The sequence below is a fragment of the Diadema antillarum genome, unplaced genomic scaffold (assembly GCF_040938485.1).
Source record: "Diadema antillarum isolate AM-2024a unplaced genomic scaffold, OU_Dant_1.0 seq00000712_RagTag, whole genome shotgun sequence".
Taxonomy (NCBI): Eukaryota; Metazoa; Echinodermata; class Echinoidea; order Diadematoida; family Diadematidae; genus Diadema; species Diadema antillarum.
The window spans coordinates 273,407-395,302 of NW_027271616.1; the positions used below are offsets into that span (position 1 = coordinate 273,407).

The 121,896-nt window shown below is 39.1% G+C and overlaps 3 protein-coding genes across 3 annotated transcripts; 1 reads left to right on the plus strand and 2 right to left on the minus strand.

Annotated features, from left to right (window-relative positions):
• Positions 1-8,280: 8,280 nt before the first annotated feature.
• On the minus strand, positions 8,281-35,040 carry LOC139737888 (ubiquitin-protein ligase E3A-like). Its single transcript, XM_071648557.1, has 11 exons — positions 34,629-35,040; positions 18,782-18,817; positions 17,249-17,607; positions 15,522-16,747; positions 15,132-15,276; positions 14,560-14,765; positions 13,646-13,810; positions 12,233-12,388; positions 11,132-11,205; positions 10,466-10,609; positions 8,281-9,722 (listed from the first exon to the last, which is right to left on the minus strand). The coding sequence occupies exons 1-11, from the start codon at positions 34,703-34,705 to the stop codon at positions 9,602-9,604; spliced, it is 2,709 nt and encodes a 902-aa protein (XP_071504658.1). The 5' UTR covers positions 34,706-35,040; the 3' UTR covers positions 8,281-9,601.
• A 9,718-nt stretch (positions 35,041-44,758) lies between these two features.
• LOC139737881 (transcription initiation factor TFIID subunit 1-like) lies at positions 44,759-80,760 on the plus strand. Its single transcript, XM_071648549.1, has 34 exons — positions 44,759-44,807; positions 47,248-47,422; positions 48,513-48,648; positions 49,672-49,782; positions 50,144-50,574; positions 51,077-51,289; positions 52,021-52,200; positions 52,822-53,083; positions 54,761-54,901; positions 55,369-55,661; positions 56,451-56,567; positions 57,281-57,454; positions 57,987-58,160; positions 58,304-58,494; positions 59,335-59,449; positions 59,836-59,977; positions 60,578-60,786; positions 61,343-61,492; positions 66,179-66,304; positions 66,941-67,116; positions 67,915-68,041; positions 68,769-68,963; positions 69,516-69,652; positions 70,286-70,466; positions 71,279-71,484; positions 72,352-72,460; positions 72,861-72,959; positions 73,665-73,757; positions 74,651-74,803; positions 75,562-75,681; positions 76,455-76,632; positions 77,734-77,931; positions 79,522-79,616; positions 80,209-80,760. Exons 2-34 carry the CDS (start codon positions 47,315-47,317, stop codon positions 80,758-80,760), a joined length of 5,892 nt encoding a protein of 1,963 aa, XP_071504650.1. The 5' UTR covers positions 44,759-44,807; positions 47,248-47,314.
• Positions 80,761-103,167: 22,407 nt separating this feature from the next.
• LOC139737890 (POU domain, class 4, transcription factor 3-like) lies at positions 103,168-120,225 on the minus strand. Its single transcript, XM_071648558.1, has 2 exons — positions 120,091-120,225; positions 103,168-104,094 (listed from the first exon to the last, which is right to left on the minus strand). Exons 1-2 carry the CDS (start codon positions 120,223-120,225, stop codon positions 103,168-103,170), a joined length of 1,062 nt encoding a protein of 353 aa, XP_071504659.1.
• Between the last annotated feature and the right edge of the window lie 1,671 nt (positions 120,226-121,896).

Here is a 121,896-nt window from a genome sequence, read left to right on the forward strand (position 1 = left end):
GAGGAGGGGAGGTGTGGCTTCTTTCCCAGCTCCCCTCAGTCGCTCTTGTAGCCTGTGTAGTGTGTAGTAGCGCGGGTTTTCTCCGGAAGTGGTTGAAGGGTCACGTAAGCTCCGCCCTCCAATACTTGATTGGAGGTCAGTCATGTTCACACGCTAGTTTCGCTGCTTAATTCTGGTGAAACGTGATTTAAAAATACCTCCGGAGGGTGATTTGAAACTTAATTGTAATTAAGTTTCAAATCACCCTCTGCGATTCCAGTTTCCATTCACACGGCAAATTTGCTTAATTACAAACTTGATTTTAGTTTTATCACATTCCACTTGTTTTGTGGGTATGATGTTCCAGACGGGCATTGTGTAAATGTATTGACTGTATTATATGTCACTGTTAAAAGAGATATGTGTCATTCATTTACCTGATCAATTGTGCTTGTGATATGACAACCTAATTTGCTTTATAATAAAGCATCACTTGGCGTTTTTTCAGATTCAATCTTGAATTATATGATTGCATAGATATATATATATATATATATATATATATATATATATATATATATATATATATATATATGCATTACAACTCTACTTCTTCATCTTTTCTATACTGGTACCAACACGCGGACTACAAGTATCATTATATATATACAGATATATTTTTTTCTCATATATTTCTTTCAATAAAACAGAGCATTAAAACTCAGCATTAAAACAGAGTTTGGGTAAATATGAGGGATTTTGTAGGTAAGGAGGAACAACGAAAGTGAGCCACTGGAATTAAAAACGTCGTGCCAAAGAGTTATGTTATCGCTGGAATGTGAGCTTCCTGTATCAGAGTATGTTTGTTAAACTGGAGCGCACACAGTGTTTAGATTTGATTTTAAAAGAAATACACTGCTGCAGCCTTTACCAAAATTATTTTGTAGATCCAAGTACATGGAAATATTGCAGGGTTTGATGCATAAAAAAAAAACACACAATGGTTGTGCATGTACTAACTGCAAATAAACATAGTAGTATGACATCATTTTGATATGTATATGGGATGCATTCCCAAAACATGCACAAAATATGTGCAAAGATATTCTTGGATTCAAGAAGTATGGATGCATGCAGCATTTGTTCTTTTCTGTGGCACCCTTTTGCTTGAATCTTTACATTGTGAAGTAAACTTTCAAAATCTTTGCACCATGTTGAATTGATGTAGAAACAGGTCGTATTTGTTGTGTGCTGATGACTCCCTGGATCGTGTTAAGGTTATTATGTATACATGTGTATTTCAGAGGCCTTGAAAGACATTTCCTAGTCTTGTTCAGACTGTTTGACAAAGAATTTGAAGAATTTGAATGGTCCTTCTCCTTGTGATATAGAGCAAGAATTTTTTTCAAATTAATGAATTCTGCCATCAAGCTGTATATTTATCTTATTTTTTTGCAGCTGATTGATAAATTGCCCTTCATCAACTTGATTAAGCACCGATTCATTCAGTGTTTTAGTTGTAGCAATGATATAAAATCATGGGCATACATATTTGGGTTTTTTTATCATGGCTGCAAGTGAAACACCGAATAATCAGTGCATATTTATGTCAATTAATGCCATTTTGTCAATCAGAGCAAGGAATCATTGTATATTCTGGTTGAGCATTCACTTTGTTGCTTTTTTCTGAATTATTAATGGACTTCTTATGTAATGGTGATGGGTTCCAAGCATTTTGCAGATTATTTCTTTTATTGCCGTCTTTTCTGAAGGCATGGCATGATAATATTTAACCCTTCAGCATGCAGCACTCGTGCAATCATGGAAGTTATGAATTGTCTTGTTGAGGATACTTTAAAGTGAACCTGGCCTTGGAGGGTAAGTATCTTGGTGCTAGCTTTGCATCCAGCTCTCTTGGAGTACAGTTAGAGTTATACTTCATATCATACAGAATATCATTCGTCCTGGTGTTCTCTTGATGTTGTTTTGTTTTCCTGACTTTCAAGACCTACCAGTCTGTGTTTAACCGCTGGATGCAATCTTCAGACCTGAGAAAATCTAGTGAATAGTAGAGTTGAAGTGTGTGCAAAGTCAAGAGTACAAGTGATTGTACATGCCCACTCATTTCTAACTACAGCAGGGATAAAAGGGAAGGTTGATACAATATTCAGTAACTGAGGATATCAGAGCAAAGTTCCTCCAAGGGGACTTGAACCCCCCCCCCCCCCAAAAAAAAATAGTCATAGGAGATCAGGGCCCTGCTGCATTGAAATTGAGATCAAACAGAAGTCAAAAAGTCAAACAGAAGTCTGTAAATACTCAATTCTGATTTGCCAATACAGTGCACTCCTGTTATAACGAACACAGTTTAAAAGGAATTCCGGTTCCAACGAAATAAAAATTTGTGTCGCAACATTATCGTATATATGTATTTTCATTGTTTATTTGTTCACTCATAACGAAATATCGATATAACAAAAGAAAACTGCCAGTCCCAAAGACTTTGTTATAACGGGAGTCCACTGTACCCAACTTGTGTTTGATTTTCTACCTTGCGTTTGATGCATCATTTTATGCAACATTGCCCAGGATACATTCGTGAAAGTTGTAGACATCATTGACACGTACAGTCAATACCTCTGTCCTTCCATTTCTATCTCCTTCATACTGCTGCACCCATCAACCATACAGCATTAATGTGGCTTGACTCGGAAGTTGTCTAACTCTGCCTACTGAGCTGGACAGTGATGCTCTAAATGAATGGAAAATGGGCAGGTTTTGAAAATTGCACAAACTAAAACATACTACACAGCAGAAGCTTCTGGGGCCTAGTCTGCACCTGCAGACCCCACCGTGGAAAACTAAATAATTGTTGGTATTCTTTAAAAACAGTATGTCGTGAAGCATGGCTGTGCAATTCTGTGTTCGTGGATTGGGAGTAGTTGTATCGTTGTCAGGGTCAGTTTCCCGTTCAGACTGGTGTGATGAAAATGTTTTCGTGCCTGCACAGGACATTGTCTGCAGCTACTTCCCTTTGTGCAATGCAAACTTTACATGTTGTGATCTCATCAGAATTTTCAATGTTCTCTTTGTATTGTTGATATTTTGCATGTGCTGTTGTAAATCCGTGCCAAATGCAAAAAGGGACTGGATTCCCTTTTATTGCAAGGTCATTGATTCACTTCTTTTGTTGCATTAAAAGCTTGGCTTAAAGGATATCATGATGAGAGTAATGATATTGAATTTGGCCATACCATTAATCAGTATCACATTGTACCAGCACATTTCATCTTGTGTGGTGTTGTTAGAAGTGTTGGGACATCTGCAAGTGATGGTGAAAAATACATGTATATCGAAAATTGACTCTGATTTTGCTGATTACATTACATTGCACTGGAGGTCATTCTTGTATAGTTGTAGTGGAGTCATGTGTGATGCATGATGATGTAGAGAATTTGTCTGGGGACGAACTTTAAATCACATGGAGCTGATTACATAACATAGATACGGTCAGAATTGTTCTCGTGCTTTCCCCAACTCAGATAGCCTGAATTAAGGAATATTGTTTGCATTATGGTATGAGAAATGTGCCATTGTTTTTATTTCCATGCAACATATGTGTTCAAATACATTTATCATTATTTGCAGGAAAACAAGTGCTAATCAGCTGTTATATGGAAGTTCTTGACCTTAAAATGTCAGTGCATGGAAATAATCATAAAATCGTATTGTTATTTTTTCACAAGATTTCTTGTCATATTGTGATTGTTATTTGATATCATAATCTCATTAGTGGGAACCCACCCACATTTGAAGAAATATTCATGTCAAAAAATATATATCGTCACTGGGGCGATAAGACCTCGTATGTACAAAATGTCAAATGTTCAGGAGAGCCAAAAAACATGGCGGCCAAAGCACTGTGGCGAATGGGATAGCCTTTCCTTCGGCATGCCGTGGTGGCTTCATTTTTGGAGTAAGACAGTTGGGATTTGGACAGGACATCACTTAACCCATTATTTGACCATTAATCCAAAAAACTCATTTTCACCAAAATTGCAGATACAGGGTCTTATCACCCCAGCGACGTTATATTTGTTTCCCATAAATGCATCCACCTACATATGATTACGGATCTGACCCCCCCCCCCCCAAAAAAAAAAAAAAAAAAAAAAAAAAATCAAACATACCATGAGTAGTGGTCTATTTGGTAACAATTCCATTTCCACACTTGTCAATTGTGATACAAGCCTCCCTCCAGCATTTGAATGCAGCGATGAATGGACAAAAGCAATACAATAAATTACACAGCATTGATATACACACAATTGCTGTGCATTCTCTGCGATATCGGAAGAATGTATCAAAAACCAGACACAACCTCCCAAGACACCCTGTGAACGCACAGACCACACCAACACAGTCATACAAGGGCACGTTTGGAAGGCTCAAAAATTTTTGGTTGCTTTTAAGCTGAATCAAACAATTATGATTTATTTATCTTAAGACAACAGTAAATGAGAAATGAACATGGTTTACTTACACTTTACCTCTAAGCTACAATTTGACTTGTAACAATAACAGTCAAATAATTACAGTTCTTACAAGTATGTTGGGAGCATGCGACACCTTCACCATATGCTCCCGCTTAAGATACATCTGACACCTCCGTCACATTCATTTCACAACCTTACCTCAACAAATCGGGAGCTCTCAGAAAAATTGCTTTGCAACCCAATTCACTGGCCTTCATATTTTCAGCAACGGGAATTACACACACTTTTCTACTGAAAGCCTTTGCACGATTCATATTTCCCCCAGGGGTGATTTCATCAAAGAGGCATGACATTATTAGGGAAGCAGTAGTCCCACAGTATTATCAGATTACCAAACATACAAAGCTTTATGTTCACTGATGTACAAGAAACTGGTGAGCTTACACAGGGTCCTCAGACTCTTGAGTAAGGCAAGACGGCTGTCAGAACCCCAAAGCTATCTCTAAATTTTCCATCAATCCATGCTTAGGGTTGTCTGAAATTGGCAACTTTCCAAGCAGCCCAGCTTGGTTTTGGTTTGCAATGGTGATATTTGCCGTTTATATTCCACATACCGGTACTAAGAATGTTGCTATAGGATTGGTCAAGAGCTGATCACGTGATAAAGCGTAGTTTTGCCCATCACATCAACTGAGAAGAAAAGTTTGTTACACTCTATGTTGATAGTCCCTTTTGTTTCGCTGATATCCACACAGTCCACACAGTCCTAACGCAAGATGGGTACGCGCGAAATAAAAGTGCGTTGCACTGTGGACTATCATGTGACCTAGGTCACTTGATAGTACACAGTGCAACGCACTTTCACTTCGGTGCCTCGCGGTGCGCGCAGCAAATTCATTGTTTTGTCATTTACGTGCACACGTAGCCTAAGCCCTAAGGATACCTAAAGACAGCTAAAACGGTTGAAGATGTGGAATAAAATGGGAATTTCTAGGACCCTAGATGTGGAATATAAAGCAAATAATCAACTTTTAGTTTCAGGCAATGAGACACACTATCACTTCCTCGGCGATCTGAATGTGTACGCTATCTTTCCTCAGCTGCGCTTCTGAAAGATAGCTACATCCAGATCGCCTTGGAAGTGATAGTTTGTCCCATCACCTTCACCAACGTTGATTATTTGCTTAATACAGAGTCAGTTACTCCCTTGACTTGTACCTCTGATGTACACCCTGCACACTTCTGTGCCTATTTCATAACTGTCAACTTTGCAATAATTTTCTTTAGTCAAAGAAGCTTGTCAAAGAATTATGTTCCCTTCTACACAGTGGAAGCAGTATTTTTGTTTTGAAGTTCTACAAACAATCCGTCGGGATGGAAATTACATGTATTACGAATGAGACTGCCATTGAAACGTACATGAAGGCATTCCTTTGAAAACAAACCATCTTAAAACGATTCCCTAAAAACATCACAAACAATTCTATGAAATGAGAAAATTACTTCAGCTGATATATAGATATTTCTGTGAGTGGTAGTTGCCAGTAGAACATGCGAATGCACAATATGAGAAGATTTGATGAGACACAGAGTCTGCCTACACAGATCACCTAACGGTTAGTTTTGAAGAAACAAGATTGCAGCTTGAAGTCTACTGTAAAATCAGGTCATACTTAATTCCTTCATACCAGCTGCAACCATTTACACACTCCTGTAAACACTGCTGGAAGAACCACACACAGCGACAAACAAGAAACCAATCATCCACAAATTCACGTCTATATGAGAACAGCATTCTGGGTCTCTCTCTCTCACCAGCCAGCCACAAACTTCGCCAATTCTTTTAAAACTATTCTCCCAACACTTTGATCAAGCAATCAGCCAGCTCAGCAGGATTGAGCGTTGGTACCAATGTTGTCCATGTTGACAGATGTTGCAGGGTGCATCTTGCCAGTCTCAATACCATGTGGGTCAATGTTGAATATTTTTACCTCTCGCATTACATGTGTTCACACATCTCAAGCTGCTTTTCTTCTTTCTTTCTAAATTCCACATGATTGATAGATATAACTTTCTTAATGTACAGACATGTATGTGAACTTCACAGAGTAGACACGATGACCTTCACTCGCAATAGTAATCAATTAACATCCCTACAGAGGCAAAGACGGGGTACACGAGTCACATGACTCTTCCTGATGTTCTGTACATCCCATTTTCGGAGCCATCTCTGGTCAGAGAAAAATTCTTCCTGTCAGAGAAAACAGATTTGTTTTCTGTCCCTCTATTTCCAGCTGTTCGCGCTTACCACATGTAATAATAACATTTGGCTGCTGTGTGTGCTGTGTCACCGCGTTAAGTTTCATTTATATTCTGTCACGCATAGACAGTTCGGCTGAATCTTAGCTACATACAAGGAATGCACAGCATTTTGACTTCTTCTTTCTTTGTTTGACTGATTATCTAACCGAGAGCAGAGCACTAAACAATGAACGGTCACTCAAACGCACCTTTCGGAGAGCACACTTCTCTCTAAATAGTGGCCATTCAATGTCACAATATTTTCATAAACACATCTGCTCCAACCTTTTTCCTCTTCACACCTGTATATATGTATGCCACTAATGTCGTAAAATCCTTGGCGAGACATCACACGAGGAAGCGTTCCAGACATATGTCTACTCTTTGGTAACCCGACCATTTTCCGACTGCTCATATACTTCTCTATGCATAAATGCCAAAAATCCATCATTCAAACTATTCCCGATGTCTTTCCTTTCCTTGCCGTTGTTGACAGCACTCAGGCATTGTTGCATTTCATTCAACAAACATGATATTCATTTGAAAGTTCTATCCTATGACAGACTTTTGTAGAAATATGCTACTTGCCACAATCAAGGGATATATCTGGTGATCAAATAGGAAGGAAATACTCTTTCTTTGAAGAAGCATGCTAGTCATCCAAATATGCAAAGAAAGAACGAAAAATAAGCGGGAAATCTACACTTTACTTTATCACTGGGGTGACAAGACCCTGTATCTCACCTTTTGGTAAAAATGTCTTTTTGGTCAGATAACCTGTTAATGTTCAGATAATCATTGAAGTGATGTCCAGTCCAAATCCTAGCTGTCTTTCTCCAAAAATGAATCCACCACAGCATGCCAGAGGAAAAGTTATCCCATTTGATATAGTGCTTTGGCTGCCATGTTTGTTGTTGTTATTAATGGGGGGTTTTTTTTGCTCTCCTGAACATTTGACATTTTGTAGATATGAGATCTTGTCGCCCCAGTGACGTTTTATACATAGATGTGGATTCTGTGAAGTAACATCATCACATGGTTACTGAAAAATCTAGCTTTTTTTCATCCCGTGATCAATGAATATGGGGTCAAAACGACCATCTACATGTATGTGGCATGTATACCATGTATAGCTCACTGAAGAAGCCAGAAACATGCATGGTTGTTAAGTCCCATTCACATACCTTTGGAACATACAGGTCGTCTTGAGGCATTGTGATCTATAGAGTCTTACTGTCAGTGTTATATGTATAAACTGGTGTGACGAGTTCCTGCCCAACATATAATATACAACATATCATGCAGCAGTCTGGGAACAGCTCATGCCATCAGCAGGCCTGAGGGTTTGCAGAAATTTGTCATATGATTTTTCCCATCACATGAAGTGTGAATTTGATGCCATTTTGTCCACCTTGACCATTAACTAGATATTAGCAAAATTATTCTCTCCCCTCCCCCCCCCCCCCCCCCAATAAAAAGAACACACAAACCCAACAAAAAGAAGGAGAACAAAGTGTAACATAAGAAAGACAATGACAGGACCGGACACTTTGCACAATGGAAGGAACATGATGCATATCCAATCACAGTTCACTCTCCTAACATGGGCAAAGAGATTTGTCAGTGGCAGAGCAAGTTGATTACAACAGGTCCATACCCGCTTTGAATAGAGAAAGCAAATCAATTGATACAGACTCATGCACTTGCCTTTTTAATGCACCGAGTTATCATGAGGTGCCTTCTCTATGCTCAGTGTTGATCTTTTACTTTGCTCAAAGAAGAAGTGGACACGTCAAGTACCCCAGTATCGTAGTTACATACAATATAAATGGAAGAAACATGCATCATAACATGAAGAGAAAGGTAAAGACAGAATTATAACTGTTGAAAGGAAAATTTTTTCGCACACTACAGATTGTATACGCTATGCTCATTTCCCATATTACTTATCAAACGCACCCAATCACTTTCTCTCTACAAAACCAACAACGCATCTTGGACTGGTCACACATTCTTAAACATACCCACGTATGTCACTGTGAGTATATGCTCTGAAAAATAGCTGACTTTATATCCCGACAACCATCTTCTGCTTGCCAGCAGTGGTTTGAATATTCGGTCTTCTATTTATTTTTTTTCACCTTTCCTTCCTCCTCTGCAGTAATATTCATCTATATCTGACTTCACCTTTTTGCAAGGGGTCAATAAGCCTCATCAAATGAAATTGTGCTCGCCTGTTGATACATATCATTCTAACACTCAGACAAACATGCTTTATCCTTTCATCTTCTTCATGGAACCTTACTGGTGATATTTCTCAAATAATATGAACAAGAGAATTCCCCTCGCAAAGCATCTTCAAAAGTACCCATGAATCCAGTTTGGTGCTGCAACAGATTTCAGTAAATAATGTGGAGTAAAACACTTTCTAGTATAAATGTATGCAATACAGTGGTCAATGACTTCAATGGAATCCCAAATCTGGACACGTTTAAGTTCAGAGAGATCAACAAGTGAGGATCTATACAGTCTTACAGTACTTTAAAAATTAATCAAAATATTGCATAAGGTAAATCTTGAGAAGATGCATGCTGTTTGGCTATATCACAATCAGAACCATATCAAAACCATATCTTCCTACATGTATTTGTCTTCAAACAGGCTGATACGACAATGATGAATTTTTCAAATCCTTTCTCAGCTAAAAAAAAAGCAGAGAGAAATTTATGGACAAATGTGTGCACATGCATACTTCTTGTTGCGATGTTGCAATGCTGTGCGTTTCGTAGATGACGAAAGCATGGAGTATATAGTGTGTACAGAAGCTATAGCATGCCGAATCCCTTGGCGTGTGTGATGGCCTTGAGTAGCCTTTCCTCCAGTTTGGCCTTGGAGGAGTACTCGGGAAGGAGGAGGACGTTGAAACAGGTGTGTGACGTGGGTAACCTGTGGGTGAGATGGAAGTCAGGTCGGATGAGAGAGAGGGGATGCACGCACACATCTTGCATCTTGAATACAGATGCATTTCTCAGACATACAGTGATGAAATAGACCAACCCAAAAGACGAGTCTAGCTCTTAGTTCATAAATAAGTCCAAAGAATGCATATTATTCATGCAGAGACATTGAACACTGCCATGAATAAAGTAGAATAATGTAGACAGCCGTAAACATCCATCATAAAAATCATTACAATGCAAAAAAGTCTTATGTATAATGATATGGAATCAGAGTAAAACCAGAAACATTTGCGGCATAAAATTTTTGTAGATTGGAGCCAACAGTCCTTTTTGAGGCATGAAACTTTCACAAATTGCCACTGGCATTCAATGCATTGTGTAGACAAAAACTTTCATGTGCATTTTACTTTTGCAAATCTTGGCTCCATGCGCAATTTGCCAAAGAAAGTTTTAGGCACATGAAAATTTATAGTTTTAAAGTATACATCAAACCAAGACTAGAAGGTCACTAGAAGAAGACACCGTAGACACGCATTTCACACTGATTTGTTTCCCTTTCCCAAATCCCCCTCATAACATGAGAGACCCACCTCCTACACTCAAGAGTAGAATGAGGTATATGCTAAATTTTCTATCACTTGCAGCACTCACATCAACATACCTGAGTCTACAGCACATGCTTTAGTTTGGCATCAGAAGTGCTCACACCACACCGGGCAACATGCTTACCTGTCTGAGTCTGGTCCGTTCTTGGCAATGATAAGGCGGAGTTTGGAAAGGCCTCCGACCGGCACTCGATCACTTCCCGTGGTGAACATCAGCAGCTTCTTCTTCTGATCATCGTCCATGTTGTGCACAATCTCCCAGAAATATCTGGTTGTACGAAGAGAAAATCATAATTCGAGTAATATGCTAATAATCACGCACATGAAAATAACACCCTTTTTGTTGATGATCTTATTCAGTGAACTGGATTTCTTACTGTGTCAAATACACCCTGCCATACTCTGTTGTTGATGATTTCAATAAATGCTTCCACATATTGGAGTCATCAAATAACCAGAGTGAAAGGACACATGTCTTATTCAATGTCAAGTCTCAAAATCTGATCAAGCAATTTTGTCCTTTATTGGCTACTGCTTGACAACACTTATCTTTGTGAAATAAAGCAAGACAGCATATATACAACACAATATACAACCAATGAAATGATTATGAACGGCCACACGATGTAAGACTCTTCAGCATATCTTTTCATACATTACATTTTTTTCTCTAAATCTAAGGATTGTTTCTCAGAAAGATGCTGTTAGTAGCAGCTACGTATTAATCCTATCAAAGGAACACAACCCTCGCAAACGCAAGAGTGATAAGGATGATCTGACGTCTACGTACTTGATGATTGGAGACGAGCTTGTGTAGCCCCCGTCATACTCCGTTGCCTTCTCCAGCTCATCAAAATCAAAGTTCTGCAAAGTTAGGAACAAACACACATGAGTTGGAAAACATTTTTCTTAAAGCAACAGTCACTTGTGTCATATCAACATTTTGAAAATACAGGCAAACGCTGTTGCGACAAGCTCGCTTACAAGGTACCACTTTTAACAAGGTGAATTCCCCGGTCCCGATTTTCCATTCCTGTGTTCAGCCGGTGTCTCTTTGGCACGTTTATGAGAAGGTAACGATTAAAAAGAGAGGAAAAGAAACAGCTGTCCCAGCGACCATGTTGTAACTGGGAATTCCCCAGTCCCGATTTTCCATTCCTGTATTCAGCTGGTGTCTCTTTTGGCACGTTTAAGGTAACGATTAAAAAGAGAGGAAAAGAAACAGCTGTCCCAGCGACCATGTTGTAACTGGGTTTCCTTTTACATGCTGTAACAACAAATATCTACATCATGGTTTTGCGAGGAGCCGAGTACCACCTGCTTACAGAAATGATAAAAACTTACAAATCAAAATACAGGAGTATTAAAAATACTTCCCAATCTCACATTTGTCACATCTTTGAAAAAGATATTTCTTCCACTTGCCAGGATGGCATTTGGGTGAGGCAAGGGCCCCATGCTCTCAACAGGCAAATGTCCACCCATACTGTTTGACCTACAGCAGGTCCATAGCATTCTGCTCATCATATATTTCAAGTAATATGGTCTATGGTCTACTTCTATATCCAGCGTTGTCTCTTCAGTATTAGCAGCATTCTACTGGAGTGCCATGTCATCATTAATACCCTATCATTGCACCATATATACACCAGGGTTGAGACAGACATGGCGGGTAAATAAAAATCTTGTACAAACACGTAAGCGTTGGACTGGATTCGAACTTGGGTCCTCTGATTGAAAGTCTGATCTACTGTGCCACAGTGCTCCCAAAATAGTCCTCACTAGAAATGATAGATAGATAGACGCCTAGTACTCAAAAACACACATCATAGCTGGTCAGACAAGTATCTACCAGATGTGACTGATAACAAGCCACGGAGCCACACCCTACCTTGCTTCCGCACACGAGCAGCTCCACTTCATCAGGCCGGAACCAAGTCTTGAGGGGTGACTCGTCTGTCACCATGTCGAAGCCCCTCCGGAAGGCCCTGAACTGCCTCTCGATGGACTTGTTGAGGATGAAGTTGGCATACAGATCAACAAATTCCTGTATGCAAGGGTGACAGTTTGAAAACATAGAGTACACATCCTTTACTTTCAGTTCAATCAGTATAACTGTAGATAAAAGTTCACATGTGACGGACACTTCATGTACACATAAGGGCAGTATAAAACATGACAGATGCTAAGGTTTACTTTCTGAAGGTCATATCTACAATGTACATACAACAGCATAACAAATGAAACTGTACCTTTTGACATTCACACACACTTGTCTCCTCATCTTAAGGCTATTTACATCATGACATATGTTTGGTTTAATACAATGTATTACATCATATTACTTCATTTTTTTTATAATTCATTGATCTACATACAAAGACTGACCAGCAACACAGGGTGAAAGGGTTAGTTCACAATAGAATAAAGCATTTTTCATTCACATATAGATGGTTACACAAATATGAGATGTACGCATGTTGGTACATACAGGTAGAGAATCAACTATAAAGAAGCCAGAAATAGGGAGAACATTTATAGCAAAGTAGCAAGAAGACAACACAGAAATGAGGGAGAAAGATAGAAAGATAGAAAAAAAAAAAAGAGAGAGAAGAGAAGCAAGAGATACTCTCACACACACAACATCATTTCATACATACATTACGTAACATCAAATTGCATCACAGTGTATCTCACTGCATCTCACATGATAACAAAATATATGCAAGGAGATAACCAGAATGTACTGTATGCTGTACATGTTAGAGGGACTGTACAGTTCTGGTTGAGGTGAGGATTTAGCTTTTAACGTTTTGCGAGATATTCAGAAACCACTCTATGAGATGTCAAAGAGAATGTAATTCTAAGGGGTATCAAAAGTTTATTTGATGAAAATCCGTTTTGAAATGGCTGATATCCAAAAACAAGGTGAAAAAAAAGAGATCCTCATAAAAAGGCGTGGCCTGACACCTTTTATTATTATCACTTTTTTGGATATCTCAGCCATTTGAAAACCAGTTTTCATCAAATAAACGTTGAATCCTTCTTAAAATTACATACTCTTTCATGTTTCATAAGAGGTTTCTCCTCATCTCACTTAGGAATGTTATAAACCTGAATCCCCACCTCAACCAGTACTGTACAGTCCCTTTAATGATTACTTTTTTTTCCCTCCTGTTTTTGCTCCTTCCTTAAACCCTTTGGACAGTGTGTACAATGCTATAGGTTTTCTGTGCTAATTGGTACTAATGGCGCACAAAGGATATAAGTTGTATAGAGAGAGTGCATCTCCTTCCGCACTGACCTGTCTGTTCTCTGTCGTGACGGGGATGTCGGCTCCATTCTCCTTCAGGTCGTGAGTGATCGTGTTGCCGAAGACGTCTGTGTAGCTGATCAGGAAGTTCATCATGAAAGCTTCCTCAATGTTCCCTTCATGGTCAAGGAGAGCCTTAAGGCTGCTGTAAAGCACCTAGTAGTACCGGAGGAAAACAAAAAGTACCGGTAATTACAAATCAAACTCAGAAAGCAACCAACACAAAGTGTAATTCTCCCTTGCTTCAGTACCACAATTTTACCAATTTGCATAAATGTGCACGACTTTCATACCAAGCTAAAAGGTTTTCTGTGTGTGATGCACTTTTCACTACATGTTACACAAGGAATATTATCCAGTACTCTTTCCAGCCATCAACCAATCAATACAAGCTTGAGGGTAAACTTGTACCTCACTGGGCGCAAAATCACAATAACAATTCCAGATTGTTCTTGTTGTTTTTTCAACTTGCTTGGGTCTACAACAGAAGTTAAGCAAGGCCAGTTTACATTAGATGTGTCAGTGCTTTTGCAAGTCAAGTGATATTTGTAAAATTAACGACTCTTGAAAATATTGCCTGCCCTCCTGTAAAAGATATGCAGTGAATCGCTGTCTCTACAGTGGGAAATCACTAACATTTCTCTTGAAGAGGGACAACACTTATTCCTATTTCTCATTCCATCCCTGCCACTCTGGATCATGAATTTAACCACTTGCAAAGTTGCCTAAAAAGTCCCAATTCATGCAAATATCATGCCCTGGAAATATATGGGGTATATATTATGCTAGCCTGCTAGGGAAAGATACAATTTGTAGACAATTTGGTGCTAATGATAAACAGAATGTGGTCGCATTGAAATATTGCACAGGGTTAACAGTGATGAGACCTCTGACGCAAGACTCACGGGCTGAGCATCGTGTAGATCAGCAAGGACACCGCGTCGTCCCATCAACTTCCGGTATACAACCATGGGGAAATGGACATCGAGGATGATGTTGTTGTAGATGGCAAGACCCAGCACGATGCCAATTAGGGTGTACTGACGGTCCGTCTCAAACGACATCGGGTTGAACCAGTACGTCTGCAGTTCTGTGTTCATTGTGAACATACCTGGCAGAGGTTGAAGAAACGAGGGGAATATATTATTAGAACAGCTTCTTGTTCTCTCCTTACTACAGAATCTAGTGAGGACACTTTAATATCATTGAAACACTCCTAAATTTCTCAAAAGCTTGATTGGTTTTACTCAGAACTTCATAAAAAGATACTTGGACAACAACACAACGCCATGAAAAAAATACCTGAAACCTACATTTGAGCCATTGTTAAAGGCAATTATATCATACACACGTGTCACAGATGTGCTCTGTACTTTCAATAAAATAGTCCCTGTTGTTGCCACTACAAGGATCACAGAACAACCAATTGAACTGATGATACATTTCTGGCGCTGTCTACCAGCATGTGAAGGTGTACCTATATCAGGATTGAAGATTTCCTCAATGACCAGCTGGAAGAACTCTTTGGAGACACCGCCCTCATCCACTCCTTGCTCCCCTTCAAACTCCACGTACAGCTGCTTCTTCAGGTCCAGTGGGTTGTCCATTGCAATCATCTCTAGCTGCTCAGGGTTAAAGGTTCAATAAGGTAGATCAAAGAGTCAGTAAACAAAGGAACACATCATACGAAAAGTAGAACAGCAGAAGACATGCATCTGCACCTCCTAAACAATGACATGAATACGAAAGAGACTATGCTACTTTTTTTCACTTAGACATATTCCTAACAGTCATATAAGTATCCAGTATATGGAAAATACAGCATTCCAACATGTGATGTGGCGTGCAAGAGGCTACCATGACTCACCCTGACTAATGCATCATCCACCACATGGTCTCTGCGCACCTTCAGCTTCAGGTAGGGATTTAGCTCCTCCCCTTGCACGAGACTGTTCAGCAGTGTTAGTCTTCGCTCGTGGAACATGCGAACCCGGTTGTCATAGTAGAGGCCCATGTTCTTTGTTGCCGGGGTGAGGATGAACGGGTAGTTGAGGAAGGAGAAGCGTCCGTCGCTCTCCTTCTTGTAGCAGGTGAAGTCGTGGTCCACCTCCAGTTGGTCATTGAGGGGCTCGTTGTAAAACTCGTTGAAAGGGATGAGGGGTTTACGACAGTCCATCACACTGACCCCCAGCTCCTTGCTGAAGGGGTCTTCCTTGGGCGGCTTCCTCTCCTTGTTCTCGTGGCCAATGGCTCCAAGGAATTCCTGGAGACTCAGTTCCTCCTCCTCTCGGGAGAGTCTACTCCCGACCTCTACCTCTCCTCCCATGATGGAGGCATAGTACAGCATCTTCATGCAGTCTGTGGCCGAGGTTATTGCATCGTCTTCGTTGACTGTTATCCTCCGCGGACCGGCATTGAAGTGCCCGCTAAGCACCTTGAAAGTAATCAACTGCTGCAGGGCCTGCAATTTCCGCATCAAGTTGTCCGCGGGAAATTTCGCCCACGTCTTCGTTAAATTGGAGCAGGCAGGCAAGGGGAGATGACTCAGCGCTCGGCAAAACGTGGGAAAGGCAACTTCTAGGTACTCTGGGCTCGACATCATAGGGTTTTCCATCGTTATTAGGACAAAGTTCAGATGGTGGATGCTGTCCCGAAAGTGAGCGTTGTAGCGGACCTCCACATCGGCGTTTTGGGCTAGACTGGTCACTGCATTGAGCATAGCATTATTAACATTCTCTTGGTCTAATTTAAAAATTGCATCATAAACACGCTGTACCGCCCCAATGTCTACTTCCTTCTTACGAATTGTCTCTGAAGAGCACTCTCCCAGGTCGTGATCCGCGAGATGAGTACTGATACCTTGGAGCCCTTCCTCCGTCTCATCTGCCTCCTTTTCACCTTCAAATTCTTGCCTCCTTTCCTTCTCCGAAAGTCCCTCGGTCTCAATCCTCAGGAAGCTATTGTTCAGTGATTGCCAGCAGGAAAACACCTGCCCGATTACGCGAACTAGTGGCGAATAGTTCTCCGACTCCTTGCAAATCTGTATGAGTTCCGAGACCTTGACTTCTGATAAGGAAGACAGGTCTTTTATACCTACATGAGTAAAAAGATAACCAAAAATCAGTTGGTTAACAAGTGATCTACTTAACAGAAACATGATGCAAAATAATATTTCACCTTTAGACTGGTTCTTTATCATCATAAATATTTTGTAACAACTGCTATGTAATTACTAATCATTTGTATAGAGCCATGCACAATGACAAATCATGGTCGAAGGAAAGTCTTTCATACCACTGAGAATGTGCAGTCTCATTAAATCTACTCTTATCACACAGGATCTTTACTTTGTTCCCCTCTCTTATTAATGAAGAATCAACCATTGGAAACGATTTGCATTATTCTCATTACAACTGAACTATTTTGACCAAAGTGTTGCCACACCTCCATAAAATGATCAAAGAGTTTGGTTTCAAAAAAGTGTATGTTATTATTATTATTATTTTCAAAAAGAAAAAGGTATACACAAATGTTTGGTGTTCTGAGAACTGGGTGATGCAGTACAGCACAAAGTGAGCCAAGAGCGCTCCTTACTTTCTGAAATGCTATTATTCCTATGTGATTTAGAAGAGGTGCTGGTGGTCATGCTGCTAGGGGAACTCGTAGATGGTGTGGGAACGCTACTTGATTTGCTCGTTGAAGGCTCAACCCCTTGCATCTCCATTCCATCATCTTCATCTTTCCCCGTTTTCTGCTGCTTGGGCGGGGCAGAGTCGCACAGGGTCGCCTTCCGTTTGAAGAGGTCCAGTGCCATGGCTGCTGCTTCGTTGCTGCTCAGGTTCTGGCGACGACCACTGGAAGCACAGAACTCATTGCAGCAGCTGGCATTACCGCAGCCGTTCACGAGCTGATAGAAGTAGCGTTCGATAAGCCCTCGTGCAACAGAGCGCTTCCTGCACAGGTATAACAAATATGGCAAGCAAGCAACTGTCATGGCATGTTCATCTTAGGCGTAGTCTATCGACATCTATTATCTGCAAGAATTATTCACCTTTTTAAAACTGGTCTCAAGTACTCTCAGGATGGTAAACATATGGGGAGATCTACACCATCTTTTTTTTTCTGCGTGATTTATTACCAATATGATTAGAATCGATGTGTAGGCATCCATTTTTTGTACAATGTTAGTCAGAATCCTTTGTATCAAATTCAACTCTTTGCAAAAGAATTTGCTGGGCACTGCATCTGATGGCCTTTCTGATGTCCAAAGTTGCCTAGACATACGAACACCTGACTGGATCTTGTGAGAAACTGGTGGACCACAGATTACTGAATCAGATTGGATGGTCTTTAGTAACCTGCAAGTGAGACGTGGTCACAAGTTTGTTCTACTCCCACACCTGTACAATCCGTTTGCTGGAATATTATAGACTGATTTTAACAGCTCCTGTTCCCAACAAAACAGGCCACAAATGGAAACAACTCACTGACATCCCACTGACATTCAGTGCAAAAGCTGTGCAATTTCCAAGGACAGGTGGAAAAAGAGTTCATCATCTTCATAATTTTTGTATTTAATCAGGGGTCACACTTAACTTTTTTTTAACTAGCCAGGCGGACTACTTAGAATCAATTTTGACACTGAAGCAATATTTTGGCTAGCCAGACGGACTAGATACTTCAGAATTTTATGATTTTTAGCTAGTCCGACATGATTTTGGGTGGCCAATGGCCAGCGGACCATCGCCAATTTCGAACCCTGATTTTCCTAACACACATGTCTCAGAAGTAATGGGAAGACATTCTTCAGTGCCACAAATTTTCGGCATCATTAATTCTTGGCACCAGGGCAGATAATTTTTTATGGATCTGCTCACTTCAATAACTACACTGTCAAAAAGAAAAAAAAAAAAGACAGAACATCCTGACTTGAGGATAAAAAAGGCTTGTGTAGTATTTGCAAGTTTAACACACACTACTGTTCAATCTGCTCAAGAAACTGACTTACAATGATAAACTTTGGGCATTGCCATTGGGAGAGTGCATCAGATAAGCACATGTAAAGTGACTGCATATAATCCATCTTGATACTTAAGTTGCATCCCATATTCTGATAGGCATACTTACATTTCATCTGAACTGTCACCGTCTTCCCCTGAATTGCTGCAAATAAATACAAGAATTATTTTCACGATTACAAAAAAAAAAAATTATCCAAATTCCAAGTTATCTAGACTTTTTTTTTCAAACAAATTGAGTACATTTCATTCTATATACTGAACAGATATGTAACTGTTAATGCCTTTAATACTGGAGTGTTATGTGGCCCCAGCAACTAAAACATCTAACATGTTACCAGTACATATTACAAGTGTGTTTACGAAGATCTATTTTGGTACAGTTATTAGTTGATCAGCTCCATCTGAAACATCACTCAATAGAAAGCCACACACAGCTCCATCTGAAACATCACTCAATGCGACCAGAGAAAGCCAAAGTTTTTATTCACCTCCGAATTTAATGTCAGAAGAAATATGGGAAGTGTGTGCACTTTGAATCATTTGAGGTTCTTAATGTTTTGTGGTGGCAATCCTGGGTTTTAGGGGCTAAATTATTTTAGGCTTCTAACTTCAACCATACCTATGGACCTGGGAAAGCCAGATAAAAATTATTAATAATAATAATAATAATTGATAGTAAAAAAAGATGATATGTTCCTATCAAAGTCTAATATGATTAAATATAGACTAGTCTAACAGTTAGGTGGCTTCAAGCTTCAGAGTTTAATAGGGTTGGACTTGCGAGTTTAGGGTTAGGATTGGGTTAGGGCATGGCTGTGCTGAAGCCAGAGAACGAGAAGCCAAAGTTAGACTCTATTAAAGGGAAGGTCCTGTTTTGGTTGATGGTGGCACGTCGGGATGAAATTTTTTGGCAAGATAATGAGAAACTACTTATGAAATATGAAAGAGCATTGAAATTTATGGGGAATTCAAAGTTTGTTTGACAAAAATTGGTCTAGAAATGGCTGAGAAATGCAAAAATACGTCGTCCGATAAAAGTGTGGGACCCACACTTTCCCCCGTGATACGACCTTACCTCCCTCTACCGTTTGAATTTGACTACATTGGGCTTGGGGCTTTTTCAACCGTTATCTTCCGCACACGCGAGCGATTTGTACCGCACGGCTTGGTCTGGGAGGTTGACCTTTTCACCTCCGTGAATTTGGGAGAGAGACGGCGCGGCGAGGGAATATTGCGTAATCATGGGGGTTCATGGCACATTATTTTGCAGACCTGTATGCACGTCGTGTGTGCGTGGAGTTCTGTGATCGCACTGCGCTATCAGCCGTCGCGTCGTTCCGTTTGTTTACTTGAGGGCACATAGTCTCTTTTCCTCGGTGTGATGCTGCGTATAGAGCTCTACGGATTCCGACTCGAGAGCAACTAAAACAGTTAGGTTTTGCGAGACGAGGTGTACATACGTCTCCGACCCAGAAATCTCGCAAAAGAATATAGATTCTTTCGAAATGAGGCGTAGGGGACAACGAAGGGATCGCGATTATTGAAACTGGACAAGATGCCTTCATCCCGTAGAAATGAACCGACGCGACACCTGGATCTACCGACCCCAGCTCGCGATGTCCTGAGTGAAAAAGTGAGTGTACAGGCATTTAGTGTAGAAGTTATAGTCAGTCCGACCCATCTTTATCCGTAAGTGCATGATGTGAGAGCTTGAAGTTTATCTCGTGAAGAATATCCTGTGCCTGCTAGAAAAGATGTATGTAGGATGACCCACAAAAGACTTAATTACTTTATTTTTTCACCTTGATTTTCAAGGTTTTATGCGTGTAAAAAGTTCAGAAAAATAGATTTCTGAATAATGAAATTCGCAAGGGGTAATCGGCCAAACGAGAATGAAGTAGGGTCCCTTAGTGCCGAGTGTTCGTTGATCTGAAAATGAAATAAATTTCCTTATTCTGAAGCGTCCATAGTATTCTCAAGATTATGTGTATCGATCCGAAAACGAAATAAGGCTCGTTATTCCAAAAAGGAGATTCGTTAGTCAAAAATGAAGGAATATTCGTTATTAATTCTAAAAGTGAATAATATGTGCCCGAAGAGAATGGGGGAAGGGGTGATCATAATTTCTGTCGAGTATAGTTTACATGAGATTTGGAAGGGGATGATCTACACTGTATACTACTAGGTAGTATCAGAAACAGGGGAACACAATGGCGCGGCAGCATTGCACCCTCGTCGTGTCATTTTCTTTTCCCTACCTTTGAGTAGCCCCTATTTATAATAACCGTTTCTTCATCATATTACATAGCTCATCCTTATGATGTAATTAATCTGTCATATCATAATCATAAAAATGAAGTATACAATACCTGCAACATAACGACTAACGCTGGCCGTTTGGCGGAGGTTCAGTGGTCCGATGCATCATGATAATGTGCGTGTGTTTACGTATCATTTTCATTCAATTTTCTCTGCGTAGTATCCTATATACTTTTTTAATTAAAGTCTTATATGTATTTTGATTTGTATTTTGATTTGTTTGCTTTTGTTTTCAAAGCTCTTCATTTACTGTTTGTTATTATTAAATTGACTGAGACTCTACATGTATATGCCGTAGAAGACTGTAGGTTGTTCATTCACTGTGTCAGTTTTGTCCATCTATGTAGATCGTACATGTTGTACATAGATCCATCATGATGAATTGCTGTTTGCTTTGATGTGCCCTTTTCTTTGAAGTACTGAATGAATATGAAAGTTATGATAAATGGAAATATGAAATAGATTTTGTAATTTGACAAGCTATAAGATGATTTGCAGGTTGCATAATTCCATTTCCATTTCATAATTTGTTATCACAGTCAGTGAGAACAGCTTGATGTCAGGTTCTAAAACTTTTTAGGATGCTATGATTATGTTCCCCGGATGAATCCCTTCTGAGAAAAACAAAAATCTTCAGATGTATTTTTTTTTTCTCAAAAGGGATTCATCCTGGGAACAATGCGTGTATAATTTTTCATAGATTGTCGGTTATGAATGCAACCAATGTCTTTTCCTTTTACACTTTCAGTAGGCTATGGATACTCTACATCTCAAGTGGCACTTTAGTGGTTTCTCGGGACCTCTGAAAATGAAATCAGACCACCTAACTTCTAAACAGTTTATATTTTGACGGTTCCATCGGAGAACTGTGTCGAAAAAAATGTTTCTTTTCATTGGTAGGCCACGATACATTTCTTTTTTCGGGTCATCAAAATTCGAATTGAACGTTTTTGTAAGCGATCCGAACAGGACACCAAAAATAAATGAATAAATAAAACTCAAGTTTGTCTCGGAATTAACTTGTGAAAACTCAATTGATTCCATTAACAGGGAACGCGGGATATTACGATGAATCATGGTAGTCAATGAGATACGTTGTATGACCCGACGTTACTCTTTCAATATACGTTTACGCGTGAAAAAAGAATGAATCTCTAATTCCACTGTATCAATTTTTTTTATAGATCTCAGGAGCAAATCGAGAAAAGACAGGAATGCGCATTGGAAGCCAGTCAACAAAGGTAATGTTATTCTAATAAATATATCAACAAACGTGACCTGTTCTTTTTCGCATTGGGTGTGTGTGTGTGTGTGCATGTGTATTTGTGTTTTTGTTTTATTTTGTTTTGTGTTTTTTTTGTAGAATGTGAAAACACGTAAGGCCTATATCGGCCTATATGACGCTTATTTTTATTCCGCGAATTTCTTATTAGTCAGAATGGAAGGCATTGTGTGAATATCATTTTACTCTGGTACATAAACTACAGGATGTGCAATTGAATCGTATATTAGTTGAAGAAAATGTCTACTCATGGAACCATGGTAATGATAAAATTATATATGAAAATGTTTCTGTTTTGTTCTTTATTACACAGGCAGATGTGTTCAACAGAATAACAAAACCAAAACCAAAAGCACTAAAAAAATTGGAGAGGTTCGGACATGCCGATTTTCTATTCCCGGCCACGAAGTATCGCCAGAGACAAGTCGCTTTATCCATCTGTCTTTCTCCTGAAAAGTTTCTTCCTCCACCTCTCCGAAGTTCGGCTGAGCCCCTTCACAGCCTGAACGTTCCTGGCGAAAACCATGCCCAGCCCGAGGCCTGTCATTCCATCTGGCCCGCTGCTACCACTGCCCACCTGTCTAAAGAGTTGAACATTGGGGAACGACGTTGATGGCATCACAGCGAGTATCCACGGTGGTTGTTCAAACTGTATGAACAGTTCCTTTGGTAATCTACTCTGCTGTGGAATCGGCAGTAGACTATATCATGGTGTACTATTAGGCCGTAATTTGTTTGTTTGGTTTTTTTTAAAAATACAGTGTACTGTACATTGTTCTAAGTTTTGCACACAACTATATCCCCACAAACACAAGAGCCACTATTAGGGTTCGCGCGTATGCCAAAAAGCGGGATACAAATCTCGAGATTTACATGACCATCGTAATCTCGAGATTTTTGCAAATGTGCACACAAAATCCCACTAATTTGCGCGATCAGCATCGCGACGGTACCCCCAACAAATCTTGCACTTGATTTCTGAAATAGTGCGCTGATTTGCTCCCGGTGACCGCGTAAACGGCTGACCGAAAATACTTTACTCATCTCCAGATTTTATATTCCATCATTCAAGCGAGCATCACAATAATGGGTAAATGACAACATCACACTACTGTGTGGCAGCTGCGTAAATATTGTCGGTACATGCAAACGCGTGAAGAGGGGGAAAAATCTCGAGATTTGGAGTTCAATCGTCATCCTGGGTCGTCATCCCGCTATGTTGTTATACGTGTGGCTCCGGCTAATTGCGCGTAGATATTCTACATACTGGAAAGATAGTAAACACAATATCAAGACATGCATGATCATGAATGCGAACGATCCGGGTTGTTTCATGGTACTGATAGGGTATTATGAAGGAAATTGTACGTATAAGGTCCACGAGTGTAGTAGCCGCGTTTGTACGTACCATATAGCGGGTTACCAAGCTCCCCGAAACTCGAGTTTTTATTTTGTTTTGTTTTATTTGTTTTCTTTGTTTTTGTTGAAACCGTTAATCGACACTCTCCAAATTAATTGGTTAGTAGAGTATACTATGCGCTCGGAAACTAGAGTTTGTTGGGCTTTTTGTCTGTTTCTTTATTTGTCTGTTTTTATTTTTGCAGCCTTTCTCCCTCACAGAAATACTAGTAACTCGCTAATTGCCTATCGATAAATCGATAAAACTACAAGCATTGTTCTTGAACCTCACATACATTGTCGAGTGCACGCCGTTGTGGCGTGCGCTATGAATGATGGGATATGAAAAATTCGAGTTTTTGTGGTCGACCGTTCACACGTGTGTAGTGTATTTGCGGGACAAAGATTAGCGCGCTAATAACAGCAAGATTTCTTGGGTTTAGCATTGCGCTGCTGACCGCGCTTTGTTGGGTTTTTGTCAACTCGTGCAAAGAACTCAGTTTACTAGCGGGTTACAAATTTCTCGTTTTGTTACCCAGTAATTTTTATACGTGTGAATCCCCCTATAGGCGTGTATAGATGAGTAATGAATGCCAGCGCGTTTTCACTTATTTTTCATGTTTATATAGGCTGTATGTTTGTTTATTATTGCCCTTGTCATATTCAACAAAACAACAAATTACGATACAAAATAATAATATTATACTCAGTATACATTACGCAACAGTCACTCCAAAGATATTACCCTGAATGCCCATCCCCCGTCACATGGACGTAGGGCCTAATTTACACTGTACAGTGACGTTCAAACAGTAAAAACATTGACTCAACGATCAATCATTAGTTCACACATTGTATACACACATGTTTACATGTATGCTGGTTAATTTCTTTGGTAGTGCAATACGCTGTACAGGCCTGCTGGTAAATTCCCACAAGATGTTCGTAATCTGTCCTTTTTAGTACCTCGGATAAGCTTGATTTTCAGACATTTCCTTTTTTATGTCGAAGGTATATTTTTTCTCTTCCTTTTCTCATATTATCCCTGTGAATTATCCCTGTATGAATTTTCTTTGCAAATATGTGGCTTGACCGTAAGTTTCTTATAGATAATCTATTACATCGGTAAGTATGTAAATTTTGCTATTAACAAACAGGCAATGTTCGCACCTCTTTAAAATAATGGCAGAGAGAAGTTTAAATTTGCGCTTTCAAGCACAGCGATATGCTTGACGTGGAATTATTATAGGTGATATATATTGAATATGACTGGGAAGAACACTGTCAAACCGAAGATAATGATAATTCACATGTTACTGCTCAGTATTATCAGTGTAATTCATTTTTGTATAATATTCACATTATTAGTATTATGTCTCGCCATCGTTGTTGTTCCTGTTACTGGTCATTGGTCATTGGTGTTTTTTGTTTTTGTATGTGTGCTATATGCCTATATCTCGCGAATCGTGAAGAGGCTAATGGCTGGGAGCCAAATGATATCAGATAATTATTGTCGATAGCATTAGCACTAACTGGAACGGATTCCACGTACTCTGGCGTTATGAGCATCGTCAAAATAATCTTGACAAAACATATTTTCTCCTCAATCAAAACAGAGGTTCTCGGGAGGTTTGTAATGACAACTTATATAGAGAATGAAATCATTTGTGATGATGATAATAGTACAGTATTCATGATAATCATTACAATGGTATAAAAAACGGTAACAACAAAGGCAACAATTTCAAGCGGCAATACCAATTCCAGGAGTTAGCTGTTTTGTTTAGCAATAACCTCGAATTTTTTTTTAATACCACGAACTGCGTGTTTGTGATTGATGAAAAAAAAAAGTTAAGTGCATTAATTACTTCACGCAACCACATTGGCCTCATTAGCTGTTATACGAGTTGATAAGAATAATCACAGAAATATTCATTTTCAAAAGTGATCGACACTTCGTCTTGTAATTGTACTTACATTTCCCTTGAAATGTTGGTATGTACGGTCCGATATCACCATCTCCGGTTCTGTCCGAGGTCATAATGTGCAGTAATCGTGGATACTGGTTAGCTCGGTTAGCTTCAAGAGGGATAATTTTAAAGCGAAATGCCGATCCAGAGCACTTGCAAGATAAACTTTATACACTGACGAGAAACTAACTGTAAACAATCGAGGGAACTTGATTAACCACAACTGAAATGCTCTTCCAGGGAATATAAAGCATATGAAAATATGTATGTATAGGGTTCACCTTCAAGATCAACTCTTCTTGTTTTGTTCTAATTTATTTATATTGTAATTCAATTATTTTTAGTGTCTTTTTATTGCACTTCATTGTACTTGAATGATGGTGAATAAAACTAGACTGAACTAAACTAGAACCGAGTTTGTAATCCTTGACAAGATCAACCTTGTTTCGTTCGTCAAGTTCACAGCTTTGTCGACCTCATGTTTCAGCAAGGAACTGTGAACGGAAAGATATCTCCTCCCTCTCTCTCCCTCCCTCTCTCTCTCTCCTTCTCTCTCTCTCTCTCTCTCTCTCTCTTTCTGACCTTAGTTTCAGGCTTACCGTGTTGTTTTGTTTCAGTTTTTACATCAGAATTGTCGGAAAAGATTTGAATGTAATCCATGGTCGGGGAGGTGTGCTGCCGCACAGTTTCATCCCTCGTCTTGGTGCATCCGATTGAAAAATTGCCTTTTATACATCGACGTTTATAAGCATTAGAAATCTGATCAGTGTTTTTGAAGTATCTTTGACAAAATAAATCATGGATGTACATAATCGAAAAGAATTCAAACCTACGACCTCCTGATCTCCGGATTTTCAGGAATATATTGACATCTTATTTTCCTACACAAAATTTTGGTACACTGTCTTTTACATCTATGTATCTGTATATGCCCGAAATGAGTTGGATGTGATGTATACAATTTCTATAAAATGATGCATGTATCTATAGTTCACACCAATGTCTCATCTGTATTATGGTTTGCGAATTGTCTCCATGTTGATACTTTATAGTTTTCCCCTCCAAAATAGCCCAAAAGAGTCTTGCTATTTAATTTAAAGAGAATTGCTGCAGTCTGTAGGCCTATCGTTGTATTTTTATACTATGTGAAAATTATTTACCATAATACACGCATTTTTTTAAATATTCCAATGTTAAGATCAACAGATTTATCATTATTTATTATAAGGCTTGTTTCTTATGCTACTTACCTTTTCACATCAAACAAGATACTGTACATTGTTTAGCACTGTCAGAATTGTGATTGAAAAAAAAAATATGTGGTGTGGTTTACATAGGTACATGTATACAAGTATTTGTTATATATACAGATATATATATATGTGACCCTGCACCTCAAAACAAACAAAAAGTCGCCAGACATGAATTTTTAGTTAAGACCATATTCCGAAAGAGCAGACTTTAAGCTTTAAAAGGATGTATAACTCAAATCAAATGGACTCTCCTAACCTATCTAAATATTGGAAAGAAAGCACAAACTCAGGAAAAGTGTGAACTGAGAAAAGAGGCTCTGAAGTACAGTGTCTATTCAAGCGCTTAATGTTTACCAAACCGTGCTGGCTGTGCGATGAATGGGACAAAAACAGGAAGTAAACCACCAGAGTAACACAATGAAGGGATTATCAGATTAAACTGAAATTATACATGCCTCATTAACAGATTCTGTTCAAAGTTAATGCCAACTTTGAAAGCAGTAGCTCCATCCTTTCAAAAGTTATTAGAGTTGAAAGTGAAGAGTGTGGACAAGCTTTTTCAGAAATGAAAAAGGGATTCTAAAGACACACCTAATCACGCTATTCTACCGAAAATGTTCGAGATAAACTGCTAAAAAAACACACTTTCCTGCCCGTTTTATGATACCAAATTTTAGCATAATGTAAAAGAAGACCCGCTCTTTCAGAAAATATGAAAAAGTCAAGTTCGGCTAGGTTGACCCATTTCACTTATTTTCAGTCCTCACGCAAAATCAGTGTGTGCGACTTTATGTTCGTTTTGAGGTGCACGGTCACATATATATATATATATATATATAAAGTAAAAGAATTAGAAGAAGAACGCCGTAAAAAAATAAATCATAGATCTTGAAGATCTTAAAAACGGAGCATAGCTCTCAAATACTGAAAGGCAAGGTCACACTCTTCATCAGTTCAAGAGTGTGACCTTGCCTTTCAGTATTTGAGAGCTATGCTCCGTTTTTAAGATCTTCAGGATCTATGATTTTTTTTTTAACGGCGTTCTTGTTCTACTAATTCTTGTACTTATTATCATCAAGATGCCGAGCAAACCAATTTTCTTATTACAATTCTGTATATATATATATATATATATATATATATATATATATATATATATTGGCCTCTTATTACTATTTCTATTTCTGTTCAAATGCATGCAAATTGGTTGCTATTTTGCTTTTATGTTTATGTCTCATCAAGCCCTTGAAAAAGGCTGGTGAAACAGCCGAAAGCTTGGGGAATAAAGGCAAGACTGAACATCACTGCAACGTCTATACTGCAAGTTTTCCTTCCGTCACACACACACACACACACATATATATATATATATATATATATATATATACGTAAAACTGTCTCGAAATTACTCAAATTTCCAATTCTATTCTGAAGAATGGGAAAAGACACGCGAATACAAGCGGTGTTCAAAATTTACACTAAATACACATGTACACACATCTCTGTATGAACACTGTCAAACACTGTTTGTGATATGATGGTCACTGCATGTTATAGATTTTGCTTGTGGAGATAGATTGACAAGAGTTTTTGCTTGACGGCATCGTCTTCCATACGGTTACAGCTCGTTATTCCGAAGGGTCGTTATTCCGAAGGCTCGTTATTCCGAAGGCTCTTCAGTCCGAAGTTTCGTTATTCCGAAGGTTCGTTATTCCGAATTTCATTTTCGGATTAACAAAATCTTCGATAGCGAACCTTCTGAATAACGCTACAAAAATGTTCGGATTAACGAACCCTTTTTCATTTTCAGATTAACCAACATCTAGATATAGGGAACTTGTGTGTTTGGCATTAAGGAACCTTCGGAATAACGAACCTTCGGAATTGAAGAACCTTCGGAATAACGAACAGCACCCTTCCATGTACAGCCAAGATTTCAACCTGCAGATGAGCCAAGACACCTTGTTTCATACGTGAGTATATAGGTATAAAAAGCTGTCATTGATTTGAAATTGTAACACGACATTTCCATATAGAATAATGTAAACCTAAATATAGAATCATATAAAATGTCTTTCAGGGTGTCTTACTAAAAATTTTTGATTAAAACATTGTTGATTTCTCCGTACCGAAACTTTTATGGATCATCACATCGCCTACAATGTATACGTTGTTTATAACAAACGCTCAGTAAGATTTGTGTAATATGAACCATGACTCCATTCTGTCAATATATTTCGAGTTTCGCAGTCGAATTTCACTGTGGGGTGTTTGAGAGATGTACATCATGATAACTGCTAGGGAGTTGAATGTTCCAGCATGATCCTGTCGAATTCACTTGCATTATAGGTATACATCGGAACTCTATTGTAGCTCGATCCACTAAACATGGGCAAGTCAGTTTGCATGCTATGCACAGTGAAATCAGTGAAATTTCGGCCACTATAATTATACTGAACAAAACATACGATCCCATCGCTGACAAAAACCTGACAATTGATATTATATATAGCATTCTAACTAGAAGTTTCCATGAAGTATAATACAACATAGATATGTAATCAAGTCACTGCCAGGGGGTCTTACCAAAAACAATTCTGAGTAAAATATTTTTGATTCAATGATTCATCACATCGCGTTCGGTACGTGTTTACTTATTTTGTTTACACGCGCTAAGCAGAATAAAGCAGAATGAACCATTTGTCAAGCAGGTAAGTCATATTATTCATGACGTGATTGACAATACAGACTTTGCCACAATAGTTCCGTAACGGTAAATTAACACAAAATCTATGATCATCGTTTGATGATAAGAAACCAAGTGTTGTCTTTATTATATTCCATGAATACTTCACGTATAAAACGTTGTGATACTATATACGTACGATACCTGCCCGTAATATGGATCATTCACGTAAACAAATCCCCGCTCTTATTTTTTTTTTCGGCAGTTGTAACGGGGAAGTGACTGTAGGTGTATCAAACACAGCTATTAACAAGGAAAAGTAGAAATTACGCGGTGCGTAACATATGTCCCCGCCGGAAGTAGCATTTTGTAACAAAATGTGCAATATAGGTAAAAAATCAAGGTCAAAGGTCAAAATTCTGTGTAGAAGTTTTGAAGCCCTCACCTAGTGCCATCACATAAAGCAAATGGAATCGAAATTGGGTAAGAAATGGCGAAGGAGTAGCATTTTGTAGCCAATGTACAATATAGGTCAAAAATCAAGGTCAAAGGTCAAAGAAGACAAAGGTCAAAATTCTGTGCGGAAGTTTTGAAGCCCTCACCTAGTGCTATCACATAAAGCAAACGGAATCGAAATCGGGTTAGAAATGGCGAAGGAGTAGCATTCTGTAGCAAAATGCACAATATAGGTCGAAAATCAAGGTCAAAGGTCAAAGAGGTCAAAGGTCAAAATTCTGTGTAGAAGTTTTGAAGCCCTCAACTAGTGCCATCATATAAAGCAAACGGAATCGAAATCGGGTTAGAAATGGCGAAGGAGTAGCATTTCGTAGCAAAATGTACAATATGGGTCAAAAATCAAGGTCAAAGGTCAAAGAAGTCAAAGGTCAAAATTCTGTGTAGAAGTTTTGAAGCCCTCACATAGTGCCATCACATAAAGCAAACGGAATCGAAATCGGGTTAGAAATGGCGAAGGAGTAGCATTTCGTAGCAAAATGTACAATATAGGTCAAAAAATCAAGGTCAAAGGTCAAAGAAGTCAAAGGTCAAAATTCTGTGTAGAAGTTTTGAAGCCCTCACCTAGTGCCATCACATAAAGCAAACGGAATCGAAATCGGGTTAGAAATGGCGAAGGAGTAGCATTTTGTAGCAAAATGTACAATATAGGTCAAAGGTCAAGGTCAAAGGTCACGACTGAAATTCTGTGTAGAAGTTTCAAAGCTCCCATGTAGTGCTATCATATAAAGCAAACAGAATCAAAATTGGCTCATAAATGACAGAGAAGTAGCAAATTGAAGATTTTGATCACACACGGACGCACACACGGACACACGGACGGACGGACGGACGGACGGACGGACGGACACACGGACGGACACACGGACACACACACGTACGGAGCCCGTTTCATAGTCCCCTGCTCGAACTCGTTCGGCGGGGACAAAAAAAAAGTGATTTCATTCATGCAAACGTGTATTATTACTATTTTGTCGCATGATTTCGGACATGAATTTCATACATTTCAGAAGCAGCAGTGAGATTGAAATATTAACATACCTATAGAGATGACCCTTGGTTGCTAAACATACCGATTTGGCAGTCAAAATCAAGGAACCAGCCAATAAATGGTATATATTTTCCTTCTCTAATTCAATTCAATGTATTAATTTCTTTATTTCCATCTTTGAAAAGACATGATTAAGAAAAAACTTTGAATTTCAGAAACTCAAGTCCTACAGGCCTACCGGTAATTGCAGTGTCGTTGATTTTCAATTGACAATTACAAATGTATGTCGCATAACTCACATTATTATCAAACAAAACTCTCTAAAAAAAAAAGATTGAGTGAAAATATTCACTCTCGAAGGAGTGAATACAAAAAAGAGTGAATTTAGAGTGAAATTGGAGTGAATTTCGAGTTAACATGTTCATTTTCACTCATTTTGGAGTGACCGCAGGGATCTCGAAGATTTTGGACTTTGCCACAATAGTTCCGTAACAGTAAATTAACACAAAATCTATAATCATCGTTTGATGATAAGAAACCAAGTGTTGTCTTTATTATATTCTATAAATACTTCACGTATACGTTGTGATACCAAGGAGGTACTACGTACGATACCTGCCAGTAATATGGGTCATTCACGTAAACAAAAATCTCGGCCTCGAATTATACGATTGGTAACAAAAGCTATCATTGATATGAAATTGTAACACGACATTTCCATAAAGAATAATTAATAAACCTAAATAAAATGTCTTTCAGGGGGTCTTACTAAAAATTATTTGATTAAAACATTGTTGATTCCTCCGTACTGAAACTTGTGTATGGTTCTATCACATCGCCTCCAACGTATACATTGTTTATAACAATATAACGCTCAGTAAGACTCAATAAGCGCTTTCACATCAGCCCGATGTTTCGAAATAGCGCGCTATTTTCTGACTTGGGAAATTAAAAAATATCTCGAGCTTGGATTTTTATCGGGCTGATGTGAAAACGCCTATTGTGAACCATATAACTCCATTCTGTCAATATCGCCGGTGGAGCTCTTATAGCTCGATCCACTAAACATGGACAAGTCAGTTTGTATGCTATGCACAGTGAAATCAGTGAAATCTCGACCACTATAATTATACTGAACAAAACATACGATCCCATCAGTGACAAAACCCGACAATTGATAGTATATATAGCATTCTAAGGGTGCTGTTCGTTATTCCGAAGGTTCGCTATTCCGAAGGTTCGTTATTCCGAAGGGTCGTTAATCCGAAACACGCAAATTCCCTATACCTACAGGTTCGTTAATCCGAAAATGAAAAAGGGTTCGTTAATCCGAAAATTTGTGGCGTTATTCCGAAGGGTCGTTATTCCGAAGATTGGTTAATCCGAAAATGAAATTCGGAACAATGAACCTTCGAAATAACGAATCTTCGGAATAAAGAGCCTTCGGAATAACGAATCTTAGGAATAAAGAGCCTTCGGAATAACGACCCTTCGGAATAACGAGCTGTAACCGCATTCTAACTAGAAGTTTCCATGAAGTATATACAGCATAAATATGTAATCAAGTCACTGCCAGGGGGTCTTACTTAAAATAATTCTGATTAAAATATTTTTGATTCAAATTATTCATCACATCGCGTTCGGTACGTGTTTACTTATTTTGTTTACACGCGCTAAGCAGAATAAAGCAGAATGAACCATTTTGTCAAGCAGGTAAGTCATATTATTCATGACGCGATTGATAATACAGACTTTGCCACAATAGTTCCGTAACAGTAAATTAACACTAAATCTATAATCATCGTTTGATGATAAGAAACCAAGTATTGTCTCTTATTATATTCTATAAATACTTCACGTACAAAACGTTGTGATACCAAGGAAGTACTCCGTGATACCTGCCCGTAATATGGGTCATTCACGTAAACAAATCTCTGCTCGTTAGCTTTTTTTCGGCAGTTGTAACGGGAAGTGACTGTATGCGGTAAATTTTGATTAAAAAATGATAATAAATGACCGGACGATAGATTGCCTGAATTTCACCCCAGCAATTTTTTTTTTTTTTTTTTTTTTTTTTTTTGGGGGGGGGGGGGGCTGTAACTTCACAATTAATTTCCATAAAAATGTAGTGTCTATACTAATGTATTTTGGCTCATTTGGAGGTTGAAATCTTGACGCAAACTTCTTTCGTTTCATGTGTGTGAAGCTGCAGACTGCAATATAGGTGTAGCGTTTCAAATATTGGCGTCGTCTATCTGTTTGGATACTTTCTGAAATGTCTTTGACACAAAAAAAAAAAAATTCGGAAGTTACCGATCGAGTTTTTTTCCTACTTTTGGGAATTGTGAGGGTGGCTAGTCGCGATTATTCAATAGTGCCTCACATGCGCTGATCAAGCCTGTGTCAAGACAGTCATAAACATGTCTCTGAGCTGGCGGTTTGAACATCAAAAATTCAATCGAAATCCATCTAGGATCTTTTTTCTGTGTGTGTGTAGTAGCTAGTACACGTGTGTCTAGTCTTCAAACTTTCATGTTCGAATAGATGATAAAATCGTTGATGCCGGTGGTTCTCAAGTACAGACATACGTGAAATATCTACAGTCGGTGCCATAACCATTCAATTACTTTCTTCGGACTCACAAAGTTTAGTACCCAATGGCACAACCTTGGATACATAGTATTCAATGGATGGAGCTGTACATTACTAGACAGTCGGATCATTTCCATAACCAGGTAGGTAGGGATACTGGTATCGGCGACCCAACACGTTCAATGGGGTTACGATACCGGTGTGTGTTCCACCGTACACCAAATGAAGCAAGTGGCTGGGCATTGGGTATTGTGTGTGTTTCTCTGGTGTGTGTAGGTCTGTACGGCGAGAGTTGGGAGAAGGGGAGAGAGATTCTGCCGAGAGTCCTTGGGGAGCTCGCAGAGTGATAGGAAAGCCTAAAAATAGATGTGTTTCGGTCAAGGGGTCAGGAGGGCCTGTCGCTTGGAGGAATGGAAGGCGTGGAAGGTGGCTGGAGTTTGGCTCGCAAAACGCAGAGACAGTATCGTATTGCAATGGAAACGGCAGGTGGCGCTCTGTATGTAACGGTCATCCTGATAGATGTTGGAAAGATTTTGCCTTCTTGCAGCAAATTACTATGTACTAAATTCGTAATTTTCTCATCTATTTTACCCTGTAATGTGAAACGAACCATCGTGGATGTTGATACTATCCTTCCTCAACACAATTTCATCAAGTATTCTGCAAATACTAGCAAATAACATTCTGATACGCCACATAAACAGGAACAGGACCATCCCTTTAACGTTAGTAAGCCTAGAGATTCCTAGGCCTACTAAATCTTAAAATAATTCAGCCCCCTTGTAAACCCAGGATAGCCATGGCCATGGCTTAATCTCGTAACGTCACAGCTGTACGGTGCTGGTGTCATTAAATAGGCCTATCTATGTGAGTATGTCTATGCCTTCCATAAGTTTAGAGTTCTACATTATCATGATGATGCATACAAAATGCAATCCCGTAAATTTACCTTTCTTGTACTGCTTCCTCTTCCAGAGCTTCTTCCTGAGGAGGCGAAGCTTTCGAATCCTGCTTCGTTGAATTCATACGCAAGATTAACCCAGACCACACGCAAGCAATCTGAAATATTCTGTCCAACGGTAGTCAGTGCAATAACATGACAACACACCTCTCTGTTAACTAACTGCTTGTCTTTTCACTCAGTGAGCTCAGCATCCAGCAGGCAGTATTATTTTCTGGAATGGCAGACTGCCTTGTTTCCACTTTCACAAAACGTCCATAGGCTCGGGTTTCATCGCATATTTCACTGCTCGATAATCTACTGCTATGTCTTGTCTCTACTTCAAGGAACGGGCATCCGTTAGGCAGCTCATTCCTCCTGCGTGATCATGCAGTGCACAACGTTATACTGTGGTGGCGGCCGTATACAAATACATGCATGTCCATGTATACCATGTATGATAATGCTTTATTCGTGTGATGTGACGAAGAAGGTCATCCTGGCGACCGCTCGAACAGGGAAGAAGCAATTCGGCCAGCGTATGATCACCTCTCATTCAGTATAGGTCGCCCACGCATGTCATAACTTCCGAGACGCTTAGCTTCGTTGAATCATGAAACATAATGATGACACATATACTGTAGTATAATATGATGAGATGATACAATGTAGTCAAAAGTAGAATTTCCCTATATCGAAATATGTCTAGGTGTACACTGTACTTGCGTGCTTAAATTGTGTGTACATGTGTGTCAGTACAAGTTGAGATGTGTGTACGGGAATGGTTCTCTCGGGACCCGTAGCCCAACTTCTCGGCTTTTTTTTTATAGGTTTCCTCATACATTTATAATATTTTGATTTCGAATATCTGTTGTAACATGACATATCACATAGACTGATTAAGTGTGTCCTGTAGTTTCAGTGCTAATAAGGGCCATTCTGCATGCACGCCAATTGCTATTGTTTAGTGTAATTTGCAGTGAAACTTAAGACATGAATGAATGTGCCATTTTAAAATAACTGACATTCAAAAAAGAGAATTCTTCAAACAACTTCATGAAAAGAACCGGTAGGAGATTTCTTCCACTTGTTACTGACGTAAGAGGGCATGATAGGCCTATACTCCCCATTATTACTACAAGCGGTATTTTCATTACGCTGCTAAAATGAAAATATGTTTGATTTTCTATGCATTTTCTTGTTATTATAGTTGTCCTATCCCTGTGACATCATGAATTATACAGTCTTCTTGTCCATCTCTTGCTCTCTATTTGTCCCACATGTTCTGGAGTCCTTTCATGTTTTCCACTATATTTGTCACTCGTATCACATAAAATCGACTGTTGATCTCCAACGTTCAACTGAGGACCAACAAACATTGAAATACGAAGTGCAATTGCATGAGCAGATTTTTTTTTTTTTTCGCCTGCTGGTTTAACTACTTAAATCATATCGATCCAACATGTCTGACGATTCAAAGAGGAAATGGTTTTCCATGAGGGGCGAATTTATTATGGCCGAGTTAAAAGAGCGGTAAGAGCGATGTCGAAATACGCGCTGACCTCAGAATCTTGAATGCGACTCATTATGCGTATTAGTGTATCACTGTGAACCCTTGAACATAATCAGTTCAGAGACCTACACAAATGAGGTAAATCTTGCAATTCATATCTTATATGGTGATTATAATTCCTTAAATTGATTTCCAGTAATCTTCTTACAGGTGATTTAGACCACGACGGAGAGACGAACGAGACTATGATACACACACCATGGAGGGAATAACCACCCCACCCACCCCCTCACCCCACCCCGTGGTGCTTGGGGAAACTCCAGTTCAACTGTTCATGGAATGCATGTGAACTGTCTTAATTACCATCCGGAATTACCATTAGGGTAAATAAATAGATTAGCTATATAGGATAAACGTTTCATAAAGAATAGGCAAGGTGTAAGGACTCTATTTGATCGTATCTTAGAATTTACCATTGAATACAATAGCACATGGAAATTACACGAAGTGATGATGCATTTGCCTCATATATCATAATTATTATTGGACGCGTCTTTCCGCCTGAAATATGTCAATCTTGTTAGGCCTACTACTGTGTAGGTCTATTCATATCAACGTAAGATAAAGATAGGGAAGATTGTTCTTTTTTCTTTTTTCATAGCTACTGTGGTAATGACATCCTTTTGAATTGTTTTATACTTATTTGAATATGTATGTCTGCATTCCTTTTTGTTGCTTTGTTTTCTTTTCTTTTTGTTTATTTTTTCTGAAGGCGCACAGGGGTTATTGATTATTGTATCACATGTATTGTTTTCTTCTTTTCCTTTTTGTTACTGTTATTTTGGTTTTGCATTGTCCTAGTGTTATTGTATTTTCTAGTTTTCATGTATAAATACCACCAGCGCGCTGAGAAACGCCCGTATAAAGTGCCGCATAAATGCAATTATCATTATTGTTGTTATTATTATTATCATTATTATTATTATTACTATTATTAATATTATCATTATTATTATTATTATTATTATTATTATTATTATTATTATTATTATTATTATTATTATTATTACAAATACAGATTCCCCCATAACCTAAAGAAGTATGAAATCGGCTTTTACCATTTTACCAAACTTCTTATTAACCAAACACGTAGGTCCATGGCGTGTTTACAAACCAATACTACGGGCCTTAAACAATAATAATTATTGTTTTATTTTGGATTAAACATCTATCTTCTAGTGATTGGCCGAAAGAGCTTCACGTGATTCCGGGGTATTTTCAGCTATATCAGAGTGTTGGCATGTTTGACACTCCATAAAGTACTATTTGCAAAATGACGTCACTCCTATGACGACATTTTGCAAATAGTATACTATTTGCAAACTGATGTCACAAAGCATTTCTTTGCACCGTCACTCTATGAAAAGTAATAAGTTTTAACAAACAATTGTTACGTCACAAAGCAATTCTGACATCGCGCACTGCATGCGTTGTATCGTCACTTTAAAATTAATTTCTAAAAACAACAATAGTGACGTCACAAAGCAATTTTGACATTGCGCGCTGCTATATGTTCGTACCGTCACTTCAGTCTGTATGAGTTCTTTAGCAGTATGTGTTCTTTATTTCTTCTCCAATAATGTCGTTGAAAGTCCTTCTCTTTATCAGGTGGTTTTACGTTTGTCTTCGCCCTTTCTAGATCTAGTGATCAAAAGGTGTAGTTTATAGTTTGTAGTTTGTTAACTCAATCACCCCTCCATTGAGGTATGCCAGTTCAAAAAACAAAAACAAAATACAAAATATGAAAACAACACAGTATGTACAGAATGGCAGTGGCCAAATCAGCTTGGCAAAATCTAGCAAAAGATAATGTTCACAAAGTTAGGTGACAGTACAGCTTATATTATACTCTGGTAGGTAAAAACACAAATTCATGTATAGAAAAGTTACAGGCACCGCCTGCAGTCTGTATGAGCACACATCAACCCATGAATACTATCCAAGAACTAATATAGTGGAAAAATCAATACTGAGGTCTGACATAATACACATGAGCAAAGCATCAGGCACATCTAAATCAATTTCTTTGTTTTGTACAAGGCATCATCTACCAAAATCACTATACCAATACCAAAGAACAATATAACTAGGAAAACTTTCTGATACCATATATGCCAAAGACCTTCTTTTATATAGTTTCACTAGATTACCTCTAATGGACATATAATACAGTTATTTGACTGTGTAATGTCGTGTGTGATGTCATTTCATTCTGTGTTTGATCATCTATCAAATAGGCCTATCTTACAATTTCCTTACAAAATCTCGCCATCTTCACCTACTGTCTCTTTATATGACAGTAATGACAGTAATTTATTCTCATGCCACCCCACTAGGGTATTGGAGAACTCAATTTCAACATATTAACATGAAAACATATTTACACTTTGATGCAGATTTTTTTTTTGAACACTGTATGAATTTCTTGTAAAGCAATTGTGACGTCATAAAGCAATTCTGACATTGCGCATTGCTTCGTACCGTCACTCTGTGAAATGTAACATTTTTTAACAAAACAATATTGTACCATCACAAAGCAGCCTGACATCGTGCGCTGCTTATACATAGAGTCCCTTCACAACATCGCATCCACCACTACCTGACTACGACGTACACGACTTCTCACTTCGCATTTTCCCAATTTTCCCCTTCTTTTGTTTAAATTTTTGATCCAAAATATAAAACGAATATACTTTGCCTAATTTCGAGTTTCTGGTTAAAACTATAGGCATCGGTGTCTCCAAAAGAACTATTCACTTCGGAGCTGCGCCCTTCAGTAAATAGTTCCTTTGGATTCACCTCTGCCCATAGTTTTAACCAGAAACTCTCAAGGCAAAGTATATTTGTATACTACAACAGGTAAACTACCACAATCCCCAGTGGTCCCAAAATCTGATCTTGGGGGTATTTTTCCCACAGACCTGGGTCCGTTTTGCCCATAGAGATGTAACTTTGTATCCCTACGGTTTTACCCTTCTCACGTGGTGTAAAGCGGACCTTCGCTAAAGAAAAAAAAAAGAAAAGTATGAAAATTTGAAAAAAGTTACTGATCGTAAGGGCAGCCTCTAGCGCGAGTAAGCAGCATCAATTCATAAAGAACAGAACTGGCATAAACATCCCATCAGTAAATGATTGGGTAGATCCAGTGGCGTATCTAGGGGGGGGCAAGGGGGGCACGTGCCCCGGGCGCCACTCCTTGGGGGCGCAAAAAACGAAAAAAAAAAAAAACGAAGAAGAAGAAGAAGAAAAAAAGAAAAAAAGAAAAAAGAAAAAAAAGAAGAAGAAAAAAAAAACAACTCGCCGGGGGGGGGGGGGGGGGCAGAAAACCAAATCAAACAAGATAAAAACAAAACATGATGATCACACGGACATAATGACAATGTTTATTGTGTTCACACAAGAATTCCATGTTCTGTCAGCTGAAATACAAAAATTTTCGGCTCGCTCGCTGCGCTCGCTCGCCAAAATTTATATAAAAAAAGAAGGTAAGAACAAAACGTGATTATGACGCTGTAAAATGACAATGTCTATTGTGTTCACACATGTCATTTTATATCTTGCAGGCAATATGTTTCACGGAGCAGCGGCTGCAATTTCTTTCGTTTTGAAGCTATCGCCAATTGGATCAAAAGAAGGCGCCAACGGTTTCGAACATGGGGGGGGGGGGCAGAAAAAAAATCAAGCAAGATAAGAACAAAACGTAATGATGACGCGGAAATATACAAATTTCGGCTCACTCGCTCGTACAATTTAGAGTATTTTTTTTAAGTCTACAGTTTGTTGGTATAAATCGTTATCTATAAGGCCGTCACTATATCTTGATTAGAATTGTGAGATTTAATAAGCAAAAAATGACAAGAATTCCATGTTTTGTAAGCTGAAGTACAAAAATTTTCGGCTCGCTCGCTGCGCTCGCTCGCCAAACACTCGCCAAAATTTATCCAAAAAAAGAAAGAGAAGAAGATAAGAACAAAACGTGACGATGACGCGGACAAAATGACAATGTCTATTGTGTTCACACATGTCATTTTATATTCAGCAGGAAAATTGTTACACGGAGCAGCGGCTGCGATTTCAATCGTTCTGAAGCGATCGCCGATTGGATCAAAAGAGGACGCCAACGGATTCGAACATACGTGGGGGGGGGGGCGCAAAAAAAATCAAAAAAGATAAGAACAAAACGTAATGATGATGCGGAAATATACAAGTTTCGGCTCACTCGCTCGTACTAATTCAGAGTATTATAAGTGCTCAGTTTGTTGGTATAAATCGTTATCTATAAGGTCGTCACTATATCTTGATTGGAATTGTAAGATTTAATAAGCAAAAAAATGACAAGAATTCCATGTTTTATAAGCTGAAATACAAAAAATTTCGGCTCGCTCGCTGTGCTCGCTCGCCAAAATTTATCAAAAAGAGAAGATAAGAACAAAACGTGATGATGACGCGGAAATATACAAATTTCGGCTCACTCGCGCATACTAATTTAGAGTATTTTTTAAGTCCTCAGTTTGTTGGTATAAATTTATCTATAAGGCCGTCACTATTGATTAGAATTGTAAGATTTGATGAGCAAAAAAATGACGAGAATTCTATGTTTTGTAAGCTGAAACATAAAATTTTAGGCTCGCTCGCTGCGCTCGCTCGCCATAATTTATCAAAATTCATTACATTTATATCACCCTCAAAAGACCCCCTTTTAAGTGCTTGAAAAAGCATATCATGTGTACTTTGTTTAAAGTCCCTACCGGGATGTGGTTGGGGTTGAACACTTTTTCAGAAATTAGGGGCGCAATTTTCGCGCTCGCCCCGGGCGCCGTTTTGCCTAGATACGCCACTGGGTAGATCCTATTCATTAAATCAAAATCATGATTGGTTGAGCGAACACGAGAACAATGGGCATTTATTTTGCATAACACGAAAATCTTGCTCATGACCGGTTATTGAACAAAGTATTGAGAACCGGTCATAAGTAAAGTAGACCCATAGTTTGACCGGTCATCATTTAGCACTTTCACGTCGCGATGGTGACCGGGCAAGATTTCTTTGTTAAATCATTTTAGGGTGAGGGGATCTAACAAACGACAAGGATGAGCCTCGTCATCTTATAAAACAAATTAAACCCATCATTTTATTTGAGCATTATTTGATGTACACACTCGTTTAGACCTTCGAAACAGTCCAAACACCCTCGGCTATTGCCGCGGGGGGTGTTGTAAATATTTCCGGGATACGACTGTTCCAAATTAAGACCCCTCTGCCCTCTCTTTTCTGGTTGACGAGGGCAATACCTGAAAACTGTTTCTCTTTTTGAAAAAAAAAATCAATTAGGAGAAAAATTACATGAGGATGTAAATGTAGGCCTATACAATGACTCGCGGCTTCGTTCTTTTCACTCTTTAAGTTTTCCATAAATCAATTGCGTTAAATAATTTCTGCTCAAATTTTTTTTTTTTTTAAAGAGAGACTCACCGAATTGTTTATTGTGTAACAAGGCGGATGAAACATAATTGTTCATTTATTTATTCACTGTGATAAAGTTAAGCCAATTTGGAAATATTATTCAGAAAATGATACAAATAGAAATTTCTCAGGTTTTGAAAAATAATATTATGACATAATATTCTTCTTGATGTAAAATATCATACAAGTATCTATAACATGTATTTTTTTTTTGGGGGGGGGGATAACTCCAGATATCGTCAAATTGAAAGCTTGAACATTAAGTCTATAATGAGGAACTTCAGTCGGTTTTTAAAAAAATGATAAACTTAGTTTACATTTTTGAAAATGGAGATATTATTTTTTTTTTACTTTCTTTTTCAGTTGAACCTTCCTATTATGAGGTTGTATATAACAAAACTCTGTTGTGATGAAGTAATTTAGCTGGTCCCATATTCTACAGTGCGTATCAAAAAAAAAAGTAATCCAAATTTGGAGGGCTACCATTTCTTAATTGTCAGCCACGGAGAGCTCAATGTTGGTTGTGTAACTCTTCCTCTTTCCATTGATATCTAACTATGGTGGCAAATGTCATGCATGACTGAGCACATGAACTTTAAAGACAACAGTGACAAATTGCCATTTTTCCAAGTTTGAGTGTCACATGAAGGAACAATGCATGTCTCACTGAATGGATGAGATCTGTCAATGACAGTGTCCAAATAAACAGGCCGCCTGTACAATGCACTACTTTGTGTTTAGGCTTTTGTTCAGTGTTTCTTTTAACATTTTATGGTCCATATTAAACCTGCAACATGGCCACCTATCCGATAATTTGGTCACTCCCACAAGGCCAACCCACGCAGTCCATTTTCTCTGTTCATATTCAACGCATAGCTCATAGCTGTAAACCATGTTTTGAAAATGAAGAGAGAAATGGGTTAACCTTTGTGGGAGTGACCAAGTTATCAACAACATTTGGCCATGTTGAAGGGTATGAACCATATAAAAGGTTAGAAGAAACCATAACCGCAAGCCTGCAGTAATGCAGGCTGGCCTGTTAATTTGACCACTTTCATTGACAGACTTTTTGATACGCACTGTATTTATAATCTTTTGTTTTTGTACTTTGATACAACTTGGAATTTGATGAAGCAAGATGACAAATCGTGGTCCCAAAAACGTAATCAAAATGTCGTTCCAATGGATACAGTACATGTACTTGTGTTATATTCATGTTTGTAAATCACTTGATCATTGTAAGCTACTGCCGCTTTCTCGTTGTTGTTGTTTTTCTTTTCTTTCTGTAATTTTTGTCTGATGTTGCCTAACAGAAGGTGAGAGATTAAAAAAAGGTATACCTCGTGCATATTATGTATTACTAATGCCCTCACTGATGTTTATCATCAATTTTGTATACTAATTGACTAGAAAGTATGTATATTGTGACGTCAGAGAAGTGCGATGGTGCACTCAAAAACGCGAGTTTGATTTAAAGTCGCCGCTATCATGATGGATGACGCCCTGGAATTACTTCATGAGCGCTATTCAAAACTACTTGCACAGCGAAACAGCCCTATGATAACACTGTGCAATACCCCATATACACACACACACACACACACACACACACACACACACACACACACACACACACACACACACACACACACACACACACACATATATATATATATATATATATATATATATATATATATATATATATATATATATATATATACATTTGGAATTACATCTAACATTCATTGTATCTATTTCAACTTATACCCATGGACATAACACAAAGTGAACACGTTGAAGTCGTAGAGATAATCGTCATTATAGTTGAAGTTTAGAGCATAAATACGATATACATACGACAAAGAATCACAATTATTGTAACAGTGGATTCTCTCATATACCGACTAACAGTGATAATCCTTTCTTTATACGTCTTTAATTCCTCATTATACAATGTAGCATAATACCCCATGCAAGGCAAGAAGAGTTTCCTGCCACCCCCAATCACTTCGCGCGCTAGTCAAAGATTATGTTTACTGACTCTGGGCAGAGGTTCTGGAAGTGACGGACTCACGGATAAGAAAAGGAGGATTGATATCATTATCTTTATTACCCAGTTATAGAAAACACTCACCATTAATGACATAGCTTTTTTCACTTACATGCACTGCTCTACACGTATACCCGCTATTGAGCTTATCTGTCTCTATCTGTCTAAATTTGATTTTCTCTTTTTTTTTATTCGAAATGATTACAAAATGATTATCTAATTTACATTTTGGCTTCGGATAATCCATGCCCACACATTTTTGCCTCTGCCTCTCCCCTGTCGCGTCGGAGTTCAGTTCATGTCAACGAGGCTGCATGGGATCACGTACTAAAGGAAACCAAGACCCAAATATAATTATGAATTGAGTGAAAGCAGCAATTATAGAACACATCAGGGAAAGTTTGAGGAAAATCGGACCATCCGTTCAAAGTTTATGAATTTAGGACCCAACATATTTTCACAGATAATGAAAGAGCACTTGACTTACCTTTCAGAAAGCACGGGGAATAGTGTCTTTTCCCTTTAGTCGATGGAATATAATACCGCTTCCGATGATGTTTTCTGACCCGGCCCTTATTTCTTCCATAATTAGTGGCGTCATGAAATGCAATAATCTCCCACGGAGACTTTAAAATTCATCACGTGGCTTTTGAACGGATTGTCCCATTTTTTTAAAAAAAACTTTTTACTCGAATACTAAGTATTGCTGCTTTAAGGGCACTCAATCCACTCTTATATTTGACCATTGGTTTCCTTTGCAGCCGAGCTGACGGCTGCGGTCGGACATTTTAGCTTTGAAATATGAAAACGTGGGATTTATGCAAAGAGCTTATTAAAAAAAAAATTTTAATGAAAAAATAGGCCATAATGAGAAGTTTCGGTAGTGAGAAAACTCCAAAGAGATTTTCTCTTGAATTGTCATTATTAGCGTAAATGACCCATTCTGAAAGCGCGGCTAGCTAAAGATCTTACACTCCGCAGTGTGGGATCTTTCCTATTATAACAATCGTATTAAAAACAACAACAAGAAGTTGGATCAGACTAGCTTGCCTTTGCCATTGATGTCAGTAGAGTGGATGTAAAGTCTCTCACGAAAAATGTAAGTTTCTGAGCTTTATGTTTGACATTTAAGCATTGCAAGGTGCATTTCACCAGGAGCAAGTTATCTTCTCTTTATTGAACTCGTATGTGCCTTTGATGCTCCTAGTATGGATGACATAGACTTAATCGACTCTGCAGTGTGAATCAGTTGGAGGATTGTGATCGCTCCACAGTGGTCCCATTCATTGCATTTGATGTTATAACTAGCCAGACTATACGGTCGCAGAAACTAGTGCCAAGTGGCGTGCAAGCGCAAAGCGCGTACCCTATGCGAACATCACGCATCTTGATCAGCTGTTGATATAGAGGTCTACAACTAGTGAGAGATCTATAGCACCCAAAGAGATTTTCCCCAGTGACTGCTAGAGTGCGGACTCTTCATACGCCCTGTATGGTTGGGTGTTCATAATATTGGACACCTAACGTTTTTCTATCAATAGAAACGTGAAAAATCTCACAATTTGCCTGAAATTTTACTCACGTGTGGAGAAAATACTCCGGATTCACAAGCGCGCACTGAAAATGCGATCTGAGGTACGCGCTCTTAGATGGCGGCTTCGAACGCGTGGGGTGTCATTTTTTCCGCACTCAGTTGCCCTGCTCATTTCAACCGACCACCCTGACAATACGTATAAAGGGCACTTAAATGCGTTTTTTCGACAGGCCGCTGTTTTTTTCGAGCCGTCATTTTTTCCCCAATAATATTTGAATATATTTTGAATCCTTCGATATTACTTTTGAAGGACTGTTTGATGAATTTGACTTGATTTTCATTAGGAAACTTTTCATCCTAATTGAAATAAATTAGATGAGTCGGTTTGTTTTTTCACATCCATTTCTCGTTTCTGCATCAACTCATATGGTCGTAGCGGGCGACAAAATGTTTATGTCATGTGTATGTGTAACGTGTGTGCACGATCGTACAAGCGGCGGTGACAATTTTGCGGTCAAAATCATCAAATTTATTACGGAAGGATACTCTACATCTAACAACGAGTCAGCAAAGGTAGGCCACTGCCGGCCTAGCTATATGTAGTTACACGATAAATCTTATTCGATTTTGCTAAATTTCATTAATTTAGAGGGAATACTTATTTGTTTTCGCCTCATTTTACTCGGTAGCGTAGCTCAGTGAAGAATCGAACACCGTTGCGCGTAGTCCCATGCGTACATTTTCTTTCTGTACGCGCAATGCCATTATAATGTGCGGTCGGTCGTTATGCACCCGGTCGGTGGGTTGCACACCTACCATACTATTGGTTTGTAAGCGCATGGTGGGGAGCATGCACTGGATGACAACAACGAGGCGGTCGGCTCACCCCACGTGCTAACACGCTAGCGAACGAGCAACTGAGGAGCAGCCAAATCAAGAAGTGCCTACTCGCGTAAAAGTTCAGAAGTTCGCGTAATACGCGCTGTAGAAACGTTACTTAGTACGCAAAGTCCGCCATTACTAAGTGGGTACAATGGCAGCCCCCGTGAAATCACTGACACCATTGTAGAGTCCGCCCTCTAGTGGTGGGGAGGAGAAAAATCTCTTTGATAGCAACCTGGTATGGCCTGGTGCACCGATGCCTTAGCCAGACATGTTATTGCCTTTTTACTAAACACCATGGTAATTCCCAACGCGTTCAGATTTCATATCTCTACGTAATACTAATAGTGAAATTCTGAACTGAATGGGACTTTGCAGACAGAGACATGGACAAATGAACTCCAAAGTCTCAACTCATAAGTTTTTATTCATTAAATATTACACATTTCAAACCATCAATTTGTCATGTGCATGGATATAACATGCCTCAACTACAACTTTCTCACATCTCTGACTGTGTGTGGTAATGCCTATGGGCTATAGTTATGCTTCTATCCCAATCTTTTTACAACTACAGTAGAGAAGCACTCTGAGATGAGCACAGACATCCGCCAAGCAGCTAATTTCCACCAATGATCTTGTTCTTCCACAGAGATCAGTGATTTTCACCCATACGTACGCATGCTAAAAATTGCCCGAATTTCCAAGCCTTTTGTTACGTCATCATCTTCCAGGTGCACGGCGCGCGCCTCGCCCTAGCAGAAACTAGAGCATGCACTTCAGTGAGCTTATGTAAACCTAAAAAATGCGCAGCTTGAAATCCAAGTTCATTGACCCTACCTGCCAAAATATAGAAAATCCTTCGTAAAATCCATAGAAGTTTCCGGATCACTACCAAAATTTAATCATTTGTTCCTTGTGTCATTCTCAACATTTCCTGCAAGTTTCATCTTTATCCGTTCCCAACTTTTTTGAGTTATTTTGCACACGGACAAACAAACAAACGGTAACGAAAACATAATCTCCTCCCTTGGCGGAGGTAATGAACACTTCATGGAATTGGTTGTTGTTTTTTCCTTCAAATCATCATATTGTCTATATCATGTCTTTCGTATTCCAATAGACACTGTCAGCAGTGCCTGTGTGTGGACGCTCCGGTGTTTGCACTGCTGCCCTGACATATTGGCACAATGGATTTGGAGGATGATGGAGACACACTGCAGGAGTTCTCTCTCACTGGTTTCATGTTCGGCAATATCAACGAGACGGGACAGCTTGAAGATGATATCCTAGATGAGGTGATGTTTAATGTTCTTATTTGATATGACTCGTAGATATTTATGATACTTGCAAGTGAATCTGCATATTCCCGGACAGTTACTAGTTTCATCACATATCAAAAGTTAATGAATCAACGGAATTGACATCATTTGATGTTAGCCCAGCCAATTGTATGAAAAGCTGAGTTAATTTCAGTGAAATATATGAGCTTGCACACTGGACAGACACAAGAGTTATTATACCCCCACCCACACATAGTGTGTACATGTATGGGGGTATATAGGAATCACTCTGAGGTCGGGTGGCCGGTCGGTCGGTCGGTCGGTCATTTTTTCAAATGTCTAAATACAGCATATGTACATACATGTATTTTTTTTTCTCAAGTGGGGTATTGCACATTTACTCGTACATTAATGCTGCAGTTTGGTTAAGAAACAAGGCAGCCAAAAGAAGAATGTGGAAGCATGGGAGTAACAGAGTTTCAAGCATCGCATGATCCTTATTTAACAATGCGCCTTGCAGGAGTTTTTTTATCGATAAGTGAGGCAGTAGCAAAGTTCTCATTACTTCTCAATGTGTGTGCAAGGTCTAGTAGCACACCATGCTTTGTGTAGGCACATTTTACAACACTATGATCTGCATACAAGCACCATTAAAAAAAAAAAAAAAAAAAACTACCCGGTACATCAAATCAATTAAGGTTGATAATGAGTGCACTGTGTAATATTTTTATGTATCAACATTCCAAGTGGCAGAATTATGAGTAATACACTGTGGTGATACTTTATTTAATGTTTCAATCGTATTCAAATAGAGTCCTATAGAAACAGTGGAATCTGGGATTTTTTCTGTGTAAGTAGATCTTTTATAGTGTACTTTAATTACTTTGTGTGTGCGTTTTTTGTTTTTATTCAGTACTCATATTAGCAATCTAGGATTCGTATATGTCATGACTTATAAATAATATGACACAGAGTACACAAGTTGCAAATGCAGTTTCATTTTCCAAAGCACCATCCTATTTTTTTTTTCTGAACACTCTACATAATCAATGAACATTATAATCAGTTGTGATATTTCATCTGGTTTGAAACTTACATTGATCAGGAGGCAAAATGTCATCTATCTGGCCTAGGAGCTCTGAGTGGTCTGGACTCCTTGGTCCAAGAAATGGCCCGAGAGGGAGAAGAAGACGAAGATGGCGACGAGGAGTCGGCCTCCGATTCAGATTCTCTTAGTAAGGGTAAATGTAATGCTTTGTCTGCCGGTTGTGTGTTGTGGATCCAGCAATGACATTGGAATGCGGTAACGTCACGTTATTTGCTGCTCTTCTTGGCACATTTATGCATGGTGTTTAATAACAACAGAAAGTCCACTTAAGTGGTATGTCACTGATGCTTTAATGGTTTAGCAAGCATCATCACATGAAACATACAAAATTCATGTGTGTTTTAATGATCTCTGTGAGTCGACCTTTTCCTAGAGCAACTTATGTGAGCCACCAATTTCTTGACAATAGTGAAGGCGTCAAATATTAGATCATGAATTTGATGTCTTGTTATGGCCACTTTGGGTCCAGCATCAGATGCCAGCCTGTTGATGAACAGTTGGCCCACAAATGAGCTGACCTTTATATTTTGTATAATACTTACAAGTTGCACTGAGAGTCAAGAAGTGTTTCTCTATTTATTATTGATGTCAGTATGAATGGAAAAGTCTGATTTGTATTCTGTCCTTATGAATGTTGTGTACTTGTACTGCATAGTACGATATACACTATACTAGTAGACTTCCTTAACCACTATACAGTCTACACACATGTGCCACTGCATTTTACACCTAAGCCCAATTATTAACATAATTTCTCTCTTTTTGAAACCATATTGACTTTAAAGGTTGCAAAGAAAATTTGTTTGATGTAGTCAGTGTTCAATATCAAAGTTGGTTTTGTGCAATGGAGTCATGGCATGGGCAACTTGGTCTCTTTAGCAAGGGATGTTATAGTTTTCCAACAAAGCACAGTGTAAGTGTATGTCCAGACATTTGAACACTCATAAAGTCCCAATTTTCTTATTCTTCTAAAGTTCATGGATTTCTGCATTTATATTAGTAACAGCTATCTCTTTGGGATAGATCTGATTTGATGGCCCTGCATTTATACATTAATCAGATCCAAAAAATGGTATTTGGATATTACTGAAGGAGCTATGTAGCTTTACAGCATACTCAGAACTGTTACATTGACACCACATCCATCTCCAAACAGGTGACGATGAGGGGAGAGTGGAGGCAGTGGACTACTCTGACATCACAGAGGTTGCTGAGGAGGAGCAGGTCTACAAGGAAGCCATGGCAAGCATGGCACCCAGACAGAAAGGTATCCACATCCTCCAAGTGTGAGATGTGATGTCAGCTTAACACTGGCTGCTTGTTACATTTCTCATTAAATTACATATTTTCTTCACATCTTTATTGTAACTTCTATAGTTGGATGTATTTTCTATGATATTTCGAACTTGTACCTAGATGTCACGGTGGAGTGCCCCTCTTGATTACATCTGCTCACCACTTCAGCGTGTTGTGCTGTACAAAGTTCTGAATTTGATGAACATTTGTCCAGCACCACTTTAGTATGTTCATTGTTGTGCTGCACAAAGTTGTCCAGCATCACTTTTCGGCATGTTGTGCTATACAAAGTTCTGAATATGAATGAACGTTTGTCCAATGACTGCCTGCAGCCAATGACGAGGATGATGACTATGATGACTACGACGACGAGGAAGACTCCACAAGAGACGCCAAGACCAAGGACGACTCCATCCTGATGCCACCCCCGCCCCTTCCTCCCCCCGTGTCGAGACAAACCCATGCCCCTCCAGCCACAGAGACAGACGGCAGTGGAAGAGACATCGGTTCCATTGATACTAAAGGGCAGGTTGCCGGGGACGATGCGGAAGGAGCAGTCAAGAAGGAGGAGAACAAAGAAGGGGAGAGGGGCGAGGATGCCTCGGCTAAGAAGCAACCTCATCATGATGCTGGTGCAGATGGCAAGACTGCCAGAGAAGGATCTCTTATCAATGCTCCTCTAAAGCACCTGAGTGCCGCAGCTGATGAGAAGCTTAGAAGCAAAGATGTCACAGAACTGTTCCCGGAGTTCAGGCCAGGCCAGGTGAGAACCCTAATTAATCTTTGTCATGCTGATGTCAAATTTCAATCTGTCACAGTTTGGGAAACTGCACAGAAAGCCATTATTCCAGGCTGGTTTCAGTTTATGTCAAATGATTTCATGTTCTTCAATAGGCTATAAATGTCGGGAATATTACGGCTAAATGTATTTTTGTTATACTCATAAATCAGTACTGTTAAAAGTATGTAATTACACCTAGTAGAATGGATGACATCAAGTTGTAGGTAATTTGTTTGTTTTGTGTGTCTATTTTTTTCTTCCAGAAACCTATGAAATGTAAGAGTACAAACCTTAGCAATCTTGTGCAATAATGATCCATCCACACTGCTTTCAGTGTGCTACATGTATTACACAAATGCTTTTCATAAAATTTTTCAGCCAATGCAGGTAGATATGTCATCACTCATGAGAAAGGTATGTTAATGTTACTGTGAAACTTTGCGTGTATACTTTCATTGCATCATATCCTTCCCTCCCTGTCCAGGTCCTGAGATTCTACCGCCTGTTTGGCCTGCCACAGCAGAATCTGCTCCCCCAGCTGTGGCGAGGCATGAAGAAGAAGAAGAAGAGGCATCCTTCCGGTTCGGAGGCGGCCGTTCAGTCCCCTCCTCCTAGTCCCACCCGGAAGACAATAGATGGATGGGATTATATCTATGCCCCGCCCCCTCCTCCCGAGGACTGTATGCCGGATGATGCTGTAAGCTTCCTCCCTACACGCTTCCAACTCACAAAAGTGTTTGCTTTTGTGAAGCAGATTGTATAAGCTTGAGTATTGAGTATTCAATATGGAGAATTGATGGAAGAGATGTGAATTATTATTCATTTTTTCTCTCCCTTTTCACCAGACACATTTCTGTAGTGTCAAGGTTTCATTTTTAGGTGTAATATTCCATGGATAAAACAAGTAGTGCAGCCATTTTGTATTCTGTTCTTGTCAGCAAGCTTGCCAGGAAGAGAAAATGTTTATTCTATATGTCGAAGGTATTGTCAGGATAGCATATGATGCATCACGCGTTACCCCGGGGTACCACGTTGTGTAGCATCACCTCACATCCACTCGAGGACAGCCGCGGAGAAATGCATGCACTGTGTGTGCGTGTAAATAGTCATTCCCATGCCACTGCATGTTATACTATGCATACATGGCACGCTGTGCTAGCAATAGCGTGTGCTTCAGTGCAGTGCAGTGGCTAGCACGTGCTAGCTCCAGCACCAAAATAATTTCCACTTTTTTTGGCAACCCAGGGTACAACCTGTTTAAAAAAATAAATAATTCAACAAAATGGCTGTTTTTTATTTGGTACCCCGGGATACTATTCTGTTATCATATGCTGGGAATATGAAGTGAAAACCTTGTAATGAATAGTTTACAGGTTCATCTCTACAATGACTTCATCGTAAATATCTTTCATCATCCATTTCATGCAGGAGTTGATAATGGCAGCAATGGAGGCAGAAGGCCAGAACGCTAATGCTGACAAGGACAAGAACAAGGATGCCCTTCCGGAGATCGCTGAGTGGAGATACGGGCCGGCCCAGTACTGGTATGACATGCTGGACGTCCCTGATAATGGGGAAGGCTTCGGCTACGGCTTCAAGCTCAAATCGGTGAGGGACATGTCAATTTTAGTCTTGTCTTAAAAATGCCGTTAGAGATCATGACACCTACTTGAAATATTAATTGATTTTCATGTGTGCTATTCCAAATATGTTGTGTGCCCATGTGTTGAATATTCTATATTTTTGTTGTTGTTTTGTCCTGAAATATTGTCATAAAGTCCAAAAAAAAAATCAACCTCACACTTAAACAAAAGAAGCATAACTGATTATTGAGTGGAGTGCATTCAATGAGTGCTTGTTATGCTCAGCTTCGTATTCTATTCAGCTTCACAAAAATGTTTTGCTGTGACATGCTATATCAGTAATTCACATTTGGTAAATTTTAATGATCCTCAAGTGTGTGTTTTTTGATAGAAAATGAGTGTTATGCCAATCTATGATTACTGCCTGTGTGAGCAAGGAAAGATTTGCTTGCAGATTGGTACTGTAAGAGTATGTGAGAGAGAGACCAGTTATGATGCTAAAGTTGTTACTATGCTCAGGGTAGATAAAGGAGTAGCAGGGGGAGTCCTGTCTGTTTTGACAGTTGGTCATCTGTAAGGGAAATGCAAGCAAACAAACTTGATCACTCCCATTGGGTACCTCATTGGGCTCCCTTGTTTGCGCCAGGCCAAGGAATTTTCAGAGAGGGAGAAGAAGGAATCGGAAGGTAGCCCTGCCGCGACCGAGGACCCCCTGGCCAACATGCCCCCCTTGCCCCCGGCCTCGGACGACTGCTTCGACATGGTGACCCAGCTGGCCTGGGAGAACGACGTCATCTGGGACGCAGAGGAGGTCAAAGACAAGGTCCTGAGCTCCACTTCGGCCAACAATGCCGGCTGGGTGCCCACCCTGGCCAACCGCACAGCTCTGGCTTACTACCAACAGCAGGGTAAGGATTCCCCTTCTCTCTTTTTGCTTAAACGTCCAGTTGTAAGTATTTGCTTGCTGTTTTTATGCCTCCGCAACGAAGTGGCCGGAGGCATTATGTTTTCGGGTCGTCCGTCCGTCCGTCCGTCCGTCCGTCCGTACGTCCGTACGTCCGTCCGTACGTCCGTCCGTCCCGTTTTGTTTTTGTCGATATCTCAAGAACCGTGTGGTGGTTTTACATCAAACTTGGTATGAGGGTATATCCTTGGGGGATAATACTTTGTGTGGATTTTAGGGTCACAGGGTCAAAGGTCAAAGGTCACAGGTTATTTTGTGAAAAAAAAATTGAAATTTCATGTTTTTCTCCATATCTCGCAAATGGTTCAAGGTATCTTCATGGAACTTAGTATATATGCTTGTACTGATGGGCAGTGATTATCTAGGGAAGTTGGGGTCGTGGGTCAAAGGTCAGGGGTCAAAGGTCAAGGTCAACTCCTCAAAATATCACTACTTTCCTTAGAATGCAATATGCCTGAAGGTTTTTTTTTTTTTAAACTTGATGTATGGCATGTATTACCCAATATATATTTTTGGGGAAGTTTCTTGCCAAAAGGTCAAAAGGTCAAAGGTCAAATGAAAGTGCTAAATTGCACTTTTTCCTCCATATCTCGAAAGTAACTCCAGGTATCATCATGAAACTTACATATTTATGCATGTTCAACCTAACAGTGATTCTCTTTGGAACTGTGAGGTCAAAGGTCAAAGGCCAGGTTTAGATAATGCTATTTTCCCATTTGATACTGAAATTATACTTTTCCTCAATACCTTGAAAATTACTCAATGCATAAACTTATAAAAGGGTCAAAAGTCAAGTAAAAATCATCAGTTCCCCAAATACCTGCACTCTGACATTTTAATCATTCATCCAATTGAACCTAGTTCTAGGAAAGTGAACATTCAGCACATTTGTGTCAAACCTGTCCTTTTAATATTTTGCCAATTGTGTGAAACTGTCATCACACATTGTCAAGACATTGTACTATAGACCTATTAGGAGAACCATGCATTATGGCGGAGGCATATCAGTAGCCGTAGCGATATGTCTAGTTTTAATGGAGGTTTCATGTTTTCGCATTGCATGGTATTATGATAGAGATGTTTGAAAGGAAAGAAACTGACTCACTAGAAGTAATTGAATGATGTGAAAGCACTTGTAACTTGTTGCTGTTTTTTGAAGGTTTCATGTTTTTGCATTGCCTGATATTATGTTAAGAGATGTTTGCAAGAAAAGAAACTGACTCTCTTGAGGTAATTGAATAATGTCCAAGCATTTGTAATGTTGTAGTAGAGAGTATTCGCATCTTTTGAGGAAACTTCTTCCTGCTTGACACACCTTTGACCCCCAGTAAGCTCTCACCTCTTCAAATTTCAAAAGGCATTGTGGCTGTCAACAAGAATCTCTTATTGCTGTTTTTTTTTTTCTGTTCATGAAATTATGTTTTTAGGACTTGTAGTTCTGACCAGCTCTCACCTCTTAGAATTTCAAAAGGCAGCATGGCCATCAACAATAATTTCTTTTTGTGTGTGTGTGTTTTTTTTTTTTTCATGATATTATGTTTAAGATGTCCTTTGACAGACTTGTAGTTCTGACTGTCTGATGCTGACCCTTCCTGCACATTTTTTTTTTCTGGCTGTACAGGTCAGAGAGAGGTGGATTACCTAGGCCCAAACTACAACGAGAGGACGGCCGTGAAGGTGGTAGGACCGATGCTGAGTGACCTGACCAATGGCAAGCTGGCCAAGATCCCATCCACACCTCCCAAGCAATCCCAGAATGCAGGTTGGTCATTTTTGTGTCACCGATTTTATTCATCATTTATTCACCATTTACACCGAAAATATGGTAATGAGTAGTTAACATCTCAGGAAAAGACAATGTGGGTAACTTGTGTTTCATAGAAAGATGTGGCATGCGCTTAGAATTTGCTTTGTTTTGTGTTATCCACATCTTGTAGTTTCATGTAGGCTACCCACATCCAAAGCTGGACATCAAATGAGTTACCTGCATCCAGCAGTAATAAACAAACAAATATTGTCACAGTGGCAAACGTGCAAGGATTGAAAGTCAAATTACAATGTACACACATCCAATTCATACATGGTTATAAATCCATTGTGTTGTCAGGGAGCGTGGAAACCTACGGAAATAATAAAATGCTTTCATGTACTATAGAAGAAAAAGGAGATGATATATTCTAGTCAAAATTAATGTTCTGATATCAAATTGAAACTTTATGCTGTCTGTAGCTCCACCCCAAGAAAAAAGTGAAAGTACCTGGTACTCCATCTTTCCTGCTGACAATGAGGAACTGGTGTACAAGCGCTGGGAAGATGACATCATTTGGGACCACGAGGCCATGGACAAGATACCAGCCCCGCCCGTACTCCGTCTGGACCCCAACGACGAGAACATCATCCTCCGCATCCCAGAGGACATGGATCCAGACAAGATGGCCGCCAGTGGCAAGGAGAAGAAAGAGCCTCGCAAGTCCAAGATTGTCATGGAGAAGAGTGGGATGACCAGAACGGAGCCGGATGATGTACGTAGCATCTTTTCTATCTGTACATCCATCTCCTTCAGGTCTCATGCTGGTCATCTGTCAAAATCTGTATAGCCATCCTAACAAGGCAAAATCAGTTTGCCTAGAATTTCAAGAACTATCATTGACATTGCTTGAATATTTGAAGATCCCATTCATGATATGAAATCCAAAAAGTATATCCAAAAAGAGCTAAAACACTGATCAATTTAGTGCTTATTTATGTCAATGTAGGGCAATTTGTCAATCACTAGCAATAAAGAAAAAATGGAAAAGTGTTCCCCACCATTGAAGAGATTCTCACTTAAAAATAAAGGATTGTCAGAAAGTGTTCTACAATGTGCATGTGCGCGAAAGACAGTGTGTAAAGAAATCCACCCGCTGGAGTTGACTGAAATTTGTGATGGCACATATTGTCCCTAGATCCAACATTAGAATACTGGAGCTTAGTCCCGGGGATGTTAAAATGTCATAAAAGAGTCCTTTCTGGCCTGCACTCATTTTCAGTCTGCATGTATATGCATTTTGTCGATGATTATGCTGTTATTTCTGAAAGTAAATTGAGTATGTGAATTTATCTCTTGCTAAGTTTATAAAGAAATGAATGATTTCATCTCATAGACTTGTTCGCTAACAAGATGATTCTCCAATACGCTTTAAAAAAAAAATTGTCTGTAGGATGTACTTCCAGGCAATAAAGAGTATTTTACTATCATTATTTTACTTTTAAGCACCTAGTCATTACGCACCAGCATAATGTGAGAAATCCCATTGCTGTGATTTCTGTAGGATTTCCAAGATCAGCAGGAGAACAAGAATCCATTCAACATCTCAAACGATGAGCACTACTACCCGAAGAATATTGGAGAAGGCAAGCTAAGACCGAACAGATCATCTGACCTGCAGGTAGGTGTGATTTACACAACAGTTAAACAAAGTACTCTAGCAGTCAAGTACTCTGAACCACAGCCGTTACTCTGTCCTCTATGTTTACCTTAAACTGTTAGACATTTGCCCTGAAATTGACAAAATATGGAATTTGGGTGAGAAGTTAAGATCTTAACAATGGGAAACAGGTTTTGTTCCGGTCACTTTGAGATTTTTGTTAATAGATTGGCCATGTATGTTGTTTATCTTGTGTGTGTGAGTTTTAGTTTAGCCAATTTGTCCTTTAGTTACAGATGAGTCCAGTTACAACAAAGTCTTAGGGACCTCCTTCATTATATCGGAATTCATTGAAGCCGAACAAAAATGTATATAAAGATATATAGATGATGATTTAGGGACCTGAATTTCTACTTCGTTGAAAAAAAAGTTTTGTTATAATTGTGTTCTTTATAAAAGGAGTGCACTGTATTATAAAGCAATAGATGGATGGGAATGAACACAAGCAAAAGTTTGTTTGATAATTTTTAAAGTAAATAAAGCGTAAATGTACTTGCAAAGATTTACATGAGCACGGTGAATATTACCTGCATGATAATCTTCATTTTCAGTGAAAAGAGCATACATTATTTTGTATATATACCAAAGTTATACGATTTGACCAACTGACATGACAATCTACTCATCTTCTCTCTTTTTCTTTTCCTTTTTTTTTTTCTCATGTGGTTTTGTAGCACTCTACTCCAGCATCTGAGCTCCGTCAGCCCTACTTCCCCACGCACATGGGACCCAACAAGCTGAGGGCGTGGCATCGCCCCGTCATGAGAAAGTACAACTTTGGTCTGCTCTCCTCCCCAGGCCCCCATGGTGTCTTCCCGCTCGTCAGAAACATCAAACTCAAAGCCAGGGTAACGAGGGCAATGCCGCTCCGTGATTATTAATCTAATGATTTTTTATAAGAGTGCACCGCATGAAGGGAACATCTGTGATTTTTTTACAACAGAGCACATTGGTAAAATGGTCTTATATATTGATTTCATGCATATTAACAAGAAATTGTAAAGTATTGATTCAAGTAATATTGAGATCATGACATGTTATTACTGTCATTACTGAATTGTAAGATGAATTGTAAGAATCTTACTATTGAATTCCTTTCAGCCATCTTTTTTCCTTACAAATCTGAAGACTGTGAAATAAAAAGGAACACATCAACAACATCTGTTTTCCCACTGCACAATAGCACAATTAAATGTATTGAAGTGCATCACCTAACATGCATTGAAATGTATGCCCAAATATGTCCTTGAAGAAGAAAAAAGGTTATGTCTACATGCACACACTGAGATGAAGTGAATAGTAAACAACCTTGTTTGAAATATCATGTGATTCATTTCATTCATTGTGATTGGTCGATTGTTGCTGTGTTTGATGGAGCAGCAAAGAGAGATTGAGAGGCAGGCATCAGGAGGAGGCGAGATGTTCTTCATGAGGACCCCAGAGGATCTCTCGGGCATGGATGGCCATCTCATCCTAACTGAGTACAGTGAGGAGTATCCCCCACACATGATGCAGATTGGCATGGCAACCCGCATCACCAACTACTACAAGAGGGTGAGTAACAGATCAAAGATACCCTTTCCTGCTATACTAGCATTAATACATGAAAATGTGCTCTTTTGTGTGCTGCTGTAAATAGGGGTTGTTTCTGATCTCAATACAAATACTGCTCGTGATTTTCTTACTTGTTTTGATAGAAACCCAGTTCAGATGCCAAGCCGCCTCGTTACGACTATGGTGAAACTGTCAACGTCCACAGTTCTCCTTTCTTGGGGTCACTGAGGCCAGGTCAATCGCTGCAGGCTTTCGAGAACAATCTCTTCAGGGCGCCGATTTACAAGCACCAAATGCTGTCCACTGATTTCTTGCTCATCAGGACCAGGAAAAGGTAAGCCAGGGCCCGTTATATCAAAAGATATAACCGATTATAAATGTTCTTACCACACAGGCTGCCATAGACTTACTATAGAAATAAATTGCATAATCAATTATAACTCTTAATAAAACAGGGCCCAGGACTTACAGTCCTCATTTGTGTTCATTATACCATGATGCATCAACATGTTTGAATGGTATGGTGCTTTCAGCACAGAATGACATGCTACATTACACAAGCATCCTCTGACTATCTTTTCTGCCTTTGTCATCTTGATTTCCAGCAATCTCAATATGCTTGTTATTCTTCGAGGCTGGTTTCATTTGAAATTCCATCAAGAAGCGTACAATGAAATTCAGTCAGATTTGGTACAGTGGTAGGACCATTCATAACGATATTCTAGTTGAACTGATGAGGATCAAGGGCCACATGTTTAAAGGTCAACTCTTTCTATTCTATATTTGCCACAATTTGAGAACTATTTAAAAAATATATTAATGTGTTAATATTGAATAAGAGGGGGAAAGATAATCACTAAGATAAAGTTGTAAAATGGGGCATTATCCTGTAAAGGTAAAATGTCAGTTATTCTATTCTTAACTTTTGTGTATGTGTCATTTCTTATTTACTCAGATGGCTGTGTGAGAATATTGAATACTTGCCTTCTTTCAGTCATGTGAAATGAATTGTGACACTTGAATATGTTTACATTTCTTTCAAGAATATGAAGGTATTCCAGTTACAGGTAAATTGTAAACGTTTGTGACAAAATGAACTTCTATCCAGACATTCCAGTTGTCTACATTCTCATTGACTAACTGGTGTGATGTTACCCACATTAATTTTCCTCAGGTATTTCATCCGTTCCCTGGATCACATATTCACTGTTGGCCAGGAATATCCGCTGATGGAGGTGCCGGGACCGAACTCCAAAAAATCCAATAACCACATCAGGGATTTCCTACAGGTAAGGCTCAGCACTCTAGTGGTAGGTTTCAGATGGAGCAAATCTCGTGTATTAGGCATGAGACTTGTGTCTCAAAGGTATTTCTTGTGTTCTTACACCTGACAAGTCTTTTCTCACTCCTCACAAAAAAAGAAAGAAAAACCAACATGAATTTTAGTATATTGGGTGTCAGTTTGATTAAATCATATGTAGCTGCAATATATGGTAAGAAAGTTCACCATGAGAGATCTGATTACTTTCACTAGACTATCTTCTTCAATAGCAATATTTTATAGGTGAGGCAGTCTTTTTTTTAATGTTGTTGTTGTTGTTATCCAGAGGTAAGTGCTGTAACCTGTGATGACTTACATTAGGATTCATATATCGTTTGTTGCCTTTTTCTGCAGGTGTTCATCTACAGGTTGTTTCTGAAGAGCCCCGACCGCCCCCGCAGGATCAAAATGGAGGACATAAAGAAGGCGTTCCCCACTCACTCGGAGAGCAGCATTCGCAAGCGACTCAAGCTGTGCGCTGACTTCAAGAGGACAGGTCAGGCTCACCTCTGAATTCTAGAAAGCGGGGGTATCAACACAAACCAGGGCCACTAGAATTTACCAGCAAATCTGTAGGAATTGATCTTTTTTGTTTTGTTTGAAGTAGAATTGTGACAGCAAAGTTTCTTTCAGAGACAAATTGGAATGAGAGTCTTTCCTCTCTATGTAAACCAAATATTAATCAATATTTGGGTGACATCTCAGTGTGGTCACATGACCCAGATAGCCTACTTCGAATTCCTCTTGGGCTAAAACAGTGCAAAGGGTACTTGTACATTCAAACAGTTATGAATTTGGTATTCTGCATCATACCTTTTTTAAACTCTAATGGAGATTATGCGTTATTTGCAAGCTTCTAGTAAATTCAAGTGTAGACTTCTTAATTTCTCTGAAGAAGTTTATCATTCAGTACAGTCTACCATCTCAGTGAAGGGTCATCTACAAGCCGCTTAATGAGATCACTGCATTAAGTGTCAGGTGATGCTCAATTGGATTCGTAACATGTGTGTGTAGGAGATGAGGTGATGAACCCAGCACCTCAGTGGCAGAGTACAGTTGTATACTGTTCTCTGGTCCTCTTGTTCTCCTTCTCTAGGACTCGACTCCAACTGGTGGGTGATGAAGCCCGACTTCCGGCTTCCGTCAGAGGAGGAGATCCGAGCCATGGTCTCCCCGGAGCAGTGCTGCGCCTACTACAGCATGCTGAGCGCCGAGCAGCGGCTCAAGGATGCCGGCTATGGAGAGAAGTCCTTCTTCGCCCCGGAAATTGACGACGACGAAGACAATCAGAAGATCGATGACGAGGTATGGTTCCCCCCCCCCCCCCCCCCATCTGTCCATCGAGGGGTTTTGACTCACTGGGATGTGTACACAATAGCTGTACAATGTGGTGTGTTTTCATGTAAAAATATACATAGAATTTGTCTTCAAACAACACTGAGCTGTATTTGATTTGTTGTCAAGTAAAATTATACTGGAGGGAGAGAGTTTTCAGCATTCATGTTGTTTTTAAACAAATAACAAAGCCCCACAAAAAGTTTTGATGAAATATTTCTGCTGTCAATAGTATTGGTCCTCAATATGTGAAGCATATATGTCATAGTTTCATTATTGTTTGATATGTTCTGTAAATCACTCTGTCCTTTTTTGTGTTTGAGGTAATGTGAGGGAGTATTTGTTGTTGTTTTGTTTCTGTTGGTGTGTCACGCATTAATTCAGTCATCTGGAATTACTCCAGAAAGATTTACACACTCCAGCACAGCTTGATTGGAGTTTCTAGTTTGACTTGACCAAGATGATTACGTAGAGTCCTGGGGTCATGATACCAGTGGACGTAAAATTTGCTTGTCTGTTATCGTAGGTCAAGACTGCCCCTTGGAACACAACCCGCGCATTCATCGCAGCGATGAAAGGCAAGTGTCTGCTGGCTGTAACAGGCGTGGCCGACCCTACAGGCTGCGGGGAGGGGTTCTCATACATCAAGGTCCCTAACAAGCCCACTCAGCAAAAGGTAAGGGCAAAACATGCCACATCCCAAACATGTCGTTTTTCTTTGTTTTGATTTTCTCATTGACATTTACATATATTATGCAAGACCCTTAGTTTTCAGAGTTGTTCAACCATTATGCAGTGGTACTTGTACTGAAAGTCAATACCAGTAAGTGGCAGTCAGAATGCTATGTGCCAAGATGGCAACAAACAGACTGGGATTGATCACATAGTGTTAAGGTTGATAACAAAGTGTCAGTGTTTGCAAGTAATACAGATTTCATTTCAAGGATTTCAAGGATTTCAACTGATTTTTACTGTTTTCATAGGAATCATATTAATTATGTGATTGAAGATTTGCAAAAACTTACAGACTTAGAGACTTCAATTCAAACAATTACACACAAAAAAAACCCACAAGATTTATGCCACAGTATGAATATTTTATGCACACATAGTAGAATATTTGTTGCAGTGTTGATATTTTGAGAATCATTACTTTTTCCTTTTTAAGATTTCTATGATAAACAGTTCATATTCAATTGACTGCAATATTTTGGTTAATAGTGGTCAGTGAAATGAGTCTGAGGTAGAAATTCATACCCGTCTTCATCTCAAGAATTCTGTAACGATGCAGTCAGGTTGATGTAATCATCAGCTGTAGTGATATATTTGATGCGTATTTCATGAAAAAAAAATGTGTACAGGTGTAGCGTGGCATTAGGCGACATGTAGTAAAACATGGGTAGATAACTTCATTTGGGGTATATGTGGTTCCGTGATCAGGAGTATGCAATCACGTTACCACATGCATGTATAGCTTTCCCATGCATGCATCAGTTATACCTCCCATTCGCAAACCCAACTTTCCTACTCAACTCCCAAATCAGTGCAAAATATGCTTTGTCTTGCATCTTTAAAGGAAAAGTAACCCTCCCAAAAAAGCCTTCATCAAAATGCCCCTCCCTTCATCCAAAGAGCTGTATCACCAATTTTCTTCTTGTGCATTCCCCCTTTGCATGCTGGAGTGTATACGCAAACCCTTCTACTGGACTCATATGTAGTGGAAGTGTTTTTTTTTTTAAATGCTCAGAACCTACATCCATGATAGCATTTAAATGATTTCAGAATGTGAAGTAGAACCTTCAAAAAATGAATTACTTGTTGTGTGTATCTGATGGGGGGGGGGGGGGGGGGACATGTATGCACAGTCTGAATCAGGCTGTGTCTCGAAACCCTCAAAATCTTTAAACCAAACATATCATTTATTTCTAGTCATACCACTCGCAAATACATGCAAACCTTCTAATTTGATAAGAACGAATAATACTCACTTATTATGCTTTGAAACTAGAAAGGATTTGGTGAAGCTCTTGCCTAGCGTTATAAACATTCAGGATTTGATTGAGTTGATTTACACAAATTCTGTTGTTAGGGAGATGCAAACGCACCCCTCCCGGGGGGTTTCCAGTTGGTAAGTACAGTCTTGTGTTTGGCGTATATTCACCAGCATCTGAACGAACGCACCACCATCTGTTCTCTTGTGGATACAATGCACAGATTCACTTGTTATCAGTCGCCATGGTTACGGAGGCAGATGTGCCAGAGGCAGCTCACAAAAAAAAAGAGCAAAAACAGGAGAGCCTCATGTTTGACACTGACATCAGTTTGTTTGTTGTTTTCTCACCTTTTTTGATGTGCCATTGCTTTTTTTAACTCTCTTGGAAAGTTATTGTTTGTATTTTATCATGTGATTCTATGTTTACGGATTAATTGACCTGTTGGATTTTGCCTTGGGTTGTTATAACCATTTCTGTATTTTGATGTGAGTCATTTGTATCTGTTGAATGCCGTCCCTCATCACATCCAACTTTGTTTGCATGTCATTTTCTAGAACATCCTGTTCTTTCTCTCTTTTCATTTCCATTCTCACATGATGATATACCCAATGGCTAATTCATAATATAGTACCTGCCTTACATTGATTTGCGAATATGTCTACAGAAGTACACCAGTTTCTGTCAAACCTGCATAGGTTGACATTTCTCGTTTGTGTCTCAGCTTGTAAAGCATCTACACTCATCAACAGTCTGTATATTGTCTACTCTTCCCTGAACCCATGCAATCCTGGGTTTAGATCTTTATTCTTCATACCAGGCGTATACTAGTAGTCTGTTCTTCTCTACACCCTCACATTTTTTTTTTATTTCTCTTTGTGACATCATAAGAAGTGCCAGTGGTAGCAACAAAACTATTACAGGCTTGATGCATTACATATAAAGTAATTGCATATCGTGGGAAAGAGCACTTTCCATACTGACGGTATTCAAAAATCCATACTCCCCAACATACTTTAAAATTTCATGTAAGGATTTGCTTTACAGACATCCCCATTCCCTCCTGCCACTCTCTGTCTCTGTGTGTGTCTCTTCCTAAACTTTTCTCCTTTTCGTATGCATACCATTTCCCTTTATTTTGCTCCATGCAACCTCTATTCCCCTGTCACCATTCTTCCTGCAGTGTTGTTCTACCTGTCTTGCATTGTCCCGCATTGTTTGAAGTGTGTGCCTCTCCACTCGTCATCCTACTCTTCCCTTGTCAAATAAAACAACAACAACAAAACACCTTGCATTGCTGCCCCCCCATCTCTGTAATGTTGTCATGACTACTTGTGATTCTATGTTGCCTACATCCACTTCTGCCCACTTTCCCGCTGCTCTAACACCCCACCGCTGTGTCTCTCATCCAGCATCAGCAGAATTCCGGGTTTTCCACCCGGCCCGTGACCCGATGCATGCGCGGTGTTTGTTACCATCGGTACGGCGTTGGGGCGTGGCCGAATTCGGTCTTGGCACCGAGCGTTGACAGAGAATAGACAGTCTTACCTTTGTGGTCATGCCCACAATCAATGAATTAATTATCGTTGCATACACTAGATGCATGTGGCGAATATTAATAGCAATCTTAAAGCATGTCAGCATGACACAGAGTTTGCAAATGCAATGCCAGTCTAGAAGGCAGCTATTAATTAGTAAACTTCTTGTGTGCCAGAGGCATCTGTTTCAAAAAAATTGAAAGTAACTAAAATCCTGATAGTGGAGTGATGTACTTTAAAGGGACTGTACAGTACTGGTTGAGATAGGGATTCATGTTTTGAACATTCCTAAGTGAGATAATGAAAAGCCTCTTATGAAATATGAAAGAGCACGTAATTTCAAGAAGGATTCAACGTTTATTTGATGAAAATTGGTTTCAAATGGCTGAGATATCCAAAAAAGTGCTAATAATAAAAGGCGACATGCCCCAACTTTATTAGTATCTCTTTGTTTCACCTTGTTTTTGGATATCTCAGCCATTTCAAAACCGATTTTCATCGAATAAACTTTTGATACCCCTTAGAACTGCACTCTCTTTGACATCTCATAGAGTGGTTTCTGAATATCTCACAAAACGTTAAAAGCTAAATCTTCACCTCAACCAGAGCTGTACACACCCTTTAAAGGATGAGAATCCATGCGGAACGACTTTTTTTGTGCATCAAATATAAAGAAAAGTTAATTTCAGTGCATTAGATAGAAGAACGTGTATATTGGAAAATAGCTCTATGCATGTTTTATTTTAATTATTTCCTGTTTCATGAATTATTCAACATATATGCAGAGGAATGTTCATGTATTTAATTGATATAATCAGTCATCATACTTCAATTTTGTCACTTCTGTAACATACATCACATCTTCTCCTCATAAAGATTTAACTAATTGATTGACACGTTTGTTTCCTTGCTGTGAATTTTTTTCAATTGACTTGCTGATGCAGTGACCTGAACTGAATTTTAAGTTTGATATTAAATTCAGGGGGTCATAATGAGCGTGAAATCACATATGCGTGTTGTCATGATAACCCTATCAAACTGTGATGATCTCATAATGCAATGTCCCATACATGGCGTGGTGGTTGCAGCACTCAAGTGATATTGAAAATGTGCGAGGTCATCCAACATCTGTGTAAAAGAAAAAAGAAAAGAGATCAAGGGAAAGATGAATTCAATAACCAAGCAGAATTGACGGAAGATAGATGCATGCATAGTTCAAGTAAAAATTCTGATTTCCTATACTCAATGCTGAAACTCATTGCAACCTTTACACATAGTGAGGTGAGAAGTGATTATTGAAGTAGGTAAACATGGGGCTAGCAGATTGTATGTTACCTGTAGCTGAGGCAGTTTGAAGTGGAAATGTTTTATATTTTGCTGTGAATCAGTATAGATTTTGTGACCATTGCTCATATCAGCTTGTCACTGGCACAAGTGTTAAAGTCGTGTTTCCATTCAATTGGTTATTGTCAGAATAGGATGAACATATCAGAGAAATTATTCTAGAAAGATAGATGATAATTGCAGAAACAACTTCTGATGGGATTTGTTTATGTGCCTTACCAAATCTATGCATCGTCCTCTGTTGTATGCATGTCATGAGTTTTAGTGGCTTGTAAAGGGTTAAAACAAAAGTACATTTCAGTAGAATGAAATGGTTGATGTATCACATCTTTGTGCTTTTGCACACACTGGAATAGAAAACATGTCTGTTAGTGTTGCGCAAGTCTGTAGAGGATACATGTACACTGTACACATCGGTGAGCACACTATGACACTCCTGTGTAGAATGCAGTGTTTGCAATCCCACCATCGTCTGATTGGTCCCTGCAGCAGGACGAGGTCGCAGCGCCCCCTCAGCCCAAGAAGACGGTGACGGGGACGGACGCCGACCTCAGGAGGCTCAACCTCAAGCAGGCCAAGCAGCTACTCAGGAACTTCGGCATCGCCGAGGAAGACGTAAGCCCAAGTTGCCCTCTGTGGTGGTTCAAATTCTGTGTGGGAAAGTGTGCCAAATGGCAAATGTGTTACTTCTGCAGTATTTACGCATTTGTGATGGAATTGTTATGATCTGCAATCTCTACCTCAGAGGATGTACATCAGATTTTGAAAGAGTTTTGAAACAGAATGCAATACAAAATGGCTGGTGATATTATTTCCACTTAATATGCAAAGTCAGTAGCGTGATGTTTCAGATTTAACTTTTGAAATGAAATGACATATACAGTTTTCCTTTCAATATGTAAACTTTGTTAGTGTGACAACCAGTTTTCTTTATAGGAAATGTTCCCCCTATTTGCCTTTTAAGTCTTCTGGGTTCCTTTTTTCTTTGTTCTCTTCAAAATATAAGATTTAGATTTACATTTTTTCCCCAGTAAGGATATCCCACCATACCTGTTGTTTTCATCATTATGAAAAATCAAAAAACTCTCTAATGAGCTTGAGTAAATGATGTGTGGTCTAAAATATGACAATCTTCAGGAATGTAGTTGATGCAATGCAGCATTACTGCCCTGCGGTTTACATGTATAATACATTCGTGTGGTCGGTACTGCAAAATTATCAGTAGAAATATTGCCATGCCTCCCCCCACAGATCAAGAAGCTATCTCGCTGGGAAGTCATTGACGTCGTCCGGACCTACTCCACCCAGCAGGCCCGGACAGGGGACAGCACCACCAGCAAGTTTGCCCGCGGCAACCGATTCGGGATTGCCGAGCACCACGAGCGCTACAAGGAGGAGTGCCAGCGCATCTTTGACCTGCAGAACAAGTGGGTGCAATCGAGTATGACTTTGTCACCCCTCAGATGTGGTGGGGAAAAAAAAGAATAATTATGATTCTTTAATGCATATCGTGGGACATTTGGCTTATCCACAGTGGGGGGGGGGGGGGGGGGGGGGGGGGAGTTTATTTAAGCCCTACTGTGTTTTGTTTGCCAATTGGCACATATGTCTGGAAACTCATTGTCAATGTATAGAGATTACGTTATCCCTATAATCCTTCTTGTGTCACCATAACCATCCTTTTGGTGTGCAGCACATTGTTTAATACACCCAAGTGGGAGTGCTAACTTAACAACTAAGCAAAGATTGGATGAATTAATGAATGCTGATGATAGAGCTTGACGGGTTCGAATAAAGTTCTCAAAAAGTTACTAGAGTAAAGTCCTTGGCAAAGATCTCTGCTGTTCTTTTGTTGGCAGTCTCAACTTGTTTTTGAATAATGAAAATGACAGACATATAGTGAGTTCAGCTTGACCCCTCCTCTGCCCACTTGATGACCCAACAGTGCGGTGGTTTCAACTACAAGATACTTACTTTAATTTGACCTCTGTTTGAGAATGTCCCAAATGCCCCACTATCATTTGAAAGTGTTCATCTTATTACTTGAATACCAGTTTTTGACTGACCTGTATGATTTCACTGATTGATATTTCGTTTGAGGAGGATGTGTGCATGGGATGGATGAACACCTCTTCCTTGCTGCTTTTCTTACCACCCTGCCCCACCCACCCCGTTATCTCTCTCCCCCACTTCCGCCCCCTTTTCCCATCCCACCATCCCACCAGGGTGCTGGCAAACACGGAGGTGTCCACCGATGAGGAGAGTAGCTCTGGGGAAGGCGAGGACAGCGACTTTGAGGAGATGGGCAAGAACATCGAGAGTATGCTGACTAGCAAGAAGACCAGCTCACAGGTGGGTGGGGCCTCCTTCTAAACACACCAGGGAATATTTTCCAACTCATATTTGATCAGCAATTTCAGCTGGTGAACAATAATATTTAAAATGATATCCTGTACACTTCTATGGAAGAAAACTGCTATATAATGGTTAGTTTGTGTAGCAGTGGTGTAAAAATGCATAGCAAATTGCGATGCGATATCAGGGAAATTGTTCCCTGCACACTCTCGTCAGGTTTCCATGGCACAAGCTATTGCATGACAATGATGTCATTTTGTACAATATGGCACTACTGCAGTATCAATTTCGTAGTATTCTCTGTATTTTTAAGTCGGATTTGCACGATGAATGATATGGAGACTCAAATGATCATGTTTGATGCTGACAGTGATGGCATGCTTTTCATACTTTTCACAATGAAATTTCATCTGTGAAAAATTATTCACATGGAAAACTAGACTCAGACTCAATACCCCCTCCAACAACAATGACACAAAAAATTGTTATAACAATATCACTTTGAATGAATACAAGCTAAAGAGCCAGCAAGTGAAATGCCGATGGGTTGCTCATGGTTTCAGTTGTTTGAAGTTGTGAGATGTAAATGTATTAACCAAACAAATATGACAAATACCAAGAAGAGCTTTGAAGTCACATCTTATTGCAGATGTGATCCCATCAGCTGAGCCTGTAGGCACATCCTCCTCACAGATGTATTTGCTCCCCGTCTTTCTACCCCCAGCTGTCCCATGAGCGTGAGGAGGCTGAACGTCTGGAGCTGCAGCGTATGATCATGGGCGAGGACTCCAACAGTGCCACGCCCAAACCCGGTAAAGAAGGGGCGGGGCCCTCTAGCTCCAAAGGGAGTCGCACCAACACCCCAATCCCCGGCAAGGAGGATGACACTGGATCTGTGCAGAGTTTTGCCTCATCATTGGTGAGGGTTTTTTGTTTCTTGGCGCGTTTGCTAGTTTTTGGGGGCTTTTTTTCTGTCTTACATGATCAAATATACGAGTGTAAATTGGTTCTTAGTTCAGATCTATGATATTATTAAGTTGCATGGTAATGCATCCTGAAGACAAATGGTCAGTTGAATCAAGTTTAAAACAGGAGCTCTCACTTATAAGAGAGGGCTGATGTTAGACATTATGGCATGTACAGTACTTTTTGGTGTTTTGCTCTTTTAAATAGATTGAATAAAGACACAATTACCAGTATGTTCATTCTGCTTTTGGTTTCAACTTCCTTTTGCTTTGCTCATCTGTGTACATGAAGAAGGTAAACTGTTTTAAAAGTTTGGAGAAGTAACACAACCTAGGTTTCCTGATTGGCTTGCAATGAGGCATACTCATGGAAGTGGTGGTGTTAGATTAGAGAGAGAGAAAAAAACAAAACAAAGAAAAGGAGAACATTATTGTAACCTCTCCCTCCCAAACAAAAGAATACATAAAGACACAACCCCCCAAAATCCTCAACTTTCTTGGAACAGTCTGGCCGGCGACTGAAGATTCACCGGACATTCAAAGGTGAAGATGGCAAGGAGTATGTGCGTGTGGAGACTGTGAGGAGAGCAGAGGTCATCGACACATACGTCCGCATCAGACAGACCAAGGACGAACAATACATGTAAGTCTCATGGTCATGTCCTGTGTGCTGCTAGACCATTCCTGTAGTCCAAGAAGAGTCAATCTTTACTTACTGAGAGCGGAAGAGGTTGTCCTCCTCAATTGTCTCTTCATATATCTGATCACTGTATACTTGAATCGATGTGTGAACTTTGCTGCGATAAAGTGATGTCCTTTAGAATCTGTCGGCATGATGGAGTTTTCACAATCTAAAGCGTGTGCTCTGCTAGGGGGAAGGTGCTGCGCTGCTGGAAGCTGGTGACATGAATAAGTGGCTTCTATATTGGGAAACTGGATGATATTCAGCATGTTTGTATTGGTAGAAATTGGCTGCTTGGCAGAGGTCTGCGCTCTCAGAGTGCTTTTCTAGTTTCATGATGCTTACAAGTTAAAATATTGATGTTGGCCAGATAGCTGTTAAACTTGTTGGGTCAGAAGTTAGCCATGTTCCATCTCTAGAATTTTAAGGTGTTATGATCGATATTTTATTGTCATGGAAAAATCATGTAGATATTATCTGCCGCAAATTATGAAATGCTGGAGTGCTGTTGAGATAACATCTTTTAGGCAAGTGTGAATAAATTGATGTAAACCAGCTGTCATGGAATGTGTGATATTTTCTGTCGATTCCCAGTCGGCAGTTTGCACTGCACGACGAACGCCACCGGGAGGAGATGAAGAAAGAGCGTCGCCGAATCCAGGAGCAGCTGAGGAGGATCAAACGCAACCAGGAGAAGATGGAGAAGGAGAAGACCAATCCCAAACCCAAGCCGGTTAAGAAGCCCAAGAAGAAGAAGGAGAAACCTGACCTCAAGGTACGTCGTCATTCTAAAGAGATTCCCTTTTCTTACCCTCTCATAGTTTTTTTACCCTTTCTTCAATTGATGGTTGCTCAATTTGATATCAGCTACACTGTGAGGGGTGATATTTAGATGAAAGTGAACATTACTGCATCTTAAAGTTGAAATTACTCTCTTACTGTTGTATATTGTCCCACAATCTTTTTTTATCAACAAATTAGTGATTTAACATAGCATAGACAAGAACATGATTACATTGACAACATATCCAAGTGTAGATGACAGTGTTTTGTGTGATAGTTAATGTTGTGTTCCTTCTGACGGGTTTAGGGCAATTACCCCCTGGGCAATTACCCCAGACCCTTCCCGTGACCCTAACCCTAATCCTAATCCTGGACCTAATCCTAACCCTAAGCTGAACTCTATACCCTAAACCCAACTCTATCCCTAATCTTTACTCTAACCTTACCACTAACCAGTATTTAGCCGGGGAGTAATTGCCCTCGGGGGGTAATTGCCCTGATATGCTTCTGACATTTGATGGCCTTCTTTAAGCCCTTCACTCATTCTTTAACATGGAATGTGTTCACAAGAACTTGTTTTGATTGGGGTTTTTTCTGAAGCACAATTGAAACAATAACAAATCAAGAGTGTGCTTGAATGCAGCACTCGCTCTTCCAAAAGTAGAACGTACATGAGATATATTCTAATGAAGACGGGAAAGCTGTTTATTGCAGGTATCATAGATTTCAGATCATTTAAGGACCATGCCCATATGCACCATATTTCGTGCTCAAGTTTTACCTCCCTGTTGTTTTGCCGGGCAGATGAAGTGCGGAGCCTGCGGCCAGATTGGGCACATGAGAACCAACAAGGACTGCCCCATGTACAAGAAGGAGTCCCTGGAGAAACAGCCCTCCATCACCGTGGCGATGACGGAGGAGCAGGAGGAAGAGGAGAGGCGACTGGACGATGATGAGCTGGTCAAGACGGAGGGCACCAAGATCCTGCTGGACAAGAGGGTCATTACTCAGTGAGTAGCCCTTGAGAGGATACAAAGAGTGCCATTTGTAAGGATTTTAAAGTTAGTCCATCATCTGGTAGAGGGAAATAAAACCTTTCCAGTAACACCTCACTTGTAACATGACAAGGAATATTCTTTAAGTTATGATAAGAAAAATCCCACATTTTCTTATTGTTTTCTTTCTTTTTTAGCAGCTTCAGTCGCAAATATCTCAAATTAACAAGAATGCAGTTAGCTTGTTTTGCAGTGAAACTCTTTAAATAGCTCTTGATTGATTGAAAGCAGTTGCCCAACTTTGTTTGATGTGTATGTGCATACAGTCAAACCTGTCTGTAGTGGCCACCCAAGGAAGAAGAAAAGAGTGGCCGTTATAGAGAGGTGGCTGCCATAGACGGGTTACTCGACATTTTGTGTGAATTGTGTAGGTATACATGCATCATTGTATACATTTACAAGTACATACGTGTATACCTATACATGTGCGTGACTGTGTTTCATGCTGTGAACAATGGAGTTATATGCAGCATACAGCAGGTCAGCGGGGTATTTCATAAAGCATGTTGTCAGATACTTTTTCGACAGGCTGTTTAAGCTTATGAAATCCCTGCATCTGATTGGCTGAGAATAAATTTGTCCGACAAATTTGTGGGACAAAACATTTCATGAAATGCCCTTCAAATTCATGTCATGTAAAATTATTTCTTCTTTTGTAGGTATCTACAATATGCTTTGCGATTTTTATTTCCAAACATATCTTAGGTCATTGAATGAGAATGTTGATTTTCAAACAATGCTTGTACACTGTACATTCTTACAAAACTCAAAACTCATGTGTGGTTAACAAAGAGTACCAATCCCGTACTTTCTGTAATGTAGTGCGGACAAGGTGCGGCGGAAGTCACTTGTGCTGAAGTTCCCAAAGGAAAACATCAAGACGACCAAGAAGAGGAGGGTCAACCCAGAGCCTCACTGTGATTACCTCAAGGTCTGTCTTTAATCATCTCAGTGTCCCTTGAAAGATATGTCCATATGTCCTTCCTATGTGATGCAGTACCGTGGTCATTCGATACTGAGCTGTTGTTCACCTTTTTATGAGAAGATATGTCTGCATACATCCTTGCGTTGTTAATTAGAGCAAAAGGATTATGATGACGAAGTAATTATATACAATTTTCAAGTGTTCTTATGTCTGAGAGATGGATGCTCGCGCGACAAGTATGTGAGTTTAGTTATCTAATTTAAAGCTCTGTCGAATGCTACATATATATATTTTTTTTAATGCTCTCAATCATATGTTAGTTCAACATATGAGAATGTTGATTTTCAAGGAATGTTCGTATATTGTTTGATCTAATTCTGTTGATTGGGATGCCATTTTCACACAGCGACCTAAGCAGTCCAAGAATCGGAGACGAACTGACCCGCAGGTTATTCTGAGCACTCTACTTGAGGATGTCCTGAATGCCATCAGAGATATACCCTATGTGAGTATTATATTATCCCTCTATCAGAACAAATATATTCCCTGTTTCTGTATGTTGTTGCCTGCCCTGCAGAAAGGCCCTGTTATGTAATTTTGACCCCAAAGTTGAACTTTGGTTTGTGACATAATTCGACAGAGTTTTGAAAGGTCATTCATATAATGTAACCATCATCGCTTTGTGATTTTTTTGAGCAAGCATACCTTTTCCCCCTTCTAACAAATAGGGGACATTGTCTCTCTTTTGTATAAAAAAAAAATCCCTGTGAGAGTGTGTATCTCTTTTTTTTTTGAAGAATATATATATTCCCCATATTTTAGTGTATCTCTCTGTTAGAAGATATGAATTGTGTGTGAGAGTATGTTCCACACACTACAAAAGGTGTTTGAATTGATATATAAATCTGAAGCTCCTTTTACTCAAAATCTTAAGAATCTTGGTAACTTTTAATGGATTTCTCTGATGTAGGGCCACAGTTATTCATCCACTAGTGAGTAATGATATTCATCCACTAGTGGGTAATGACCGATCTGTTGTTTTGATGATACACAGTCCACCTTATAGAATTCTTTCTCAGATGAGCATCAATCCTAAAGAGGACCTACCCTGTTCAGAAAAAAAAACAACCAAGCTGTTATCGAGACTAGCTACCAGTATTTTTTTTTATTATTATTATTTTTGCTCCATATGTTCCATTTCAATTTTCAGACTCAGCCATTTCACAACCCAGTTGTCAGGAGACAAGTGCCAGACTACTACAAGATTGTCACCAAGCCGATGGATCTCCAGACAATGAGAGATGTAAGAAAACTATCCAGGTTAACTCTTCTACAAACTAGAAGCCCTCGGAGAGAATGAATCTCTGCTCATTGGGCTAAGAACATAATGGAGCAGTGCATGCATCCTTTTTAGATAAAATTTGTGGATCCGGAGCATAATCTGAATCACATTAAAAATCTTGCTACCAGTTCCTTTCACCACAATGGACTTTTCCAGAAAATTTTGTCAAAGCCCATTCCTGACTTTTAAAGTGATATTTGGAACAGATAAGGAAACAAAAAAAAAAAATACATGAACAATGATAGAGGTTATAGGTTGACACCAACAAATAATTACAAAATCACATATTGCATAAACAGTAAACTTTGCGTGAAACAGCATTCATGGGTATGGATGGTATCCAACTTCTGTGTGACTTGACCACAAAAAAATAGACAGTTTCATAAGAGTTCAAGTCACCTTTAGTTGTTGATATATGGATGTACAGTAGAAGGTTGATGTGAAATTGAATGCGGATGTTTTGAATTCATGGAGTTTATTAGTCTGTAAATCTTTGCCATTTACTGTATGATGGATACCTTATGCAATGAACTGAAAAGTCAGGTCAGCTACGTGTAAGTGAATAAACCATGGTTTGTTTGTTTGTTTGTTTGTTTGTTTTTGTTGGAGTTTAACCGGCAAATAAAGACATAGTTTTAAAAACAATCTAGTATTGATGTTTTGGCATCTGTAATTGAACACATTCTAGTATTGACATGTTGAAAGGAAGCATAAAAACAAAACGTACATTACTTACCTAACATACAACTTGTGCGTTAGTCTTAGCAAGAGTCACTCATATCACAGAAGTCCATGAGAAAAAAAAAACAAGAAATAGGTGTTGCATCATGTGAAATTTTTGACCTGCTTTCCAGAGCATCCGGAAACACAGGTACGCCTCGAGGGAGCAGTTCCAGACTGATGTAATGCAGATTGTGGATAACAGCATCCTGTACAACGGAGCGAAGAGCCCCCTCACGATGGTGGCCCGAAACATGCTTCTCCTCACTCAGAAAGAGATGGAAGAGGTGCTGTATATATGCAGTATTTCGGCCGTGTTTTTATTTTCTGTGAATTCTAAGAGTTTACTGATATTTGCAAAATCAGCAACTCTTAAAGGTCCTGTTTACCTTTGGGAGCAGTGATTTAAAAAATTTTCGAGATATGACATTTAATGCATATGTGTAGGTCTGTTGTACCACAAAACATCCTATCATATAAAATTTTTGGGATAAAGCCTGAAATATAAGGAGATACAAAGATGTATCTGTATTTTTCTCAAACCATAACTGTAGACGGTTTGGTCTGGAAACTTTTTTATTATAACTATTGTTTAAATTTTGTACATTTAACAATACTTAACATCAATTTTACTGATTCAAATTTTTACAGTCATTGTTTTTATCCCTAACTCACATTTTAGAACTGTTTTAAAGCACTAATGCTGGGTTTTTGTTTCATCTGCAAATGGTATTTTACTGATATTTGCAAAATCACCAACTTGCAACAAATTTTACCTCCCATAGCACAAATGATTTGTAAATATTGATAACATAACAAATCTGTCATATAAAAAAAGGAGAAGATTACTCCAGCTCTAAGCTAAATGCCCTTGTGAAAGTTCATTGGGTGTGCAAGTTTAAAACCTGAAAAAATAGATTTTGAATAAGAATGGTGCAATGCATTTTTTACTGTTTTGTATCTTCATTTAGACATTTTACAGTACACTCATATGGAACTTCACTCGTCGTGTTTCTGTGTTTGTCTTTTTACTACTCTCTGCCAGAATGCCAACAAATTCTCTCGTCTGGAGAAGGCTATTAATCCGTTGCTAGGAGACGATGACCAAGTGGCCTTCTCCTTCATCTTAGATAACATCGTGGCCGCCATGAAGGCAGTGCCAGAGGTAAGGATAGTCTCTGTCCAGTCTTTTGTTCTCTTTTGTCTATCAATTTATTTGGAGGAATCCTCATTCCCTTTCGCATCCCATCACATTGTGAGAGCCCTATTTAACAGGGGAGAATGCACTGGAACCTTAAATAAGGGATAGATCCCAAGTAAGTTTCCTGGACAATATGTACATCCTTGGGTGAAAAGTGCTAGTGTTCCCTCTAAGGAGTACAAATTGGTATAAACCTAGCAATGCTACGTTAAATATTTATGTCATTTGGAGCAGAACTAATATTGGTGATTCTACCCATGTTGAATAAGACATTATTAGAGACACCATCATGATGATTATGATGAAGGTAATGATATTTATGATGGTGAAAATGATAGTTATTAGTAGCCAATTCATCTGCATAATTGTCCTTGTCTGTTGTTTTTTACATATCTAGAGTGGCATGTAAATTTTTTATTGTAAAATTTTCATATCTCTGTTGGGGTGACAACAAATATCCAATGTTTAGGACAGCAAAACACATGGCAGCCAAAGCATTGCAACAAATGAGATTGCCTTTCCTTTGACGTGTTGTAGTGGCTTCATTTTTGGAATGAGACAGCTAGGATTTGGACAGGACATCACCTAATTCATTATCTGACAATCAATCATTTTTTTTTTCCCCAAAAGATACAAGGTCTTGTTATCCCAGCACAGATATGACATTACTTCTGCAGTGTCTACCAGGTAATTAAGCAGTCATTAAGAACACCGTTCATTTTATTCTTGTACTGTAGTCTTGGCCCTTCCACAACCCAGTCAACCCCAAGAAGGTGCGGGACTACTACAAGATCATCAGGCACCCGATGGACTTGGAGACGATGCGGAAGAACGTCGCCAAGCACTTCTACCACTCCTCGGAGGACTTCCTCAAGGATGTAGAGCGTATCCGTGACAACTGCATTCAGTACAATGGTGAGACTGAGAGCAAACCGTCTGCAAGCCATTTAATTCATATTCCTAGTGAATGGTTGTTTGTGTGATTATTTCCTTGTTTTGAAAAAGATGTCCCTGACAAAATGACATGGCGTATCATTATGATTATCATGAAATGGTCGAGCAGATTATCCTTGAGATTATTATTGTGATTGATGAGATTATCAATGAAATTTGTGCATGAAAATATGTACTTACTTGCTGCATGTTTAGCTTAGAGTTGAAGTGTTGTTTCCTGTCCCTTGTTTTAACCATGATGAACCACTTTGTACTTTATATTGCCATTATGATGTCAGGTAACTTCAGTAACTTTCCTGTTTAGTTCAACCAACAGTGATGCTGTTTCATTCGATTGATTAAGGTGTAAGGGTTTCGCTTTCATTATCTCCGTAGGTTCATTTACATCAAAGGCATTGCCAATTAGAAAGAGTGTTACAGTAGTTTCAGGGCATCAGTTTTTAAGACCATCTGTACCTATGTCACTCACACTTTAGTACATCAGAGTTATAGCTCTGTTGTCGTGACATTATGGAGTCAAAGACATTTCGACGCATAAACAAGGGTTAAGAAAGCACTGGAGCAAAAAGTAGATCAGTGAAGATTTTGTATGAGTCATACAAAAAATAAAGATAAAATAAAGCAAGAGAGTGGTGAATATTGATAGTAAGTTGGATGGCAATGTACCCTGGTATTCAATGAAATAAAGCCAACCAATACAATTATTATCTCAAATCATTATCTAGAGAAGACAAAAACTGTAATAAGTAGATGCTAGTGACTAGAATTTAAAATAGACACTGCACACACACACAAAAATAGTGATTTTCACTTGTAGCAAGAGTTTGCACACTTGTGGGAAGAGTTCAAGCACTCATCAAGTGTTTGTCCAACAGACGAGACAAAATACAGTTTATAATTGCACAGCCATTTACTGCAGTTGCCTATGTGTTTCATTGAATATCCTCTGATATTGCACATGAAAATCAAGCAGAAAAAAAATGAGCATTTTTAATGCGCCGCTAAAATGCCATAGAAAGATAGTAATAAGTTTGTCTAACGAGTCACGTCATATGTCTCTAGGCAAGGAGAGTCAGCTGACGGCAGTGGCTGAGAAGGTTCTGGAGACGTGTAAGAATGAACTCCTGGCCAACGAGGATCACATCTCTCAGCTAGAGAGGGACATCGCCATGGCGCAGGAGGCCCTGGAGGGGGCGGAGATTGAGGGCCTCGCCCCCAACACGCCCATGAGTGGCGCCACCAATGATGACAGCAATATGGGTGAGTTTTGAGAGAGCAGTGCGGAATTGCTAGTCATGAAGGAATATCATTCAACAGGCCTCGAATTAACCGACGGCCACCGACGGCCATGGCCGTCGGTGCCCCTCTCGTTGGCCGCAATACCTTTTTTTCCTTGATCAAAGTCACGGCCAAAAAAAATGTGCCCTTTTTCTTGTGGCCGTGGTGCCCTTTTGGAATGCAAGTTATTATTTATGACGTATAATAATATGCCCTTTCTCAAAGTCTACACTTTAATAAGCCTGAACAACTTTCCTGATCTCAAATATCATACCTTCAGTTCACTCGCGTCCCAATATATCTGATTCAAACTCAAAGTATCTTTCCGAGATACGAGACGACGTGTACGTACATGTACGCCCGACCGGCTTTTACCGTCCCGACTGCCTCCGCAGCGCAGCGGCCATAGAGTTACTAGCTAGGCAGCGGCGGGCCGGAGCAAGTGGTCGCAAGCCATGCTAAAAAATGCCAGGCCTGTCGGATGGCTGCGAGCATTGCCATCTCTCTCGCTCTGCATTCATGCCCGCATGCTCAAAGCAAAATGGCGCCGGAAGTGCTCCAAAGCGAGCGCGGTGTATGTGTTGAGAACGTACTGTATTACAGAACCTACATCTTATTGCGTATGACCTACTGCCTAACGTCGTCTGCTGCGGAGAGATCTTATGCGTGCGTGCGCTGCTGGAGTGTAGCAACACGGTTGATAGCATACAGCTCTATGGGGCATTCACATCACGTATAAATACCCAACATGCCCTTTCCAATGTGGCCTTGGTGCCCCTCTGACTGACCTAAGTGCCCTTTAATGGCTGGCCTCTTGGAAAAAGTGCCCTTTTCTAAATGGCCTTGCCCCTCTAAAATCCTATTTCAAGGCCTGATTCAAGTCCCATCATTTCAATTCAATTTTATTGTCCATTTCTGGAAATTTGTTTTGTTTCCATGCATATACAGAACACATTGATACATGCATAGAATGCATACCTGCAAGACACGGTTATAACATAGACACATAGACATATAAGAGATATACAACAATATAATACAGTATAAATATCGAAGTATGAGATACATGATATTGGAAGAAATATACTGTATATGAGTAAAAAATCATGTTGGGTGTGATATGCTTCTATACAGTGTCATGTATCACATGTATGTGTGTATCATCCCATGGAATACAAGTTTATGGGTGGAGATTTCCTGTGGCAGCTACAAAACTTGCCTGACAGTTGCTTGATATAACAACAAAGGCTCATACATTTCCTACAGAATTCCAAATATTTAGATTGGTTACATGCTTGGATATCTTATCACTGAATTCTCACAGATTAGACATGAATAACTGAACAAGTTTTGGGTATGTTGCCAAGTGCTGAAAGCCATTCCAACACAAATACAAAAACATGCATGCACACACATACAAGCATGTACATTATGTATTGCTCCATGCAGTCAAAGCCTCTGAAAAATTTGTGCAAGCGTGATTGAAAGTATTGATCACCGCTTTGTATCAGACCCATGGTTAGGTAGTGAAACCATTCACTCGTGTAAACGCTTACCATCTTGTCTTTGCAGGCTTCGAGGATGACAGTGTGATGAGCGGTGACAGAGAAGGTGGCATGGAGATTGAGGGAGACGGGGAATACGTGGACATCGAAGGAGGAGATGATGTAAGTTGGGGATGCGGATGAAATGAAGCAGTATACAAATAGTGAATGGTCACAAGTTTGGTGGTACAAAATTTCACACAGGTGAAAGATAGAGATGCTCTGAGTTGAATAGTGCTCCTCTTTCACCACATGCAAATTCGTGCATTGCACAACTAAAGCCCATACACTATTTGCATGACTAAAGATCATACACTATTTGTTTTATGCAACACCTCAGATGTCAACAGATGTGTTCCACACATCTTCTCAAATTTAGTACAGAAATGGCAACCATTTTTTTTTGTGTGTGAAAGGCAAATGACTAGCACAGTTACAGTTGTCAGTGGTACATAAAACCGATCGGTTCAAGGTGTTGATAGTAAATCTAAATCTAAACATTTCAAAGTCTTCTGATATTAGTTCAGTGTACAAGAATATTTTTTTTTCCCAAAAATGTATAGTTTGTTACTTGATAATCCACGATTTTTGCATCCATATAGAGTTAGTGGCAACTAAAAATGTGATGTAAGAAAATTCTCCTTCGACATAGTTTTGCATAAGTTGTGGCGATATTTTGAAAAATGCGCATTTCCTCCTGTGTGTGTTATTTCAGAGCCGACTGGAAGGACTCCATGATGAGAGTAGCGTCCTGGTCAATGACCTCCAGCTCACCCCCGACAACAGCGAAGATGACGAGAACGAGTCCGAGGGCGGAGACTTTGATGAAGGGGACAATGAGGAGGATGACGTGGACAGCAAGCAGGGCATCGAGCCCAACCTCAGCGAGGGGGAGGAGGTGGAAGAGGATGACGACGACAACGACGAGATGCGGGCATCATCATCGTCGATGATGATGATGGGGGGCATGTTCAGCGAGGAGGCGCAGTCCGGCATGTTCCAAGGGGAGGAGGAGGACTCGAGGAGTTCGGCCTGGATGGAGGAAGAGGAGGGGGAGGAATCTTTCGATGCGGGAGAGAGCAGGTTGTCGATGTCGCGCCCGTTCGGGCTGGATGCCAAGAGAGATGATGAAGAGGAGGATGAGGAGGAGATGCTGAGGAGGCATAACCTGGACGCGGGGGAGATGAAAGAGGACGATGAGGAAGATGATGATGATGGGGAGGACAGTGATGATGATGTTTCAGGGGACATTGATGATGAGTCATGATAGCGCGAGCCTCATCACTCTGATTTCGAATCGAGATGATTGTGATGGACATCATTATGTACAGTGCCAGTTATTGTTGGTGTCTTGGTGCTTATAGGCTATTATAATGTTCATCTGTATGCACAGAAGCTAGTCTCTTTCGATGTATACAATGTATCATTTGATGACATCAAGTAGAATTCAATACTTGTGGTGCCAGAATGTTACATTGGCAGATGTACCAAAGGATGTGCATTTGGTGTCAGTGTGTGTGTGAAATCCTTCAGTTAATTTACCATATTACACTGTGAGTGTGACGATACATGAAACATGGATATCTTTTTAGAGATGACTTGTTTATTGAAATTCCCTTACATGTGGAACCAAGATTGGAAAAAGAGAGAGGAGTGAGGATTGATGTTCCCTGTGACACTAAAATGAACACATTTTATGATTTGATCACATTTGAATCTGCATGCCACACTTGTTGGATTTCTCCCCATAAAAGTTTCATTGCTACTTTGTCCGCCCTCCCAGTTGACATAACATCTAAGACTGTGAGATTCAGTTGTATGAAAAGCATATACAGTCAACCTTGCCAAGTCGAATCTATTTATACTGAAGAAATGGCTTTGACGTAGAGAAAATTCAACTTATGAGGGATTAAAATCAACAGAATATAAAGAGAAGAGGGCTTGAAAAGACCTTCGACTTAGGTGATTTTTCGACTTACGCGAGGTCGACTTAAGCAAGGTTGACTGTACCTGTATAAGTTTCAGATCTGAATTCATCCATATCTCACGATGTGATATATTAAATTTTTCTCAATATTTCTATCAGTTACTTTAAATTACCTGTGGCCTCTGTAAATGGTTCACACATTGCTTGTGACATACTGCCATTGTTTGTTTGTTCTATTAACCCGTTGAGAACGGACTGATTTTGCAACAATACGCATTTCCCATAGACACCTGCGAGAGTATACTTGGGACTCGTCTTCAACGGGTTAAGCATTTTGACTTCAAGTTATAGTGTTTGAAGAGAAAGCAAATCAGCAAACAACTTCACATAGCTTTGGAACATGTCATTGTGTGTGTGTGTGTGGGGGGGGGGGTAAGGTAAGATGATGAGGAAACGTGAGGCATTGCATACACTGAAGCTAAGCAAAGTGTGCATCTGATGTTAGAAACTGTATGGTTCTGACACAGTTGTACATAAATAGTGGCTGCTGATTTAAACCCTGTCACCATTTTTGCCATGTTTTGTTAGCAGCTACAGTTATTGGACATTGTATGATATTGTAAATATCTCATGTAAATTTATGCAGTATGAATAAATGATAAAGATTGACAAACGTTCACTTTGATTGATGTTGCCTGATATTTTCATGTTGTTTCTAAACTTTAGAAGTAAGAAAATGTTCCTAGTTTAGCAAGTATAATTGTAATTAGTGATGAAAGTCAGAGAGAGAGAGAGAGAGAGAGAGAGTACATTCTATATTGCTAGAGAAAAGCTCACGCTACTTGCAAAGTTGACAAATTAAGTTTCATGCACCACAAAAGTGGCACAATTGCAGTGTACTAACACCTGTCGATCAAAAGGTAAATACTGTATTGAAAAGGACTATCATAATCTTGACAAAAATATTTTTGTATCTGTATGTCAGTCTGTCTGTTCTCTCGTTGACCTCATTTCTCTGTCTATCTTACTTTCTGCCTCCCACTTCTAGTCTCTGTAAATGAAAGAATTACAGGATACGTGAAACTTTGTTCCACTGTGTGTAGACACTGGCTTTAGGGTACTGAATAACGGCAGCAACCATTTGTAGTTAAACTTAAACAACTAGAAAATAATTTTGTCATCCACGCGGTTAAAACACAGTGTGGTCTTTTGATCCCGCTGATTTGATCACGCAATCATTTAAATCTGCATCAGTGTGTGCCCATTTCACTTTACAGAGAAATGGGCCAACAAGTTATTTATTTGGTCATTGAAATATTCGTAGCCCTACTCGTATATCTGCACAGCCATGGAATCATGTCTTGCCAATCTAGATTCTGACGTGCTAGATAAAGGTGAGAAGGAAGAAATGAGGTATTGATGGTACAAATTACACTGTATTTTCATGTGATGACGACCTGAACAATCTTTTCCATCCACGTGTAGGGTCTATAAGATACAAAATGATCCATCAATAGACATGATTAAAGTTGCGACTTTCTTTCGACCTGCCTGATCGCGGCGCCAGCCAAGGGTAGTGCGTTTATCCCGCAGTTTGTAGGCCAAGAATGCCGGATGTTCCGTCTGCGGGCGCGGGCCGGATCGCACGTGTGAGGCAATTCCACAGGGCGCGAGATTTCGAGGGTCCCCGTTCACGCGGGCTGCAACACTCTCCGTTCCCTGTCGTCTGCGCGACTGCTACTAGTACCTACCTGCGCGGGCAAGACAAGTGTCTGTATAATAGGTCACTTAAAGGATCTAGCGTGCTTCCCTTTTAGATTCTGGGTACACAAAGCTGGAGAGAAATCACCATGTTATATACATTGCATAACTAATTGTTTTTTCGTCAATACTTATATTACAATCGTCATGATTAACGACATCCTTTGTTAATTGTTTATAGTTATTATGCTTATTATTTTGATTTCCTAGCATGCAATATATCTCCAAATATATTAGAAATGACGATATACAGTCACGACTGAAAGACGAGGGGTGGGGATGGTTGACGTGCTAATGCTACAAGTGGTATTGAAAGTATCGGTTTCATTCTAGATTCAACTTTTTTTTGTGTGGTTGTTGCGTATAACAATTTTGCACGTTACGGTTATTATATTACACTAGAGTCCTTATTTCGTGCTGTTCCATTTTTGAGATATCAGCTGCGAGAAACACGATCCTTTAAATCCCAGATGATTTCACAGACGGCCTGGTCAGACGCATGAAGGTGGTAATGGGCTAAATGAAAATCGAGTCTGAAAGAAAATTACATTGAGGCGATGAATATTAAACTGCGTGAGCTATCGTAAAAGAAAAAAAAAAGAGTGGTTGTAACGTTACCGCCCAAAAATGCTACATGATATAAGGCCCTATGTACTATGGAGTGCCAACTTAGATGCACTAACTGAGATCTAGCCCTAGGTTTAACTAATTCATGCGTTCATCACATTGCTTTTTGGTACAGGAATATACAAACCGAACACCAGAAAGAAAAGAAAAAATGCGGATCTTCGATTCCGTAGATTCGATGCGTTGTCAAATCCATAATACTCCAGATGAGCTCCAAAGATACTCCAAAGATCTCCACGGTAGAACCTCTCCAACACTCACCTACATTTCATCAGTCCCGTTTGAATCTTGGTTACGTTTTCATATTCCATTTGAGTGGACTCCATACACCGCAGCGCTATGGAAAAAGACGCAAGACGATGAATTAATAAGCAGTCGCAGAGAAACGCAAACGGTTGAAGTCTCCATTGGCACGACCTCAGTCATTTCATCGTTTAGGTAACATGAATAATGACGATATATTTGTTTCACAAGGGACACTGAAATATTCAAGAGCCGGAGCTATGACTGGCTGGAATTTCACTGCTAACCAACTGCTTCTCTTTTCCATCTTTCCATCTTTCCATACGGGTGCAGGCATGCCACCAGAGCGTTGTTGCAATAGTTTTGGCGATGGCACAAAGCCGATATTTGTTTGTTTGTTTGTTTTGGTGTTTGTTTGTTTGTTTGTCTGTTTGTTTGTTTTATCCATGTTATGTATATAAAATCACTTAATGCAGCTCATGATGATTGCATATTCAGAAAGGGATTATTAGGTTTAACAAGACGTAACAACATGCTTGTAAATTAATGTGGATTTTTAGCGTAGCGAGTATTGGAAAGTAGCAATGCAGATATAGAATTACATAATTATAGCGGTGATTTGATAAACAAAGTTTTGCCTTGGTTTAGGAAATTGAATGTTGATGTAGAATCTGCTCTCTATTCTTTAAGGGAAAAAAAGATACTACACACACACACATCGTTATATATATGCGTGTGTGTGTGTGCGTGGTACGCGGGGAGAGAGGAAAACCTGGTACGTGTGTGAGTTTGTGTATTCATTGCAAATCCTATGTATCAATCGTAAGTAAGATAAAGGGGAGATGCATGTAGCCATGAGCAACGTAGCTCAAAGAATACAAACAGACCGACAGACAGATGGAAAGATATGAAAGAAACAAGAAGAGAAGCACTAGATATGAAGTGGTGGAGAGAGAGAGGGAGGGAGAGAGGGGGCGGGAGAGAGAGAAAGAAGCAGGAACAAGAAATGATATGTAATTCTAAGTAAACTCTTCAGATTATTTTGCAGTCGCAACATCAGATGAACGACAGTGAGACCTCGATCGAATCGCCTCCAGTAAACACAAATATTTTCATTGAAATATAGCCGTTCAGATATCACAGCGCCAAGGTCCCGACACTGGGCAGGAGTCGCCTCGCCTCATACCAGAAATTATTTCCTAAAAGAGCGAGGGAAACACGAAAATAGGAGGAGGAGGGGGGGGGGGGGGGGGGGGGGGTAAGGGTAGTCCAAGGGCTTAGCTAAACCTTGCGGAAGTATCGCTATATCCGTGGACGGCTTCTTTCCCCACCCGAAACGCCCCGGGCGCGAAAGCGCAAGTTGCATTGATCGGAAATGCGGGTATTACTGCGCCGGTAGCGCGCACACCTGCTACTCGCTCAGCGGAGCTGTCCGACGAAGAAGCGAGGAAGTCGTTCAGAAAGACGCCATCGTAGTCTGAAAGCGAAAGCGCACCTGTCCAAAATTTTAGAGGGCTTGAGCCTGTTCGGGGTCAAACAGGTTAAGGGAGTAAAGGGGAAAAGTAGCTTGGCCGTGCTTAAAAGGGCAGTCTCTCGGTTATCTATGTCTTACAAGGAAGAAATGTAATCACGTTGTGTCCATGGTGCTTTCAAACAAACATGATGGGTGTAATAATAATTATGTCGGAAATAAGAACAAAAATGTCCATGTTCGGTAGAATTGTCCTTGTTCGCATTGCAGGGGGATATTCCACTTTTCCACTTAATAGTGGGTAGACTGAGTTTCAGATCGGGTTAGACGACTGCCATGTCAATGGCAAAATTTCGCGATATACGTGGCGTAACCAGGCATCTCACCTAACGCAGCTGTGCAAAGACTCGAAGCTACCCGATTCTAGGATGAAATATGTCACGATCTACTCAAGATAGCCCAAAACGAAGTGCTCGTATCTGCTTACACACACATACACACACACACACACACACACACACACATATATATATATATATATATATATATATATATATATAGCAATAATAAAGTCACAACAGAGGAATGCAGTGAATGTTGAGGAATGTTGTGACTTTATTATTGCTATTTCTAGTACTGCCAATACGCGGAACAACTACAATGTTTTATACATATATATATATATATATTTATTTATTTATGTATATATATATATAATTATATAATTATAGATATATAAATAGATATAGATATAGATATAGATATAACTTACATACACACACATTCTATTCATATGCGTGTATGTGTGCCTTCTCGCTATTTTGTATTTAACACAGGTAATCCTACGTGCATGCTTTATACCACATTCTGCAAGTTCAGAGAGCTGATCAGGGCTTTTTAATTGAAATCGTAGTTTGCTGTCAAACTACCAGCACTTTTTGCACTCAAGCAGATAACCTACACATGTCCATCCATCCACCCACAGATGTATACACACGCAGACAAATTATTAATTCCACACACGTATAGTTGTATTCGAAATCGCGGAAAACAAATGCAGACAATTTATGCCCTCATAATGCCAAAGTGCAGAAAGTAAAATACGCTTTCCCGATTGCATTCCCTATGCACATGCACGATGATTGACAAAGATCGAAGAAAAGAGATTGTTTGAAAGACGATCAGTGAGGTTATTTTTGTGTTTACTATCAAAGGTTGTGATACCACCTACTAGGTATTCTGGGATAGTATTCAACAAAGATATCAAAATTCATCGTTGCTAAGTGGACTGAGGTGAACGTAAATCACACCATCACCATTTGCCATCATATTATGTTAACATGTGCGAGGTCTGTTTTCCCTACTCCACTAACACTTACTTGCATTTATGTTATTGTATGTTCAAACTTAACCCCTAAGTAGGCTCTACACAAAGTATAATTATGCATGTACACATATTATTACATTCAAGGTCTGATTAATGTCATCTAACGGGGGAGGGGCGGTCATTATAATTCAATCCTGTCTTATAGCTGCTGGTGATTGAGTAGTGATCATTAAATGAAGAAAAAATGCAGTAATTTGTTTCTTTTTGCCAATATACCTTGCACTATATCCTTTAATACTTTGTCCCTGCCTGCATCTGCATTTCAGTTTGATAATCTTATGCAAAGTGAATAAGAAGAAAAGCCAAGAAAATACGACATAATCTAACATAACATTTCTAGCAGCTTTATTTCTCATCGTGGTTGTGTACTTCTTTGTAATTCCAATTTTCTCTCTTCTTCCCTTTCTTTTTATACTTTCGCCAGCTCTCTCTCTCCAGGCTTCCTCAAATTTCCCGGAGACTCCAGAAAAAAAATTGAAAAGGATGTCGTCTTACGTGTGGGCAGTCATACGAGGTGAAGCGCACCACTGAACGCATTTTTTCACCGTCTCCCCGGGTCTTGATCGCTCATTTTTCTCCTCCACCCCACCCGAAATCCCGTGAACCACGTTCTTCTGATACCACAAGACCTCGTATTCTTATTCTTCTCCCCTCTCATCCTCCAACGCTCCCTGATCCGTTTTCTATTTTTCTTTTCTTTTCTTTTCTTTTCTACCTCTTTCTCTTCCTCCACCTCTTTTTCATTTTCATCGTCATCGTCTTCTTTTCTTCTTCTCTTTCTACTCCATCTTCTTCTCCTCCTCCATTTTCTTCATCGTCATCATCATCACCATCATCATCACCATCGTCTCTATCTTCTTCTTCCCTGCTTCTCTATCTTTATTCTTCCTGTCTCCCACTACCCTCCATCTCTATGTTATTTCGTTTTCATTTTGTCGTCCAACTGGCTCGTTTAGCCACTCTGCATCGGTAACACACAACGATAGCTTGACTTCTGCTCGGGGACCCCTCCAATTCCCAACTCTATCATCCTTGCCTCCGCGCGCCTAATGACGATCGAATCGACTCCGGGTTCTTGTTATGGTGATATTATGACTATAGCAGCGGCGCGGGCAGTCGGCATATAGCACGGCAAAAGAAAAAAAAATCATACAGCTCGCCCTATACATACGCAAGCTTGTCTATACCGTTCCAACGCTATCGGAGAGGAGAGGAAGGGAAAAACAGGAATAAAACTGAAACAAAACCAAAAAAAAAGCAACGCCGGCGCGGTATCACGCTTTCTCTTCCCGCGCCTCACTCGATAGCCATCGCCCGAGGACGGAGAAATTCTGCCAGTGAGCCGTGCTAATTTGAATTCAGCCTCTTCATTGCTCCTTCAGTTGTGTTAACTTTCTTACCGGGATAAGACCGCCATCTGCAGAGGTCTGCTGCGTTCCGAGTATCACTGTGACGCCGATCCGGGCCGCTTTCTTGCAGACTATACCCGAGCATTTCACCTTTTTTTTTTTCTCCCGCTCATCCATCCATTTTCCATCCTCCTTCCCTCTCAATATTATACATTATATCATTTTTTTTTCTCTCTCTCTGTCTTCCTTAAATCCAATGCGCAATTTTCTCGGCGACGATGATTATATCTTACAGGACATGAACTTTTGGCAATTACGGTCATCATATTTTGGCATTGTATGGGCGTTTCGAAGTCATTACTGTAATAGCTTGAATGACAGTGGTGATGGCAACAAGAAAAGATAATTGCTTTGTCGTAATGTCTGTATTTTCGGATCTTCTCATCTCCCTGGCAAATGGAACCAAATTGAATCCCACTGCAAAAAAGCGAACATAAATGCAAATGGAAATGCAGGAAACGAAAACAAAAACAAAAACAAAATATAAAAACAAAACAAGAACACCACAGAGGTAGAGAAAGCTTGTTCGACTTATTTATGACGTTTCCATGACCCCAGCAGAAAAAAAAAAAAAAACGATTTCACAAAAGACGGCAGATGGGGAGACAAGAAAGTCATTTCTCTGTCTGTTTGTTGATGAAATTGAAATTGTATCAATGACATGTTTTGCTTTGTTATTGTTGTTTTTTCTTCTTATTCAAATTCCTTATCGTTACCAATTCTATCCAGCATAGACCAGGTCACGTGGTTTGGCGTCGTCTGACGTCACCCACTAAAGAAAACTCTGCATTGGTGTACGACACTTGCTTCCTGTGTTTCTTTCCATTGCTTTATTTTGTGCTTGGTTGCAAACAAACGTTTCTTTAGTGAGGCAGAAATCCATATTTTTGTGAATGCATTATACTATTCTCATTGGCACCAGAATATTTTTTTGTGGTTGTTGTATATTTTCATTTGTTGTTCCACTCTGCAAGGTGAGCGTCTTCAGTTGTGCAAAGCTACTTTCCAAAAGTGAACTTTAGATGAAGACATTTTCATTCTGAATGCAGAAACAACATAATGAAATACTGCAACATTATAGTCATTCAATTGTGGAGGTGTTAGTAGCATGTAAGTCATGAATGACCGATTACACACTAATGATTGTAGATTAAAGATATACAGCACGTTATGTAATAATATGAACACGTCGCTTACAGGCGCTGACCCATATCAGAAGAAAACGAACAAAATTTATGAACAAAATAACATACGTCCTTACACTATGCAGGCCTATATAGTGAGCTCTGTCATACCCAATTAAAATCAAGATTTCGTCAAAGATGTCTTTTTTTCCGTTTCTGATAAAATGCGACCTTTAAAAATTGTTGTAATGCCTTGATTGAATGTCCTGTATGGGTGTCCGACATGAATATTTTTAAGGTTAGTCGACGTAATCAATCTTTCGCTTCAATTAAATGATAATGAATATTATATACATAGTCATTCATAATCGCTGTAATGACTTGAGTTAATGTTCTGTATGGATGCCGAAGATTATAATACTTTTTAAAAGTAATCAATCTTGCATTTCAGTGATGGAATTAAGCATGGAATAATGTGTATTATCACAATTAGTGATATCCTGGAACATTTCAGACACACACACACACACACACACACACACACACACACACACGCACAGACAAAACATCATACAAAATGAGGACGTCATTTCCCGCAGTCAATGTATCATCAAATCGTTTGTTAAAGATGCGGCTTTGTATCTTACAGGGCGGTGTATTTCCGTGATGCACTGAAAAGGTGTTATCGGCATTAACAGTTATTTCTGGCTTGAAACTTTATAATAACATCAGTTTGAGAGTTGTGGCTAAATAATTAGGGCGCCCTGAGCGGGTGATATGTTTCTTGAAGTCTTGATCGGTGTTTGATGGGATTCCAAGTCTATGATTACCGTTATGAAACGACTAAACCTGCGCTGGACAGGCGGATTAGTTTTGATGAACTGCAGAGCTTTTAAGAGTCATAACTAAAATGTCATCTGTCGTCGGGGAAAAAACGCCAGGGGCAGTTTTGGCGCTTTTGTCGATGATACGATATACATCATCAGCGAGGAAGAGGGGACCCTAGTGTCGGGGGCGCAGCGAGCGTTGACGCCGACCGCACCGGCAATACATCATGTCAGTTCCCCGTTGGCCTCTCGGCGGACGTGACTGCGCGCTCTCTTTTCGCGCTGGCGTGCCGCGCGAAATTTTCTGTCGTCTCCAAAGTGAGATCCGTAAGGCGGTATATACAGACATCCTTTTCCCTTTTCTCACTCAAACCTATGGGTATGGCGAGCACGTAGCGTATTCAATGTACCCATCTTCCCGATAAATAAAACAAGAGCATCTGTGTGAAATTTGCGAGAGTAAATTACGCTTGTCTACTTTCTGATGGCTTAATTAACTGTCTGTGATACCAAAGTAATGCTAGCGAAAATGACCCTATTATTCACGGCTAGTTTACGAGACGCTATCCGAAATAACTCCTTTCTCTCCATAACTTGGATGAATTTTTGATGGTCGGGTTAAATCGCTGTAGCACTAGAAAGGTTCACTGATGCAATTTTCACGGCGTTTATAATGAATCAATATTGGTGACGCGTCTGGTCTGTCTCTGATCAATTATGGATAGAAGAAAATAGAATTACATTGCTCACTGCAAACAAGTGATTCCCTTTGACAAAATTGAAAAATGACGAAATTTCACCAGAATGCCCGTTTTGCCTTGACATTTCGTTACGCGCCATTTTACTAGTGTTTGATGCGTAATAAAGAGACCTTACGTTGTTGCTTGGCCGCGGAACATGTCTACACTGGCTCTAATGGCATCCACTCCTTGAACAGACCTTCGCCACAGACCCTAGCAGGCGCTTACGTATCCTGTGTCTGACGTAACAAACCGTGAATGGAATCAAAAAGAGGAAATCGGTTTCCTCTCTGACTGTCTTGTTCTCCTCCTTCCCGTTTCTGGTTCACACGTCTTCTTCTCGTATCGATTATTCCACCTTTCTAAATTCAGATCGTCTGCGGAGACACGACAGTGTGCTGGAAAAGTTTGATAATCAGTTTCGTGGTAATATTCGCCTAAAGCCTACAAAATATTAATTTGTATACATTTCTGGGAAAGTTTGCCAATATCTCTGTCTGTTTCTTCTCACTGCCATTCCATTTTACTTGAGTTTATTACTAATCCTTGGCTATTCCTTGTTCCCCCATATCATCCCATTTTAGGTGTTTTTTTCCCATGGAAATGGATAAAAAATCTTCATAAGATTATATGAAGTTTTACAAGTATGTAGTATTACATTCATTATGTTATTGTCTCCCTTGCAGACAATAAGTTGTGCTTGATATACAGGCGTGTATGTAACGAAAGTGGTGACAGGACTGAGTGGGTAAAATAGTGTTGATAATTGCCTTAAAGGGATCGTATAGTTTTGGTTGAGACCCAATTTCAGGTTTCTAACATTTTGGGGTGAGATAATAAGAAACCTCTTATGAAATATGAAAGAGCATGTAATTCCATGAGGAATTCAACGTTTATTTGAAGAAAATTGGTTTTGAAATGGCTGAGATATCCAAAACAGAGCGATTCTAATAAGTGTGGGACCCACACTTTCTTATGATCGCTTTGTTTTGCTTTGTTTTTGGATGTTTCAGTCATTCAAAACCCGATTTTCATCAAATAAACTTTGAATTCCTCTTAAAACGGTATGCTCTGTACTATTTCATAAGTGTTTTCTTGGTATCTCGCAAAAAGTTAAAAGCTCAATTCTCATCTCCACCAATACTGTACTATCCCTTTAATCATTTGTGAAATCGTGAGATAAGGAACCTCTGATCTATATCATTGAAAGTAATAATCAAGATATTATGTAAGTACTATGGATTTACTAATTAGTCTCATTTCGTGTTTTCTTGTATATTTATCTGATTTATTTATTTTGTCTTGTTTTAACTTATTGCTATTTCACTTGTGTTTAGTATTAGTTCCTATTATAGCTACGTATATGTTCTTTTCTTTCTGTGTCTTTTAAGAGACTTGCGTCACTCAATGATTAACGCAGATTTGTCGAGAAGTCGACATAATCATCGAAAACGAATTAAATATGATAATCAACTATTCGTTTTCGAGATACGTAAAGAGCCGAAAAAGAAATACAGCAACGTAGAGTGCAACTACCACAGCACAGGTATTATATGTAATAAGGGGAATAACTATCCTGTCTCCACACACACATACACACATAAACCTAAAATATCTATTATACTGATATGTGACATTATAAAGATACATTTCTTAAAAGTTTAGACAAGAATATGTAACATGAATATATGTGTATTTATGTTTTATACTGTATATAGATATGGAATATATTAATATAAGAGAGAGAGAGAGAAAGAGAGAGAGAGTATACTTACATACTTAATTATCTACTGCAATCTATGGTCTTAAAACATTAAAGTCATATCATAAAATAGGAACAACTATCCTATCTATACACACATACACATACACCCACATAAATACTTACGCTTACTTTATATATATATATATATATATTCAAATATATATTCATTTATTCATATATATTCCAGTGGCGTTAATCGCGTCAGTTACTACAAGTCAGCTGTCTCTAAAAGTTCAAGATGGTCTTCGGAGTAGGAACACACATAATGCACTCACGTATTCTATATAAACACATAAATCATATATTTGTAGCATACAGATATGAAATATATCTGAATACATTATCATTTATACTATAGTTCAGGAAAGAATATATATTATATGCTTATATGATACATTCTGCACCAGTTAAGCAAGAATATATATCTGTGAGAGAGTATATGTTTGTATATCCATTGCAATCTACGGTCTTGTCTAAATGAATGCAAAAAAGGGGGGATTTGTAGTAACCTATATGAGTCATACGTTTCTCCTTTCTCCTTAACCCCTGATCCCACGCCATGATAATATACTACGCCTTCCCACGACCGGAGCAGGTGTTAGATACACGGCACGTCCGGCCATGTTTGCCATTTACATGGGATGCCCGGGAGCAGTTTGTGAAATTACGGGAAATATTCCTTGAGTATATGAATCGCACGGTAGTGAAGCCAGATTACATAAAAAATACTTCTTTACTTTCATTTACAAATACATATACACACACACACACACACATGCATACACAGCGCCAACAAACATACAGTATAATTAAAGGAAAGAGACGTCGTAATACCAATGATTAAAATGACAATAATATTGATAATTTATATCAATTATGTTATTTATTTCAACATTTATAGTTTATAATAATAACAATATGCGTTTTTAATTATGTTAATTACTATCACTGTAATAGTTGTCATTGTGATTGTTATCTGTCATTATTGTCATCATCATCATCATCATCATCATCATCCTCGTCGTCATGATTATCCGAAAGAGACAGGTAGAGTACAAAGAGAAGGTAGAAGAGGTGGAAGGAGAGCCCGGTTGAATGATCGAAAGAGCTAGAAATATGTTCTGATTTACAGACACAAAGAAGACTTTGAAAAGATGACAATAGGGTGTGGATCGATAATGTGAGTCTCAGTTTGGGTCAAGTACAATTTTGATATGAGTGCTTACAATGAAACACCATTGATGTTGACTTAGAATTTAGTTGATGATTTCAATATACCACGTGAGTGGCCAAGATTTTTAGCTTAGCTTTCGAACTCCTCTAGTCTCCAATGGAAAAATCAAATTATTGTGCAAAAAGTGTACCAGGTACAAAACTTTACCTGACTGTAATTCTTCAGTTACGATGTCTTTATATATATATATATATATATATATATATATATATATATATATGTTTATTTATTCATTTATTTGTTCATTTATTTGTTATATACATATATATATATTTGTTTTTTATTCATAATTTCATTCATTTATTCATCTACTTATCTATTTATTTTGATGTATTCATTTATCTATTTACTTATTTGTTTATTTATTCATTCATTCATCCATTCATTCATTTACTTATTTATTCTATTGTATCTAATTCGTTTTATTTCAATTTATTTTTACATATTTTGCGCGCGCGGTCGCGAAGTTATGATAAGAATCATACATTGGGTGGTGGCGTGCGGTAAAGTGTGAGTGAACAGTTCTTGTATAACAGCGTCTCATGTCCTAGAAAAGAATGAAATGTCAATACCGTGATTCCTGAACGAACCCCCATGGCAGAGTGCACACAGAAGCAAAAGTGGACTGCAAAATGAGTCATTTTGATGGACGTCACTCTTTGATTGGTCCACACTTTCCCACGTCAAGTCTGGTGAACATTTCAGTGGTTCAACAATTCAGAGATAATGATATGTAAAAGTGCCTGTGATCGACGAACCATTTTTGACTGATTGTTGTGGGTTCAGCAATGCAAAGAAAGAACGCTCAACCGCAAAGTCACACAACACGAGGCGACATTTGTTATACTCTATTATACTCGCTTAAATATGCTGCTGTCTGTTTGTTTGTTTATTTGTTTGCTTGTTTGTTCCGCAGTGAGTACGGTGTGCAATCAGAAAAGCTTAGCACGATAGCTAGATGATGCGGATATTTTTGCTTTTTTTTCTAACAATCTACGTCTGTTTGAACAAAAGTTCAACTCAGAAAGTTAGTCTTCCCACTCAATGTTGATTCAACTGTTACTACTACAACTACCGCGCATAGTGATGATATAAATGATAATAATTATATTGAGCGTAATGATGATGGTGATGACGATGAAGATGATGAGATGATGATGATGATGATGATGATGATGATAGCAATGATGATGATGTTGAAAATACAGATATTGATTATGACAATGAGAAGAATGATTGTATTGATCATGATGAATACAAGACCAATAAAGTCGTAATACCTAAAGCGTGTCTTTTATTTCCTGTAGAATCTAGTGTTAGATGCTCAAACTACTTTGAAGTCATTGTCCATGGTTTTGGTTCTTGTCCTCACGCATTATTTTCAACATCTCTTCTTTCTTGTGTACATCCTACAAGCTTTGTCTTTTTAGTGGGTCCCTCTATGGTTCGAATTTTTCTTATTTTCTTATTTACTTCTAATCACTTGAGTTTTAGGACAATGTGTAATCATTGTAAGGTGCTACAATCATTGTACATTCTTTTCATCCTTCATAGTTTTACGCATCTTATTTTCTCTTACAAAAAAAAAAAGGAATATCCATATGTTCTTGTCGAAATATGAAATAAAAATTGAAATTGAAATTCAATTGAATTAAAGGAGAGTGTCATCTCGATTGTTTTTCCATGAGCCCTTGGAGCAGGTCGGCGTTATACAAAATTCTTGTCTATTCCCTTTGTGGAAGAGTTGTTTGTTTGTTTGTTTGTTTGTTTGTTTGTTAGTTTGTTTGTTAGTTTGTTTGTTGTTTGTTTGTTTTGGGGATATTTTTCTCTTTTCCCATTTGCTTTCAATTGTTGAATTCATTAATTTAGTGTGCAATTCAAGTTTCAATGGCAAATTGCTCATCTCTATGCATGTTTTTTTTTGTATATCTTTTTTTGTGTGTGTAAAAGAAACACTTAGAATATACGCTTTAGATACACTTTAGGTATACCATTTCATTGCCTATTTATCACCATAGATACAATCAGTGTCATTGATCAGTATTAAGCACCTGCTCAAGATGGTATATTCCTGCATTTTTTCTCAATCTATTACTATGGAAATAAGTGTATTACTGATTTCTTTAATTTCATAGTATTTGTTGTGATTATACTGTGAATTTATTACGCTTAGGTTGAATTAGACACCACATAACTTGTGTAGTATATATACATAAATAAATATATGTATATACATATAATGTATACACACCATATATGATTATGTATGATTTTCATGGAAAATGCAAAAATAAAATCATCTGAATCTGAAACTGAAGAGTTACATTTAGGAGCAACGCCCAGCCAAGAACCACGAGACCTCCATACCAGATTTGAATGATCGAATCGTTTCGGTACACATTTTTATCTCAACGCGGAAATTTGCTAGCCTCTTTATAGCCGTATTGATACGCTGTTTAGCAACACCTCTGTCAGAGCGAAAATGAGTGTCATGCATCAATGCGATCATTGCCCTTACAGTTTGTCATTTATGGCTATTACGATATCATAATCTCCAATGTGCATGAACGCAAGATTAATATCGGGGCATCTCCCCCATTGTGGACGGTATAAATTATGACGGTGGACATTATTATGATTATCAAAAGGTTTTTATAGCTAGAGCTGAGCTTCCCGCTCTCTATGATGAAATCATTGCGACAAAGGAAAACAGATGTCATGCTGATTACTGCCTAGAAAAAAAAAGAACTAAACCGAGGCAAAAAAAACAACAACAAATCGCCGTAATGCACTCGAAATTATGCTTTTTGATTTCTATTTTTTATTCCCAGTGATGATGCTATCTTTTTAATGACAATCATTACTCAGAGCTGAAACCGAATAGGAGAGGATTTGTATCATGATATGATCATTATATAGATATACATATATATATATGCGTGTGTGTGTGTGTGTGTGTGTGTGTGTGTGTGTGTGTGTGTGTGTGTGTGTGATGTGTGTGTGTGTGTGTGTGATGTAGTGTGTATGTATGTATGTATTATATGCATTAGAATTGACCTCTGGAAAACATCTGTAGGTCTCCGTTGATTCAATCATTCTCTGTTTAGGTTATGTGCGTTGTCTTTTACTTCGTTAATTTGTGTTGCAGTTTTCTACGATAAGATGAGATTTACTTTTTGTACATTAATCAGACAATCGTCTCACATTGTTTTCTTTTTCCCCATCATTCCAGACATATCACCATGTAGTTACATGCAAAGCTGTGAGTGGGGCAAAATAATTTTTTGAGTTGAGCTTCAATGCGGCAAAGCGCTGGGATACTCGACCCCACCCACCCCCCCCCCTGCCCTCTTCGACACACCCTTAACATTTTGTTTTTCAAATGATATCATAATAATAACATGCAGAAACACAAGACACACACACCACAGGCACACATACACACACACACACACACACACTCTCTCTCTCTCTCTCTCTCACACACACACACACACACACACACGCGCATATCAAAACAACACACACAAACGCATACATATTATGAAGGCATGCCCTCTCTCATACATTTCCGCCTTCACTTCGCATAAGAGGATGATCATGTTCATCAACCGCAAGCTGACTCAAACAAGAATACGATGAAAGCTTGAATTGAAATCATTGTTATGAATGTCCTCCTTTATTTCATAGCACTCAGGTAAATACCGTGTACCTGTTTATTAATTTCGTCGTCGACAAGAATAATTTACATTAAATAAAGGTGATAAGCTTTCGTTCCTTCTTCTCGTAGAAATTGGAAATATTACACATCACTTTTTACACAGAAACGTTACCTTTCGCTAAATTCATATACATCTTTAAATTCTCGTGAGGAAAGAAACAAAATTGACTAAATGATAACAAACAAATGCTTCTTTTTCATCATTTTCTAGTGATTATGTCTTGAACGATTGCTACCTGAAAATTCTACTAAGCGGAATAACAGCACTTGAAGGACTGTATTGGATTCCGAAATAGTGTCACCACACAATCCAGACTTCACTCTAAAATTTCTCGTGCTATGTTTCATCCGGCATTCCTGACTTGATACATTTTGGCATAACAGTATCTGTTCTACATATTGTCTTGAAAATAACTTCCATATTCAAGGCATTCCATACACAGACCATATGCATGGGTACGAATAATTTGCCGGTGGGTGTTGAAAAAGAAAATATCAACAAATTTTGCAGATAATCTGATTAGCGGCTAGATAAATGATCGTTACATATTTCATTATATTTTGAAGAACAAATTATTAATTTTTTAATCATGTATACAGGCAAGCAATCCGGGGCTTTTCTCATGACAAAGTATCTTGTGCGCAGCTTATCGCCCTACCCCCTCCCCCCCCCCCCAAAAAAAAAGAAAACAAAAAATGCACGTGCGCGCACGCAAAAACGCACACGGAGGGGACGATGAAAACATAGGGAAAGAAACACAAAATGTTGGTATTTTTTTATAACATATCATTATACCAGCGATTTTGAATCTGATCGTAATCAAATCACTTTCCTTTATTAAATGGTATGCCTTTTTTTTTTTGACTGTAGCAACGATCACAGCGGCTACCTGCGTGCTCAGGTCTCATGCCATGACAATACAAGCGACAGAGTATACAACGTGAAGAGAGTGCCTTAAATTCCTTGTTGTCATTTCACGTTATGGACAGTTCGATTTCAATTATAAGAGGTCAGAAACAATTGAAGCAAAATATATAAAATTCAATTAGACCAATGACGGCCACCAGTTTTACATGCCTTGCCAGGTAAGATGTAATTAGAGATTGTTACTTCAGATTTATAGCTCATAGCACTTGCTTTCGCCTTCCCATTGATACCTTTTGAATATTATGATGTCCAAGGCTATGGACGGAGAAACCTAGAAATGATCAGTAGGTATTTGTGCATATTATTTTCCTTTGTGTAAATTAGTCTTCGAAATGCGGATATCTCGCCCATGAATTATGTACTAATTAGGAAAGATGTGATCAAATTGCCGTGGGGAATGACTCCCTGCGCTTACGAAAAGCCTTCTGTCGATTTATAGCGACATTGGGTAAGCTAATTACAGCTTTGTGGAATTAGACTGGTGAGCGCTATCGCCCTCACACAACACACACACACACACACACACACGTAAACGAGGGAAATTTGCGGGCGAGAAAGAGTCGAGAATGCGTCGAAGTGAGAACGAAGCATACAAGGGAAATCGACTGTTCCGCTCCACTGCGTTTCATTTTTCACGCCTGCGTAACCGTGGCGAAGTGCCCCAGCCTGGCGAGCCGGATACTTACGGAGCGCGGAGTCGGCAGAGCTCGCAGGCCGAAGGGGGGAAAAGTTGGGCTCTGCTGTCGTCCTGGCTTGGTTGGTTTTTCCCCAGCTCGTGTAATAGCTGCTGTCAGCGCCGGACAAACTGGTGCGGCTATCGCGCTGCGCAGCCAGGCGTGAGTGAATGAGTGGCAGTAAATTAGCCATCGAGCCTCGTCTACTACGGGCCGCACATCTTCTACACATCAGCATGTATCACAATTGCTTCTTCTCCTCCTCTTTCCCCCCATACTAAAACACAATGGAAAACACACACTCGTAATTTTACTCGTCGGCTGATACACACGGAGAAGAATTCTCTATAACAGTATCTCTTTTTTTTTCTCAAACTCATTTTCATCTCGAAGAGCAAATTTGCGGAAAGCTAATTATTCCGTGTAGGTCATTCGCAACTGATACCCTGTATCTTCCTCATCTCCTTATCATTGACGTCTTCTATTTCCCCCTCCCTCCCATATTATAGCTCAGTGGCATTCAAGCGATGATCTCACGCACTCTCCTCCCAGTATACCTCTGGCATGTTGAGCGGCAAGCATATTGTGTGCGATACACGCCCTTGTCAGTGTTTACTTTGATTATTATGATACTCCCCTTCAGTTGCAAATGTAAATAATCCTCTCACATATCTATAGACTTGCTGAGACATCTTGTAAATGTGCCCCAGAATATCATAATTCATTACGTGTTACATCAAATACCAGAATTTAAAAAAAATGACGATAACGAAAATCAGTGATAAAGCAGGATATATCAATCTTTTCGTTCATTGTAACTTTTCAGATGATTAAGCTTGGGATGTAAGGGGAAGATGTAAAACGCATATGTTTCGAATCTAAGCTTATTTTTTGAATGAAGCATGTTATACTGAAGTCGAATTTCAATACCGAGATTCTGAACACTATAGATGATGATTGTGATATTTACTTTTACCAGGGTGGTGGAAGAAGCTACCTCCCTGTTTTTACTAATGACATACAGTGATGATAGCAAACATAAAAAGATAAGCATTCTCATATGTTTCTGTTACTCATGATCATTTTCATCATAATAAAGATAATAGTTATAGGAGGGCAGATAAGGTAACAATGAAGATATTCATCTCTGTGATTTCACATATGGTAAGTAATAATCCCTTCGAATTCATATACCCCCTCCCCCTCAAAAAAAAAAAAAAAACATGCCCAGTCCTCTTTTAATCTTCAGACCAAGATATATGATAAGTGTTGATCAATCATATTGATTCCCAGTGGGAAGTACATGTGAACGATCTTCACTGAAATGTTGGTGACGTCATATTAATTTTCTCTGCAAACTGATAATTCTTTATATCAGTTATTATTGTTATTAACGCATAGATCTACCTGAAACTTAAAGAGAATAATCTTTCTCAAACATGCAAGAAGTTTGGCATATTCAAGAAGAAAAACAAACATTAATTGCATGGTAAGAAATGCAGAAGTGAGGAATGTAACTCTCCAGTCTAATGGATGGTGTCACGTAATATTCTTATAAACAAAATCGATGTTATTAAAGCGTATGTAATCAAAATAGAAAGGCAGTCAAGACTCTGCGTTTACAAGGGCAATAATATATATTCGTAATAATCTACTACACATAACAGGTGATTATGAAATTGATTAAGAGGCTCCAACAATTGAGCATTATGGCTTTAAACTCATTGTTCGAAACCAGAACACAACATGAACACATAATTTATAACCTTTTCATGTTACATGTTAACGTCCTCTGTGCGTTTTCTTCTGGCTTTACTGTTGGGCTCATGAGGAGAGGAACAAAACATTTGCCACAATAATTGTCTCATAAACTAAGTCACGAGCACCTTTCTTTTTTTACGAGAGAAACAACCCTGTCAAACATTCACACATAATCTTACACTTATTTGATACATTTTTCAGTGAGAGAAAAAAACAAACAAGAATCGTTTCTACATCATAACAGGCGTTTATGACAGTATTGTCAATTATGTTCTGTTGTCATGGTGATTATTCTCGTATAGATGATGTTTTTGTTCGTCATCCCATTCTTCTTCCTGTTTTTTTTTCTTTTTCTTTCTTTTTATTTTACTGGTCATTACCTTATCCAAATTTTATATGTTAAAACTTCATATATGCACATAATATATCTTAAATGCATTTATTAATTTATTTTCATCATTCATTTATTTATCATTATGATTATTCGCTATGGATAGAAAAACGTGTTGCACTATTTTATGTGTGTGTGGGTGTGTGTTTGGGTGTGTAATAACTGCGGGAGATAGATAAAAAGATCTTGCAGTTATCACGGACAGGTTAACATTAAATGGGATGTTTAACGACTGTGCAGTTTTCTCTGATTGCTTTGTGCTTAAAACGCAGATTGAACAAAAACGGCAACTGGTACACAGAATGCAAACGACACACTTGGGGCACAATCGGTAGACCTTTTCTCCGTGACCACGAATTCATCACCTACATCGCCTTTACTTTATGCTATCATCATCAATTTCAGTATCACGATGTTTTCAGAGCTGAACCCCCCCCCCCCCTTCCCACCACCACCACCACCACAGATATCGCTCTCTTTCCCCTTTGAATAAGATATGGGGAACAGGGACCATTCACCGTTCGCGCAACGAAATAGATTTGCCACCATTTCGTATATCCTGGTCATTAATTACAAAAAATGCATTTAAACTGGGCCTAAACCTGACTAATAAAAAGGTATGCGTGCACATTTACGCTGGTGATTTGCACCTGCCTAGCCATCCATTACGAGATTAAAACCATCCTTGTAAAGTAAGCCATAAAACCCCCTTTGTCCTAGAAATATCCAGGCTTTTTATACTTTGAGGGGGAAACCGACACATTATGCAAGTTATGCCAAGCCCAAGAGGACCAAAAGGAAAGATATGACTTTGCTCGTAAGTCTGACTTTCCCGTAAAGTTATATAATGGGACACAACTTCTCATCATAAACCCTCCTCTTCTCTTTCTCACGTGTCCGTTCCAACGTCAGGTGTTTAATGTGTACCGGGGGAGAACCGTCCCTAGGATTCTCAATAAGTGAAACTTTCATTACCGAGTCGTTAAAGTGGTAAAGTGGATCAACGAACAGGAATGAGAACGTTGTGATTGTCGTGAAGGTATCTGCCTTTTTAAAATAAACTTTATGATAACTTGTTTGAACAATCATCTTCGTGCCTACGCATAACTTTAGTGTCACCTCCCACATTAATGCTAGCGTGGACAACTTGCTAAAACCTTGTCTCACTGAACCTTGTTACAATTCCAAAAAATAGGCTAAAGAAATAAAGGTAGAAACATTGCTTGTATAGGACTGCCGAAACTTTCAACCATGAGGTCTGCGTTCTCCTAAAGAAGTCTTTCTAAAAGTTCGTCGTCCATGTTGAGATGCCCGAGTATGGTACAGGTGTAACGGTCACACAAACAACAATAAAGAGATTGTCTTTTATACATACTATACACAAGACGATGATAAGGCGAAGGAAACATCTCCTGGGCCTACTGCTGAGACGAAAAGACGATAATCGTTATCGATCGGTTAGTTGTATTATTTGTTCTCCTCGTGTGATATTCATCCACAGCCAGCATTATCCCTTAGGCTTCACACAGAGAACTTTACACAGTGGTTCACCATCGCTTGGCACGAAAAAAAATCATGTGCTTTCATCATGTGTCATATCGAGAAAGTAAAAATATCATTCTCTTCTCTGTCACAAGTTTTGTATACATTACATCACATAATCAGTTAGGGATATAAGGCGGTTTCACCTGGGTTGGGCAGAATATTTCATGCGCTTTTGCTTTTGCCGTTGGTTGCAGAACCACACACGCACGACGTTCTTTTTCAAGTCCAATTTCTCCGCAATGGCGGCAATTTTCTCGCTCGACGGCCGTGGTTGGACGGTGAAGTACGCTTCTAGTGATCGCTTTTCAGGAGCGGCGATGCTGGTGCGTTTGCGCTTTTTGTCGCCGTTGTCAAGGATACCTGGTGAATTGCGATTTTCTCTCGCGGCTGCTTCGGCCTCTTCCAGCCAGGCGGAAAGGATGGGTTTCAGGGCTATCATATTGTTATGGCTGAGCGTCAGGCTCTCGAATCTACAGATGGTGCTCTGGCTGAGAGAACCGACGCCGGGAAGTTTGAGGTTCGCGAGAGCCTTGCCGACGTCGGCTTGCGTGACGCCGAGCTTTATCCTTCGTTGCTTGAACCGCTCGGCGAAGGCTTCCAGCTCACGCGGGTCGGTGTCCAGATCGTGCATTCCCATGCCGTGTGGCATTATCGAGTGTGCCGGGTTAAAGTGGCCGCCGGTTCCAGCCAACGGTGTGAATGATGACTGATGCGACGTTACCGCAGCCGCTGCTGCTGCCGCAGCGGCGCCCTGAACGTCGGAAAGTCCCGGTCCAGGCCCGCCAGCGGGGAGGGTCGCCGCGGCTGAGATGTCGAGAAACTCACCGTGGTCCATGCTGGGATGGTGAGGGATGCCGCGGGACACCGGCGACGACGTCGGGGCGAAGTGGGCAGGATGCATACCGCTGTTGACCGCTGCGTGGTGGTGGGAGTAGTTTGTGTCGTTTTTGATGGTCATATGTGGTTGGCTGGTCTTCACCATCGAAGACATGACATCCACAGCGGCCAGTGCTTCTGCTCGGGCGAGAAAGCTGCCGCTGTCCTCCAGGGGACCAAAGAAATTACCCTGAGCATCGACATGGAAAAGAGAGGGGAAAAAAGACAAAAACTTTTCGTTCATTTTATGTCGATACCTCGGAGGAAATGTAAAGATGCACAAAATTATTATTTTCAATATTTGAATTTTTCAATTCAATTCAAAGGTTTTATTTTCACTTCTTTCCACAGAATGTACAAAAAAGTATAGATTCGACATGCGTTTGAAGGAATGATACATAGATAGCAAAGAATAACATTTGTCAATAGTCATTACAAAATTAGGCATTTTTCATACAGACATATTTATACATTCTGCGAAAAAAAGTGGAGGTACCCACTCAAAAGACTATGCTTGTACAACGTGGGCACCTCACAGGAGGGAAAAAAAGGTGAAAACTTAACTACAAGTGTGCGGGATGAATCAATAGCGTTGGCTTGTATGTGTGTGCGTGTTTGGTTTTTTTTTTTTGACACAATAATGGCGTGATCAGATTTTGATCCACAACATTTTAGCAATGGTAAAGTGTTTTTTTTTTGGGGGGGGGGTGGATGGGGATGAACGTTCTTGTATTTACAATATGAAACTCAACTTTTTGTAACCAAAATAAAAAAATATATAAAAGCTGTCAGGAATTTAAAAAAAAAATTAAGTACAACTTCACCTGGCCATTCACAATGTACACCATTTAACTTAAACTAAGCATTAGAGTATAATGAAGTACTATAAAAAAAGATGTTAGAAAAGTGTATTGTTAAGTAGCGCACACGTCGATGGATATTATTAGACCAGTCCGCCACGAATTCCAAAGAACAAATCACTAATTCATCAGACAATTGATTAATCGGTGCACAAGAGATTGCTTTTCATCTATCTTTTTATAGATACCTGTATTACGAAGACGAGAACGTTCTTTTATAGTCACTGCTGCCACCATCGTTATTTTCTTCATGATCGTCTAAATCATCATCAACAAGTTTTTGACTACCGCGATATCGAACAAGATGATACTATTGACTACTGTATCATTGCTTTTATCTTTATCTTCATTGTCATTATTCTTGTACAGAACTCTTTTAAATTTAATCAAATTCACAATAGTATTAATTCTGTAATCATTTCTATCATGTTTGTTGTCAATTTCATAATCACGATCATCGTTACATCTTTTTATAATCAATATCATTCAAGACTATCATTTATCATTATCGCTGTCATTATTATTTTCCTTATAAGTGTCATCAAAAGCAGAATTTTGAGTCATTTTATTATAAGTGTCATCAAAAGCAGAATTTTGAGTCATTTTATAGATAACTTTTACAGCGGTCATGGTAATAAGAGGAAATCAAAGAGAATAAATGATGAAATCAGAGCAGCAGCTGCGTGAATAATCATCTGATATTGTTTTGCAAAAGCGCCGATACTTCATTATCATTATGGTTACCAAATCGCAATATTCAAGGTTGGATGACAATTGTTGCCGCACCGACAGCCAAAGGAGGAAAAAAAAGCAATGCACACGGCGGCGTGTAGAAAATATTGAAGGTGATCTTGAACTCATAATAACGGGTGACGGTGTGAAACATTGGCAGGATGCAGGCAATTTCAACATCATCCTCCATCTTGCAAAACGAATCTGCTAAAACGCGCCGAGATGCAGTGACAAGGCCGCTGCAACGCGCCGGGGTCAGGACTGATTTATTGGATGCTCCTCGGTAGCCGGGTATTCCTTCTTCTTTTTTTTAATAAATAACATCTCTCACAGTTTTCTATCGTTCATAATCGCTTAGGATGCTCCGAGATATTCCGACTAAACCTACGGGGATGGAGAAGGCGCCAAAAGGGAAAACTAAATCAACAAATTATGAGTAGTCAAGCACCGATCCGGGCGCGGGAACGGGACGACTACGAGCGAGATGACAAGAAAATATTGGAATAATGAGAGGAAACCGCTGAATTCTGATAGTACCCCATGGTATGATGACCAAATCCTTGCCTTTATCCCCCCCCCCCACCTACCCGATGAAAACTATTAGGTATAGAGGAGAGTCAGCGTATTGAATTCCACCTCGTGAGAAGAGATCGTGAATTCGTATTGGGATGAGGTGAACACGGCAGTTCACACGTACGTCTCGCTGTCATCCTTAAAAAAATAGAAATAAGTGAAAAAAAAATCTGGACAGAAGGGGTATGGATGGCAAAATAAGGAAAAAGAAACTGAGAATCGGGGGAGGGATAGAAGGAAAGGGAGAAGAAGGGGAAAAAACGAGGAGGAAAATGTAAATATCGAGTTCTGAATTATTAACTGACGATCTAATCTATCATGTATGCGATGAAATCGGAAAGTCTGTCGTGGCAACAGGTCAGTGTATATATACGCGAAGGATAAGACGTTGGGTTTACCAGGAAAGAACAGAAAGATACGAGATTTATATTAAATATCAATTAAAATACGCCGTGTCTGTGTTTCTTTGTTATGTCTCTACCTTGAATCTTCCTCTCTCCTTTTCTCTATTGCTCTCTCTCTCTCTCTCTCTCAAAAGGTAGTCATTATCATATCTCATATGTCGCCAGATAAAATAATTAAGAGAAAATGACTGCATATTTCTGTCAGTACTTGCCGCTATACATTTCGCGTCACCAAAGGCACGACAATTAGTGTTACACAACATAGGAACATTAACTAGTAGTCCTAAGAGGAAGGGAATAGCACATTCAATCTACTATTATTAACCACAGAAGCCCCGAAATAAAAATCATTTCCTTGCATCAGAGGTCTGACCTCTTGTATCATAGATATGTATATATTCCATATCAATTGATTATTCCTGAAAATACGTAATAGGATGACGGCTAACATTGTTTGTTTGTGTGTTTGTTGTTCTTGCTTGGACCTGGAAGACGAGGCATTCGAATACATCCGGGAAACAACTTTGCGACTCGGTATTCCTTTATAGTATCGCCTATAAGCCTCGATGTCTTGAAATGGTTCACGTCATTAGTCAAGGATTTTTTTCTTGAAATACGATATATATAATATATAATCATTTTGAACCGGGAATAAAATGATCTTGCCTCGAACCTCGTCGACAACTACGCTTGATTTGAACCGTAATCCAGTACACTATTAACAGATCATTTTCAACATTAAAAAAAAATGAAAATTCTCTATCAAAAAGCTCTAGGAACACGTCAGTTTGTGGCCACGAAATTGAAAATGAATATCCATTTTGCTTGCTATGATATATATATATATATATATATATATATATATATATATATATATATATATATAATGTGTGTGTGTGTATGTGTGTGTGTGTGTGTGTGTGTGTGTGTGACAACAAAGAGAATGCTATATACACAAAAGTCATCATTGTCCACTAACGTAAGTACTAGGTTAAACTTCACTCACATGTTGCCGTTGCATATTCTAAACAGGATGTTATTATTTACCATATTGCATGGGGAAAAATAAACTTTCTACACTTACGGGTGCGATGAAATATGTACCGGTAAATATAATTATCGTCTATGTTGTGGGCACAATACATCGTCATTCATAAAACAAACAAGTTGCAGAAAAGTCAATTGATACATAAAACATTGAGATCATTTGTCATTCCGACATTCGCGTGAAGAGTCACACTCAAGTGTAAATAATTATTATAATTTGATTGACCCCCTGTGATTGTATGGGCTAGAATCAATGTATGACAAGCACGTTCACGTTTTTCACGTTATTTTCACATCAAATTGTATGTTGAAAAAGAAACATTAAATAATATGCGAATATGACTTGATTTTGCAAATCTGCCTGAAAGATATAGAGAGAAGGAGGGGCTTATTTTATACCTTTTAAAGATACGGCATCGCGCTATGTGAAATCTTTACGTACTTTCACAATTTTGAAACTAAACCATCTATCTACTATGGAAACACACAATGAAATATTGTGACATTTCGTTCGAAAAGAAGAAAAAAAAATAGGGGCGGGGAAAATCAACAGACAAATTTATTCTAAAATTTTCCGCAAGATACCAATAACCGATATCTATATTGTTTCTGCCATCCATTTTCTCGGATCCGTCACTCTGATTGATGGTCACCGACCGAGATTTCTATACCTTCCCAAGAGATATAAGGATATTTTTGTCGTATGTGTTTTATGACACTTTCTTAAAAAAAAAAAAAAAAAAAAATCAGTTCCTCATCTCCAGGTACTTTGTTAAGGGTGCTGAAATCATATTTGTAATGATTATCATTGTAGATGATGACAGTTGTGGTCATACTAATATTGATGATAAAATTAATGCGAGGATGCATGACTATGTCACTATTGACTAAAAAAATGTTTAAAAGAATCACAAATCCCTGACACTCATCGCGCACATTAATTAGGAAACAAACAAAGAAACAGCGTCGTGTAAAGCATGATATAAATGTTAAGTATAATGATGATGATGATGACAATGACGATAGCGATAATGATAATGATAATGATAATGATGATGATTCGAATTGTGATGAAACGAAGAGGAGGAGGAGGAGAAGACGAAGAAGATGTTAATAATGATAATATTTATAATGGCGTTGCTGGTAACAAAGGAGCCCGAAGTCTCAGGAATTACAATTGATCGAATGGTATCATTTTAAATCATCCCATGATTTGACACCGTTACTGAGTCAATGTTGTGTATCAAGGAAATATGAAATCATCGAAATGTTACAAAATACCCTAATATTAAGATAATCTAAGTCATTTATGAATTATCTTCATTTACGTCTTGCACTTCCGTTTCTACCCTCGAATCGATTAGCCAGGGGTTCATGGTTGATGACATTGTGCTCAATATTAAAACATCATCTTAATCATAACATCAACAGGAAGAATAGGAAGAAAACATGACACATTATAACGCCTTTGAGTGAGAATGATATCATTTGCTGAAAGTATGACAATGTGACAATAAACAGGGAAGAGGGCACTGGGGTTACAATTGGCATTAATTTTCCAGATTTTCACTCTCACTGTGTCATTTAGGGTGAGAAACGTGACGGGCAGCCGGCTCGCGTACACCGACGACCCCGACGCAGCCTGATGACCGAAAACCAAAACTCCGCGAAGAGCATATTATCGTCTGCCCACACAAACTGCAACATACGCGCACCAATTAAATACACAATATAACGGGCGGCTATCATCCGTGCGCCGGTTACATTACCTTAATTGATAATCTTGCTTGGTTGAGATTGTGTGGGCGTGCGCACGCCGATTCTTGCAACACGTTAATTGCCTCAAACTACGTGTGTATATAGCTAGCATTCGTGGCAGCGAAGCCTGACCTGTTGACGGACACCACGCCCATATGACTAGTACTAAGTATGTGATTGTAAAGTTCTATAACTTTAGATTCAATTCATAAACTTTCAAAGCGCGGGCGGAAAATTTGTGGACAAACAATTACACACATAAAAGAGCCGAATAGAATTTACGGGTTGAGGGCTCAAAAATCTTGTCTTGTTCATTCGTACCATGGATTCTTTGATATGATTAATCATTGTGACTTGAGACACATGTCACAGTTATCACGTGTCATTAGATAATGTCTCATTACATTATGCTACACGCCAAGGGGGGGGGGGGGGGGGTGGAAGTGATCGCTTTGATAATAAATACCGATAGGCCCAATGAAACAAGGAGGTAGAAATTAGATGTAGCAAAGATATTTCGTATAAGATATGGGAGTCTCTTGGTTTTATATTAGTTGATGACGAAACGAAGTTTTCTGTCTTGATTTTGTGCATAATACAGTATACCATGAATCACTGGCGGCGTTGGCTGATGTGGAGATACCATGCAAGGCGCACGGCCAAATCGAGCGGCTATTCTCCTCTCTTCGGAGACGCACTCACGCGCCGCTATACTGACAGCGTGCTTGGCGTCCAATCAATGTTGTAGAACGCTTGGGCGAAACGGGATGAAAAATTAAGAAAAAAAAAAATGGCAGCTGGCAGACGTGACCGTTCAGGGTTGCCATGACAACGGAAACATTTCCCACGAACATGACTTGGCAGTCGTTGGTCAGAATATAAACGCAATCGATATCGACCTCCACAGGTCTTTGTGGCTGTCTACTGAAGAGTCTATTTTTTCCGTAAAAATTGCTTCAAAATTTATTACCATTGAGGATTGGGAATATAAAGGAATATTAAGATAGACTTGTATAGCTGTTGGTCTCTGGAGATGAACATTATTAGATGCCTTTTGACACACATTTGGGCTCTTGATTGAAATATAATCTCTCACCGACTAACACAGATCTATAAGAACCAGCGGTTCAGGCACCGATTCATTATAGACATCCCTTCTATAGGGCCTATACTTCTATAAGGAACTAGAATCATCTAACACTGACGAAAACGATTATTCTATATAACTTCTTTGTCAAAACGGGTGTTAGACATTCAACGCTTTGCACATGCCCATGATCACTTCTGTTATGATATTTCAATGAAAAGAATGATCAAACATTTCGGAGATTCCCCTTAAACGACTTCCAATTAGATATTTATTTATTCATCTATCTATCTATCTATCTATCCGTCTATTTATCTATCTATCTATCTATCTATCTATCTATCTATCTATCTATCTATCTATCTTAATGTATCTATCTATCTATCTATCTATCTATCTATCTATCTATCTATCTATCTATTTATCTATATATCTATACATCTATCCATCTATCTATTTATCTATCTACCTATTTATCTACCTACCTATCTATCTATTTATCTATCTATCTATCTATTTTTCTATATATCTACATATCTATCTATCTATTTATCTATCTATCTACCTATCTATCTACCTACCTATCTATCTATCTACCTACCTAGCTATCTATCTACCTATCTATCCATCTATCTAGCTATCTATCTATCTATCCATCTATCCATCTATCTATCCATCTATCTATCTATCTATCTATCTATCTATCCATCTATCCATCTATCTATCTATCTATCTATCCATCTATCTATCTATCTATCTATCTATCTATCTATCTATCTATCTACCTATCTATATCCTTTCTCCCCTTCCCCTCTCTCTCACATTAATTAATGCTGAAAAGAAAACAATATCCTTGAAGGAATCAGTTATATACCCATGCGGCAGCAAAATAATCACATCTACAGACTATTATCTTGTCTTCTATTTCTTCTTACCACGCGCACAAAAAGGTACACGATAGGGCACATGATGTACAGTAGTCACTGTGCTACAGTCTGTTTGTTTTTTTGTTTGCTTGTTTGTGTGTGTGTGTGTGTGTGTTTTGATATAATCATGCTTTTCCCTCCTCTCCTTGATGTAGAGAAAGCTCTCCATGCGAATGCATTCTGTTCACGTTATGTCATCTGGCCTCATCCTTAGAAAAGTTTAATTAATGGACTAAGAAAAGAAAAAAAATGATGATCTACATCAAAATTATATTCAACTTAGTCAGCTTAAGTACATCATTCACAACTCGGATAACTTGTTCAATCTGGTCAACTAAACGTGCATGGAAACCAGAGAAAGATAGGAAAGGAGAGAGAGAGGGAGGGGGAGGGGGAGTGGGAAGAACTGCCAAGTCCTGATTTAAAAACTTACATTTTATCTAACCATCAATCTAAACTGCCCGGATGAATCAAAACCTAGGGCCCTGTTGCATCAAAAAATGCAGTAAAACTTAAGTTAGATATCAGCCAATCAGAATGGAGTATTCAGAGACCTATGCTCGATTTCCTGACATAATTATGTTTGATCTCAGCGTTTACGCAACATGCCCCTGCACCGACGTCCTTTCGTTCTTATTGCTTTTCTATGGTATACTATGTGGTGCGTTGTGTAGGTTCACCACGGTATATTAACGGATTAATGCAAATTTGAACTTTGGGTGTGAACTGAAAGAGATAACTATTAGTCTGGGTGCCAAAGCCACTTTTTGGGCCTAACCTTGTTTTACCGTCCACCCAATGTTTTTTGATGATTTTACCCTATTTCAGGGGTGCTGATTCCGAATCTGGATGATGCAACTCTTGCATCCTTGAGGGTTTTGAGATATTCAAGATGGCCGCCAAAATGGCCGCCCAAACCGAAAATTCCCACGTATTTCCTCCTAAATGGTGTGAAATTGAAAATAATTGATGGTTCTCCCCTATTTGGAAGGTGCTGAATCCGAATCTGGATGATGCAACTCATGCATCCATGAAGTTTTTGAGATATTCAAGATGGCCGCCAATTAAAACAGTAAATTCCCATGTATTTCCTTGGTGTGAAATTGAAGTCAATTGATGGTTCTATCCTATCTTTAGGGTGCTGAATCCGAGTCTGGATGATGCAAATCTTGCATCCTTGAGGGTATTGAGATACTCAAGATGGCAGCCAAAATGGCCGCCAGTTAAAACCGGAAATTTCTATGTATTAGCTTTTAAATGGTGAGAAATAGAAAACAATTGATGGTTTTACCCTATTTCGAGGGTGCTGAATCCGAATCTGGATGATGCACCTCGAGATAGTCAAGATGGCCGCCAAAATGGCCGCCAAAACGGAAACTCTTATGTATTTCCTTCTTATAGATATTGAGAAATTGATAACAATTGATGGTTTTACCCTATTTTTTTTTCTGAAAGATTTCAGGTTTTCGTCAATGGCTCAGTTTGAACTTGCTGTATATACAGTGAAACCAGCTCTATACCGGATATCTTTTGAGTTGGTACGATACAAGTGTGCCAGCAATGAACCTTTCAAGACTACAGATACGTTTGAATAATTGCAAGATTACACTGTTCCTCTACATATAATGGATAAGTTTTGAACACTAACAATCAATGGACAAGACATTTTCATCTAAATCATATTGTGATAGTGATGTAGAGAAGTGTACTGAAATTACCCAACATTACCTGTCTTAATCCATGAGCAGTTTTAATCTCTTCATCCATGAACACTCAAATTGGTTATTTGGTTTATATTGGTGGTCTTGATGACATTGTTGAAGACGCGAGTGGGACATTTTTATAGTTACGCTTCAATTTATTCGGCAATATGATGTAACATTATATATGTTTATATGGATTATATATATATATATATATATATATATATATATATATATATATCACAGGTAACGCGCCGTGAAAAAAAAAAACTGAATGAAAAAAAAAAACGACAACATGGAAGGTAATAGTTGATAATCCAGTACTTACGAATATCATAATCGCGGAGAGTGCTTTTGAAATTACCCTTATTGATATCTACTATAGTGGTCATGGATGTAACCATTTCCAATGACGTAATCAGAATATGCGACAAGTTTCACAAGAATACAAGGCGAGACTCGTCAGAATACAAGACAAGCTTCAACACCAAACACCAACATGCCATAATTTAATTTTACTCTATTGATAGCCGAAAAGGATTAACTTCACATCTGTGGAGCCATATTATTGGCGACCACAAGCATTATTTTATAACAATTATGCATAAAGAAATTTTCACTCGTATGTTTGTGTTTGTACGTTTCAGTATGATGTCAATATCACTTCTGCTTTTTTTTTCAGTACGTGTTAAAGTTCCGTTTGAGACATATCGGAATATCTCAGTATATTACAATACCATTGTGACAGTCATTTTGGATGTCAATAACTTTTGGATGTCAATAACTTTTGGCTGATTTGACAAATTCGCTCAACTGAGTTGAATTTAAGAATACGAATTATTGCTTTTCACCCTGCATGGTTTTAACCCCCCGCTTCGCGTTCATTTCATTTCATTTCATTTCATTTTTATTTCATTTCCGGCCAAAGCATATAATATGACATTTGCTTATAAACAAATTAAGTACAATGTAACTTTTACATTTCAAAATGAAATTTAGATACACGTCATATGTTTACATGAATCAATAAACATACTTTAGTTGAAGAAATACATGGACAAAATGTGACTTAATCATAACAAAGAAAAGGTCGGAAATGGAGGGGACTGCTAAAAAGCGTTAGAGCACAGTACTTCACCATTTAAGTATAAGCAAATGTTAAGGAGTTTCCGTTCATGCAGGACATTTATAGATGTGCCAAAACCTTCAAAGACCTTCAACACCCTCGAAATAAGGTAAGACCATCAATTTATTCTAAAGTTTTTGCCATTAAGAAAATATATATTAACATTGGAATTTCTGCCACTTATATTGGCTGTCATCTTGGACGTCTAAAAACCCTAAAGAATGGACGAATTTCAGCAACCAAGTTTCGAGGGTGCTGAATAGGGTCTAAAATTTTCCAATTTTTGACAGTTATTTTGGCGGTCATCTTGGACATCTCAAAACCCTTAAAAAAGAACACGAAAGTTGCATCAACCAGGTTCGGATTCAGCACCCTCGAAATAGAGTAAAACCGCCAATTGTTTTCAATTTTACACCATTTAGAAGGTAATATAGGGCTTACATGGAAATTTTCGTTTTTGACAGCCATTTAGGGGCCATTCTGGCGGCCATCTTTATTTTCTCAAAACCCTCAAGGAAGCAAGAGCTGTATCCTGGAGCTTCAAATTCAGCAAACTCAAAATAGTGTAAAACCACCAAGGTCCCGTTGCATAAAACTTTCTCAGCAACTTTCAGCTGACTTTAAAAAATTCAGGTTGGGATTTGCCCAACCTGAATTTTTTAAGGTTGCTAACCTAAGAATGTAAAATCCGTTGCATAAAAACTCTGGTTAGGAGCTTCCAACCGGAATTTTGTGATTTCAACCGGAAAAAAATCCAGTTGGAGTTTTATGCAACGGGCCCCAACTGTTATATTTTACACCATTTAGAAGGAAATAGGGGGTTTACATATGAATTTCCGTTTTTGGCGGTCATTTTTAGCGACCATCTTTATCATCTTAAAACCCTTAAGGATGCAAGAGTTGTATCCTGAGCTTCGGATTCAGCACACTCAAAATAAGATGAAAACCACCAATTGCTTTCAAATTGTCACCATTTAGAAGGAAATACATGGGAACTTCCGTTTTGGTCGGCAAATTTTAACGGCCATATTGATTATCTCAAAATTTTCATCAATGCAGGAGTTGCATCATCAAGATTCTGATTCAGAACCCTCGAAATAGGGTTAAACCATCAATTGTTTTCTATTTCTCACCATTCAGAAGGAAAAACATGGGAATTTCCGGTTTTAATTGGTGGCCATTTTGGCGGCCATCTTGAATATCTCAAAAAGTCATGGATGCAAGAGTTGCATCATCAAGATTTGGATTCAGCACCTTCCAAATAGGGTATATAATCATCATTTATTTTCAAGTTCACACCATTTAGAAGAAAATACGTGGGAATTTTCAGTTTTAATTGGCGGCCATTTTGGCGGCCATCTTGAATAGCCCAAAAACCTCATGGATGCAAGAGTTGCATCATCCAGATTCGGATTCAGCACCCTCGAAATAGAGTAAATCCATCGATTGTTTTTTAATTTCTCACCATTTAAAAGGAAATACGTGGGAATTTCCGGTTTTAATTGACAGCCATTTTGGCGGCCATCTTTAATATCTCAAAAACTTGATGGATGCATGAGTTGCATCATCCAGATTCGGATTCAGCACCTTCCAAATAGGGTAGAATCATCAATTATTTTCAATTTCATACCATTTAGAAGGAAATACATGGGAATTTTCGATTTAATTAGCGGCCATTTTGGCGGCCATCTTGAATATCTCAAAATCCTCAAGGATGCAAGAGTTGCATCATCCAGATTCGGATTCAACACCCTCGAAATAAGGTAAAACCATCAATCGTTTTCAATATCTCACCATTTAGAAGGAAACACGTGGGAATTTCGGTTTTAATTGGCGGCCATTTTGGCGGCCATCTTGAATATCTCAAAAGCTTCATGGATGCAAGAGTTGCATCATCCAGATTCGGATTCAGCACCCTTGAAATCGGGTAAAACAATCAATCGTTTTCAATATCTCACCATTTAGAAGGAAATATGTGGGAATTTTCGGTTTTGGCGGCCATTTTGGCGGCCATCTTGAATATCTCAAAATCCTCAAGGATGCAAGAGTTGCATCATCCAGATTTGGATTCAGCAGGCTCGAAATAGGGTGAAACCATCAATTTTCTTTCAATATCTCTCCATTTAGAAGGAAATACTGGGGAATTTCCGGTTTTGGCGGCCATTTTGGCGGCCATCTTGAATATCTCAAAACCCTCAAGGATGCAAAAGTTGCATCATCCAGATTCGGATTCAGCACCCCCGAAATAGGGTAAAACCATCAAAAAACATTGGGTGGACGGTAAAACAAGGTTCAGCCTCTGGCACCCAGACTATATACTTCTTGCTGAATTTTGCTTTCACTTGTGACATGGTAACGTTACTTATTGCTGCCTAGAATGTCCTAATGCGGCAGACATGATGGATTTGATTGAAGAAGCCTTTATTGTTACCATCCATACCTCGCAACTGTCAAGAATCTTATTTCCGGGCTCGGTTCGCTCAGCGAATTTTTTGTTTCAGGTGGTTGTGTAGGCAGGTCACATATTTTGGGTATGGGCCGGCTATGAACCGTTTATGTATGATGAGTATGACGTTACTGGAAAAGACCCAGCAAACTTTTTTTTACACTAGAGTTGTTTAATAGCTTCTGTTGTCACGAAGAGTCTCCAAATGTTTTATCAAGGTGTTCTGATGTACACCATAATAATGCCCGTTCATATTACATTCAACAGTGCAATACAAAAGTAAAAGAAGAAGAAGAAGAAGAAGAAGAAGAAGAAGACATGTTTAACACTTACTTCATTGGTAGAATTAAATGGCCGAGGAGAAGCATCGTTATCAAATTTTCGCCATGAAAATGGCAAGTTAAACATGACCAGAACCTTGAGTTTGATCTAAATCGATTAGACTCACTTCAAATAAACCCTCAAATTAACAAGGTGGTGGAAAGCGCATGACACGATGCTAACAAAAACCGCGAGGCGATCGGTGTGTGCGCGTGTGTGTGTGCGTGCGTGCGTGTGTGTGTGTGGGGGGATGGGGCAGGGAGCATGCATAAAATATCAGAGCAAAATGTGTCGACACATTACAATCTATTATACTTTGATCTGGAGGGAGGGAGGGGCTGAGAGGAGGAGAAAATGTAAGAGAGGGAAAGGGATAATAAAAAAGAAAGGATGGAGAGGGAGAGATATGAGGGAAAAAAGGAAGGGGGAAAGGCGCAGGAAACGGAGAAACCAGTGTATATATGTTTTACTTCGACAGTCATTCATATTTTAGAGGTTCAGGGTGTCAGGTAACCAATTCTTGACATCCTGCGACCCAAACCGAGAAAATTATCATCTATTATTAACAATGACAACACGAACCGTCGTGCGTTGTATCAATATTGTAGCCCCGCACGATGACGCGTACAAACCCATTTGGAGACGGGCCGGCAAACAAGCGAACAGGTACTGCCCGCGTCGTACGTTAACAAATTGCCAGTTAACCATTTTGTCTGTGGTAAATGCATTTCACGTTTAACTCAAAATCAACGTAAGATCACTGCATTAGGCTTGCTCTTTCAAACGTCATTTTTTTGTCTTTTTTTTTTTAGTGGGGGAGGAGTAACTTTATCGAGTTTACTCGTAGTTCTGCATAACACAATCTTCTTTTTCTTTCATTCTTTTTGTTATTTTTATTCAGCGGGGAGGAAAAGGAGGTGTGTGATTGTTTTTCTTTTTCTTTTTTGCATTATTCTAACATTAATCTTTTCGGCGCTGCAAATTTTGTTCACGAAATAGGAAATTATTCGTACATGACGATGTGTGGGACATGCACACACGAATGACATCCCACACAGGAAGCGAGAAAGTGTAAGGACACACAGCGATATCGAACGAGCCGATACCGTCCCGCTTCGAGTCCATTGAACACAATGTGCTGTTTGCAAAATATATCGCGGCATGATCAATTTGCTTAATGAAATGAGTAGCCGGTTGCCTCCCCTAAGCAGAGAGGTTGTATATACTTTTTGAGATGAATGGTTGATTGCATTCCACAGGTAAACCATATGAGACAGCGGACAATGACTATCCCTATGGTATACCAATCATGATAGATAACAATAATGTGTTTCCTATACCTACTATACTAGTGGTATAGCCCTGGCGTTACTGTTAATAGTGTGCTAGTAAATGCGCCTACTTACTGCTTCAGGGATTTTTATTGGTTTAATTTCTTACTAGGAGGTGGAATGCAAGAATTGTCGAATGTGATCACAAGAGGATAAACCAAAATCACTTGAAAATGTTCCTCATTTTACATCTCATCCTCGATACGGTGCTATTGCATTAATGTCAGGTAGCTTTAGGTCTCCAAAATGTTGATCTTTACTCTCTCTTTTTGTATTTTTAATCATGCTTAATTTTCTCTGCAGTGACAAGCAATCGGGCAATATCCCCTAACTCATTTTACTTTTTTTTATAAGGGAAATAACTGTTTTGCCACCATTAGCATTTCTGTTATATCTCATTGTAAATATGATTGACACAAATTGTGATGTTTATTTACTGACAACACGTACATCATTGAGTAAAGCAAAAGTGACACGCTATAGCATAAGGTAGAAAGTTAACTAAATGTGTCTTCAGGATATTTCTCATGACACTACAGCCAATACACTCACCATGCAAGGAGGGAAAATGTTCATTCATAAAAGATACTCATAAGTGTTGTTGTTACAAAATGTCTGTAGTAATGTTATCGTGTTACAGGCAAACTGATGAATGAATGAAACTGATGAGCCAAACGAAAGACAAACGAAAAATACAAAGTCTGTTTACGTTGACCACAATTTCAAACGTTTTCTATGGAAAATAAGTAAACAACAACAACTACAAAAACAACAACATGTGTTCAGTACTGTCGGCTATGCCCTCAAAACCCATCGGATACTGTATCTTCAATTCAAAAGGGAGAATACTTAATCATCCCAGTCACAATCAGAGTCGAATTTAAAGTCAGAATCTGTATCAATGATATTCCCATCTACTACATTAAAAAAAGCACTCAAAACGCTTTCACAATAATTTGACGAAAGAAAGAATACTGTTGGATGGGTGTAAGCTAATCATAATATGAACACAAAGTCATTATGGAATCTTTTATTTCTTATATAATATAATTCATTTCTAATACAATTCTTATAACATTATGAAATATGATACAGATACACAATAATATATGACTTATAGGCGTATTGGAGTAAAACGCTAAACATTCGTTGTATATAACGCTATAAAAGCGTCTCAGCTATATCACTTTTAAGAATATTTTCTTGCATAATGTAGGTAATGGTAAACAAACAGCGGACACAATAGGGCGTTGTGATGACAAAGATACTTCCTACGATAGGTATACATTGAATAGGCCTACATCTCTTCTTGTTCTGTGGTGCAAGATTTAGCGTTGTTATTAATTGTATACCATCCCATTGACATAACATGTAAATGACAATTAACACTCGACGAAAATAATTATGTCTAATACTAGGAGTAGATTAAACAGCCTAATCACCGCTAATGATTGACGCGGGATTTGATTCGATACAATGTTTGTTGTATTTCTTTTTTCCCCATACGACGGCGTCTCTTGACATGGCTAAGGATGAGAGGGCAAACTGTCATGTTACACATTGAGATTGCAAATTGAAAGTTGTTAATGTATAAACTTGATAGAAAGTGTCATGTCTATGAATAATTGCCTACAAGTTAACTCCGTATAGGGTTCCTTTTAAGTCGCTGTGTGATTTTTTGGTGAACATGTACAGAAGTGAGTGAACAGTGTGATATAATGATACAAATTATGGCGGCTCGTTATTTCCAACGATAAAGTAAAATGTAAGTGGATAATCATTTTGTTCCCTTTCTAGAGAGTTGCCCAGCGACTGGGTATGGGAGAGATGAAATACAGCTGCTGCCTGCAGTGAGGCAAGAGTTACACTCACCGGTCCGTTGGCCATGCAGTGCCTCCGCATCATCTCGGAGCCGCGGTCGTGGTGGCGATGCAGCGGCGAGTACTTGGGGCCCCCGGGCCCGAGCGGCGGCGGATGCATGCCGACGTGCTCCTTCATGTTCATCATTGGGTACCTCTCCGGGTTACTCGCGCCCGAGTACCGGAATGGCGGTATCAGCTCCAGTGTAGTGTCCGCTCGGCACTCACACGGACGTAAATCAGAGGACACTGTCCTCTATTCGTGTCGCTGGGGATGTGGCGCGAATGAACCGTTAGATTCTGCTCTCTTCCGTTTCTTTTGCAGCTTTTCCCATTCAATATTGTAAAGATGATTACAATTTGCAACAGCCGTAAAAAAACAATGTCCCTTCACGGTAATCTATAATGGTCGGTGCGGCGGAGTTGAAAGAAAGGTATGACCCGTTAAGAGGCCGCCTATGCCCTACGTCCTATTCTTTCCTGAAGGGCACGCGATCGATAGTTCTGCTCGTCAGGCGAAGATGTCTGCGGGGGAACTGTTGATGTGCCTATACACACCTGTTTCTCGATAGACCCGAGCTGTAAGATGGTCGTGCAACAATGTGAAGTCAATGATAACACGGACGGTTTGTGTCTCGGCGCCTCGCCTTACCAGGAGAGATGCGGAAGCGCACAGGTTCTGTCATTGATCACCGTCCGAAGTTAGAATGTTTATGAAACAAACAGTTTGTCGTTTCGCAGAAATAGCAGTGTATAGCATCTCACAAGTGGGCCCTCGAGTCACATGTAACGGAAACTCCGCGAGTCCTGGCGTGAGTCGACCACGTAAGGTGACGACCAGGTTGAGAGTGAGTAAGGATGTCCCAACACGGCGCTGTTTATCTGCCAGATCGAAAAAGCAACCAGCAGCAAGAATCAACCTTTCAAAACGCTACCTCAATGCGGCACTGGACGAGACAGACCGCGCCGATCAACCAGCGCCAGCCCAAAACATCGTTTGTTAAACTTGATGGAAACGATGATGATGGTGGTGGCGGAGCGATAACTTGTAAAGTGGACCACTCTCCTTTATTCTTCCCACTTTTTTGTCAGCCTAGCCGGAAGCCATCAACCAGCTAGCATCACCTGCCAGAGTATGGCCCTTGGAAAGTGATTCACTGCGTCGAGCGAGCATCAAACCTCCCATTGGTTCGCCGCTGACATCAGGGAGAGAGCGCTATGCTTGTCCGCTCTTCTCTAGCTTGTACTACAAGGAACGCCAATGAGAGAGAGAAAAAAAAAAATACCAAAGCTCGCCGAGCAGTCACTTATTACGCATGCGCATTGTTCGACGACTTTGTTTTTTGGTTTTTTTTTTGCTACCCTTTGAATGGATTTTTGTGCTCGAATGTAGTAAGAGTACGACTCACAAACAAGTAATGTCTGTGGTCATAAAAGAAATAAACAAAATCCTTATCGCAGCAGTGGACTGCGGCCATTTACCTTGTGTAATTTTGATGAAACAACATCGTCCGACATTCAAAGCTATTACACATTGTTGAAACCATATACATCGACATGTTTAGTCATACTTAATCTAGTTGCAGTTGAGTTGAAATGAAAAATAATCTTCAAAGTAATTGAATTCACCTCATTTTCCACATTGAAGTAGAGCATTTTGTCTCGTCACATCCTTTATGTAACATGCATCTGAATATGAGCTGTGATTATCAGTTGTAGGACTGCTCATCTAAAGAGTGTATAGATTCGGAAGCAGTTCTAACACATTATTTGGAGTAACATGAATAAATCATATCCAATTTAAATCATTACAATTTCA

What these genes read in the sequence shown, in the direction of transcription:
- LOC139737881 (XM_071648549.1), top strand. Translation starts at nt 47,315, where the DNA reads ATGGATTTGGAGGATGATGGAGACACACTGCAGGAGTTCTCTCTCACT. An exon ending in ACGGCTTCAAGCTCAAATCG is followed by an intron (nt 52,201 to 52,821) that starts GTGAGGGACATG and finishes TGTTTGCGCCAG; the next exon opens with GCCAAGGAATTTTCAGAGAG. An exon ending in GACAAGAGGGTCATTACTCA is followed by an intron (nt 71,485 to 72,351) that starts GTGAGTAGCCCT and finishes TCTGTAATGTAG; the next exon opens with TGCGGACAAGGTGCGGCGGA.
- LOC139737888 (XM_071648557.1), bottom strand. Translation starts at nt 34,705, where the DNA reads ATGAATTCAACGAAGCAGGATTCGAAAGCTTCGCCTCCTCAGGAAGAA. An exon ending in TGGATGATGCATTAGTCAGG is followed by an intron (nt 15,277 to 15,521) that starts GTGAGTCATGGT and finishes AACCCTGAGCAG; the next exon opens with CTAGAGATGATTGCAATGGA. An exon ending in TCACGACAGAGAACAGACAG is followed by an intron (nt 12,389 to 13,645) that starts GTCAGTGCGGAA and finishes CCTTGCATACAG; the next exon opens with GAATTTGTTGATCTGTATGC.
- LOC139737890 (XM_071648558.1), bottom strand. Translation starts at nt 120,225, where the DNA reads ATGATGAACATGAAGGAGCACGTCGGCATGCATCCGCCGCCGCTCGGG. An exon ending in ACTGCATGGCCAACGGACCG is followed by an intron (nt 104,095 to 120,090) that starts GTGAGTGTAACT and finishes GTCGATGCTCAG; the next exon opens with GGTAATTTCTTTGGTCCCCT.